We start from the raw sequence: 144,179 nt of genomic DNA, 5'->3' as shown, positions 1-144,179 counted from the left end.
TGAGAAAATGTAGGAACAAAATTCAGAACCTAGAATAGAGCTAAGAGTTGATATAACAACTCCTACTTCTAGTAATAATATGACAAAGAAACATCCGCCAAAGCAGATCATTGGTAACAACAATAAAGGTATAATGACAAGAAGTTGAATCAATGAAGAACTATGTATGATATCTCAGGTAGAACCAAAGAATGCATATGAGGCATGCAAAGATGACTATTGGAAGAAAACTATGAAAGAAGAATTGGATCAAATAGTGAAGAATGAGACATGGGAATCGATCCTCAAACCAATAGACAAGAATGTGATAGGAACAAAATGGGTATGCAGGAACAACATGAATGAAAAAGGTGAAGTTGTAAGGAACAAAGCAAGATTGGTATATAAAGCTTACTCACAACAAGAAGGAATAGACTATGAGGAAACATATTCTCCTTGGTAAGAATTAAAGTAGTAGGGTTATTTTTAGCCTATGCAACACATAAAAAATTCAAAGTGTATCAGATGGATGTCAAGTCAATATTTTTGAATGGAGAACTTGAAGAAGATGTATACATAGAATAGCCTAAAGGTTTTCCTTCAACAAATGACAAGGACATGGTATGTAGATTAAAGAAAGCATTGTATGGCTTAAAACAAATACCCATAACCTAATATGCTAGGCTGGATAAGCATTGGACAAAACTTGGATTTAGCAAAGGTATGGTAGACATTAATCTATACTAGAAAGAAATAAATAATGAATTGATGATTTTGGTAATACTTTTTGACGATATCACATTTGGAGGAGATAATAATGAAAGTGATAAGTTTGCAGAAGAAACAAAGAATGAATTTAGAATGAGTATGATAGGGGAAACAAAATACTTCCTAGGATTACATTTTGCATAGGATAAAGAAGGAATCTTTATTTCTCAGACTGAGTATTTGAAATATCTATTGAAAATGGTTGGTTTGAAAACATGTAAACTAGTTGGAACACCTATGATAACTAGACACAAGTTATCTAAAAAGGATGAGACACCTACCATTGAGCAGAAGAAGTACTCATCTATGATTGGAGGATTGCAATATCTAACTCACACAAGCTCGAATATAGCAAATGCAGTTGGAATTATTGTAGGACTTCAAGTTGATCCTAGAGAAGCACATTATGCAGTAGTTAAAAGGATATTTGGATATCTAACAGGAACACCAAAGTCTGGATTGTGGTATTATAGATCTAATGATTTCACTTTATATGCTTATATTGATGTTCATTGGGTAGGCAGTATGGATGACAGAAAGAGTACTAATGGTGAAGCATTTTTTTCTTGGAGGAATATTAGTATCTTGGTTAAGCAAGAAGCAGGATTGTATCTCACGAAGTATAGCATAGGCAAAATATGTGGCAACAACAAACAATTGTTATCAAGTTGTTTGGATGAAGCAGATGCTGAAGGATATAAGGATAGAATTCAGTAAACCCGTTGTCATACATTGTGATAACACAAGCATAATGAATGTATCTAAGAATCTAGTGTTGCATTCTAAGACTATGCATATTTCTATCAAATATCACATGTTGAGAGAGAAAGTTGTAGAAAAGAAAATCAGATTGGAGTATGTAAGCACCAAAGAGAAGATTGCAAATATTTTCATCAAGTCTCTTTCCAAAGAGACCTTTGAGTATTTGCAAGGTATGCTACGGGTTATGCCTTATATTTGTATCACCTAATCTATTAGCATAAAGTGAATACTAACTATTAAATGAGAGCATTAACAATATTAAACAAGCTAACACTTAAGATAGGACCAATGGTTATCACCACAAAAGGAAGCAAACCAAGAATGGTAGGCTCCTTATGGTATAACCCATGATGAAATGGATTTGTCCCTGATAAGTAGATATGTGTGCTCATGATTGTGCTCACGCTTTAAGTGGATGGATGGTGTGCATGGAGGATGAGTTATGGAGGTATTTCAGCATTATAATGGTATTTTGGTAGTTTTCAAGCTCTCAAAATAGCATTATAACATTACATGAAAGTTGGATGATATTTGTGAAGGGAGAGGGTTCCATTTATAAGCTAAGGGGTAGAGAGATGGATGGTTAGGATGCAAGGATGATGAGATGGTGAGGGAGGGTTAGGATGCACTCAAAAGGGAGCACATGGACTATGCTTGTTTAGCACCAATCGGGAGGTGACACTTGTCACAAGGAGGATGAGTGTGAGAGATAGGATATGGGTTGGTCAAAGGAGTAATGAGGGAGGTTGAGTATGTAAGAGGGATCTAAGAGTCATTAAGAGAGGTGTAAGAGGTGTAAGATTTATTAATGATGATTTAAAAGGTGTGGTTGAGTTTTTTGACTTTAGCTTGGGTTAGCAAGTCTTAACTTATGCTTAAAGTTGTGCACATGTTTTAGGAGGGGGATTAGGATTAGCTTAGAAGGGGGGGTTAGGGGGTAAGTGATTTAGCTTTGATGGGAAGGGTTAGTTAGGTGGCTAAGTGAGGTTAGTATAGGTGAATGGGTTGGATTAGGGGTTAGAATAGGGTTTAGGGAGGTTTTTAGGCTTTTAGATATTTTATTAAATGATTTATTTAATAAAATGGGGGTATGGAATTAAATTGAATAGATTTGAAGATTTATTCAATTTAATAGAGGAATAGAGATTTAATTGAAAATTTTATTTTGGGTGATCATTTGATTTTATCTATTGGACTATAGTTAATTTAATTAATTAATTAACTAGGGGGTGACGACTAATTAATTAAATAGTAAATATTTAATCAATAATATCCTAGAGGAAGACTAAATATGGTTACCTATTGATGTAATCAAATTTAGGTGTCTACATTTTGCCCCTCTTTGACATAGTGTTGAAACAACACTATTTCAAAGAAGTTCAAATATAAACAATGCAAAGAAGACTTTTTGAAGCAACGTGGTTGCCCCAGTCTTGGGTAGAAGGAGAGAATGGACTAGGTGATGCCCCTTCAAGAAGGTCGCAGAGAAAAAAAATGAGGCATGACGACTTCTTGAAAAAAATTGCAGTAAGCTTGTAGAGGATAGGAGCTCATGGAAGAAGGAAAAATAGGTAAAAAAAGAGAAAAAAAGGGAGGAAAAAGAAGGGTGATGGGCAAAAAGGGGATTGTTGAAGGACCTATAGAGGCAGTTAAGCACCAAGGGGGCCTATAAGTGGCTGGAATAGGGCTAGAAGGGGTCATTTTCTTTTACACTAAATTAGATTTTATGATGGCGGCTATTAGACGATCGAAGCATCGAGCTGATGTGGTGCGACAAGTGTGAGTACAGTGGACACTCGATCATTCGGTAGGGTCAAAAACCTCTTTTTCATTTTTATTTTGGCACTAGTTATCGCATTCCCACGAAAGAAAAAATGCAATCTCGTAGACTTGGGTCTGGTGGAAACACGTGCAAGATCGGTAGGATCGTGATCCTACGAAAAGAGCTTGGGTGAGGGATAAAATTAGTTTAGGAAGAAGCTTTTGCGAGATCACGAATTTTGGGTAGAAACTTTACACGGGGATGAGGGTAACTGGGTGGGATCGCAATCTCGCCAGGAAAAATGTGGATATCTTTGTAGGGACACAATTCCATGATAGTGATGAGTTCAACGAGGAAACGGGATAGGATTGACCATGGGAAGAAAGGGTAAAAATGCGATCTCGCAGGAACAAGGGTCTACAGGATCGCCAAGGTAAGCTCGCATGAGAATGTGCATATGGGAATACTGGTCAAACAGGCCAAGGGTCAAAGAGGCAATCTCACGGGAACATATATCTGCAGGAATGCTAGGGTCAAGGTTTGCAGGAATGCGAGTCAAACTGACTAAGGGAAAGTTAAAGGTGTGATCTCACAGGAACATATATTCATGGGAATGTTAAGTTCAGGGTTCGCAGGAATGCATTCATAGGAACACAGGTCAAACCGGCTAAGGAAGGGAAAGTCAAATGTGCGATTCCACGGGAAAGCTATGTTTAGGGTTCATAGGAACGTAGGTTTTGGTAAAAAAACACAGAAAAAGACAAGGGTTGGGTAAGATAAGAGGTGGAAAGCTATGGTAAGTAAAATATGACAAAGAATACTGATATCTGAGTGGGTTTTCTGGTGTGCAATGGTCGTTGGATGCCTTGGTATTGCACAAGCAACGAGCAATGGTACTACATGCACGAGACCTGCTAACGCCTGCAAACTAGGCGAGGATTGAGGGCATCAGACTTGACTACCTAGTGAGGTTGTTGCATACACAGACCTACATGGCAATGGTGACAGCTTTATGCAAGCGGTGGCATAGCAAGATCATGACCTTTCACCTATCGACTGGAGAGATGACCATGACTCTAGACGATGTATATCAAATTTTTAGACTACCGATACGGGGGACGCCAGTGATGGCGACCAGGGAGATGATGATAGAGGTAGCAGTGCAGGGATTGGTTAGGCTTGAGGTGGAGTATTAGATTTGAAGGGGATAGTTTGCATTGGATGAGCACTTGGATCGAGTGGCCCCTTAGAGGCGCATTTACTTCTACGTGTGTGGGCATGTTTCTAGCTACATTACCCCAGATACAAGAAGGACAGGAGTGACACTAGTGTTGATCTCGGTGATTATGTGCATAGTAGATGTAGGAGTCCTCGCTGCATCGAGATCATTGATGTTTGCTAAGCTATACAGAGATCTACACCAGATAGTGTATTAGGGTGCCAGTTGGCAGGGGAGGAGCATAGGGTTCCTGACTTTATTACAGGTATGGGTGTGGGAGCACATTGCAACATTCAGGCTGATTGGTCGGAGAGACAGGCAAGAAGAGGAGCCAGTGGCCTATAGTTGGGCAGAGCCACTCACATACCATCACACAGAGGAGGTGGACTATTAAAGAGTCTGATTGGATGAGATTTTGACAGTGGTATGGAGACCATGCATAAGGTTGGGGCCATGGGCAGAGGACAGGTAGCAACTGCCATACACCATATCCCCTTACTTCATTTTTGGATGATGGGTGTATATTGTCGAATAATATCGGCCAGATAGGGTCCTGCGATAGTTTGGGTGGTGATAAGCAGCTCCAAGAGAGTCGAACTGGTATCAACAGGTGATGCGCGAGCTAGTGTCTATGTATGGGCCAGCCTTACAGAAAGAGGATTTACTAAGGGTGTGGCTAGAGCTAGAGCCACAGCAGTGGGATTGCTTTGGCAGGGTAGTGCATGCGAGCTCGACTCAGGAGTACTGAGAGAGTTTTCAATGGCCAAGCACAGATCACGAGGGTAGCGATGGTGGCAAGAGAGCTAGCCCGGGCAGCGCAACATGGGATATATGTGGCCAGAGGGCTACGACAGTGGGTAGAGGTTGTTGCTCAAGAGGAGGGGCCTGCTTGGTAGAGGCAAAGGGTGGGGAGGCAGGATAGAGGAGCTCAACCGGAGTGAGGGGGAGAGGAGAGAGCAAAGGAGAGGTAGCAGCTGCTAGTGGGAGGAGGAGAGGAGAGAATGGAGAGGAGAGGAGAGGGGGAGCAGAGGCCATAAAGGCTAGCGGGGGGGATGGAGAAGGATCATCTGCAGGGGGAGGGGATGAGGGATGGGCAGCCTGATATGCCTCATTATAGCAGACACATGATGTTACTAGCTAGCTACTCTGTGACACATAGCAAGAGCAAGATTAACTCAGGATAGAGCGAGATCTACTATGACAGGAGTGAGATGTAGCACAAGGCCAAGCTGACAAGGCAAGGATTGAGGTGGGAAGGCTACAGATGGAGTTGGGGCAGATGGAGGGGAGGCTGGAGAGACAAGCCACTCAGGCGAGGATAGATGTTATTCAGCAGGAGTGGGATAGACTAGTGGTGGAGGTGGCGACCCTACGAGCACAAGTGGCAGTGGGAGCAGAGATGGAGGAGCTGAGGAGAGTGCAAACCGAGGTGGAGGATTTGAGGGAGAGGGTTGGATTCTATTGGGGGAGATATCATGCAACGGTCCCAGTAGACTAGATAGAGCATTACAAGTGACTGACATGGTCAGGTGCAACTAAGACCCATACAGGGGTATAGGGAGGGGGGGATAGTGGATGGAGCATTGGGGGGAGAGTACAGGTGGGTCTCAACACACTGGGCAGAGTCACAAGATAGGACAGAGCTAGAGGCGAGGGACAGGGATGAAGGGGAGGAGGGATGAAGCAAAGAGCTCAAGGACATGAGGAGAATTGATGAGGCCACCACCTCCACCACCACCAACACTAGGGGTAGGGAGGGACACAGAGGAGGAGCTGGAGATGGAGGAGTTAGATTAGTGACCAGTGATATGCTGGATATTTTGGTATGATGAGCATGTTGTATAGATCGATAGTTTTGAGATAGATGTATATTTTGTGTGGGCACAAACCCGTTGTAGCGATATGTATGATATGGACATTGTATATTGGGTCTTTGATGGGTTGTATTCTTTTATTCTTTCATTGATTCATTGTGGAGGAGACATATATATATATATATATATATATATATATATATATATATATATATATATATATATATATAGAGAGAGAGAGAGAGTTGATCATGCTTTGGGGCAGGATATGTGTTATGGTCTTATGATGGCATGAGTATGGTTATGATGTATGTTTAGATGTAGTTGAGAGATTGATATGTTTGATATGAAGGATGTGATTTTTGATGATATTGCTAACGGTTTGTGATGCAGGATATGATATGTGTTGAGATTATGACTTTGCTAATAGTTTATGATGCAGGATGTGATTTTCTGCGATATTGTGTATATGATGCAATATTTTTTTGCTGTGATTTGCTATGATAGTGCAGATATGATGTGATGTGATTTTTGTCTATGATATTGTAGATGTGATGTGATATATTTTGATGTGATCAATGATGATGTGATTTTCCTTATGATATATCAAATGTGATGCGATATGTTTTGATGTGATCTTTGATGATGTGATTTCTTTTGATAACATTTGATATGTTATTGTATGATGATGAGAATGTTTACATAGTACTCAAATGACCACAACCTAAAAGATAAGTGACAAATGTAAAATGAATCACCAACTAGGATATTTATGATATTTGAAATGAACACAATGTAAAGGATAAACATGAGATTTACAATATGTGAACACAGATTAAAAATGAATCACAAAATGAAAGATGAACTATCATACTAAAATGAATCACAAACTAAGGATGAATTACAAGTTTAAAATGAATCACAATTTAATGATGAACTATCACACTTAAAACAAAACACAAACCAATGATGATTTACAATGCTAAAATGAATTACAAACTAATGATGAATTACTATGCTAGAATGAATTACAAACTAATGATGAATTACTACGCTAAAATGAATTACAAACTAATGATGAACTACTACACTAAAAATGAATCATAAACCAATGATGAACTACCACACTAAAATGAATCAGAATTTGAAAAGTAAATTTATGATATGCTAAAATGAACACAAACTAACAGATACATCTGAGACTGATGATAAGCATGTGAGGATAACATATGGGAAGTAAAAGATCGAATGCTAGGATATTTTGAGGTATGATAAAAGGATACAAGCTATGATAATACAACATGCTAGATTCTAGGAGATACAAGACAAACTATGATGGTGGAATAGGATAACCAATACTTAAATTAGGATAGTGATCTATGATATTAAAAGTGATCGTAAAAGATAGGAGATACTGAGTCTAAGCAAAATGATGTTGAAAAATGAGTGACTAACGAACTTGTAGTCAAGAGGATAGTAGAGATTAGAGCTAGGATAGTGACTTATGATAGGCATCACATCATGATGGTGGTGAAATCATAACTTAAGGGATGAGAGGCTGTGATAATGAACAAGAGTCAATGTTTGATGATTTGAATCAAAAGATTCTGATAGTGGAAAAATTTGAAGTGTGAAAGAGAGAGGTGATGTAAAGGAAAAGGATATCAAGGGTTATGATAGGAAATGGAAGGAAAGTAACAAGAAAATAAATGTGAGTTGTATGGAAAGCTTGAGTGAGGGGTACCTCGTGAGGAAGTACCACTATGTAGTATAAGCACTTTATTTGATATAGGAATATTAGGGAATTTCCAAGGTTACTAAGAACATCAAGGTCTTTTCCTGAATATTACAATGGATTGACTCAAACAAGCATGCAAGGATTGCCCCAACATCACACATGAGTCTCAGAGAGATCGGTGTGGGAATGATGTTGGTTGATCCACAAGCAAACGATATCACCAAAGTGCATCATGTTATAAAAAATAAAAACATGGTTGAAATATACAAGGGTGACATCCGACTGACTCACAAGTAGAAAAAGATAATGATTGAAACCATGCCTTTAAGTTTCCCTAGTCAAAACACACCATGATATAAAATGATCATGGCGACCTAGAGGAGGGAAAAACTAAAATCTTGTGGAAGCGATCAATCAAAATATACAAAAAATCAAAGATTTGCAAAGAAAGCACAAAAGTGTGAAAAAAGTAACCTTTTGCTAAAGAGATCAAATTGATGAGCTACTAACGGGCTGGAAAATAAGGAAGAGACACTTGGAAAAGACTTTTAAGATGAGGACGTGTAGGATACCAACAAAAGAGGACAATAACATCTTTCTGTAGATGATGAGCTAGGGACACAAGGCATCACAATAAGACCTGAATAAGATGCACAAGTATGACTATACAATGACTATGAACTTGGGAACATATGATAAAACACGGTAGTAAGTATATATATGATGGGGGAAAGCTCAGGGTGAGGAGATAGCATTGTTATAATACAAGTATTGTTACAATGGTGTGATATGTAAAAGCATAATTTGTTACAAGGATTATGATACTACTATATTTACAAGGTTATGATACATAGAATACAAGTGTTAGTACAAGGATATGATACATGGAATACTACCTACTGAGTAGGATACATAGGGTAAAGTACAAGGATGAAAAACACCTGATAAGATAAATGTGGTAGAGGACAACGGTAGAGTACATGAACTATGATATATGGGATACTATAATACATGGGTTAAGTGGGATGCTACAAAGTGCGAAGTGTTGGAGGGTGATGTGGCGAGACATGGTGGGAGTGCAAATAGTAAAACAATAAGGAACACCTTGGAAAAATAGGGACATGGGTGATGTGATATGGAGGGGTGATGCGGGAGACAAGCATCAATGATAGATAATAAAAAGGCTAAGTACACCTAGTGCCTATTTGCTAAGTTTTCACTAGGGACCTATCCAAGGTGCTTGAATTGCTAAGTTTTCACCATTGTGCATTTGTTTTTCTCTACTTGTTTTTTATTTGAGAATTTTGTTTTCAGGCATAAAATTTCTTAAGGTGAATGATGTTGGTAGGATCATTCAGGACTTCACCTTCAAGTGTAGATAGTTGATAGGCTCCTGAGACAAAAGATGTTGTGAAACTTGCCTTTTCTCAAATAAAAAACAAGTAGAGAAAAACAAACGCGCAATGGTGAAAACTTGGCAATTCAAGCACCTTGGATAGGTCCCTAGTGAAAACTTAGCAAATAGGCACCAGGTGTACTTAGCCTTTTTATTATCTATCACTGACGCTTGTCTCCCTCATCACCCCTCCATATCACATCACCCATGTCCTTATTTTTCCAAGGTGTTCCTCATTGTTTTACTATTTGCACTCCCACCATGTCTCGCCACATCACCCTCCAACACTTCTCACTTTGTAGCATCCCACCTAACCCATGTATTATAGTATCCCGTATATCATAGTTCATGTACTCTACCATTGTCCTCTACCACATTTATCTTATTAGGTGTTTTTCATCCTTGTACTTTACCCTCTGTATCCTACTCAGTAGGTAGTATTCCATGTATCATATCCTTGTACTAACACTTGTATTCTACCAAGGACCAAGTCATGTGGGGTCAAACTTGCCTTTCCTTTCTCAATCAGTCTGAACTTTCATGTTCTCTTTGAGGACCATGTCTCCTTCTTGAAAATTGCATGGATGGACTTTCTTGTTGAAATTGCACTTGAGGCGATTCTGGGAGACCATGAGGTGGTCATAGACCTGTCGCCTTCTCTCATCAAGTAAATCAAGCTGAGTAAGTTGAGCCACTCTATACTCTTCATCAGATATCTGGCCCCGTAGAGAAATGTGAAGGGATGGGAGTTCAACCTCAATAGGTAAGACTACTTCAGCACCATAGACCAAGGAGTATGGAGTTGTGCTAGTGGATGTATGCAATGAGGTGTAGTATGCCCATAGGGTGGGATTGATTTGCAAATGCCAATCATGGTTGATGTCATTGACAACTTTCTTAAGGATTTTAAGTAGGACTTTATTTGTTGCCTCCACCTGATTGTTACCTTGTGGGAAATACAGGCTAGAAAAGCGATGATTGATGTGAAGGGATGTGCACAATTCCTCCATATTTAGGTTTTCAAAATTACCTCCATGGTTAGTAAAAATGGTAGCTGGGATGCCAAAGTGATATGTGATATGATATAGGATAAATTTGGACACCTAAACTCCCATGGCGATGACAAGGGGAACTACTTCAACCCACTTAGTGAAATAATCAGTGTCGAAGATTATCCACTTGTGTCCCTCTGAACCCCTAGTAGGAAAAAGGTCATGGTGGCGCTATAGGTTGTAGATCTTGAGCTGGCACCTGGATTAAATTAGCATGTTGTTGACAAGATAAACATCATTTCACAAGCTCACATGCATCATACTCTAGAGTAGGCCGATAATACCCAGCCTGAAGGATTTTCTTAGCTAACACTATCCCGCTTGTGTGAGTGTTACTAAAATTTTACACATGCTAAAAAATTTACTTAAAGTAACATCACAGAAAGAATTGTAGAAGAAAACATTCATTTTCTATTTATTAAGATTTCATCATTTTGCAATCATATATGAAATCATGAGCAAAAGAGATATAATGTTCATTGTATAAATCATCACTGATATGTACACTTATCATTTTTACAAAGTATGAAATGAATGGAAAAGTGTTGGAAATGAAATATCTCACACAAGTCGTGAATCCAACTATTGTCTTTCATATATATTAAGAACAAGAAAAATATAGCATATGAGAGAAGAGTCAAGGGTAACCAGTCATTGCCTTTCAGACTTTGATTGGCTAAGTATTCTCTGTTGCTGCTCCTGGTCTAGCCCTCGATCCAGTAAGTTCCTAGTTTTTGTTCTCTTGCAAAAGAAAGAATTGGAGTTAGATCTTTATGATCTAAGCAATGACTAGTTAGCTACAACTACGTACTCAGACATGTCATATTTCTCTTATTTTGAATACATACAAAAAATAGTAACAATACTCTAAGTGCTCCAATGCAAATCACAGAAAGGTAGTTTATGTGTCACGAGCCCATGTTCGAACCTTGTCAAATGCCATTTCAAGAAGGGAATGAATTGCTGGAAGAACAGAGCACTAAGGCAAAAGGAAAAAAAATGTCAATGATAAGTATGAGCAATAACAAGAAATGTAGATGGCAATCAGCAATAACAAAAGGAAATGCTGATGACAATCAACAATAACACGAATATTGCAACATATATGTTGGAAATGCTGATGACAATCAGCAATAACAAATATTGCAACTAGTACATATGGAAATGCTAATAAGAATCAACAATAACAAAAGAAAATGCTGGAAATGCTGATGACAATCAGCAATAGAAAATATTGCAACTAGTACGTATGGAAATGCTGATAAGAATCAACAATAACAAGAAATGTTGATGATAATCAACAATAAAAAAATAAATCTAGCTCAAGAAATTCCAATACTGAGGGAATTTAGGAAAATGCATTTGAAGTTGTTTTAGACTTTTCTTCCCATGATTTCACAGAGTAGATTGACATATGTAGATTGGAAATATAAGTAAAGATATAGAAATTATTGGTTAAGAATTCTTTTACCATAATAGCATGAGAAGAACTGTAGAACAACATATGCAAATTAAGAGCAAGAAACTAGCAGAGGAAGATGATGCTTTGATAATGTTGTAGTTGCCACCTCTATGTCAAGATTTTGTATCTCTTGTTCGAGATCATAATCTTCAACAGCAACTTTTAGATCAGGGATTTGTGGTGCAAAGTCAAAAAATGAATGAATGTAGATTAGAGATAGAATGAGTGGCTTCATATACTGATCAATATCCATATTGACACATATTTTTGCATATAACAATAACTCTATCTCTGTGCACTTTGCATATATTGGTTGTAACTGTAATGTTTTCTCTTGTTGTATTGATGCTACATTGCTGTAATTTTATTGTATTTATGTTACACTACTGCAATTTTGTATTTGTAGCCTTGCTGAGTCTATTGGAATGGAACCTATGCAAGAGATTAAAAGTTGTTTTAACTTGAACAAGAATGTTTGGAGGTAAAAAGCACAATAAGTAGAAACAACAAACCTATATCTTGGCAGCTTACAATAGAAGATATCATATCACTTATGAGAAGAATATGAAAGCAGTGAATCCAATACAATCAGTGTATTATTAAGCAACATTTAGAACAAGATATTTCTTAAAATCAACAAAGAAACATCCATGAGATCAAAGAGAATGGATATATATCTGTTAATAAACAACCAAAATTAGAGAAATGTCCATTATTTGATTTAAAAGATGATGCAAATGTTCCAACAAAACCCCAGTTTTAAGTTTTGAGCAAGATTCAATGGTGGCTTCAAGAAACCCCAAAAGATCTTATTTGGGTTTTTATAATATGCAATTTCCAGATTTTGACCTACAAGAGAAACCTGTCAAAATTGTGCTTCCAGCTTTAGTGAGCAAAAATGGCAGCACAAGCATCAATATATCCAACATGTTTGAAGAAAATAGTCAAGCATTACTTTTGCATGGCGATTTAAAATATATATTCTTAGCAAGCAGAATTAATAGTGAAATTTCATAATGAATTAAAAATCCTTTCACACATGGCAGTTTCCAAAATAGTGATTGGAAAATAACAGAGAAGAAATGTATTACCTCCAACAAGCAAAATAGAGAAGACCATGGCAGCTCAAAATGAACAAACAATAAGAAATAATCACCAATATGACCTTCAAACATGGCGGCTACACCAAAAACATGTTTCCACTCATGGCGGACTGCAGATGAAGCAGGGAAATGGCTTCAAAAAAAAAAAAAAACCCTAGCTGACTCCCTCTTCCATTCTCTCCAATGCCATATGAAAATGCAAATGAGCAACTTTAGGGTTGTGAATACAATATAATTCCCTTCTTCCATTACATATATGAAATTCATAGGTAAAGAGGGATTTTCTTTCTCCCTTTAAGTTTTATTTTTCAAAGTGTAATGAAATTGCATATGCCATGAGGGGTGTTAGAAGTATTAGGCGTCAGGGTTATTATGGTGTTTTTATTTTTGCATTGATTAATATTGTAAAAACATAAGTGTTACATTTGTAAGTCACTTTAATATTTTATTTATTTATTAAATGCAAATAAGAGAGGGGGGGGGATTTGAATTAGTCTTAGATTTAACAAGTCAATAGGACATGTCTTTTTAAAATACTAAGTTTTAGAGGTTATTATTTTCAAAGACTTAGTAATATCATTTAAGGTCATATTTAAGGGTTTTTGAGTCATTTGAGGACTGTAGGTCGAATTTTGGCCTTGTCTTGATAGTTTGAGGCCATTTATTGACATTTTGAGTCTTTTGAGGTAGTTAAGAGTGAGTCATAGTTTTTTTTTTTACTTAGTAGGGTTATGAGGCAGTAATTCATCTTTTTTTATAAGATTTGACTCCTTTTTTGTAGCCTTATTTCCTAAATTTGACCTTAAGGGCTTTGTATTTAGTATTTCGAGCTCTAATTTGTACTAATGGAGAGATGCAGTTCTGAAAGGAGAGAAGACTATTGTGACATTTCATTGTCCTTTGTATGCTCATTTTCTCTGAAGTTGTATCTTTGAAGTTGATGTTCTTTGACCTCTGGAGGCATAATGCAGTCAGCTTGATCTACTTTGGGACTCATTTTTATGTGCAACGCTAGTGATTGATGTTTATTTTTTGTGTTTTCCTCAAGAACCTTTAAATTTATGTCTCATTTTTTGCACCTATCTGAGTTAGTAAAATTGTTAAGCATAGGTCACAAGTTGGGCAGTTTAATGGAATAATATTGATTATGGTTTATATCTTTTGATATTATTCATTAAAGCCTTCTCCTAAAACACTTTATATGCAAAGATTTTCATCAAAGTTGTATCTCATAGTTGATTGTATTTCCCATCGTTGTGTTATTAAAATATCAAATCCTTCACATTGTTTTGGTGCATCACCTTCTAGGTTTAAATAATCTTCTTTTTGTACTTTCTACCCCTTTTCTTCATAAGTTCATAGTATAGGTGGAGCATCACATAGCATGTAATAGGAACTAGCCTAGAATCCAGAGGTTCAATCACCTATATAGTTTACCCACAAACTTGTGATTGTTCCGATGTTCACCAAAATTTCTAAGTATTTAGATGCTTAGTTTTAGGGTGAAAATTTTGGTGTTTAACAATTTTGGCATGCCTGGTGGAACACGAAGTTAGATTTGTCAAAAGAATCTTGTTGTATGATATGCTACAACAAGTTTATAGCTTTGGAGAAGCTTATTTTCAGCATATCTAGCAACTTCGTTGGTGAAGGAAAGTAGCCAGTACATAAATTTTCATGAAAAAGACTAGAAGTTCAATTTTTTTTTGAATATTTGGAGTTGCAGTCACCCAAAAGAAAATGAAGAACTTTAGATAGAACTCCTCGTACGAAGAGGGTTCACAATCCTCCAAGAATGTATGCTAGAAGAGGACGATCATTGCAAAGTGAACGTCTTCTAATACATTCAACATCACCAACTATTAGAGAATAGTTACCAACTGATGTTTCAACAGATTTCCACTTTGTTCCAGTAATCACAAGTTCTATACTAGCAAGTATACCAACACAAATTCCCACAATGGCTGCACCAAGAGTTTTTGCCTTTGTACCCTTCAATCAGGGAAGCCCCTTGAATTTTACACAACATCATGATATACCTTTGGCTAGTTTGAAGAGTTTACCAGATTTCACTGGAGAAACTCAAACTATAGCATTTGAGCATATTAGAGATGTTGCAACATTATGCAACATACATTATATCACAAAGGAGGATGTTGTTGTCAAGTTACTCGTAGCTTCATTTAAAGGAAAGGAAATTCAATGGTTCAGAAGCTTAGTTGTTGGCTCTATTGGTTCATGAGATGTTCTAGGAGATGCATTGACAAGGCATTTTGAAGACAAGTCAGATCACTTGTCTCTTGTTGAATAGCTCACAACAATAAAGTGTGCTCCCCAAGAGCAAATGATGGACTTCAACAATAGATTTCAGAGGACTTGGACCAGAATACCTATCTTGGTAAGACCTTCAGCAGACCATGCATTTCTATATTTTTTGAGGAGTTTAAATAGTTATTTATGTAATGATTCAATCAATGGGAGCTATTTCACTACCTCAAGCATATTATATTGCTATTAGAGCTGAAAATAGCCTTATCCAAGCCAGGAAAATAGCCCCAAGACCTCCAATGCTTATTTTTCCAGACATTTAGCCAAATATGCCATTAGAAATCCCGCTTTTTAATGCCTTACTTGTTGTTTTGAGTCAAGAAATTGTTTTAGCAGGCCCTTCACAAGAGCTACAAGAGATCAAAAACGGTCAGCTCAAGATTGAGAACCTAATGCAAAGCTTTAGGAATGAACTAGTAAATCTGAAAAAGCAGCAATTTCAAAGTAGACAACCTTACCAATAGTAAAATCAAGTTGTGAATCCACCTTACCAACAACAAAACCAAGGCCAAATGCAAGAAAATAGGCAACCATATCAGGCTAATACAACTGGTTATAGGTCAAATATTAACTAAAGACCTTTTTGGCTTTATAATCCAACACCCTTGAATGTTTCCAATCTAGTGAAAGATATTATACCTATGCAAAATAATCTGGTTGCGGATTTAGAGTGGTGTTACCCTTGCATGAAGCACATAATCAGTCTACTTGCACGAATGGAATGATAAATCAAGCTTTAATGGTGAAAAATACAGTCATGGACCAATAGAATGCCACTGTTGATGTACCTGAATAGCAACATAATATACATACTCCTAAGAGTGCATTCCTTAACTGGAAAAGAGAGGAATTCTATGTAATAAATATTGATTCACCAATATCAGCTAACATAAGAGCAACGAAAAGGGCTCTAGAAATGGAGCAAATGGCAAATAAAGGTAAAGGACCTGCCACTGATGAAGCAATACCTACTATCGAAGCTACAACCAGTACTCCCATCCCTGCAGTCAAAAATAGCAACTTGAAACAAGCAAACCATCCTGCTATTCATTCACATCAAAGGCCACATTCTGTTTTTCCATTTAGTATAGTTGACAATATGAAGAGAATGAACGTGACTATGTCAATGTGGGACATGTTGGCTATTCTGGGGCAGATTGTTATGCTAAGGCAAGCTCTATCTGATTAGATGACTCCTAAGGAAGTTGTAAATGAATTGTGAAAGGTAGTATTGACAAATGCTGATCATAATGGTGGAAAACAAGATGGCGGTGCAAAAATCAATAGCGAATCAAGTAAGGGTATTAAGCCTCCACCTTTTTATCTTTCATTAATTATTGCTAATAAATTAGTCCATAATTGTATGGTTGCTCTGTCATGCCTAAAAAAGTAGCAGATCAGTTAGGATTGAAATACCAGCCAATTGAAAAAGGAGTTATCCAGCTTGATGGAACATCTATTGGAACCATATGCCTTGTCAAAGATGCTAGCCTTACCCTCCATGCATGTCCTAATTTTTCTATTCAGCAGGATGTCTATGTGATAGATTTACCACCTTATTTTGCCATTTGTCTATCTAGGATTTCATTGCTAAGATTGGGTGCTATTTATCATTTGACTAGTCTCACATGCTTTTTAGGACTAGGTATGGTACCAAGGTAACAATTAAGTCTAAATTGCTTGTAGAAGATCACATAGAGCCATACTTACCTAGTGCCTTAAATGAAATTTTAGTTTCCTTTGATAAAGAAGACCATGATAGTGATTTTGAAGATAAAACTAGTTTAGCTAATATTCTCAATATCCTCCTTGATGAATGGGTAGAAAGTCATGCTACTAAAAACTATCATTCAGAATTTTATCATGCTAGTTTAGGTAATTATGTTATTCATGAGCAAGATGCAGTTATCCCAAATATAGTCAAACCAGAAAATCAAATGGAGGAGGCACAAAATCAATTATGGGAGATATTTTTTGATGGATCTAAGAACAAAAATGATGCTGGTGGTGGTGTTGTGTTGGTATCACCTAGTGTTGAAAAGTACTATGTTGCTTTTTTCTTATCTTTTGCATGCTCTAATGATGTTGCAGAATATGAAGGTTTGATTCAAGGGTTGGAATGGGCAAGGAAAAGAGATATTGAATGTATTAATGTGTATGCAGATAGTGAGCTGATTATGAACCAAGTCAGAGGTTTAAACACAACAAAAAATGATACTTTGAAGCTATATAAGAATCGAGTATGGGAAATTATTAAGGAAGTTTCTGCCTTCAATATTGTTTCTATTCCAAGAGACCAAAATCAACATGCAAATAGATTAGCAACTATGGGTGTTTAGTTTGACATACCTATATAAATCAACAAGGAGAATATTCAACAACATGTCAAAATTGTTGTAAGACCACCTATTCCTGATAATCATACTAACTGGCAAGTATTTGATAGTGATGAGCAAATACTTAGTTTTTTGCTAGAAGAAGATATTTTTTTTGCTTCAAATCAAGATAAGTTGAAACAATATTGTGATGATCAAATAATCCAACTTAAGTCCAATAAGCTTCCAAAGGGTTTAGTCACTTTGGAATCTATTTTCAATAGAGATGACGAGTTAAGGAAGGACAAAGCTGGTATGCAAGTAAAAGAAGACCACCATGAAAGTGTTGAAGTGGCTGAAGGCAAATTTTTGAAAGTTGTTAAAGTTTGTTTAGCAAGAGAAAAGTCTGAATTTGTTGAGTTATACAAAGAGTTTCCTAATGTATTTGCTTGGGAGTATTCAGATCTTAAAGGTTTTGATCCAAATATAGCTAAGCATACTATTGAGTTATTTCCAAATGCTAAACTCGTAAAGCAAAAATAGAGACATATTAACCCCAAGTTAGAACCTTTGATGTTTAAGGAATTGACCAAGTTAATTGAAGGAGGTATTATTTATGAGATTAAACACACTAGCTAGATTTCTAATTTGGTCCCAGTAAGAAAGAAAAATAGAGAAATCAAACTTTGTGTGGATTTCAAGGATTTAAATAGAGCATCAGTAAAAGATCATTATCCGCTACGCTCAATGGAATAAATACTCCAGGTACTTGCTAGTTTAGCAAGGTTCTCTCTACTTGATGGTTTTCTAGGGTACAATCAAGTACGAATCAAAAAGGAAGACTAGTATAAAATAGAGTTTACCACAAAATGGGGTATGATGGCTTATCAAAGAATTCCTTTTGTCTTATCAAATGTTGGTTTTGTTGGCACTCAAAATTTAAGGCCCGATTTTGAGCACTATTGAGAAATAAGGCCCGTTAAACGCTTTTTGATGAGTTTGTACTCGACTGTCAGTCTGAGGCCTAAGAGGTGTTTAACGTTTCTAACACCTTCCATTCAGTGTGTCCACTTGTCCCATGAAGTAAAATCAAGATTTTGAGTCATTTCGTGAAGTCTTGTTTTGAGTAGTCAAACTTGCATTTTCACCTGTGTCAAACAACGACAGGAGGCCTTGTTTGCAAGTGAATATTTGGCACCGAGAAATGTTTCATGACTCACTACTTTGGGAGTGTCTAGAGTCCATACATGAGAACCTATGTTTCAATTTTCAAGTCATTTTGAATCTATTTGACTAGGTTTTGAATCCGTCAAATTTGGTCAGTTACTATTTTTATGCATTTGCAATTTGCACATAATTCTGGGAAGCCCTGTTTGACATGTTGTTACTTTTGACCAGTTGACCCAAATACTGAATTTTCTTTTGCGTTGCATTGAAGACATTAAAAAATTGTTACTTTTAAAGTTTAAACTCATTACGAATCCATTTGATAAGTTTTCAAACGCAATTCCAAATGCAATTTATAACTTTTTATTGGTGTCAGCAAATGCAGATTGTTTGGTACCCCTGTTCAGGATGTTATATCTTGAGATTCATGATAGGTTAGATAAAATGGATTGTACAACTATATTTTCCTTTGAAAATACTTTAAGTGTGCCAATTTCCACATCCTGACGAATCCATTTGCACACTTTTCTAGGTCAATTCCGTTCGCAAAAAATATTTTCTGCTAGTGTTTCCAATTTGCAAAAATTTGAGTAGCCCACTTTGACCACTTGCCAAATGCGTCCTGTTATTCTTCATGAGCCCAAATCACAGATCCATATTTTCCTCATGACAGTGAACCAACACCCCAGTTTTTGTTCTCGCAAATGTCTGTTTACCCAATTTTCAAAGCCAAATCTAAACCCAGTTTATTGCTTTCTAATGTGTTTGCTTGCAGGCAGTTCTGAAAGGGTCGCTTTGATAGCAAATATCTTTTGACCCCAAATTTTTCATGAGGGAGATTCATGAATTTCCCAATGGATCAGGCATTGATCAACTACATGATCATAAGTTTTTTCTTCATACCTGGTTTCCATCCACTTTCCCCACCCACATAAAATCAAAATCAAATTCAAATCATCTTTACATTTTATGTTGAAGAGCTAGAATAATTTAACCCTCACTCTGCTTATGAGATTCATAGATTTGCATTTAACTATTGTAGATCAGTGTCATTTCATGAGTTATTAGGAGATATAAGGGGTTTTCATCTGCAGTAAATAGATTTAGGGATATGTTTTGCATTGGTACGATATCAATTGAATCTGAGGTCTAACCACATAGGTCTTGTAGAACCTGAAGAAGAAGAAAGGTCTAGCCTTATAGTTGGCCCAAGACTACAGTCAGGTGTATCCATCATAGGAAGTTGCTAGCCTTAGATGCATTTGTTTGGTTTCTTGTTCATTTTCAAAACTGTTAAATCAAGAGCCAACAAGTGCCACATTTCAGAGAGCAATGGACATGACCTTCAAGGGACTACTGTATAAAATGGTTCTAGTATATCTGGATGACATAACTATTTTTCCAAAAAATGTTAATGATCATTTTGCTCATTTAAGGTTGGTTTTTGAGAGGTGTAAATAGTTTGGGATTTCATTAAATCCTAAGAAATGTATATTTTTTGTTCATGAGGGCAAATTATTGGGTCACATCATATCAAAGGAAGGCATAATAGTTTATCCTAAAAGAGTTGAAGCAATTCTTGCGCTTCCCTTACCTAGCCACAAAAAAGGGGCTTCAAAGCTTTATTGGACGAATTAATTTCGTGCGAAGATTCATGCCAATTATTGCTGCTCTACTTAAGCCTCTCATAGAAATGCTTAAAAAGAATGCAGTTTTCTCTTGGACTAAAGAAGGTAAACAAATTTTTTAGTTGTCAAAAGAAGCCCTATCATCAACTCCAACTTTAGTTAATCCTAATTTTTCTAAGGACTTTATTTTATATGCATATGGATCTATTGATGCTATTTCAATTGTTTTAGTTCAAAAAAATGATGAAGGATATGAGCAACCTATTGCTTTTTATAGCAAAGGGCTTGAAAATTATGAACATCATTATACTTTCATTGAGAAACATGCATTGCAGTCATTAAAAGTCTTAAAAAGTTTAGACATTTATTGTCAAATGACAAGGTACACCTTATGGTCTTTCATCCTAGTGTAAAAGATTTTTTTCTTAGTAAAGATGTTAATGAAAAACATGTTGGGTGGATAACTAAACTGATGGAATACGATGTTGACATCAAAATTACTAAGCTAGTGAGAGGTAAAGGGTTGTGTGAGCATATGATGGATTATTCATCTGAAATTTCAGCTAAAAAGAGAACAAATTTAGATTGTTCAAATGATGTTTTAACTATTTTTGATGAACATTTGCTACTTAATGGTGACAAAAATGTTGCAGAAGTACAACCAGCTAGCTGGTTGCAGGAAATGGTCCATTTTTTATAAACTAGAGTGTCCTCCACTGCTTGACAAAGCTAAATGAAGGTATTTAAGGTTACAATCAATATCCTATGTCTTAATTAATGATACTCTATTTAGAAAAGACATGAATGGCGTTTTGCTTGAGTGTATTGATGATAATCAAACCAGCAAGTTTTTAGAACAGTTTCATGAAGTAGGGGGCTATTTTTCACCTAAGACAACAGCTTACAAGATCATGCAGGCTGGATATTTTTGGCCTAATTTGTTCAAGGATGCCCATGCTTGGGTAAGAAAATGCAAGCAATGTGTGTTGTTTGCAAGAAAAGAAAGGTTGGTTACTATGCCTTTGCATCCCATTTTGGTTGAAAAACCATTCATGAGATGGGGAATTGATTTTGTGGGACCTATAAATCCTCATTCTAGCACTGGTCATAAATGGATCCTAACTGCTATAGAATACTTCACCCGCTAGACAAAGGTTGTTGCACTAAAAGAAGCAAATGAAAGTTTTGTTCTAAGTTTTTATGATGAATTGATCACACAGTTTGGGTTTCCTGAATCGATTATCTCTGATAATGCCTTAGCATTTGGGGGGGCTAGAGTAGCTGAATGGGATTTGAGAAATGGCGTGTACTTGAACACTTCATCAAATTATTACCCTCAAGGTAATAGTTTGGCTGAAAGTACTAATAAGAATCTATTGCGAATTATCAAAAGAACATTAGAGGAGAATAAGTGGGATTGGCATGCAAAGCTGAGATCAACTTTGTGGTTGGATAGAATTACCCCTAAGCAGATACTTGGTAATTCTCACTATGTTCTAGTATATGGAAAACAAGCAAGGTTACCTGTTTCCACTGAGTTTCCTTCACTGGAATTGGCTGATCAATTATTATTGTTTGAAAAAAAGATGATCCTCTAAGCCTGAGATATGCTAAATTGATTGAACTGGAGGAAGAAAGAAGGAGAGCATTGCAAACAATGGAGTACCAGTAGCTACAAGCTAAGCATACTTTTGACAAAAGGGCAACAACAAGATCATTTAAGGAGGGTGATCTAGTTTTGAAGTGGGACATTTTGAAAAATAGGCCAGATCATCACAATAAATTTGATCATATGTGGGTTGGTCCATTTCTAATTGTTGAATGTAAGGAGCATAACACATTTCAGATGGCCACAATGGAGGGAGATGTTCTACCAATTCCTATGAATGGGATCCACCTCAAGCCCTATTTTGAGGTATGAGTTTCAGTCTTACCTTGTATATACTAGGTTAGTTTCTTTATTTTCGATAAGTGTGTTTGTATTTTAGTTTAGTTTAGTTTTCCCTAAGTGTTGTTCAAGCACATGTAGTTTTGGTTTATTGTTCTAGGTTAGTTTCTTGTCTTGTTTTGTAGTCTAGATTAGTCAAGTTGTTGGTTTATGTTGTTAAGCAGTCATTTTTGCCCATTTCATTTATGCATGCATTAATGTATGTGTCTAAACGTCTACTTGTATCTTGTACACACATACATATGCATATACATACCACTGCAAATAAACATGTCTAGCTGCTAACCATACATATATGCATATCCATGCATATATGCATCCATTCAAGCTCATACATTCATCCACACATAAACAAAATGGTTGACTATGACGATTTTAACTCCTAAAGTTGATACTTGAGTTTTGACCCTACATACCCATCAACCCAATAAGAGTCTTAAGTCTTATTAAGCTCACATGCATGCATCCAAAACTAAACCAACAACTTTAGAAGTCACTTTGTGTCAGATCTAGGTGCTAGGAATGCATAATTTCAGACTCTATGCTAAATGAATAAGAACAAACTAGTCAAATGTCAAGTAGGCATACATACATCAGAGGTCGCCAAAAATATTACTAAAATTTTACACATGCTGAAAATTTAACTTCAAGTAACATCATAGAAAGAATTGTAGAAGAAAACTTTCATTTTCTATTTATTCACATTTCATCATTTTGCAATCATACATGAAATCATGAGCAAAAGAGATATAATTTTCATTGTATAAATCATCACTGATATGTACAATTATCCTTTTTACAAAGTATGAAATGAATGGAAAAGTGTTGGAAATGAAATATCTCACACAAGTCGTGAATCCAACTACTGTCTTTCATATATATTAAGAATAAGAAAAATACAACATATGAGAGAAGATTCAGAGGTAACCAGTCATTGTCTTTTAGACTTTGACTGGTTAAGTATTCTCTATTGTTGCTCCTGGTCTAGCCCTCGATACGGTAAGCTCCTAGTTTTTGTTCTCCTACAAAAGAAAGAAGTGGAGTTAGATCTTTATGATCTAAGCAATGACTAGTTATCTACAGCTACGTACTTAGACATGTCATATTTCTCTTATTTTGAATACATGCAAAAAATAGTAACAATACTCTAAGTGCTCCAATGCAAATCACAAAAAGGTAGTTTATGAGTGTCATGAGCCTGTGCTTGAACATCATGAAATGCCATTTCAAGAAGGGAATGAGTTGCTAGAAGAAAAAAGCACCAAGGCAAAAAGAAAAACAAATGTCAATGATAAGAATTAGCAATAACAATAAATGCTAATGGTAATCAACATTAACAAAAGGAAATATTGATGACAATCAACAATAACATGAATATTGCAACATATATGTTGGAAATGCTGATGACAATCAACAATAACAAATATTGCAACCAATATGTATGGAAATGCTTATAAGGATCAACAATAACAAGAAATGTTGATGGCAATCAACAATAAAAAAATAAAATGCTGAAAATGCTGATGACAATCAACAATAACATGAATATTGCAACATATATGCTATAAATGTTGATGACAATCAACAATAACAAATATTGCAACTAGTACGTACGGAAATGCTAATAAGAATCAACAATAACAAGAAATGTTGATGACAATCAACAATAACAAAAGAAATCTAGCTCAGTAAATTCCAATGCTGAGGGAATATAGGAAAATGCATTTGAAGTTGTTTTAGACTTTTTTTCCCATGATTTCACAGAGAAGATTGATAGATACAGATTGGAAATATAAGTAAAGATATAGAAATTATATGTTCAAAATTCCTTTACCATAATAGCATGAGAAGAAATATAGAACAACATATGACAATTAAGAGTAAGAAACCAACAGAGGAAGATGTTTCTTTGATAATGTTGTAGTTGCCACCTCTATGTCAAGATTTTGTATCTCTTGTTCAAGATCATAATCTTAAGCGACAACTTTTAGATCTGGGATTTGTGGTGCAAAGTCAAAAATGAATGAATGCAAATTAGAGATAGAATGAGTAGCTTCATATGCTAATCAATATCCATATTGACACAAATTATTGCATATAACAATAACTCTATCTCTGTGTACTTTGCATAAATTGGTCGTAAATTTAATGGTTGCTCTTGTTGTATTGATGCTACATTGCTACAATTTTATTGTCTTTATGTTACACTATTGCAATTTTGTATTTGTAGCCTTGCCGAGTCTTTTGGAATGGAACCTATGCAAGAGGTTAAAAGTTGCTTCAACTTGAACAAGAATGTTTGGAGGTAAAAAGCACAACAAGTAGAAACAAAAAACCTATATCTTGGCAGTTTACAATACAAGATATCATATCACTCATGAGAAGAATATCAAAGCAATGAATCCAATACAATTAGCTTATTATTAAGCAACATTTAGAACAAGATATTTCTTGAAATCAACAAAGAAACATCCATGAGATCAAAGAAAATGGATATATATTTGTTAATAAACAACCAAAATCAGAGAAATGTCCATTATTTGATCTAAAAGATGATGAAAAGGTTCCAGCAAAACTCCAGTTTTAAGTTTTGAGCAAGATTCAATGGTGCCCTCAAAAAATCCCAAAAGATCTCATTTGGGTTTTTATAATATGCAATTTCCAGATTTTGACCTATAGGAGAAACCTATCAAAATCGTGCTTCCAGCTTTAGTGAGCAAAAATGACGACACAAGCATCAATATATCCAACATGTTTGAAGAAAATAGTCAAGCATTACTTTTGCATGGTGATTTAAAATATATATGCTCAGCAAGTGGAATGAACAGATAAATTTCATAATGGATTCAAGATCCTTTCACACATGATGGTTTCGAAAATAGTGATTGGAAAATAACAGAGAAGAAATGTATTACCTCCAACAAGAAAAATAGAGAAGACCATGGCAGCTCAAAATGAACAAACAACGAAAAATAATCACCAAACTGACCTTTAAACATGGCAGCTGCACCAAAAACATGTTTCCAGTCATGGCAAAACAAGAAAAAATTGAGAATAATCATGGCGACTATAGATGAAGCAGAGAAATGGCTTGAAAAAAAAAAAAAACCCTAGCTGACTCCCTCTTCCATTCTCTCCAATGCCATATGAAAATGCAAATGAGCAACTTTAGGGTTGTGAATACAATATAATACCCTTGTTCCATTACATACATTTTGAAATCCATAGGTAAAGAGGGATTTTCTTTCTCCCTTTAAGTTTTATTTTTCAAAGAGTAATGAAATTACATATGCCATGAGGGGTGTTAGAAGTATTAGGAGTTAGGGTTATTATGGTGTTTTTATTTTTTCATTTATTAATATTGTAAAAACATAAGTATTAAGTGACATTTGTAAGTCACTTTAATATTTTTTTAATTTATTAAATGTAAATAAGAGAGAAGGGGGAAATTTGAATTAGTCTTAGATTTAACAAGTCAATATGACATGTTTTTTTTAACTACTAAGTCTTAGAGGTTATTATTTTCAAAGACTTAGTAATATCATTTAGGGTCATATTTAAGGCTTTTTGAGTCATTTGAGGATTGTGGGTCAAATTTTGACCTTGTCTTGACAGTTTGAGGTCATTTATTAACATCTTGAGTCTTTTGAGGTCAGTTAAGAGCAAGTCATAGGTTTTGTTTTAACTTAGTAGGGTTATGAGGTGGTGATTCATCATTTTTGATAAGATTTGACTCCTTTTTTGTAGTCTTATTTCCTGAATTTGACCCTAAGGGGTTTGTATTTAGTATTCTAAGCTCTAATTTGTACTAATGGAGAGATGCAGTTCTGAAAGGAGAGAAGACTATTGTGACATTCCATTGTCCTTTGTATGCTCATTTTCTCTGAAGTTGTATCTTTGAAGTTGATGTTCTTTGACCTCTAGAGGCATAATACAGTCAGCTTGATCTACTTTGGGACTCATTTTTGTGTGCAAGGCTAGTGATCAATGTTTATTTTCTGTGTTTTCCTCAAGAACCTTTAAATTTATGTCTCATTTTTTGCACCTATCTGAGTTAGTAAAATCGTTAAGCATAGGTCACAGTTTGTGCAATTTAATGGAATAACATTGATTATGGTTTATATCTTTTGATATTATTCATTAAAGCCTTCTCCTGAAACACTTTATATGCAGAGATTTTCATCAAAGTTGTATCTCATAGTTGATTGTATTTCCCATCGTTGTGTTATTAAAATATCAAATCCTCCATATTGTTTTGGTGCATCACCTTGTAGGTTTAAATAATCTTCTTTTTGTACTTCCTACCCCTTTTCCTCATAAGTTCATAGTATAGGAGGAGCATCACATAGCATCAAACGAGAACTGGCCTAGAATTCAGAGGTTCAGTCACCTATATAGTTTACCCACAAACTTGTGATTATTCCTATTACATATTGTGCCCCTCGCCAAATATTTGAATTTTAAATACTTGCCCGCCCAACGGTCACTTCTCAGTTTAATGTTATTTTAAACATCCCAGGAATATGAAAAAAATTAAATGATCTAACCTTATGATTTTTCTTCCCTGCACATTTTAATGTTTCCGCAGGCACGCAAGTCCCCATCATTGGATCAATCTAAATCAACGGTTGGCACTATCTCGCATGGAAAGTTGCACGTTGTTTTGCCATAACAACATAGCCTTTTTTTGCCAAGTTGCAGGTGGGTCCTCCTTTCCTTATTGTTTCTCTGGCACCCGGTTTTGCTAAATCCACAGTGGGTGCTATGGGGCTATCAAAAAATTTGTATTCCTCGTCGTTAGTGACATAGCGCCCAAAAAAAAAGTGTTACTACAGTGACGTCAGAAGGAAGGTGGGTCCCAGGTATGCCCTATCAGATATCAGTGATGGAATTTGTCAGACACATTGGCAGTTGATCAATCCTTTCATTGGCTAAGGTATGACTGTGTAGAATGTGGGTCCTGCTTCACTTGGCAGATTGCAAACAAGGACTTGTCAGATAGGTTGGCACGTGGCCAATTCTTATCAGTTGGTAGACTAATAGGTTGGATCCGTCTTGCTTGCTGCCAAATCTCAAAAAATCAACGGTGGGCGCTATCTCACTATGGGAAGTTGCGAGGAAATTACCCATAGCGACATAGCGCCTCGACGACATGTGGTAGGGTGGGGCCGAGTGTTATGAAACCGTAAGGATGGTACTAGGTTGGGTCGAGTCAGATGCCAGGTGTGCTAAGTGTTTCGTGGGCCCTGAATTTTGAAGAGATGAGCGCAGTAAACGACAAGTCTTCATGATCGTCAGGTCAGTCTGGATCCACGGTGGGCGTTATCTCGCTATGGGAAAGTTCTTAGAGGATACACATACTGACATAGCGCCTCGGTGACACATGTCCTAGTGGGTTCGGTGGAGGTAGTAACAGTTAGACGTGCTGGCAGTTAATGCGATTGTTGCAGTTGGAGTTTGAGGGTTGGTGCAGTTAGTAATGAAAAGAGATGGTCAACTCGGGAAGACCTTTCAAGGTGGCAGAAAGGAAAGAGGTTATTGGTCCACGTAGCCCGTTCTGGATGCAGAGTTTAGTTAACTTGTTGACCCTGCTGATTCAAGTGCTCAAGAATGAAGAAAGTTGGGATTTTTTATGCAATTTGATCTTTGTGATCAATGCCACCCACTCTAGAATGAATTTTGAATGCGAAAAAGCACTCCATCGCCCCTAGTTGATCCATCTACCTGATCAGGACAATCAATGGTGTCGTTTTCATCCTCTCAAGGCATTATTTGACACAGAAGATCAGATATCATTGCATCTAGATCTGTATTCAGATTAGATTTCCTCCTTCATTGTTCTCTGTAGGACTTAATGGTAGGTTGTTGTGAAGTAATTACAGTTGGAGGACATCCCAGTTATGTCTGAGCTATAAAGGAAAAATTTTATGAATTTTGTAGGGTTGACCTTTCTCTGTTTTCTTTGTTATTACTCTGCAGATTCTTAGTGTAAATTCCCATGTGCCTCTGAACTACATGATTTTCTGTCTTATCTCCTTCAGCCGTTAGTATGAAAGTGCAAGAATTCTTTGCCTCTTACTAGTGTTTTGTAGAGATCTATGATCTGCATGACTTTATCTCCTTGGCCTATAAATGATAATATAAGTGAATCTCTCTTTCCTTGTGTCATTTATCTTGGCCTTCTAATCTGCATGTGATTATTAGATTAAAGCAAATTTGAATGTGTATATCCTTAGTTGCATTCTGGTTCAATAGTGCATATATGGGCAGAGATTGGTCTGAAAACTCTATTTTGGTGCATCACCTCTTTAGATTAGATTAGGTAGATTTGCTTTCACGCTCTCTTTCTCCCTTTTCCTCTCCAAGAGTAGTTAGGTGCATCCTGATAGTAAGAGGAAGCCGGCCTTCTCCGGAGACTCAACCTCATAGTTCAAGTCCCACAGCTTGGAGGTTGTTTCCATGTTTCATTAGGTTATCCTCGTGCATAGGCTTTGGACAAGGGTGCAAACCTAAGTGACAACAGTTCCCATGTTCACCAAAATTTCTAAGTATTTAGGTGCTTAGTTTTAGAGTACAAATTCTAGTGTTTAACTATGAGCACCACAAAGTCTAGCGTGTACCTCTTTGAGAGCCATTGTAGCCTCATTTTGGTCTAAACATCAAGAGAGAGTATCATGATAACCACGACGATATAGGGTTTGGGTGATGATAGTATAATGGGAAGATCTGTGAATAAGGTTCTGACATTAGGTTCGTGTGAGATGGGGAGATATAATACCATTTAGTAGGTAAGCATGAATTTCGTGGTACCATGGGGACTGGGGACCAGTAAAGATGCATACCTGTTTTGGCTCATCATTCTCATATGCGGGTTTGTACAGTTGCTCGACCAAGAATTTATATTGCATAGCTTCGCGCGGTATTTCCAAGAGAGAACTAATATTAGCCATGGCATCTACTGCTTTATTTTGTAGTCTAGGTATTTGTATGAATTGGAGTTGAGGAAAGTGTTCCTTTAATTGATCAACCAACTCCTTGTAGGGTAGCAACTTGTCATCTTTGGTCTAATATTCATTCAAGGCTTGTTTGATGATAAGCTGAGAATCATCGTAGACCTGTAGCTCCGTGATATTCCATACAATGGCTATCTTGAGCCCTGCAACAAGGGCTCCATACTCTAAGATGTTATTGGTACACCAAAACTGTAGCTTACAAGATTTAGGAATGTAATCTCCTTGAGGTGTGACCAAGAGTATGCCCATACCAGAGCCATGAGATGTGTAGGAGCCATCAAAGTATAGCTTCCAGGATGGTTGTTTTTCTATCAAACAGAGGTGTTCATCTGAGAACTCCATAATGAGGGGGTGGTCTACAACCAAGGGTGCATTTGCCAAGTGATCTGCAATAGCCTAGCCTTTGATGGCCTTTCTGTCAATATATTGGATATCAAACTCACTGCGAAGCATAACCCATTTTGCCAGGCATCCTATGAGTATTGTGCAAGAGAGCATACATTTCAATGGATCAATTTTTGAGATTAGTTGCATAGTATGACTCAACATGTAATGATTCAACTTCTGAGTGGCAAATACCACAGCTAAGAAAGCCTTCTCCATCGGCATGCAATTGAGCTCATATCCTAGTAAGGTACGACTGATGTAGTAAATAGCCCTTTCCTTCCTTGTGTCATCAAGTTGTACTAGAAGAGCACATAATGTTGTGGGAGTAGCTGTGATGTACAATATGAGTGGATGCCCTGCAACTGGAGGAACCAAAATAGGAAAATTAGCTAAGTATTGCTTGATGAGCTCAAAGTTATGTTGGAAAGCAGGGTCCCATTTGAAGTTTTGATCCTTCTTGAGCAAATGTGTAAATGGTTGACATTTATCAGCAAGCTGGGAGATGAATGATCTGACTGATTGGAGTTTCCCCTATAGAGAATGAAGGTGCTTGCGTGTCCTCGGAGGAGCCATATCCATGATGGCTTTGACCCTTTTAGGGTCAATCTCGATACCCTGTCATGACACAATGAATCCTAGGAGCTTTCCTGAGGTAACGTTGAAGACACACTTCTTAGGATTTAGCATGAGATGATATTTTTCCAATCAGTTAAACACTTCCTCGAGATGAGATAAGTGATCAAGGGCATTGAAAGACTTGACTAAAATATCATTCACGTAATCCTTAAGAGTCTTATGGATTAGGTCATGGAAGATGACCATCATGGCATGCTAATATGTTGCCCCGATGTTCTTTTGCCCAAATAGCATCATGTTGTAGCAAAATGTGCCCCAAGGTGTAGTGAATGTCATCTTATGTTGGTCTTCCTCTGCTATACGAATCTGATTATATCTGGAGAAACCCTCCATTAGTGACAAGAGCTCATGACATATAGCGAGATCAACAATCATATGTCGATATTTGGTAATGGGAATTCATCCTTCGGACAAGCTTTTTTGAGATCTCTGAAGTCGGTGCAAATTTTGATATCACCAAAGGGCTTGGTAACAGGTACCATGTTGGAAATCTAGTTAGAATAATCTATTGGGCAAATGATTTTGGCCTCCATCAACTTTTCTAGCTCCACTTTAACTAATAAAGCAACCTCGAGGTGCATCTTATGGAGTTTCTGCTTGACCGGTTTGGCCCTCGGATCCATGGCCAAATGGTGCACTACTAGCTTGGGGTCCAACCTTGGCATGTTTTGATAGGACCATGCAAAGCGACCCACATTTTTGTGGAGGACTTCAATGAGAAGATCTAACTGCTCAGGTGGTAGAGAGGTTGTGATGTATGTGATATGTGGTGTCTCCATCAAACTGATATTTACTAGTTGAGTTTCCTCTGTCAAAATTGAAGATATAGGAGACCTATGCTCTTGTGGGGGAAGGATGAAATCTCCATCTTCGAGCGCCTCAGAGAGGTTTTCACCTTTAGATACGTCCTTTATTTATATTTCATTTTGCGAGTCATCCAATGGCACTCCAGAGGAGTTTTCACTAGAGGACATTTTTCTTTTGCTTTTTTGCTTTTTTCTTTCTTTTTTCATTTCAATTTTGCAACTGGAGATGTCCTCCTCCCTGAAGTAACCTTCTAGATCCAGCTTGTAGACATATGCCAATGGTGGTGGTGACTGCTTATGTGGTGTTTCTACCCCCATGAATTTAAGGAGAGCGTGCTTGATAGAGAATTTGTCAACATGAACGACACTTGGTTGGTCCCAATCTATGAGTTTGGGGTGAGCGAGGGGTAGGTCTATGAGATTCAAGGATAGTTGACAAAGCACAGAGGCTCCTAGGATAATTTCATAAAGGAAGATATCATTGTAGGTTTTCTTTTCAACTTCCTTAGGAATGTCCTTGACCTCAATAGGATTATTTTGGATGTTTGTGAAGGCGTGGCCTTTCGTTGTAGTGCCCCTAGTTGGGGGGAGTCTGTAGCCTAAGCCCTTGTAGGCTATCTCATACCTGATTCTAGATGGCCCCAACCACCTCCTTGATAATCTCATTGCTCTGTGGCAAGGCGATGTGACCATGGATATTTCTATTTAAAGTGATCAAGAAGTGCTTCACTTTTAGGAGGTGGCTCCTTGTATAACCATGTGTTAATGTCTGGTGCAGTTTCCTCTCCATCGAGGATTCCCTTGGTAATAAATGTGGTAGGGTTGTTGGAGTCGAGAGGTGGTTTCTGGTCTAGTCCCTTGATGTGTTGGGTATCCTCAAGTATGTGGATCAAGTGGTAGAGTGCCAACATCAAAAGCATCTGTAAGACTGTATTCACCACAACCTTGGTAGTTGATCTTAACTGTACAAAGAGTGGAGGCTAAAATGGTGTCTGGATCGTGGTAGGCGCAAAAAAAATTGGCCATGGTGTGGCCAACTTCGATTCCATGACAATGGTTAGTGTATGAAGCTTCAACCGCATTGTAGTATGCAAAGAGTTCAAGATCTGCATGGATGGTTATTTTAGTGCCATTATGTGGAAATTTGACACATTGATGATATGTGGATGGAACGGTCTTCATGGCATGAATCCATGGGTGACCGAGGAGGATGTTGTATGGAAGGTTAAGATCAACTATGTGACAAAGTGTTTCTTACATGGTTGGGCCGACTCTAAGAGGAAGCAAGATGGTTCCTTCAGTGGTGCGCTCCAAATTGTCATATGCCTTGATGGTGATCACCTCGTTAATGATATCTGCTTCAGTGTATCTTGCCTATTTGATGAACTTTAAAGTTCATAGATTCAAAGTCGATCCATTATCTATCATGACCCATTTGACTACAAATTAGAAACTGTGATAGCTATGTGAAGTGGAAGGATATGATCGAGTTTGATTGTTGGGATATTGATGGTTTTGAAGGATAAAGCACATGATGTCGAAAGATGGCCAACCAAGTTGCGAAACTCAGTAGCATTTATGTCATAGGGGATGCATGACTCATGTAGAGTATTGTCAAGGATCTCTTGATAAAGTGGGCTTGTTTGTAAGAGATCCAAAATGGAAATTTGGGCCGGCGTGTTTCCAATGTGTTCCAAGATGTTATATTGCAGCCCTAATGAGGATGATCCTGACGGAGATGCCCTAGATAGAGGTGGTCTTGATGGTGCAAACACAGGTGGGCCATCTATATTGAATTGAGTTCGACAAGTAGCAACTGCACATTGGGTATCTGGGCCTTTGATGTTTATAACATTGATAGATGACTCAACTTGTGATATGCAATCGATAAGGCTCCCATAGTCCAAATATGCCAAGGTATAGTTCTCAGACCTGTCTCAGTTGTCACCTTGCTTACTTGGATCATTGTTTGGTTTGTGGACAGGAGGGTTTGCAGGTGCTTTTCCTAGGTTTGTGTTATGAGGAGGGAAAGCATTTTGATACATCATTAATCCTGCATTAGGTGAAGTTTGTGCCCCCACTGTGATCTCCTTCTGGTCAATGAGGTCCTAGACATAATCCTTCAGTTGCATTCATTCAAGGGTAGTGTGTCCTTTGACACAATGGAATTTACAGAACTCGTTATCCTTTTACCAGGATGCTCTAGACTGATTAGGCTTTAGAGGTTGTGTTTGTGGATACCGAACAAGGTTATCCTTGGCCAATTTTTCAAAGATTGCATCAAGGGGCTCCCCTAATGGAGTATATGTGCGTGGTTGCCTCTAAACATGGAGTTTAGCACCTGCCAAAAGTGTGATGGCATTGGTTTGATTATGATGAGCAGGTACTTATTGATTGGTTTGCATGGGTGGTTGGTGATATACAGGGGTTTGCTGCTGATAAGGTTGTTATTGAAAAAATGTGGTGGGAATATTGGTAGCTGCCCCAAAGATATGAACTTGTCAGGTGTCGATGGCACCATCTATCATCATATTTTTGTTTTTATTCTAATATTGAGTTTTCTCTTTGCTAGGACCTCGGTCTTGGGTGTTTTCCTTGTAAAGTCTGATGACACTATCCTTAATGAGGCCTTGTTCGAGTCCCATCCCCTTTTTCTTAATGTCTTTGTACATTTGCAAATAGTTCATAACCGTGTGATAGGCAAGGCTAGGATGTGCATTATTTATGAACATTTTGACAAGGTGACATTTGGGGATGGTGCAGGAAATCCTAGTTGTGAGGATTTTCCAATGTTGTAAGTATCCCGCAAGGCTTTCTCCTCCTTTCTACTTAGTATGAACTAGGTCCACTACAAATAATTCAGTCTCAATGAGATGGGTCCATTGAGCCACAAAGGCTTCAGAAAGATTAGCAAAGGTTTTAATAGTGCCTTAAGGGATATGAAAAAAACATTCTAGAGCTGGTCCTCCTAAGCTTTTTGGAAAAAGTCACCTGAGGAACACATCATTATAGGCTATCTCTTGACAATGCATATAGAATTCCTTAACATGTGTGATTGGATCACTTTTCCCCCTAAATTTGTCAAACTTAGGGATCTCAAAATATTCAGGAAATAATGTCATCATGATGGTTTTGTCAAATGGGTATGGGCAATCATTTTCAAACTTAAAATTTTTGGAGTCTATCCCATCTCTGATGGCCTTGAGAGCATTTTTCATCTCTTCCCATTCAAAGTTTACAGGTGGGGGAGCAGATGCCCCCAATCTAGGTGCCCCTAGTGTAGGATACATGCTAGAATCTGGAGGTTGATATGGAAAACCCTGATTGCCATATGGTATCTTTGGAAAAATAGGTTGCACAACTGATGGGATGGATGCTATGGGTTGTTGGAATGTGGGTTGTGCATACTACTGCATCTGTTGAGGAGATGGTTGGTGGAGAGGGTAAGTATGAGGTTGTTGCCCTAGGAGATAGTTCTACGTGAGTGCTTGAGCATATTGTTGGCATGAAGAATGCAGATGTAAGGGTGGTAATGTTGGTAATTCCTACGCCATGCTTTGGGAATATATACCGTGCCCAATATATGTGGGTTGTGCTCTTGCTTGAGAGTATGATTGATTATGAACAGGTGCAAGGTAATTAATTTGTGGTAGAGCATTCACCATAGGGAATTGCAATGGCAGGGTGGTTTAGCTATTGTCTAAAGGTGGCTTAGAGAAATAGTTGGTAAGAGGTGGTAGTGAATAGCTGTGTGAAGTGATGGATGAAAGTGTCAAAGGCACAGACATAGCTACAGTGTTAGAGGGAAGGCTAGTGGTAGGCCCTTGTGCCATAGCAATATTCCAAGGTCCCAAAGGAAATGAGGCTAAAGAGCTTTAGCTAGCTACGAAGGGGTTGATAGTGATGTTGGGTGGGATGGAAGAGGAGGTATTTGACCCTAGTGGCGGCATGTGAGTAGTAGATGGACTAGATGTGATGTGAGGTGGAAGAGAAGGGGTAGTGTTGCTGGATGCAAATGGAGGATTCAGTGGAGTAGAAAAATGAGTGGTGGAAGCAAATGCAAATGGTATACTTGGGGTTGGTTGGGATGTAGTATGTACTAAGGTTTGAGTGAGAATGGGATGGGTATTTTGTGGAATGGGAATAAGCACCTGGGTTGAGGGTATATTTGGGTCTGCTGGTTCTACCTGAGGTGGTTTCCACCCAAACAAAGGGTACATAGGATCTGATATGTCGATAGGTGGTGGACGCCCAAATTTAAAGATACCAACATCATCCCTCAAGAAATTTTCCATGATGGTTTCCTTGTTTCGATCTATGATGGAATTTACAATGGTAGCATGACCAGGTTGGTTCATGAAAGCCTTAATATCTATGGAGGAACCTAGCTCTTATGGGATTTGCAGTGGTGGATCTAATGGCATCATGGAAACTACAGGGTATGGTTGAGCTCGAGATGTGTTACTACTATGAATAGGATCCATGTCCTTCTTTTTCCATGTGTTCTTGCCAAAACGTGTGGTGGGTGGCATGAAAGGATAATTTTCCTATGGATGAAAATGCAAAGAGGGATGATAATAGGTATATATGATACTTTAGGGGTCTAAATGATATGGTGCTAAATGCAAGAGGTTGTGTTTCCCTAAAATATGAGTGTGGAAATGTGATGGTGATATGAAATGTGTGGCCCTAACCTTTGGCTCAAAGTGAGGTGGGACACAAATGTCAACCTATTTCTAGAGAATGTTGAGTTTTAAGGATGACTATGATGGTGAGATAGATGATGCTAAATGCTTCTAAGTAAGTGAGGAAATGGTGGGAGATGCTAGGTTTTAATAATGCATGTGGAGGATTCTTCTTTGAAAACCTAAGATGGGAGGAGGCGATCCTATTTTTAAATATTTGTGTGTGATAGTGGGGTTTCTAAATAAGAGACTACACTTATAAGTGCACAAGTGTGTGTGGAAAGAAGGAGGACCTAATCAGATTGAGTAACACTAGAATTGTTGATAAGGCTCTGATTGACATTGCGTCAGAGAGTTAAGTTATGGATTTTGTAGTCCCACTCAGTTTGTAATGCTACCTTTGCACCGTCTTTCTCAATTTGATCTAGTTTGGCAATCCTTGGGTTGGGGGTGTATTTATTTTGTTCTTCTTCAATTTCCTTGTAAACTGGTATTTGTGGAAGTTTAGCCTTTTTGAACTTAGTCTTGGGATGGCCTGACATGAGATACTTCCAAGGGATTTTGATCACAATTGTGGGGTTTTAGAGGTAGTGACTACACTAAGTATACTTTTTGGACCTTGGGTTGGAAACAAAAATCAATTGAGAAATAGCTAAGGTTTTTACAACAATGGAAAAGTTTGAGTGAAGTGGGTCGACCCTAATTTTTTAGGATTTTTTATGGATGAACTTTGCTAACAATCTTCTAGTTTTAAGGGCAAAATGTGATATTTTTGGTCAAGTAGGATAGATAACAAGGATAGTTTGGAAAGGGCAACTCTTTGAATTTCAGCAAAAGGATTATTGGCGACTATATTTTGTTGGGTATGTTGTGGGTTTCTAGGTAACTAGTATAGGTAAAGATAAACCAAGATGGAAAGACGTTGTTGCGAATGGACTTGATAACAACCGTTTTTCATATGGGAAGATGGGGACTTTCAAAGACAAGATGTGATATTTTCAATCAAGTAGGATAGGTAGCAAGGATATTTTGAAAAAAGAAAAACTTTGGACCAAGGAAAAAGGATTTGTGACTAGGACCTACTTAGTGGTTTTTTTTTTTTGAGAGGACAAGTATAACTTTTTAGATAAAGGGGAGATTGGACCAACGAGACAAATAGTTGTTGTGAATAGACTTGCTAACAACTATTGTTTGAGATAACAAAGGTGGAATCTTTTCTCTAATGTGAGGGTTTTTATGAGCATACAGTTTCTCAAAGGACAAAGCAACTTTGAGAAATACAAATAGATGATCTCTTTAGCAAAAGGATTTCAATAATAACCACAGAATTGTGTATATTCTACAAATGTTTTTCACAAGTCTTGAGCACAAATAAAACAGTTCAAACACATGCTTTATCCCTAAGGTTAGATTTTGATTGCAATATGTTATTCAAGGGCCCACAACTTGGTGTCTACTAATTCTAGTGTAATATGTCCCTTTAATCGAAGAGGTGAGTTGATACAAGAGTCGATCAACAAATGATACACATCAGAGAATCTTCAAGGAATGGCAAATAGAAGTTCCACTTTTGCAGGAACAATGACCCTTGGAGATGAAACCCAAGTGGCCTTATGCCTCTACCAAGGGAGCACAATGGTGAGTAATCTTGAGGGATGTTATTTCCCTTGCACCGTGAATGAACATACCATGAATAAAAGTGGGATACTTTTGACTAAAAAGGGTTGTAAATGAGTCTGTGGAGTCCTTTAAATGATTTTTATGTATGTGATCCACTTCAGAATCTATTTCAGACATGCTAAAATCATGGAAAAATTTTCCCACCTCAAGCTACCCCTAGAAACACCCCGCCTGAACTTAAGTGATGGAGCGAGAAAGTTTACCCTTTCCCTCATTTATATACTAGCCAGACTTTTTACTGGTTTGAGCATCTCACCAAAGGGGATGCACTTCCCAAAGGTGGATGAACTCGCTAGAAGTACTCCTAGGTTGTTGCGAATGGTCTTGCTAAAAACTTCGGTACATGCGTCACGTATTTTAAATGGTCTTACTTTGCATGAAAAAAGAGAAGTTAAAGATGTGCTAAAAGGCACAATCTCAAAACATGCAAGACATTGGATTCATTATTATTTGGACACTTTAATACTCTATTTTATGATTTGAAGACACATGTGATTAACATACAAAGATTTGTTCCAACTTCACAACATCGTCAACAAAAATGAATCGAGTCAACAAAAGGGGAATCGAGCACGAAAGCTTCAAAGAGGAGGGAATAAGAACGTTTTGACCTTAGGGCATTCAAGATTTGATGAAGTTTATTTTGAGCCCCAAATTTGAAGTGTTTGCACATAATGTTCATTAGCACTTAAAATGAAATGTTCATCGCATTGCTTAATTTTAATCTTTAATCATTCATTCCATGAAAAAACAAAAAAACAAGATTTGTTTAATTTTAAGCTGTTTGAAAGAAGATTATGATGATGCAACTTGCAAAAAACCAGTTAGCATAAAAACTTGCACAAGAAAATATTAGAGGATTCAATAGAGCAGTCAACACCACAAACCTGCAAGTTTAGGCAGCGATCCCGTAGGCATGGGACCGTGGTCAAAAGTTGTGGGAATGCTGCACAGAACTGGTGAAAAAAACTATAGGAAAATAGGCCGCAAGATAAAAAATCACAAAGTGGTCCTGCAAGGGGATTTATTTGTGTTCCCACAGACAAATTCTTCGATCGGTTTGACTGTTCAATGCTTAAATTAGTTTCAAAGTTTGACTAACTAGAGGTCGTGTTCCCACAGGTGATAAACAACTATCTCGTAGGCAGAGTCTGGTGTTCCTATAGAAAGAAGTATGGTGGGGATGGAAAGCTAGTTTTGGGACATGTGTGAAGGTTGGTTGGTGATAAATTGCAAACTAGCAGTCATGGGTTCGCATTCCTGCTAGTGTATAGCTGCAATCGCATGGTCGCAGGATTGCATTCTCGGGGTTGCAGGATCGTGAACAAAAACTTTTTTGAAGTGTTTAAAATTCAAAAATGATCAAATGATTGGGAGTGCACTTCCCAAATAGTGACTTGTGTACCTATAGAAATATCAACAAACCTCCTACAAAAACCCACAAGCACAAAAGGTTATTTTGGTTAGTTTAACACAAAATAACCCAAAAATTGATTAGATTGACCCAAATGCGGGGTCCCACCGGGCATGCCAAAATGTATCACCTAATCTAGTAATTTAACATAAATAATAACTATTAAATGAGAGCGTTGAAGATACTAAACAAGCTAACACTTAAGATAGGACCGATGTTTTTCACCACAAAAGGAAGCAAAACAAGAATGGTAGGTTCCTTATGGTATAACCCATGATGAAATGGATTTGTCCCTGATAAGTAGATATGTGTGCTCACAATTATGCTCAAGCTTTAAGTGGATGGATGGTGTGCATGGAGGATGGTTTCAACAATGGCGTCATGGAGGTATTTCAACATTATAATGGTATTTTGGTAGTTTTCAAGCTCTCAAAATAGTATTATAACATTACATGAAAGGTGGATGATATTTGTGAAGGGAGAGGATTCCATTTATAGGCCAAGGGGTAGAGAGATGGATGGTTAGGATGCAAGGATGATGATATGGTGAGGGAGGGTCAGGATGCACTCAAAAGGGAGCACATGGATTGTGCTTGTTTAGCACCAATAGGGAGGTGACACTTGTCATAAGGAGGATGAGTGTGAGAGGATAGAATATGGGTTGGTCAAAGGAGTAATGAGGGAGGTTGAGTATGTAAGAGGGATGTTAGAGTCATTAAGGGAGGTGCAAGAGGTGTAAGAGTCATTAATGAGGATATAAGAGGTGTGGTTGAGTTTGTTGACTTTGGCTTGGGTTAGCAAGTCTTAACCCATGCTTAAAGTTGTGCACATGTTTAAGGAGGGGTATTAGGATTAGCTTAGAAGAGGGGTTAGCGGGGTAAGTGTTTTAGCTTTGATGGGATGGGTTAGTTAGGTGGCTAAGTGAGGTTAGTATGGGTGAATGGGTTGGATTAGGGGTTAGGATAGGGTTTAGGGAGGCTTTTAGGATTTTAGATATTTTATTAAATGATTTATTTAATAAAATGGGGGTATGGAATTAAATTTAATAGATTTGAAGATTTATTCAATTTAATAGAGGAATATGGATTTAATTGATAAATTGATTTTGGGTGATCATTTGATTTTATCAATTAGACCATAGTTAATTAAATTAATTAATTAACTAGGGGATGACAATTAATTAATTAAATAGTAAATATTTAATCAATAATTTTCTAGGAGAAGACTAAATATGATTACTTATTGATGTAATTAGATTTAGGTGTCTACACTATCTACATCAGAGTAGATGATGCAAGAGTGCATCGTTCGAGTGATACAAAGCACTATGGTTTGTCTAGACTGAATGCTGATGCTTCCTATATGAGGGAGCATCTATGAAGGACAGAATCATCTAGGACTCTTGATAGATGTTGTTTTGAATAGTGTCATTCGACACTTCAGCAAGTTAGAGATAGTTGTTATAAAGATGGTTGCTGGAATTTTTGACAGTGATATCAATGGGGGAGAGATTACAACATGAAATTTTTTTTGATACATGGAGAAGTTACAAAGTACATTGAGGTATAGCAATGGGGGAGAATGATTGATGAAGATGATTTGAAAGGAAAGGATAATAGTGTTGAGCAATTGGTATTCTTAGAACTAGATGTTTTTCATCTATGTTGCCATCAATGCCAAAGGGGGAGATTGTTGGAAGCATGAATGATGATGATATTCCTATGGATGAGTATTGTAGAAACATGATTAGATAATTTTCATGATGATATGCTACATTCATGACTATGTTTGTCATTGATGTCAACATAGCAGTTTTATGTGGTATTTGAAAGAAGAACAATGGTAAAGATCAAGTTAGTACGAACAGATTGTTGAGTATTTTCACTAGCAAGGTTAATGAGAGATACTACTAAGTGTCTAGTATATGCATCTAACCTCAGAAACAAAATATATTAAGTCTAGAAGAAGTTATGTAAGTTTTGGTGAAGACTATTCTGAGATAGAGTTTATAGAAGCATGTTTTGGTAAACTTGTTACATCTCTTAGTAGAGTTGTTATTTTGAGAAGAAAGGTTCAAGGCATGTAGAAGACATGTTGGAGATGACATGGCTAAGCTTGCTCGTCATAACATTACACATATGGAAGTTATTCAAGTTACAAGGCAACTAATTGATGTTATCGCTAAGTACAATGTGTTCTTAATGAGGTCCTATAATAATTAATTGAAAAGGTGTAATAGTCGACTTAGGAAATTATTTCATGGATTTGGTATAAAGGAAGGACATTTGTCTTTGTTATGTATGAATGATTGCATGAAGAACGAGGAGAAAAATAGAAGAGAAATAAGCTAATATGCGAGGATAAGCAGAGTAGAGCAAACTTGGAGAAAACTTCATTATCGAGGTTGTATTTTGAGATCCAAGGTGTAATACTTGGATCCAAGGTGCATGACTTGGTTTACAAGGTTTGACAGTGAATGGTCTAGTTGGCAAGACAAAGGAAAGAGGATAAAGCTTAGTACGAACAATTATTCTGCAAGGAATAGTTGAGAGATCAGTTGGACAGTGAAGTTCAGTGGTCTCACCCTAAAAGCTATTTGGACAGTGGGTCTTTCTACCTCCTTCAACTCCTAATAGGGTTGGTACAACTCCTAACAGAGTTGGCACAACTCCTAACAAGATTGGAATTTCCTAATACGGATTCAAAGTCTCCTAATAGGGACTCTTATGTACTGAATGTGTTTATAGACTCCTAACAGGTCCATCCTCTAACAAGGAATATATAAATCAGTATATATTTGTGGGCATCATTCCCACTAGGGTTTTCCCTCCGATCAAGGGTTTCCCTAGTTAACAAATCTAGTGTAATTGTGTATGTGCATCTTGTTATGGTTGCTATTTTTTCTGTTTGTATGGTTAAGATTAGTTTAGGTTGATAAATGCTTTTTCAATTATCTTGGTAGACTATTATTTCTAACACATTGCCCATGTGGTTTCTACAACACTTATGGAGAATAAACCACTGTATATGAACATTAACTATAATATCCTTGATCATTGTTTTTTATATAACTTTTTTTAGATCACACTTATTATTTTTTGTGACCACCAAGATTTTGAACTATGAAATAATGTTTATTTTACTAAACTAAATGATCATGAATGTATATTAGAATACTGGTCATGCTACCAGATATATCCGAGCTCAAATTCCTATATTGATTGAATAAATAGAGCTATTCTAAAATGTATATTAATAATGTGGGTTTAATGGTTTATTTACTCTTTTATTTTAATAGTGGTGGATGTGATGTCATGGAGAAAAAATATTGTTTGAGCAATTTGGATACACTTTCTTATTACTTACAATCAATGTACCTTTTCTTTTTGATGACAATCCTATTTATTTGGACAACTGGTAAAAATTAATGCCAAAATCCTTATACTCTTGCTGATTTTATGCCATTAATTAAAGAAACAAGGTTTTGTTAAAGAATAAGATTATAATTATTAATCCATGATTTAGGATCATATTTTTAGTGACTACTAAACTAGGAAATTATCTCTTTATGAAGAGATGTCATTTGGTTATAGAATATATTTTTTTTCCTAGCAAGTAATAGACTATTTCATTAATTTAATGGTGCAAACTTAATTTGATTATATGATTATTGCATGTAATTCTCAGTAATTGTAGCTTAAGTGTTTGTTGTTGTGATGGTTGAGAGTGGAGAGAAAATATTTATCCAAAGTCAACTTTGTATTTGAACTTGTTTAAAATAATCTCTTTTTGTATAATTCCTATACCCTATCCACCCCATGCATTTCTTGTGCCCTATGTCGTGGAGGTATATTCCTGGGTTTTCTTGGTTTGATCATTGTATGATCCTTGTTTGATTCTTTTATTTTTTTATTTTTTCTTCTCATTGAATCAAATTAGCATTGCATATTATATACAATCAATAAGACAACATGTTTACAATTTTTTTATACAAAGATGATGCAAAAAATTAACAAGAAGTAAACTATACAGAAGTTAAACTATAGATTAACTTATGTATAGTTTTAGTATCATAGAGTATAGGAAACATTGAAAATTTAAGTATTTTTCGCCTCAAATTAAGACTATGATGATGCTTTGAGAGTATTACCGACTTGTTTATTCACTGTGATAAAATAGATGCAACCTACTTTTCTTTTTACATTCTTTCCTCTTAACATTCCAACCAAATCATTGTTTCATATTTTACTCAACCATCAAATGTTATATATTTATTTTTTATTTATACTTATCTTCCAATTACACTATGATATGCAAACTTTAAAATTTGTTCATGCTAATGTAATATTAGGTACAAAAGAAGAATGATAAGATGAGTCTACATTTGCTCTTTAAATTTTACATTAATAAGTAGAGTTGCATTTTATTCCTATCTTACTTGCACTTGTACTAGATTTATGTTTAAATATAAAGATTGATTTCTATTTATTAGGAAGAGTTTTATTGATGTAATTTCATAGGTTCTTTGTGAGCAGTGATTTTAAAACTACGGTGATCAAATAACCTTCTCTTCTAAGATCTAAGTATTTGTCAAATGTTGTGATACATTTATGGACATGTCTATGTTAATTAATGCATTTGATTATCTACTGTTCAACATTGAATTATTCAATCTTAAAATCTACTTTCTTGCTTCAAAAATAATTATTTTCTTTCAACTTTTAATATACTTTTCAAAATTATTGTTAATCTCTTATTACCTATTACATTCTATAAATGCCTTGACATTTGATATGTTTGATTGATTATTTTTCTCATTTACAAATTTAGATGCTTAAATTTATTAACTTATAATTATACCTTCAAAGTAAATATCTATGGACACATCCCTGACACCTCCAAGTGGTGCAAGTGCTAGCAATAAAACAACAACGTGCTTACAAATTATTTATACAAAGATGATGCAAAAAATTAGCAAGTAGTGAACTATACTGAAGTTAAACTATAGATTATCTTATGTATAGTTTTAGTATCATAGAGTATATGAAATATTGCAAATTTAAGTATTTGTTGCCTTAAATTGAGACTATGATGATGCTTTGAAAGTATTACCTAATTGTTTATTCACTTTGATAAAATAGATGCAAACTACTTTTCTTTTTCCATTCTTTACTCTTAGCATTCCAAGCAAATCATTGTTTCATATTTTACCTCAACCATCAAATGTTATATATTTATTTGTTATTTATACTTATCTGTCAATTACACTCTTATATGAAAACTTTAAAATCTATTCATGCTAATGTAATATTAGGTACAAAAGAAGAATGATAAGATGAGTCGACATTTTCTTTTTAAATTTTACATTAATAAGCAGAGTTACATTTTATTCCTATCTTACTTGTACTTGTATCAGATTTATGTTTACATATAAAGATTAATTTCTATTTATTAGGAAGAGTTTTATTGATGTAATTTTATAGGTTCTTCATGAGTGGTGATTTAAAAATACGGTGATCAAACAACCTTCTCTTCAAAGATCTAAATATTTGTGATATTGCTATCAGGACTTAACTGTGTGATTTTTGAGTTAAACTCATTGACCCATATTTCATGAGTAGTGATTCAACATGAATCCATCTCTCATGAGGATAAATGGAACACTTAGCACTCATTGGATCTAGGTGATATCAGCTCACAAGAGTGAAGCACTAGGACTTCCCAGGAGGTCACCCATCCCAATACTACTCCAACTTGAGCATACTTAACTACAAAGTTTCCTCCATGATTAAACCCAAAGCTTGCAACCCCATTTGTAAAATCTTCACCGAGTGTTGTGCCTTACAAACCATTCATTAGAAAGCCCCCCTAAGTTCATCAATTGATAAGCAGGAGATAATTTCCACAACAACTCAAATTGTGATATTGTTATTAGGATTTAACTGTGTGATTTTTGAGTCAAACTCATTGACCCATATTTCATGAGTAGTGATTCAACATGATTCCATCTCCCATGAGAATAAATGGAACACTTAGCACTTATTGGATCTAGGTGATGCTAATGGGGGTAAAGCACGAAGACTTCCCTAGGATCTAAATATTTGTCAAATGTTGTGATACATTTATGGACATGTCTATGTTAATTAATGCATTTGATTATCTACTGTTCAACATTGAATTATTCAATCTTATAAGTCTACTTTCTTGCTTCAAAGATAATTATTTTCTCTCAACTTTTAATATCCTTTTCAAAATTATTGTTAATTTTTTATTACCTCTTCCACTTTTCATACAATCTGCACATTCTATAAATGCCTTGACATTTGATATTCTTGATTAATTATTTTTCTCATTTACAAATTTAAATAAATGTTTAAATATATTAAGTTACAATTATACTTTCAAATTAAATATCCATGGACACATCCCTAGCACCTCCAACTAGCACAAGTGCTAGCAATAATAACAACAAGAGACACAATGTGTCAAAGTTCCTGCTAGTAATTGGAAAAGAAGGAAAATAAAGATTTATAGATAAAAAGGAAGGATATGAAGGGAGAGCTAAAAGAGAAAATGAAATGTTATTATAGGAACAAGTACATGTAGAATGATAAGCAAGAGCCTACAACACAACAATAACTTGTGAGCCTCTCATGTGGGAGGTCTTGGGTTTGAGTCTACTTGAGCTAAACACATAACACATAATAATAATTAATCACAACAACTAATAATAATTAATCTAGGCTTTGGCCCATTAAAAAAGTACATGTAGAATGATAGAGAGAGTTGAAGGAAATTTTAAAAATATTAATATTTATATTATTTTAAGAAATATATAAATAACAATAAAAAATATATTATATGAATGAACTACTCATTTCTACCAATTCAATTATAAGTTGAAATATTTAATTTGAAAAAATATACTGTTGATTACTTAATTCAAACTAAAATATCTAGTAAGTTTGAGAGGTAGTATTAGTTTTACAATTTGTAAAATGGTATTAAAAAATATAGCAAAATTATAAAATAGTAGCTATTAAAACATAGTGTAAATTTAAAGAAATAACATTTTACAATTGTAAAAAATAAACATCAATGTAAAACTAATAATAAATATATTTAAAAGAAGAAATAAAAAACATTCAACTCTATATTTGAACTTGGTAAGAAAAATACATTGTGATAATTAATATTGATTAGACATTCATTTTTTTCTATTAGGTGGAAGATAAAATAATTTTTTTTTTGAAAAATCTAATCAACTTGTCACAAATATGGGAAATATAAAGTTGTAATCAGGCTTGGAATTTGATGGCTGTAATGGTCGTTTTTGCACTTTTGAGCCGTATATGATAGACTAATTTTTTTTAGACCGTATAAAGTGACATGTTAAATTTTTATAAAACCCTTAATATGCCACTTTAAAATATCAATAAACCGTAAAATTTTATTATAGATTATATATATTTTAATCTATATTATAAATATATGCTATAGATTTACCTATTTATGTATTTTAAAGTGATAGATATGAATGTTTATTAAATTTTTAAATATTTTAAAATGAATTTAGAAACTTGCTATTATTTATAATTATTATATTAGTATATAATATATATTATTTTTGCACATATTACTAATTTATACTATTAGTATGTAATATAATGTTTCTATTTTGTTTGTCATATATTTATATTAATTTAAAATCTTTCTAAATTAAAGTGTACAAATCTAAAATTTGTCTAATTATTTTGAAAAAAAATCATGTATTATTAATATATAATTATTTTCTAATTTCTTTTAGGAAAATAAAAGTTTCTATATAAATTTTTATTATAAATTTTTATGTATTGTTATTACTTTATAAAATTTTGAACTTCAAAAATTTCATATTGATTATTCAAAAAAATAACAATCAAAATATTTCATAGAACGTAAAAAGAAAGGTATCAAAATGACTAAACTCTCATATGACAGGTGGGGGTGATCATCAAATTCCAAGTCTGGTTGTAATTAATGCATGATAGAGCATTAGAAAATATTTGTATATTTTTTGAAGAAAATTGAATTTCCTCTTTACCAAATATGATCCAAAAATATGATTTATAAAATAATAAAAAATTAGAAAAGCTATAAACATACAGAATCTCTTTTAATCTTTTTATATTCTATGAATTAATTGGTCAATTGAATTGAAAAATTAAATTGAATGAAAACATTAGGACAGGAACTAATAATGGAGCTTTTCATCGGAAATCCCTAGAAACGGCATGACAGATATCTTTCAACTCTACGAAAATTCAAAACCAAACTTAACATTGCAGGTTCCACGCTTTGCCAAAACATATAGGCATAGTGGGACCCACAAACAACTCCCACTTCGAAGAATGATTAATGATCTCTACTACTTCTCCATGGGTATCTTGAAAAATAATTTTCCTCATGACCACAATCAATAAGCAATAAACATAAACTTGTTTAAAAGATGAAGAATTTGTAGAGTGGATCAGAGATCTAGGAAGAGGAATACGAGCCCGGAGTCCGAAACACAAAACAAAATAGTTTCCTGGATACCCAAGCGATTCGGGTTCGATTTTCTCTTTCGCCAAGCTTCACTAATTTTTCCCTATTCAGAAATAAATTCATCGAACACAATGAGCGAGGTTTTTGATGGTTACGAGAGGCAATACTGCGAGCTCTCTGCAAATCTATCCAAGAAAAGCACTGCAGCTAGTCTGCTGAATGGAGGTCAGATCTGAACCGATGCTCTTATTTTTCTTAGGTGAAATTGCATTTCGGAATGTTAGTTAGGTTAATCGTAGCTCCGTATAATTGATGTTTGTAATTTTTGGGGCATAGAAAAGCATACAGTAGTATGGGATCTGGCTCTGGATGGTCCAATTGTGCACGTGAAAAATGGTTTGAGTGCAATTGAGCCCGCAGACACCGTTGGCCAAATAAGGGTTGCTGATGGTTTATTAAAATAGATTACAATTAGCTTGGTAGTTACAAAGATAATATTTCGGATGGTTTATTCATAGATAACAATTAGCTTGATCATTACAAATTTAATATTTCAATCGAATTCAATTTTTTCAATTGGAAAATGAGGGTATTAGCGATCCTCAGCTCTGGCCCCATCGCCAGTTATGGAATGTGTCCCCCTTCTTTCCAATGAACCCTCGTATCATGCCCAAGGATTTTGAGGAGGGATACATTTCAATGCAGATATCATTCTGTTGAGTCTTTCTTTGATATTCGGAGAGAGTCCTTATATCTGATCGAATTATCCCTTACTAGAAAATGCCGTTCATTTGTACTAAAATGACGGCGCTGTTTTGTACTTTTCGCGTGGGTGGACTGGTTATTGCAAATCTTCTTGTTTTAATTTAGGAAATTTGATTCATGGAGATACCTTCTGTGGTGTTTTAGAAAACAAAAAATATATAAGCTAAAGTCCCCCGTATACATCTAGAGACATATGTATTCTCACAATGTATGATAACTAAAATAAAAGCATGCATGCAAGTTTGTTTTTCTTTTTTCAATTGCACATAATTCAGATTGTTACCGTTGATACTTTCGTAGCTTTTTGTTCTACTCCTGGGTACAGAAATTGCCATGCATGAAATTTATTCTTTTTCGTTTCTTGTGTATGCAAGAATTTCTATATTGTTTTATACAAATTTAATTGACTTTGCAGTTATTCCCAATTACATGTCGGATGGCTTCTTCCAAAATTTCATCGTTTGCAATCATGCTTGCCTCTAAGTTGGAGGAACTATTATTTTCGCACTTTCCCAATCCAACTGTAGTTATGAGTCATGACTGAAAACCAACTACCATATCTGTCATAATTTCTTTTCCTATTTTGCTGTGCATGTTATCTCTTCCTCTCTTATACATTTTTGGGTGCGTTATCTCAATTCTACATCTATTGGAAACTTGGTTTCCTTTGGATCTGAATCACCACTACAAAAACATACGCCGACCAAAGTGTTAGATAATTGTGGATTCAATTTTAGAAATCAGAATTTTAATATCACCGGTTCATTGAAAATTGTGAGTTTTACTCAACGTTTAGAAATTGTTAAGTGAGCTTAGGAAGCAGTTCTGTGGCAGGGGCTTCTGGATCTATTTTTATGGGGGCTTGTGGATCTATTTTATGGAGGGATAATCCTCTTGAAGTGAAGGAAAAACTGGTATTGATAAATTGAAATCTTATCCCAAACAATAGGAGCCTCTATTCTTTACTCATCAGATTTTCGGCTCCTGCCTTCGAGGGAGGGCTGGAAATTTGCTCCACCAGCTTAAGGTTTTTTCTGCATGGCGTTACTAGAAGATGTTTGCAACTTATGAAAATTCTCAACTAATTTGATGGCAGCACGGAAATTAAATCTGATAATAAAGGGTTTCACAGTAAACAGAGCTTTTTAATAAGACAAGGAACGAATGGTGAAATAAATTATCATTCTATGAAGGTTCTGCTCTTTAATCTTTACTAGCCTGGTGGAGCAGAAAACAAATGGATAAAACCTCAGAGCAATCACAGATTAACATGAAATGCAAATGAATTCTTATTTCAGATCAAAATTTCAGAACCGAGATAACATTAAAAACAGAGCACAAGAATTATTTCATTATTTTGGATAGAGGACATTTATAATGATAGATGGTCCTTCAGGGGTTGATTCTATGCACCCTCCTTACTCTTCCAATATTTATTATAAATGCTAAACTGCCCTGTTGATTCAACACATATTTAGTACCCCTTGTAGACAATTGCTCTCTGCCTCCACTCTTGATTATACTCGCTGTTCTTCTTTTATTTAAGAATGACTTCCTTTCCCAGATGGCCCTCACTCACGGTCTTCAATCCCTTATAGATCAGCTTCTCCAATTGACAATCAATGTTCGGTTCTCATGCTCGAAAAAACACTTTTCCGAACAGATTGTTAATTGGTGACAGGAAGGTAGAAGTTCACTGTGACAGGAAACTGTACATTTGAATCTGTAAACTATGAAAGACAAATTGACATTAAACTTTAAAGACTCCAACCAATAAAACCAAAAAGGAGAAAACCAAGGAGTGATGCTTTTGCATAATTTTTTTCCAACTTTATATGCTGCTTAAAAATCTATGTGACCATCAGCTTCCTAAGAATTATGAGCTAAATGTTTTGGCATTGGCTTCTGCTGTAAAATCAGTGGAACCAACTGTTTGAAAATCTCCTAAAAGCTTCTCAGCAGCATCTATTGAGAAATTTTAGGTGACCCCCCTTCATGAACCCATAGTTAATGGATGGAACAAACGTGCGTGTGAAGAAGATGAATGTTATTTTTCAGAGAAATGAGAAGGTCTCAAAACTTTTAGGCTGAAGTTGTACACGATGCACAAGAAGGAGTTGAGTTATTTCCCCTCAACTTCTCTATGTTCACACCCACTGCATTGGGTTTGCCTCCTTTAGCAGTGTAGGTGGAAGAAGCCTTTGGTGCAAGCCTTGCAAAAGATAGTGGGTGGGGTGGTATTAATTTCTAGGATCGTTTCTGCAAATGTAGAATCATAGCCATTGTTATTGATGATCTCCAAATGCAGATTTGGATCTCATATAAATATGAGAGGAGGCTATGGTGTAATCATCATTTAAATAATATTATACTCACATGAATAATAATAATATGTATAACAGTACATACATACACACACACACACACATATATATATATACATACATATATACTCTTCCAGTAGTTACTCCCTTAGAGACTCTCTTCCCCTAGGATTCTTGTTAGACTCACTCTGAATCTGATACCTCATTTTCTGGTGATAAGTCATCACTTCCTCATGATATACATAGGAGTAGGTCCATCAAAATTATGCAGTTACACACATGTATTTCTAGACTCCCTCTGAGTGTCAATCTTCTAAGCTCCTGCGTTGCCTTAGAAGAAATGTCATACTCTCTCGTAATGTAAAAGAATCTCATAATCTCAGTCATCAAAGATGTTTGCTTCAAGAGCCTCAGTTTATCCATCTTGATCATAAGGGTCTTTGGAGCTACTATCATTAGATTGAGTCTGCACAATATTTGGTAGCATATGCAAAGTACCAACCTTCTTTTCTTGTAAGAATATCCTCAAACATAAAGGAAAAGATCAAGGAAAATAACCCTTATAGTATAATGGACACCCTAGAAATGCCCAAAATTGAACCAACTGCTGATAGAAATTTAGTCAAATAATTTGCATCCAACTCTTAATTTCTCCATTAAATGTTCAAACCCCTTTGTGGCTCCAGAAATTAAATGTTTGTTTGTTTTTATGTCGTTGCATAGATTTGAAACAACATAACATGAACAAGGAGGAATTTATAATAATATGCAAACTGAAGATTGGACTACTGCTGAAATAATATTGATTTTCAAACTAATAAAATCAAATACATAGCAGACTTTTCAGCTGATTAATTACTCCAACATTATAACATAATATTCTAGTAATGACTTCCCATCTTGCTGCTACAGTAATATGAATAGTGCTGCACTACAGTGCTGTTATAGTAAAATCTGCCTTCAATAGTCCAAGACCCTCATAAAATCATCCCTTCACAATGGCATAAGCACTAGACAAGAAGCGAGAATGATATGAGCAAAGACCCAATCTCCCTGTAGCAGGAAATGCGCCCAATTTGCCTATTAATGAAGCTGATAGCAATGAATTCCATAGGCCAAATCCTAAGGGAATGACGTCTAGAATGTCACAAGAGAGGATAGACGTCCTCTAATGCCAAGAATGGATCTGCAACTCATACGTCAATTTTCTTCTCATATTCAACCTGCCGAATGAAGCCACTAATGCTCTCTTTTACTCTTTCTCGAAAGGTCCATTCCACTCACATGAGCAATGTGGGATAAAAGATGTGCGATATAAAACATATTAAAATAATCATCCTATGTCTCCCTTAGGCGCCCTTTTTGATTTGCACACATTCCCATAAAATTTAATATTAAAATAACACTTTAATATTTTACAACTAAATTAATTATTACTTTAATAATACTTCAGACATAAAAAAATATTAGCTATTGGACTCCGAATAGCACAAGTGATAGCTTGTCGGAAAGCTCTCGCCGTGGAGTATCAAATTCAATGATCAAAACTAGCCTCCCTTGTTCTTGCTGACTTACCAAAAATAGTAAGTATGCCTGAAACTAAGTAAATCAACTCTACTTTGGCCCAAACTGGAGATGACTAGGCCAAAACACTCTAAGATCCCTTTAAACCATTCGTTAGCCCTTGGTACCATGTAGAACTAGGCTAACGCGCACACACTTGGTCGACTGCTAAAGTGGGGACATTATAGTCTGCCCCCCTTGAAATTGCTTGTCCTCAAGCAATTTCAGTCCAACTTGTTGAATAACCTGCTTACTCTCCCATGTAGCATCCTTCTCCGGCAGGTCTTTCCATATGACCAAATACTCCTTCACTATCCTAGTTTTGAATTTCCTCTCTCAAGCGTCCAGAATAGCGTTCAGGTACTAACACGAGCTTCCCCTCCTCATCCAAAGGGGGTAGATCTGTAGAAGGAACTACTTTTTGACCAATGGCATTCTTAAGCCTCAACACATGAAATACATTGTGCACCCGACTGCCCTTTGGAAGCTCAAGCTCATAGGCAACTTCTCCCACTTTGCGAATCACCTTACAGGGACCATAAAATTTAGGCTTCAGCTTCTCTGCTCCACTCTTCTCGAGTAATGACTGCCTATATGGCTATAGCCTCAAATACACCATATCCCCTACCTCGAGATTGCGCTCTACACTATGTTGATCAACATACAACTATTGCTGATTTTGAGCCCGTTGTATGTTCTCTTTGAGTGCTCTTAGGATATCCAAACTATCTTGCAACAGGTCTTTGGCTTTGGGCACTCAGCTGTTCTCCAGAACTAAATCCATAAAGCTGGGTGCTTCATACCCATACAATGCCATAAATGGAGTCATCCTGTGTGATATGTGGTATTGTAATAATACTCCCCCATGTATAACCACTTGACACACACTCTCTACTGCGCAATTACATCGTTCCACAAATAGCCTTCCACCCATTTATTTACTATTTTCATCTGTCCATTCGTCTGAGGGTGGTAACTCGTATTAGGTGTAAGATCTATACCGCACAAGCTGAACAACTCCTGCCAAAAGGTGCTCATGAACTTGATATCCCTGTCACTAACAATAAATCTTGGTATCCCATGTAAGATAAAGACCTCTCTGAAGAATAAATCTGCAACCTGTGCTGCTGTATAAGTAGAAGGAATAGCAAAGAAGTGAGTGAACTTTGTTAATTTGTCTACCGCCACATAAATACATTCTTTTCCTTGCACTCATGGTAAACCAGTGATGAAGCCATAGAAATACTTTCTCATTTCTTGTTCGGAATGGGCAAGGGCTGTAGTAGATTTGCAGGAAATGTGTGCTCTTCTTTATTTTGTTGACAAACTGCGCACTCCTTGACATACTTTTGAACATCATCCTTGAGCCTTCTCCATGAGAACCACTCTCGGATCAGCCAATAGGTCTTAAAGACCCCTGGATGCCCAACTGTAGGTGCACCATGAAATGCCCTCAGAATCTCCTCTCTAAACTGTGATGTAGGGATCAAATAAACCCTATCCAGAAATCTGATCAACCCATCCAACACCGCATACCTGTCATCCTAAATGGTGCCCGTAAATATCCCAAAAGCCCAATCATCTCCTGCATACTCCGCTGTAATTTGATCTTTCCAATCTCTTGAAACCTTTGCTAGAGCACATAAGTGAGGTCTCCAAGATAAAGCATCATCCACCACATTTTTCTTACCTTTGACAAACTCTATATCAAAGTCATAAGCCTGTAATTTAGTAACCCATTTTTGCTGCCAATCATTAAGATCACGTTGGCTCATGAAGTATTTAATACTATTGTGATCAATTTTGATCACAAAATGCCCACCTACCAAATATGATCGAAATTTGGCCAATGCATGCATTATGACCAACATTTCCCTATAATTGATAGAATAACTCCTCTCAACTCCTCAGAGCTTTCTACTCTCGAATGCAATGGGGTGTCTCTCCTATATCAATACTGCTCCTATCCTATCTCTTGAAGCATTACATTAAAGCTCAAATAGCTTCATGAAATCAGGTAGAGCTAGAAATGGACAAGATGACATCACCTGCTTGAAGTGGTCAAAACATCTCTGTGTTGCCTCTGTCCATGTGAAGGCTCCTTTCTTGGTAAGATTTGTCAAAGTGTGGCAATCTGTGTGAATCCCCTAAGGAACTTCCTATAAAAACGACATAAACCAAAGAACCCCTTAAGTTGTGTGAGGTTTGTGGGAGTAGGCCAATCCACAATAGCTATGATCTTTTCAGGATCAACTCGAATACCATCGACACTAATGATATGCCCAAGGTAAATGAGCTCAGTCATGCCAAACTTGTATTTTGATTCTTTGGCATACAATGACTTTCTATCCAGAATAGATAACACCTCCTCCAAATGCTACAAGTGCTTCTCCCAGTTCTTACTGAAGACCAAGATGTCATCAAAGAAGACCAAGACGAATCTCCTCAATTTCCCCTTGAGCACCTAGTTCATACAACTTTGAAATGTGGCAGGTGCATTGGTTAGCCCAAATGGCATAACCATAAACTCGAAGTGACCATAGTGACATTGGAAGGCTGTCTTCTCGGTGTCCTCTGCTCTCATCCTGATCTAGTGGTATCTGGATTGTAAATCGATTTTTGTGAAGAAGCGTGCACCATGCAACTCATCAATCCTAGGAATGGGATACTTGTTTTTAATTTTTTTTAATTTAGTGCCTTGTAATCGATGCACACGCACATCGTCCCATCCTTCTCTAGAACTACTGTTGAAGCAAAAGGGCTTTTGCTAGACCTATTGTGCCCTATCTCCAATAGCTCCTTAATTGCCTTCTCTATCTCATCCTTGTGTTTCTTAGGATGACGATAGGGGGTAATCATGACTAGTTTGGCTTCCTCCTCGAGCTCAATAACATGCTCTATTCCTTTGTTAGGAGGAACCTTGTGTGGAATATCGCCAAATACTTTGGCATGCCTGTGAGGTATCTCCCGGATATCCGGTGGATGACTCTTTACTTGTGGCTCCTGTGGGGTTGGCATGATGAAACACTTTGCTGCCCACGTTGTCATTATGCCGAAAAAGTCTCTGCATTCTCCTTAGGCAGACTACTTTGCAACTCCCATCCGAAAGTCCTCTGAGTACAACAGTTCTTCCCTCACGCTAGAATTTCATCTCTAGTTTTGCTAGGTTGAGTGTGAATTGAACTAGCGAGGCCAATCCATGTCATGCTGAGGATGACATCATAGTCTCCCATGTCTACTAAATAGAACTCATCCTCCAAATCATAGCCATCTCCAAACCTGATGTGAAGATTAGATATCTTTCGAGTGCATATTAATTTGTCACCATTAGCTACCATGACTCTAAAACCAACATGCTCCTCTTTGTAAACCTCTCACTACTAACCGTGCATCTATGAAGTTATGTGTAGCCCTAGTGTCAATGAGAACAATCACCTTCTGCCCTTGGATAGTACCCCTGACCATAAATGTGATTACCTTTTGAGCCCTTGTCAATCATGTGAACGATTTGCCTTAGCCTCGAGAGGGCACTTATGAGATAAGTCCCAAGGCTCTCTACAATGAAAATACGACTTCTTCCTCCTCAACTCATTTAGGGTGTCATTATCCAACTTCCTATTATCCCTTTTTGGTTGTGCATCTTGGTAAAAGGGTTTTTCGTCCTTATCCTTATCTTTCTTCGTATATGAATCCCTAGGCTGAAATCTACTCTTCAAAGAAGAAGGTGCTAAGTCAGGGGCCTTCTTAGTGGCCTCTTGTAATGTAGTCGGGTCATGCCCCTTAACCCAATCCCTCAAGGGATCTGAGAGTCCATCCATAAATCGTACTACTAATCTCCTCTGTGAAATATCTGTAACCAACACAGCTAACCTCTGAAATTCATTGATGTATGTCTCAACTGATACCCATTGCTTGAGCTGTGCCAGCTCTTTAAACTATAACTTAGGATCTTTGGTATCAAATCTCTTTATGAGTCTCTTAGTGAACTCGTAAGATGTGATTTGATTATGCCCTAAGGTTACCATGCCGTGGTGCCACCACTCATGCGCTGGGCCATCCAAATGAATAGCCGCATACTTGATAGCCTCCTCAGGCATCGGATTCAACTGGAAGTATCTATCTACCTTCTACACCCAAGCTCGTATAGTCATCTTCCCTGAGACATCATAATAAGGTAAAGAAAGTTCTCAGCTCAAAGTTTTGATTTATCCCTCCTTGTCTAGGCATGTGTCTCATCCTCGAGTCCATATAACCTCTGAGGGAAATATCCGCCCGAAACTTCGGTCCACTAGCCTCCCAATCCCTCCTGAACTGATCCTGTAATTTGATAATCTGTGGTTTGTTTATTGGTTGAACTGGATCTCTGGGTGGGAAGGTGGGTAGAAGAGGTCTCGAGCTCGCTGTCCGAGCTGGGTGTGCAACATGTCTAAAGTTATCAACCTCACTCCCATTGTTGCCATGTCTGTTATTATTACCATTAATGTTATTCTCAGGACTATTGTTGTTGCCTCGGCCTCCCTTATTATAATTGCCTCCATTTCTATTGTTTGCATCACCTGGATTAATATTGATGCCCATCTGTCTAGTCATAAGCTGCAACATCATACCCATTTGCCTATTTTGCTCCTGTTGCATATGCTGCCCCTCCTCTAGTGTATCCAATAATCGTCTGAATATTACCTCCTCTTGATCTGGAGTGATATTCCTGCCTTCGTCTAGTCTTATATTCCTATCATCTCGATCACACATACAGCTGTCTTGTTCAAAGAATATCTCCTCTGTGTCTGTATGACTGGATTCTATGTCCACCTACATGGATGAACTAGACTACTTGCTCTGTGATTCTGTGTCTTTGTTGTTTTGCTCTGGTACGGTGGAAGTTAATGGCCTCTTATTATGAAGTAATTGGTAAACTACCTACTTGTTATTAACAAAGACTGAGAGGTCAATTCATACAAAAGAATAAAGCGATGTTTCCTTAGGAAACTATTAAAAAGAATAGAAATATTCTATTCTAACAGATAAAGCTAAAAAAGCGAAAGCTAACTAAAGCTAACTAGATATTTACAATAGATAACCATTAACTAATAATAGATGACTTATCTATTATTGTAATACCTCTTTCGCATGCTCAAACATATATTCTAAACTTGTTTTAATTCTGACTTTAGTGTTTTGACATTTCCTCAAACACTTTTCTCTTTATTCGGCTATTCCAAATTCCCTTAAGGCTTCCATAGGATGGCAGGACTTAAAGCTCTGATACCACTGTAATGGACACCCTAGAAATATCCAAAAACTGAGCCAATTGCTGATAGGAATTTAGTCAAATAATTTGCATCCAACTCTTAATTTCTCTGTTAAATGTTTAAAACCCTTTATGGCTCCAAGAATTAAATTTTTTTTTTTTTTTTTTTAATGTCTTTGCATAGATTTGAAACCACATAACATGAACAAGAAGGAATTTATAATAATATGCAAACTGAAGATTGAACTACTGTTAAAATAATATTAATTTTCAAACTAATAAATCAAATACATAGCAGACTTTTCAACTCACTAATTACTTCTGCATTACAACATAATATTCTAGTAATGACTTCCCATCTTGCTGCTACAATAATATGAATAGTGCCGTGCTACAGTGCTGCTACAGTAAAATTTGCCTTCAATCAATCCAAGACCCTTATGAAATCATCCCTTCACAATGGCATAAGCATCAGACAAGAAGCGAGAATGATATGAGCAAACACTCAATCCGCCTATAGCTAGAAATGCGCCCAATCTGTTTGTTAATGAAGCTGATAGTAATGAATTCCAAAGGCCAAACCCCAAGGGAATGACGTCTAGAATGTCACAAGAGAGGATAGACGTCCTCTAATGCCAAGAACGGATTTGCAACTCACACATCAAATTTCTTCTCATATTCAACCTGCCGAATGAAGCCACTAATGCTCCCTTTTACTCTTTTTCCAAGGGTCCATTCCACTCAGACAAGCAATGCGGGATAAAAGATGTGTGATATAAAACATATTAAAATAATCACTTATGTCTCCCTTAGGCGCCCCTTTTGATTTGCACACATTCTCATAAAATTTAATATCAAAGTAACACTTTAATATTTTACAACTAAATTAATTCTTACTTTAATAATACTTTAGGCAAAAAAATATATTAGCTATCGGACTCCAAATAACATGATTGATAGCTCGTCGGAAAGCTCTCGACATGGAGTATCAAATTCGATCACTAAAACTAGCCTCCCTTGTGTCTTGCTGACTTACTAAAAATAGTAAGTATGCCCGAAACTGAGTAAATCAACTCCGTTTTGGCCCAAATTGGAGATGACTAGGCCAAAACACTCTAAGATCCTGTTAAACCCTTTGATAGCCCTTGGGACCATGTAGGACTAGGCCAACACGCACACACTTGGTCGACTACTAAAGTGGGGATATTACATATAGTATGTATAGAAAAATAAGAGAGACCACAAAGAATAGTGAAATGCAAATGATACAAATACTTATCTGCACATGAAGATTGAAAAATTGTCTTTTTTTGATTATTTGAGAATGAAACATCTCCCCTCTAAATAAGGTTCAAGTGGGAATGAAACATTGACTATTATTCCCCTCACAATGTAAATTTTCCACTCTTCTTATATTATTGAACAATTTTGTATCAAATATGACTACTCCTTTCTAAGTTCCAACTTGCTCTTTTCGTCCATTTAAGGTCCAAACATTCACTTACTTTAACAGTAGAAGTGAACATATCCTTCCATTTTATCAAACTTGTCTACAATACACTAGTGTCTTGATTGAGTATGATTGTGCCACATGAATGACTCTACAACTCACATGTCAAGTTTGATTCATCAAGGAGAGACTCGTAGATGGTTCAAATGAATTCTTAAAAACTTCATTAATGTCTCACAACAACTCAATTTTCCTTACAGTAACTTCTGCAAATATAAGTGACATTATTTAGAAGTCATCACTTTCTCATGATGTACATAGGAGGCAGGCCCATTAAAATCACATGGTCACGATGTATGAATCATGGCCCTCTGGACAACGACAATTTATTGATCACTAGAGAAATCTATCTCAACATTGTTTACTCCCTTATAATCAATAAGACCGAGATCATTGAAGGTTGATTGAATCACATCCTCTATTTGCTCCCTCTCTTTCAAGGTTGCCTCTAATGAAATGTCACTCCCTCTTTTTCCTACAAGAACTTTCTTGAAGGAAAAAAGATCAAGGCACATGACTCTTATAGTATATATAAAATACAAATATGATAGAGACTTATTTGATTAAATAAAATAATCAAGAATAATAAATAATTCTTGATAATAATATAAGATCTTTACAATGCAATATAGATAAATAGCTAATTTAAAGATATACTTTAATCTATATTCACTTATATTCATAAGAGATTATATTACTATCTTGTTGCACATCAACTAATCCTCTTACATTTAATAATGTCAAATCATGAAATTAAATGATATTTTTATATTTTCATTTATTGAAATACGATAAGATAATACATCTTACCTTTCGTACTCTCACAATGAATCTCTTTATATTTGTCAAGTTATTAAATATCATTTTTTAATGAATATGTATATATATTTCTATACATCAATTAATCCTTTCTTTTTAACAATGTCAACTTGTTTTAATCTCATTAATAAATTAAAATATTATCCTTAAATATTTGCATCTATATATGTTTTCATATTTAATTATATGGTTACCATATATCTATAGCATATCAATAATTTAAGGACTTTTTAACAATATAAAAGACTTTAAATAATACACCCCATACTTACCTTGATGGGATCAAGACTTGACGTCTTAAACAACCTTCCTGATGCATCTCAGTGCTAAACTGACTTGTCTTAATTGCGGTGTGTGATCCTTGCCATCCATGTGGCTTTCCTTCTCAATAAATTTGTGAGATTAAACAAAAATTAATATAAGGGAGTCTAAAGAAGTATAAAATGTGACATTAATTGCACGTCTATCCTGTCGATTGGAACCCTAAACCTAAGATGCTTGGACAATTTATCAGGCGACAAATTGCTCATCCCATCAAATGTGGCACCCTTGCCAGGAGTTATATCATCCCTGAAACTTATTTAATTCAATAGCCCATCGCTCCCCAAGTCTGTGCTATCAAATTTCATCTTGCATTGATGACTGGTAATATGCGAGATCCTCAAGCCATGGCCAAAGACAGTGTGAATAAAACAAGTGCTCGATCACACAAGAATTTATCGTACCTCTTCTCCAAGAGAAAATTCATTCCTTTTATCTTCACGATCTCATTCTGAAGAAAATCAAATGTATGGGAGACTATCCCACGTAGCCACTCAATATTGACATGGAGTCGATGCTCATCAACTTTAGTGAGGAGAAATTTACAATATAAGGAATTGTGATGAGTGTCAAGCTATTGCAGAGGATTAGTACAATCTACACCATTCGTAAGGCAATTTGCCTGCACAAAAAGTTTTGGTGGCTTCGACACATAGATCTTCCATGCGGTATTCAAGGCTTTCGCATCTTTCTACAAGTTCATTCTCCATGCAATCCCTGATATGTTTTTCTTCCTTTATATATTCCCACGGTGGTTTTGATAAACCCAAATCTTCATTGGTTGCAGTAGGACTACTTTCGTAAAAAATCATTCCTATTGACTAGTGGTGCCTTTGCAGATCAAGAAGTCAGATAGTTTGCAAATTAGACATAATAGTAATTTCGGGTGATGGACGATCAAGACATTGAGCAATTGAAGGAAAATAGTCTATTTAAAATGATCTTTACACATGAATCCTCCAATGACCCAAATAGAGGCGCTAATGTAAATATCATGCATTTTGAATCTTCCAATGGTTGAGTTCTCTATCTAAAATAGAACATGTAAACCACAATCAATCAAGCGTGATACAAAGACATATGTGATCCCCCGTCATGCACTTTGATTTGAGATCGGAGAATCGATGGGATTAATAAGTACAAGTTTATTTCCACACAACATGACAACCATCCGTAAGGCCTTTAGTGTCGTATGCTATTTGTTCTAGTTGTTGACACAGTCGCCAGTGCTCTTTCAAACAATCATTTGAGATTGTAGGATTGATTCACAATGATCTTAATCAGGACACTTGATTGTATCATTATTATCGCCATAATATCAAGGAGCCGATGCCATTAAAAATGTGTAACAATAAGTGTTGTTCATATACTTCAGATTTGTATATCGATTGCATATGTGCGCCTTTCAATGCTGATGCTATTATGAGGAAACTTATCGCTGCTATTGTATCAGATTGCACATTATACAAGTAGAACTCATAGTTGTTATGACATCCATCCAACCTTTGCTTGTTACATCGGCATGGTGAATTTTCTGCAATCTTTGTCCTTATAGTATTCAGGTCTTTAGGATCTTCCTTTCAGCGGTAAAACTTTCTTCAAAGGAACTTGCTCTGATACCATGTTAATTTCTACGATTGTTTCTGCAAATGTAGAATCATAGCCATTGTTGTTGATGATCTCTAAATGCAGATTTGGATCTCATATAAATATGAGAGGAGACATGTCTCTATGGTGTAATCATCATTTAAATAATATTATATTAACATGAATAATAATAATATGTATATGTGTGTGTATATATATATATATATATATATATATATATATATATATATATATATAATATACAATAATATATATGATTAACATAAATTAGTATATATAGGAAATGATTATTACCAATAACAATAATGTATATCAGATCGAATCTACAACTTTAATAGGTGGGGCGGGGAGATTGGGAGTGGTAGTCATGGTATCCTTAAATTCATAAATGGGCCGTCAAAAATCTTTAAAGGGAAGGAACACCCTAAATAGTTATATCTTGTGGGTTAGGCCATTTTGGTTGAGGTTCTCCCTCTTTTTCACTAAACTGGTAGGCTTTACATACCATTAACCTTGTAAATCCTCAATTTTTTATTTTCCTAATATCTTTTGTAGTTCACCCATAAGAGGTTGAACTGTTTTACCAACAGTAGTGAAAGAGACCACATAAAGGATATGTTACTTATACCATTCGCCATTTATGATAAACACAAAATAGCTAGGTTTCCTCTTGGAATCCTCTATTTTGAGGTAATTGGACACTTGTTAAAAGTTGTAAGAGCATCTATTACTGTTATGACAGCTATCAAAAGATCTTACGACAACACTCATGACAATTTATGATAGATTTTACATAGGTGGACATGTATGAGAGATGCCTTAGGACAACTGTAAGAGCATCTATAAGAGGGCTATTTTTGGAGGTGGGCGTTAGGTTTTTCAAAGTGGTTTTGTTGCCTATTGTTTTATGACACTACAATGGTATTCATCCCCACAACTTCCCCGAAGCCTTGAGCTAGAGTTATTAATTCAGTCTTGTTCAATTTCCAGGGTAATGGAGTGTTGCCGGATTCTTACATAGGTCTACAAAGAAGTGTATAGCTGTTGTCTTCTTCATTGGATTAGTAAAGTATACTTGCCTCTCTTTATGTGGTGGAGTTCTTTCCCAAAAGAGTTTCTCCACGTAAATTTGGTGTTTTATGTGCAATGGCTTTCTAGTTCTCGTCCTGGTTCTGCAGTCACTTTATTAAGGGTTTATCTTTGGTTTGAGATTTGCATAAATAATTAGATTAAGTTCTTATTGCAAGCTTTCTTCACTTTTTTTTATAACATTTGGTATCAGAGATAATTCTATTGAGTGAGGGACACCTTTCTCTTTAAGTGATAAAAGTTTATTTGCTTCAATGGGAGCTTTTGTTTCGTGGGTTTTTCATAGCTTTAAGAAAGGTTGTATACCATGGCCTCCACCTCTCATTAAGATATTTAGAAGTTTAATGGTATTGGTTATGAGGTGTGGAAGTTGAAAGTTGAAGATCTCCTTAAGAGAGAGATCAATGGTTGCGTGACGGTTGAGTCACCTCTTCGAAAAGTTATATGTACTTGAACAAAAACCAAACATTTGGTGGCATATCAATTATATCGAATATTGTAGTATCTTCTGCATACATGCGAATAATAAAAGGAATACTTCTGTGTTACATATTCTTGTCTATTGTCTGCATGCATTAATAAACTGTTTACCCTATATGGTAAACATTTGGCGTCGGATGCTAGTCTTTTGTATTCAGGATTTCGAAGGCGTCTTGTGTACCATGATTGAGGCATATGACAAACATTCTCGCAAGAGTTCTTTTCCATACTTAGGACAGGACTTAGTAATATCATTCTGGCCAACTGACTTCACCAGGGTATTCGGCATACTAGGGTTGGCACAAGGAGGAAATAAAATTGACAACAAGCCAAAAAAGATGGACAAAGAGAAAATTGCAGCTAGTGGAATTAGTGTGTGGGGAACTAGCGCAACATAAGAAAGATGCCCTTATTGACACCTCGAGGGGAAGAGGGTTGCAAAAATCAGACATCAAGGAAGGCCATTGGAGGTTCCTCATGGACTTAATAAAGAGTCGACTTACAGGGTTAGTAGGGGGTCAGACATCTCTTTTCCGTAGGTTAGTATGATGAACGGACTCATGAACGGGAGTGTTTATGATTGGGCGTCTCTATCGGCCATGTGCATGGATGAGTTTATGACATTGGAGCATAAAACATTTTACATGCTACATTATGCCATCAAATTCTTTTTGGAGGCGACTGCGGGGATGATACCGAACGAAAGGCTTGAAATCCAACCGAGCCCAACAGTACCCGGTGAGCCTCCAATAATGGAGTGGAGACATTTAGACACACCAAGAGGGCAGCAAGCCGTTGGTCAGAAGAGGATGTGGCAAGAGATAGATGAATCTGGAAATACGGATAGTGGCCAACAAGAAACATCTTCTGAAGAGGATGATTTAGAAGAAATGGAGGAGGTGGAGCAAGATGAGGAGGAAGAGGATGAGGAAGTCGGGGTGATCACAACCCCACTTCGCTTTCTGCATCAGTTGACGACTGCACTAGAGCAACTGCACCATCTCTTACAACAACGCATGTACACATTATGGTAGATGTTCACATTTCGGGGTTTAGGCAGTTCAAACAACCAGTGGTGATGCCCCAGTCACCCTAAATCCCAGAGCACGACCAATAGGAGCATCTTCACAGCAAGTGGCCACCCAACCCTCAGGAAGTCGAGGGAAAACATCACCAACAAATACACACATGGAGACACAACCACACCCAATGGTTCAGCCAAAGAAGGAGGGGAGGAAAGAACTGACTTCTGTACCACAGGAGCACAAATTACCCCAGTCAACAACACTGAGTATGCCTTAACCACATCCAGTAGTAGAGTTGACAACTACGGAGCTAAGAGATAGTTAGGGAAGGGCATAGGAGCAGGTCCAACTAGAGGTGATTGGGACAGATGCAGTAGTCATGATAGCTGACGCATTGTTGGATGATGCAGTAGGTGAGGAGGCTGGTTTGAGCATGCCTGAAGCAGAGCACCAGGTGCCAACAGCCGTATAGATCAGCTCATCGAGTCGTGCGAGTGAGTATGAGATGGCGACTACTTCCCCCTGTTGCTAGAGGACCTTCTATCCAGTCTCCCATGAGAGAGGACCTACAGTTAGAGGCGATATGGTTGAATAGCGAAGTTGTCAAGGTCCCTTCATTGCTAGAGGTAGGAGATCAAAGTACAATGGCATCAGAGAAAGCAGAAAGGAGGGTATGGAGGGAGGGTCCTATACCAGTAGCAGAGGAAAAGGAAAAGGATATTCATTCTTGCCTCACTGACATTACAGAGAAAAACAAGCTCTTGGCAAAGTTGGTGCTCACAGAGAGACGACAGGTAGAGGCTGGGCAAGAAGCTTGGGGGGCTGCAGAAAAGGATTCGGAGGAGATGGCCAACTGACTTGCCACCTAGCAGATTGCATGGGAAACAGAGCAGACAACATTGTTAGCACAACTCGAGGAAGTTACACGAGGGAAACAGGAGGTAGAAAACAACTTGCAACAGCGCTACAGGAGAAGGAGTCAGCAAAGACAACCCATGACAAGAAAGAAGTTGAATGCCAAGAGGTCACAATAATGCTGAAGGAGGTAGTGGAAGAGAACTCCCAGATCCGAGCTGATTTAGAGGTCCGTACTCCACAAGTGTATTAGCTGCGACAAAGCCGATCTATGCACTTAGGGATGCATTCTTTTGAGTCTTCTTAGTTAAATTTTGTTTTTTGTAGTCCGGAGACGACTTTCTTTTTGGGGGGAATGATGTTCTTGGTAAACATTGTACAGTTGATGGGTAGATTAGAACCAAAATGTTGCGTGATGGTTGAGTCACCCCTTCGGACGGATATATGTACTTGAACAGAAAGCAAACATTTGGGGGCATATCAATTATATCAAATATTGTAGTATCTTCTGCATACATGCGAATAATAAAATGAATATTTTTGTGTTACATGTTCTTGTCTATTGTCTACATGCATTAATAAACTATTTACCATGTATGGTAAACACAAGTTTCAAAAGAAAAGAAACCAAAGGATTCTACCTTATCAGATGAGGAGTGGACAACAGTTGACAAGAAGGCATGAGGAACCATTCAGTTGTGTACTCTAGCCTCTTGAATGTCTATACAAAAGACACATACTATAATATATGGAGGAAAATATGTGATGTCTATCAAATGAGAGTTTTTCTAACAAGTTATATTTTAATAGGCATTTGTATTTACTATTCTTTAAAAAATCGGAAGTGAAAGAGGGTGACTCATTGTTGAACATTTGAATGCATTTAATTTGGTTTTATGTCAGTTTGCTTCAATAGATGTTAAGATAGAAGATGTAGATAATTGTATCTTGTTGATTTTCTCTTTGCTTAATTCTTGAGAAAATATAGTTTCCATGTGTAGCAGGGGTGTAGAGCTGTACATACGGGAGGAGACTGTATGTGGGCTTTGGGCACTGTGCTAACAGGAGGCTGTACATAGGAGTGTAGAGCTGTACAAGTAGGAGGAGGCCGTACGTAGGTATTTGGGGCAGTACAAGCATCAAAGAGTAGTAGTTGTAACATACGAGCAACACACCCTTAAAGAGATACTGTTCCAAGAAGGAATCAAACACAGGCACCTGCAGAACAGAAACGGTTGGAAGATTAAAGTTAGTCAGAAACTTGCACAACATTAGAAAAATGGTAAAGCTAAGTGCTGGGAACCCCAATAGAGGGAAAATCATTGACTCCAAGAAAAATTCAAGAATGCTGGTGAAGAAGATGGCAAGCAAGAAGGATAAAGGGAAAATTGTAGAAAAGACTACTACTGCCACCAATATCACTTTTGAAAGTGTAGCGGGAAGTGAATGTTGCGCTTGGTAGGAAAATGCAAAAGACAATCCATCGAAAGAGGCGCTATGCAGAGCCAAGGTATACAAAATAATTTTTATGCCCATTTTTGATCAATAAGAGTTAGAATCTATATTAAGAGCCATGTGGCTGGCTATGATAAGAAAGCTCATAAATCTCTAATCCTGTATTCACAACAATTTTGACAATCTCCTACTCCGTCAAAGAGAAATAATGATTTTGGAATTCCTAATCGAGGATAGGAACTGACAAAGACCTTAATGAAAATGGAGGAAAAAAAAGTGGTTGGGGTTAATGTGCATAGATGATATCACGAAATAGGTGTGGGAGAGCATTCACAGCAAAAAGAATAGTTGGGGCCTAAAGAAAATTTTCATGGCTAATGAGGATTGGCGATCCATTGTAGATTTGGTAAAGAGCAAACTTACAGCGGGAAGATGCACAATGGACATTGCTATTTGGATGTTACTTGTGGTGGATAGATTATATAGGGGACAAGTGTACAACTGGGCTCAATTGCTCTCAGAGAGATTGCAAGAATTCATGGAGTTGAAGCATAAAGCATTCTACATGCCACACCATGCTAGAATTCTTGGAGTTGAAACATAAAGTATTCTACATGCCACACCATGCCATAGCCTTATTCCTGGAAGGCATTCAAACATAGGTGGGCGTGGAGCATTGGTAGCAACAAACAAAGTGGAACCCTACAAACCATCCACATGGACACTTTCAGAGTAGAGCCAGGTGTGGAGAACCAAGGAAAAAGAAAGCAAGACAAGCATCGGTACAAGTAGCATTTATTTGAGAGCCTGAGTCAAGAGGAGATTGGAGAGGACAGTTTAGAGGAGGATGAGATTCGTACAGACACATCTTCAGATTCCCAAAATGAGGAAATTTGTCTAAGCCACTTGAAGGGCACGCCGTAAGATATCACTTTTCTAACAACAACTTAAGGACCATTGTCAAGTGAGGTACCTGAGTAAGCCTAGATTGACAAAGCTGAGATTAGGGGTGCTGAAGTTAAGAGTACAGAGGAGACTTGTACAAGAAAGCAGGAGGAGGAAGGAAGGCGTCCATACTATGATTGGTACGTAGGAAGTTGCCTTCCATACTATGCCTATTACACAGACAGGTGATAAGGAGAAGGCAGTAGACAACAATAGATTCTTCAATGGGGGGCAACAAGACTTTCGTTGCCAGGAGTAGAAAACTTGGTTCCTATAGATCTACAGACTTGTTCTAAGGTGATATATTTTAGGTATTAGAAAAAGTGTGGGCACAAGGTAAGATTGCAAACACCGCAAGGTACAGAAGTAGCACACCCTATTGCCTTGGTGGTACAATGTGCATGAAAAATTGATGCACAACATGAGAAGCACGAGGAAGAACCTAGAATTGAAAATAAAGGCACACTAGAGGAGGATAAACCGGTTGAGGTCGTAGTACTAGAACAGGCAGATAAACAACTTGAAGAAGTTGGGATGGTACCTCGACCCTTGCCACCCCCCTTGGAGGTAGAAGGGGAAAACGTAACAAAATACAAAATGAGAAAGTGGGACCATCCAAGACAATCTCATTGGAAGACAAAACAGAAAGATTCCTCAAAGAGTTACAATTTATGGAACACACTACCAAGGAAATTATAAAACAGGCTGAGTCAAAACCTCGAGGCAATAGTTAGAGCAACGAAATCCTTGGTAACATTCATAAAGGGGAAATGGCATACAAATTGGGGTCTACTTTAGTAGAGTGATTGGGGTTTGCTTCAACAGAGTTGGAATAGGCAAGAGGAATTAGTTGAAAGTTGGACAGCCCGATACACTAGACCTCTAGCAAAGGAACAACCACCTCGCATGCACACACTTGCAGAAATGGAGGTAGCATTTAGAAGGACATACTTGGAACTTCCGCAAGAAAAAAAATTGACAAGACGAGTGGAAATGGAGTAGAAGGTAGAAAAAGATGCTCTAGAAGAAAAGTGGAGGGTTAAAAAAACCTACCTAGGATGAAAATTGGAAGAGAGAGAGCTGCCTTGGAAGAGCAATTAGCAACAACAGAGGCAAAAAAGATGGATGCATTGTGTGTATTGCAAGGAGTTCAAGCCAAGTAGAAGACCGCTGAATGGGATCTCCTATGCCTCTATGAACGAGTCCCAAGTCCAGGGATGTCTTCACAACCTACTTCTTGAAGTCTGATTTTCCTTATTTGTTTTGTTGGGTAGTCGTCTAGAAGAAGACTGCTTTTCCACGGGGGGGGGGGGAGAGGGCGGATAAGTGTAGTACGTAATAAAGTAATGTTGTAACTAGAACTAGTTAAGCTTTGTTGGGTTAGGGTAGTTATGAAGCAAGTGGATGCGTCTGTTGGTTTTCCTAACCAACTGACCATTATATAAGAACTTGGAAATACGGATGATGTACTCATTTTTTTTTGGTAATCAATAAAGTAATAAAATTTATTTGCCATTTTGGTATTTTGTTACTGGTGATGAGTTATGTTGGTACAACTGAATTTATGTTATATTACTTTGTGTAACCTGTGTCAATAACCATTCTATTCTACAATTTTTTTTATTTCGATTATCTTTGTTTTTAGGCCCAAGTAGTTTTCTCTTTTTCAAGGGTTAATTCTGATTTTGCGAAAGGCATAAAAAATTTATACTCAAAATCCTCTCAAAATTTCCCCTCAACCAATAAAATCACTGCCTTATTGTGAAATTGCTGCCTCATATCTTTTGAATGAACTTTATTTTCACTCATCATTTTTGATTTCTTCACCTACTCCAATTGATTTTTTCTTCAATGCTCATTAGGCCAAGGGTAGAGGTTTTGAGATGTTGGGGACGAAATTTCCAAGTTTGTAATAAATCTGCCCAAGAACCTATCTGGTGGAGATTCAATGAAGTTGGGATAAAATCCCAAAGTTTTGAGAAATTCCACTCATTTCTAAGGGACTGTTTGGTTGTTGGATTTAGATTTGGGAATTGGATTATGATATTCTGCAATTTGAAATTCAGATTACGATTTTTAAAATTTGGTTTGGGATCATTTGGTTCAGCAAGAATTTATAATGAGAATAACATTTCCTGTGTTTGGTTGTACATTTCTGGATCAACATCCGTAGTTCACTGCAGAGACTTATCTTTCTCTTCTAACACACTTCCCTCCAATTCACATTCCACTCTCCTTCAACAGCCTTGTGAAAAAATTTCATCCCAAGAAGATCTCCAGTCAAATGTCTATCCAAAGCCTGAGTCTTGTCAGGAAATAATCCTATCGAGGCTAAATCTGCCTCTTTTGACAACTCCTGTTTGGACAGGGAACTGGTACCTGCTGTTTCTGAGCTATTCTCATCTTCAAGGAATAATATTTTGATAGAAAACTGCTTTGGACAAAATGTTGTCTGTCTAGATTGGTTCTTGCCTTTTGAGTCTCCAAAGGGAGGAAATTTAAAGAATTTTGTTGAAAGTTGTGTATCTTGGGGAATTATCATTCTCCAAATCGGTATTTGATCCACAGAGTGAACCTGCCCTGTCTAAGCTTGATCATTGTGAAGCGGCACTTCCTTCTCCTTGCGCTTTTTCTGATGCAAAGCTTGCTCTTCCATATATTACTCAGATTCCAAAGTGTATTGGATCAGTCCATTTTTCAGCGCGACGAGCAATGATTTACAAAACTCTGCTGCGCATTCTTTAGTGCTTACATGTTCTTTAATTTGGGAGTATGAGGATAAATTTTTGTCCCGGAAACACTTTGCTTATGCGAACGTACCGAAGCTTATGTCTAGCTTTCAGTTCAGCCAAACATTTGAATCAAACTTGAGAAAACTTACATTTCACTGTATTCTCTAATGCTCGTTTGTGTGAAATTGGAATTAGAATGAGAATTTGATCAATTCCACCTATTTTGATGGAAGATGGAATTCTGGTTTTGGGGGATAAATGGGGATACCAAATTCTAATTAATCCAAATTCTAATTCCGATTTTGTGCACACAAACATTGGATGAGAATTTTTTCTAAATCTCAAATGCTAATTCTTGTCCAATTCCAACAAACAAACGGGCCATAAAGTCTTATCCATCATCTTCATTTGCACATCTCACCAATTCTTTGGGTTTCAAAATCTTTATGTAGATTTACAACTTTCATTCCCGCCTTAATTTCATTGTATTTCAATTTGGAAAGATTGCAGAACTGTTTGGATTTTTGGGAATGAAATTCCCAAATTTGCAAAAGTTTTACCCAAGAGGGTTTACGAAAAAGATTTGATGGAGTTGGAATGAAATTCCTGAGTCTTGGAAAACTCCACCCTTGAGGGCTTATTTGCACCTCTTGTCCTTCCAAAATTTTGATCAGCTTTGCCATCCTCCATCATTTCATGTCCACACAAGGGATTCCAATTTTGTTTCACCTTTGTGTATTGCATTCCTATGGCGAAAACCCAAGATCTTGGGAATTTTGACCTGATTTTGAAATTGTTTTCGTCTTCATTTGTTCACAAACTTGGCCTTTCCCCACATTTTTATCAACTTATCCCTTCAAACATCATTTTACACCCTTTTGATCAGCTAGGAAATAATAAACTTCATCAAAATTTTGTTTATGACAGTACGGAGATCTCAGATCTTTGGGATTTTGTAAGGGCAAAATTCATATATCTTGGGAATTTGGACCCGTTTCTTGCATGCTTGTATCATCATTCTAAATTTCAAGTTCATGCTCAAGATTGGATTGCTCTCAAGGTTCATTCATCGTGGATTTCTATTTGAGTTTTGCCATTCAAATTTGCTTAAAGGATATTCAGTTTGCTTTTATTTTTTGATTTCACCACTTTCTCCAAGTATTTGGTGTTGATTTCTTGCTCTCTCCCTCAATTTCGCCCTTCATCCATTTGGCAATCAACTTCCTATGGCCGAGATTTGGGGAAGTGAGGAATGAAAGTCTCAAGTTGTGAGAAATTCCACCCAAAGGGGCTTATGGTGATATTTGAGTTCTTAGAATTTTCCTTGGGTGGAAATCCCAAAATCTTGGGAATTCTGACCTGATTTCACAGTTATAGCTTGCAACTTGTTCACTTCAATTTTTCAGCCTTGGAGGGTGAAACGATTTGTATAAAATATACCATTTAAGTTATATTTTATATAAATATTGTTAGGATGAGAGTGGTTTTAGTTTCACAGGAGTTATGGTAAAGATTTTAGATTTTGGGAGTTTCTAAAAAATTTCAGATTTAGCCAAATTTTAGGATTCAAACATACCTCCGGTAGTGTTATCTCCCATAACCTTTCCTGACTTTCTAAGATCAAAGTGGAATTGGAACAAGGATTTGCAAAAGATTCTGACTCATATTATCATAAATCCCTTGATTCCAACTCCATATCCTTGATTGACTTGGTCCAGCTCTCGCTCATATCCCTAGCTGACTTGGCTATCCAACAAGCCAAAATTGCTCAAACTCACCTCTTGGACTTGGAGACCTGAAAAATTGCTATCAACTAAGACCACCTAAGACCACAATTTGTAAGTGAAAATAGGGGTCCTCATTTCAATGGGTCAATTTTGTGAAACTTTTGATAAGGGAAACTTGAATTGTGTAATTGGGGGTCTTGGGATCAATAAATTAGAGACAAAAAATTGGTACATTGTATTTAAGCATGCATAAAATTGGCGTTGAATAAAGAGAATATAATTGAATGCTAAATGTAAATAAAATTGGACCTAGTGGGCGAACCATGCTTGGGAATTGAATTCAATAGCTAGGATTGATCTCTATTTAGCATACAGGGTAAATGGATAGTTATTGCATTAAGAGACTAGAATGTAACACAAAACAAGATAGTACATTATTCATATAACTTATAAATAGAGTATACAATCATGAGTACAATGATGATTCATAATTCCATTCAGACGATGTTCATATCTCTCGAAGGGATGACTCAACCGTTACGCAACCTTTTAGACACTAACTAATCCCGTCCAACATCATCCCCCCCCAAAAGAGAAGTTGTCTCCGGGCGACAAAATAGAGACAGCTAAACTACTAAGTACATCACGAAAAAACTTAAGAAGAAGGGTGTGTCCCTGGTGGAGTGGGTATAGTATCCATCCGTTGTGCCCGCAACTCGTGCATCTGCTTCATCTGGGTGTTCAAATCCACCTTAGCTTGCATCTGAAGCTCTAATGCTCTCTTCACCATCTCAGTTATGTTTCGGAGCTCCACCTCCTTTGCATCCCCTAACTGAGATACGAATGTTGCCTTCTTTGATTCCCTCTCAACAATGAGTGATGCTCACTCTATCTCCCAAGCTGATTGTTGCGCAGCCAAACTGGCTTCTATTACGGTTAATCTGGTAGTTGTCTCCTCCTGAGCCCTCATTGTTGCTACCTGATTTGCCTCACTCCTTCGTAGAGCATAGTATGCTTCCCAATACAGTAGTACTATCTCTCACGTCAGATTCTCAACTCTACTCTACTCTCTGCTATAGGCTCCTTAGCAGTCTACTCCTGCCGCATCTTTGGGATCTTCGTGTTCGGCCATCCTCGTGCCTTGAAATATACTGAGACGGCTGCTCAACAACCAACCCGCATGAATTACAAAACCTGCTCCAACTCCCACACCACTACCTCCAAAACACGTGTCTATGCTGAAAACACTACTTGGCGACCTCGAGTCACCAAGTCTGCTAAGTACATCTTGACATCCTCTCCTTTAGCTGTCAAGGGCACTGATGATGTGGGGTGTTCCATGGCCATTGCTGACTCGAGTGCTTCTAACATCCTCTTCGCAGTACTTCTTCTCGGAGGTGGGGGTGGTAGCTCAATTGTAGCGGTATAATGACTCCTCTAGTGGGGTTAAAGGATCCATCGCCTAAGATACTTCTCTCATAGGCAAGAGAGTGCTAGATGTTGGTGTTACTAGTCTAATTTTGAATCTGCTACTCAAGTACGCACTTAAGTCCAGCTTACTCAAGTCCTGTGCTGCGATACCCTCACTGGTAGCCAATAATGCATTATCTATAGTGACCACCACATCGAATTCCACTACCTCCAATTTGACCTGAGGTGTCCTCGAGCTCTCAGGAACCTCCTGTGCTAGTAACTTCATCACCTTATTTGGCAAAAGGCTGTAGGCGATGATGGGTGGGACTTTGTTTGAACTATAGCCATAGCCTCTGGAATGGTCGAAGTTGCTCCAGCCAGTTGAGCTGCTATTGTGACAGGGGTCATCACTCTTGGTTGTTTGAGTTGTCCAAATCACGGAAGGTGTGCACTATGTGTAGTCATAGGGACCAAATGTGCTGTCGCTAAGAGTGCAGGCCGTGGGAATAGTAATGGTGGCGCAGTAATGACTTCCACCTCTTCGTTATCCTGTTCATTCTCTTCCTCTTTGTCAGTCTCACTATTATCAGATGATGTCTCCTGTCAGCTGCTCTCTGTATTCCCATGCTCCGAACTTGCATCCAACTCCTGTCTGGTCGCTTCTGCCCGACCGTGGCCTTTTGCATGCCTGGTGTGTCTAAGTATCTCTACTGCATGATGGGGTGCTCAACTAGCGCAAGCAGGCCAGGCTTGACCTCCAACCCATCTAGGAATAATCCAATAGCATAGTGGGGCATGTAGAACATCCTGTGCTGAAGCATCATGAACTCATACATTCGTTCTGCCAGTAGTGTGGCCCAGTCATACACTCTTCTATTCAAGATCCCATTCATCTTTTCTACTTACGGAAAGGAGATATCTGATGCGCGACTCGTTCCCGTGAACCTACTCTTCGCCAGGTCCAAAAGGCAATGCCAATGTCCTTCCTAGATGTTAGACTTCTTCAGTCCTTTGCCCTTCGAAGTTTCTGTCAAGGCTTCTTTTTTTGCCTAAGACAGTTCACCACATACAAGCTCTATTAGCTATGCCTTCACCTCTCGACTTAACTTCTTTGGTTTACTATCAATTTTCCTGCCTCCCTGTGAGTGACCGGGTATGCCAAATACCCTAGTGAAGTATGGTGCCCTGAAGGAGATGACCAAGTCTCGCTCGAGATATGAAAACGAACTGGTTTTGGAGAACCGGTCATAGGTCTCTACCATCGTGCGCAAAAAACCCTCGTAATCTCGAAGGCAAAAAATTAGCATTCGTATTTCCCACTCTGCCTGTGCCTTCCTGATGCTATTTTTCACCGGATGGTCTACAGGAGTATCTTGCCACCATTTCCTGCAGTCGGCTCCATTCAGGCCTTCAAAATATCTATTTTGTGGTGAGAGCTGCATTGCTATAGCCACTGTTTGTGCTTCCTATTCACCTTTCTTTTTTCTTGTGCTTGTGCTTGTGCCTCCTGCAACACGGACACCTAAAGGCAATGTCTTCATGTTTCGATTCATCTTCGTATTGGTAGTTGAGTCTTCTTCTAACTTTATCTTCCAAGCTCTCTTCTCGACTGATTGCATAATGGTCTTCTTTGTTGTCCTTTTGTGTGTAAGAAATAGTTAGGTTTTCTTTTCACTTGTCACAACTTCTCTGTACACCTATCTGGAAAACCCTTGCTGGCTCATGGTATGGCTCCCTACCTTGCGTAGCTATAATCGTTGTCCAAGACTGTACAACGCTGCTTTCTTAGTATCATCATTACACAAAATGTACGAGACGGTGGGCTCCTTTGGTCTCCTGCGTACGGTGATCTTTGTGCTCCTGCCACCCTCTGTTCTCTCTCCAGTAAATAACTTGTTGAGGTTCTCCACACTAGCCCAAGTATTAAAAAAAGGTTGTGCGGTCTTTGTACGGTGCTTCTCCCTTTTAATTGGCCACACGAATTTGGTTACGAGGCTGTATGGCACTTCTCTTGCGATTGTACAAAAGTCTTGTTACATTCGTACGATATCCTTTGCTGCAATGAATTGCTCTACTCTGGTGGCACCGTGTAGTCCATATAGTTCGTACGGTGCATATAAATTGATGTTCTTCTCTCACTCCAGTCCGTATGTTGCATACAAATTGATGTTCTCTCACTTCAGTTCTTCTCTCTCTTCCCTTCGTTACCAATTCAAGGCTGTATGATGTTCTTAGCAATAACATACGATATTTGTATGTTTATGTCTGTGAGCCGTATAATAACTATCTTCTTGGCTTGATGATCGTGTGATTTTCCTTTTATTTCCACGGGGTTGTACAGTTTCTCTTTTAGACCGTACGGTGCTTTGCTTACTTGTGTGCAGGGGGTCGTATGGTTATCGTACACTAATTTTCTACTTCATGGTGGCTTCCTTACGTATGTTTTCACTGTACAGACTTTTCCTCCTTCACCCTTTTTCCCATGCCGTACGGTAATATGGTGGATTATCTTGACCATACGGTAAATTTGACTTGGTTGTTCTACGTGATTTAGATTGCATTGGTCGTATGGTGTGGCCTGGTGGCTCTTGATGCAATGGCTCTTGGTGTTGTACGGTCTGTCTCAATTAGTATGACTAATATATTATCTCCAAATCATAATCCCAGTGTCTGCCCATTTAAAATCTGTTAGTAGTCGCCTATAGTTTATTACTATTAGTATTATTATTATTTACTCATTTACTATTATTAAAAATATATATTCCATCTAAATTGTTTGTCCGGGTCTCCTTATTTTCTTGGGCTTCATTCCTCTCATGGTAAATTTTTAACTTCGAATCGTTTACTGGATCGGTCACTTCCTTCTCGTCCAACATCCATAGTTTGATTACTCTGTTATTGCCCACTTTATGAATCTTGTATGGCCCGACCCACTTTGCCTTAAATTCGCGAGGTTTGATTTCATTACGGCCATTATATTTTAATACTAATTGACTTGGTTGGAACTTGTTCAGTTTCAAATGCTTGTCGGGCCAAACCTTGCTTCTACACTGTGAGACCTTGATGGCCCATTGTGCTTGCAATCTTCGCTCCTCTAGCTTATTCAGGTTATATAGCCTCTTCCTGAGACTTTCCATTTCTCCTAATTTGTTTTCAATCACTATTCATAAAATTTGTACCATGAACTCTGTTGGTACTACGGCCTCCTAACCATACATTAACTGAAACGAAGTGTCCCGTGGTAACTTTGTAAGAGGTATGGTAGGCCCATAACACCGATGACAACTTTTCTTCCCAATCTTCACCTTCATCTGTGCAAGACTCGTAAATTACTGCAACCAAGATTTTATTTGTCGATTCTGCCTTTCTAGTTGCTCTCGGGTAGTACAAGCTTGACAGGGAATGCTAGATTTTGAATTTCGTGGTGAGTAGTTGAATGACGTGGTTGACAAAATGTCCTCCAAGGTCGCTTGTCAGTTGTATCAGGATTCCGTATCTTGTAATGATTTGCTTGTAGATAAATCTCGTCGTGCTCAGTGTAGAGTTGTTTGGTAGGGCCCATGCCTCTACCCACTTTGTAAGGTACTCAGTTGCTACAACAATGTATTTGCATCTTTGGGCTTTTCTTACCTTTAGTGGTTCGAAAAAGTCCAGCCCCCACCATTCGAATAGTTTTTGCGCATGTGAGGGGTTCAGAGGCATAAGATCCCTATTTAGTGGCTTCCCGACACTCTGGCATGTATCACATGCAACGACCCACTCCGTGGTGTCTTTGTGCATGGTTGGCCACCATAATCTTGTGAGAAGTATCTTGCGCGCAGTTGTGTCTAGCCCCATATGTCCACCTATGGGCCCTTCATGTGCTTCTTTCAATTTTCCATATTTCTTCCTCCAAAACACATTGTCGTAGAATCTGGTCGGGTCCCATCTTGTATACCAACCTGTTAATCAACTGGAACGTTCAACTTCGCAACATGAGTTTCCTCCTCTCATCTGGTGGCATTTCTCTAGGGAATTGCCCTATTGAAATGTACTCTCCAATACTTGTGTACCAAGATGGTAGTACAAAAATTTGAAATAGTAATGTGTCTGGAAAGTCATCATTGACTCCTTCCGAAGGTTCTCCTGACTTGATCCTAGATAGAGGATCCGAGCTCACGTGGCTTTTTTTGGGCCGTACCACAATTTTAAATGTGAATTTCTGCAAGAGCAGTAACCATCTACTTATCCATCCTTGAATGATCAGTTCATTTACAAGATATAACAAGGCCTGATGGTCTATGTAGAACATGAATGGGGTCGCAAGTAAGTAGTGTCTGAACATTTGTACAACGTACACCATTCTAAGAGCCTCGCGCTCTGTCGTGCTATAATTCATTTTTGCTTTTGACAATAATCCTACTTGCAAAGTACACCAAGTGGCCCAATTCGTGATCGCTTGTTTGTGCTAGCGTTGCTCCAAATGCGTAGTTTGATGCATTGACATGTACATGGAACTCCTTGTCCTAGTTTGGATAAGCCAGAATCGGTGCTATGGCTAGTCGTGTTTTCAATCCTTGAAAGGCTTCATGCTATTCTGTTTCCCATTTGTAGGGTTCTCCTTTGCAAGTTAGCTTGGCGAGAGGGTAATATATTTTGGCGAAGTTTTTAATAAACCTCTGATAATACCTTCTGTCCTAGGAATGATTTTACTTTGGTCACATCTGTCAAAGGTGGCATTTCCAAAATCACTCAGACCTTATTCAAATTTGCCTATAATCCTACCTTGCACACAATGTGTCCCAACAATTTTCCTTGGGGTACCATAAATCTGTACTTCTTAGGGTTTAGTGCTAGTCGTGCCCGTTTGCATCTTTCCATACATTCCTTGAGTGCGGTCAAATACTTGTCCTCCGTATTGAAAACTGTCCAATCGTCCAAGAACGCTTTAAAGTTTCCAACTAACATCTTGTCGAAGATGTGCAGCATAATTCTTTGAAACGTTCTTGGAGCATTGCACAGAGCGAGCAACATCTTGTTGTAAGTGTACACTCCATCTTCCACCACAAAGGTTGTTTTGAGCTTATATTCCTCCGCGATGGATATCTAGTTGTAATCAGAAAATCCATCCATGAATGATTATATTTCATGCCCTGCAACTTCCTCCAAAATACTGTTAGTAAACGGTATTGGAAATGAATCCTTAATTGTTACTACGTTTAGATAGCGAAAATTTGAGTGGTATCCTTTTTTAGTGATATCACAATTGGTGATACCCACTCACTTGTTTGTACATGAAAAATAATGCTTGCATCAAGCATTTGGTTAATCTCATCTGTGACCAGTGCGACATAGTTTTTGTTCATGCGGTATGGTCACTTCCATATGGGTACTGCTCCTTGTATTAGTGGGATGTGGTGGACACAATTCTGGCGGTACCTTCTTCAGGTCTTTGTATGTCCACGCGAAAATATCCTTATACTCCATGAATATCTTAAATGTTGCCACTTTCAAATATGGATTCCAGTTCGTCTCCCACAAGTATGTTTTTTGGATTAGCCTCATCTCCTAAGTTCACTGTCTTCATTGTGGGTTTTTCATATTTAATAGGCTTCTTGTCGCTAAATGTATGTGCAAGTGTTTCATCTATTTGTGCCTCCCCTTCTTTGACTTCTCTGTATTCCATTGGAAATTTGTTCTTTTCCTCTCCCTTACTTCCTTCTTCAACCCCTAACACGTGACAGCTCGGAAAGAGTTCATAGTCCTCCATTTGCCAATGGAGTAGGCCATCCTGTAATGTCCCTGGTCAAATCATATAGATTGTCAGACTGATCTCATTACAAAGATTTTTTTTTATCCAACTTGTATTTGACTCGTTGATTATTGATCATTTAGCCCTGTCGTTGATTACTCAATGCAATGTCTTTGAATTTGTTTATCTCCATGTTAACTCCTTTTTCCTTATTGTTTTATAGTGTGTCCCCTTTATTATCATATTGGCTCATTGCTCTGACTATTTATAATGTCCCTCCTTACAATAATGTGAACCCATCTGAATAATTTATATGCTCTGATGATGTCCAACACATTTCTTGACAATCCTTGCTCGGCTATTTTCTATAGCTATCATTTCTACGATAAGGTTGATTCTCCCTAGCTTGTCATCTTTTCCAATAATTTATCTTATTCTTGTTTGATATTTTGTAAGAATAATTGGTTCATATTTCTCTATTTTAGGCTGATGATGCTATTGCCACTGACATAGATGTTAAATCATCTTCCCTCCTACCAAGTCAAGCACTAACTTTATTGTTCCCTTCATTGTTGTCTCCCTTCCGAGTTAGGCTTAGATTTGCTAAATATATTCTCTTCTAATCCTCTTTTTCAACCATATATACAGATTGCTTATTACTCTATCAAGTATCAACTTGCGTATGCTCTCATATTCGATATTGAGCCACTGTTCTTTATTGTGATTATAATCTGCGATGATTATTCCATCATTTTATTGATTGGGTCTATAATCTCTGTGTTTGTTCTCTATCACTGATAGTGTATGCATATTGGTAAATCATCCCGATTCTCAATCATGAGTCTCTTTGTTCATTTTCTATCCTTGCTAATGCTGATTTGGATTTGTATCGGTGGACTGTATTTATTAAGGAATGCTGAATCCCTATTTGAATGTCGTAACTAATCATCTGATTCAATATATTAAATAATCTATACTTTTCTATACTCTTCTTCCCTGTTTTATCGATGTATAATGGATTTCTGCCTTGGTTTTTATTCTGTCCTTCCTCCTTCCTGAACATATTTCCTTCTTCACCGATTGGTGTGGCCTGTAAATATCTATTGTTCCTGTATCCTCCTCTTGCATCAATATCTGGGTGTACATGTAGTATGTTCACTGCCCTTAGTAACCCTCCTTCCTTATTGCGTTGTCGTTCTGGCTTCCCCCGTGCAAGTTATTGGCTTCTCCTTTAATGATCTCTGCATACCTATATGCTACAAGTGATAGTGATGTTTGCATCCGTCTGGCTATTGATTTGTCGTTTCTGTTCTTGTCCTCTCAATGATGGTTTACTTGTTATTATTACTTGGTAATGTTTTTAGATATTCATAAGGCCGATGTAATCCCCTCCCTTCACTTCGTTCCGTGTCTCCTCATTTTTTTTGTATTTGTGTATATGCTAGGAATGTTTGTGACCCCAAGGGATTGGATCACGATTGTTGTCTTTATTACATTTATAATTAATGTTTAGATATCTAATACATACATTTTGTAAATTGATTATTTCTTATATTTATGATAATTATATATGGCATATAGCATAAATTATTGTGTATTTATTATAGATTATAAAATAATATTTGATGCATATTATATTGATATATTAATTTATTTATAATAATATACTACATTAGATAAAATATATTTTACTAATCATTATTTATTATTGATTAGTAGAATTATATTAATTAAATATTATTTATCATTAAATTCTATAGGAGGAAAATATTATTTATCATTATATTTATCACATTCATCGAGTCCAAGTTGTCCAGTTTTAGGATTCCTTCTTCATTGGGTTCTATTCTTTTCTTTCCTTCGTCATCTCCTTCTCCTTTGGAGTCTGACAACGCCGCCTCTTCTCCACCATTTGGGTGTCTAGGTCAATTACGACCCTATGACCTCCTCTTTCCATGGACAAAGTGTTCTTTTTCCAATTGTGTTTCTCCTTTGCCTGCACCAGCCAACGCCTTTCGAGGATGGCGTCGTACCCTTTCCTTTTCAACAAAATGACCACAAAGTCGAGTAAGAGAGGTGTCCCAATTGTTCTAGTTTGTGCCATTAGAGTTCCCAGGGGTTTGATTCCATGTTGATCGGTGATAAGTAGTTGGAATGTAGGCGACAATAGGGTAGGTTGTCCCAACTTCTTCCACGTTTCCTCAGGCAATACATTTATGCTCGACCCTCCATCTACGATGGTGCTCGTGAGGATAGTCCGAAGAATAACCATCTCAATTATTGCAGGGTGTCTTCTTGTGTTTAGCGCAAATAGCATTGGGTCTACTGTGGTAGTTCCGTCCACCTTGTGTGTTCTTCCTTGGCTCATCTATTGCCTTTGGGGATGGTGTCATGTTTAAGACTGCGGTCCGTAACTGAGGCATTGTAGGAAGATCGTTCAGTTTCATAGGAAACTCAGCTTGCATTACTTGCCGTATGATGTTTTGTTCTGCCTCATTCCTGCTTGAAGTGCCGGCAGTGTCCATTTACATTTTTTTAGCCTCCGTCTCTTTTTCTATTTCTGTCTTTGCCTGTTGCATCCCTTTCTTTTCCGCTCTCGGATCTGGGTATGTTGCCTTCTTTGCTTGCGCACAAGTGATTGCTAATGTTTCTTCGTCACATCTTTCTATGGTCAACAGGTTCACTCTGGATTTAGGGCATTCTGAGTCATTGTAGTCTCGAGGACCACACCATTTGCACAATAATTGCAGTGTTCCCTTCATAGTATAGTCTCTGACAAAGTTTTTCGGAGGTTGCATGCGCAATATTGTATCATTGGCCGTTCGGTTAGATCATATTATATTCGGCTACGGCCCCTGTATTGTTGTTGTTGCCTCTTCTGCTTTGGTTGTTGTTTCGATACCCTCCTGAGGTTGCCGCATCATTGTTTGTATTTGTTTCTGCTCCTGAGGTGGACACTTCTTGCAATAGTAGAACTTGCTGGTGTCCTTTTGTTTTCATATTGAACGAGCATTCCTTAGTGGAATGTTTCGCAATCTGGCAGATATCGCAAAACTAGTTCTTAGGGAAAGAGCCCCTTCTTGCAGTCGGTACACCATAGTTCCCCTTCTCTGGTTTGGCTAGGGTTATTTTTCATGTTTTTAAACTCTTTCATCACACATAGGATATCCTTCTATAATGCTCGACCTTTTCACTTGATTTGATTCCTTATCACTGCTTTTGGAGGATAAGTCTTCAAAATTTGAAGATTTGTCTTTTTTCTTTTTGCTGGTTTCATGTTCACTCTCTAAGTCCATTGTGCGATTATATGCATCAATCTATGATGCTGGAGGTATTATTTTCATCTTTCTCCACAGTGTTGGTTATAGCCCTTCGACAAACCATCTTTTCTTCAACTCGTCTGTTAGTGGGCTTTCCATTTTTCCTACTAGCTTCGTCAGTCTCCTCACGTATATGCAAACTATTATTCTTCCCCTGTTTTGTACTATAAATTTCCACTACCATCTCATTGTCATCCTTGAGCAGTCGGAACTCTGATGTAAATTCTTTCTTGACATCCGCCCATGTAGTTAGCTTCTTCAAGCTAATGTCTAAAAACCAATCAATTGCCACACCTCGTAGGGTAGCTGGAAACTGTTGGATCCAGTTGTCTTGGTCTGTTACACAATTTGCAGTCCATATCATTTCACACGTTTTATAGTGTCGAACTGGATCGATCGTCCCATTGCCATTAAATTTTGGTAGGTTTTCCTTTGGCCTTGCCATTGTTAACTTCTTCTGTATTTGTTGTACTTGTTGTGCACCCGTGTTGTTTGATTACTCGCATTGTTCTGCACAACCATGCTACTCTGGACAACCACGTTACTCTAGATAATGCATTACTTAGTGGTGTGAAGAGGTCTTTTTCGAGCAAAGTTGTTCGATTCTCAATTTGTATTTGTTCGTCTGGTGTATCGGGAATGAAGAGTTCACCCCACACGTGCCCCTTTGACGCCTTGAGCCGTGTAGATTCCTTCTCTTCTCTTTGGATTCTCTAACCGTATATAAGTTTAGGAAATCCTCCCTTATCTCTTTCACTAAATTCAATCTTTTCCGTGTCTCCTCAAGCAAGTCCTCGACACTCCTCGGTCTACTAGGTGAATGCACTTCGTCAGTCCGTGCTCCTTCACCACTTCGGTGCTCGTCGGCGAGTTGTTTAAATTTTTGCCTTCATTCTGCCTATTGTGTGAGAATTAATGCTTCCCGTGTTGTGCGTACATCATCCTTTCCTTTTATTTTATTTCAATCTTTATTGAGCAAATTCGGCATTAATCTTTAGAACACATCTTTTGTACTAGGTTCAACAGGCAACGGTGCCAAATGTTTACCGTACAAAGTAAGCAGATAGTTATCTCATTAAGAGACTAGAATGTAACACAAAACAAGATGGTACTTTATTCATATAAGCAAAGTATACAATCATGATTTATAATTCCATTTGGACAATGTACATATATCTCCCAAAGGGGTGACTCAACTGTCACGCAACCTCTCAAACACTAACTAATCTCGTCAGCTATAGTATAGTTTTACAGACAACAATCTCTTGGGTTTTGGTAAGGGTACAATCTTTTAGTATGACAATTTTTTTATACCTTGGTATGGTGCACTTAGGGGTCTCTATATATATATATATATATATCGAGCGAGAGAGAGAGAGAGAGAGAGTTCACCACAAGTTGGAGCGTCTGCAAGAAGTGGAATAAAAGGTATGTAGCAAATTAGTAATGCAAGGATTTGTTTAGTTGATGGTAGAAATTTTTGGACGGTCTGCAACACAAACATATGTGCTATGCATCGATTTCTAGAGTTAGTAAAGAAGACAAAGATGTCCAAGCAAAAGTTTCAAATCTGTTGGAGGAGCTTTCATGACTCTGTGTCAGATAATGTATCAGAGGGCATGCCATTAGTGAGAAAGATAAGTAAGCAAATGGATCTGGTACTAGGAGCTAGTTTTCAAAATTAGGTCGAATATTAATGCTCTTTAAGTGTTGGGTTCAGTTGGAGATTGCTTTTGCCATGCAATCTTCACCTCACTACTAACCAAAGGGATGAACTTATATGATCATGACACAATGATGAACATATTGCAGTTCAGACGGGTATTCCTGACAACATCATCATTACGAATGGTGATGGTGTCATGGGGATACAACATAGACCATTGAAAGTGGATCAACAACTCTGAATGCAATTAGAAGTGTTCAGTTGAGAACTGAACTCCTGCATAACTCAACAAAATGCAGAAAGAACCGTGATGTATACCATATACATAGACACACAAATAAATGGGTGTAGAGCAATGATGTATCAAGGAACATTGAGTATTTGATGGGACAGAGGAAGGTAACTATTGGAATCCAAGCATTTGTGTTAAACATTGTGGTCATTCCATAAAGGAAGGAGGAAGTGTATGATGCTTTGTTGGGTTGGGGTTGTTGGTAGCAGCCAAAGCTGATAACATTTGGAAAAATAATGCAATCTCCATTAGAAACAATGGTTGGAAGCTAAGTAGCCGAATTGGGTATGGGTATGTGGGTACAAAATGCTGGTATGACATAATTTTTTAGTGGGTTGGGTACATTTTGGATATGTCCATGTGTGTGTGTGCGCAACTAAGAAACAGACTAAGTTTAAAATGTCACATACCAATATATGTATATGACAGGTTGTTATATATGTGTGTAGCTAAAAAATAAATGAAGTTTAGAATGTCACATAACAGTACATATGCTAAAAAAAGCCATTACAAACTTCAGATCTTGAAACATAACATACTAGTTTAAATTCAGCATTCGATATCAATAAGTTCGAATTAGAGTCTCATGATATATAGTCATTGTTTAACCTAGAAATAATACTAAGAATCAGTTCACTAATCAGAACCATATGGGTCATCATCAGTATCAAGATTGTCATCAACATTGACGTTAGATTATCAAACCCCACAATTACTTGCACTAAATATATGCTAGCTACTTGACCTCTCAATTGTTAAAGATTTTGTTGGATAGAAAGATCAAATCAGTACACTCTGGTTCTACATCCCACAGCTTTGTTGCCTCTTCCTTGTACTCAACATGTTTGTTGAAATAAGTTGCAAAAGTAAAAACTTAAAATTGGATAGTTTGAAATTTGAATTACCTTCAATAGTTTTAACCTTGAGAATGATGTAATAAGAGCTTGCGAGAAGTGGTGGTTTGTTATGAACATTTTCATCTCTAGAGCTTCATCATACACTTTTTTAGCCCAAGCTATTTTAGTACCCAACTTTTGTAGCATGAGGTTGCATGAATGTATTGGTAGAAGGTGTCCAAAATATATGTGGGAATCGTTTCTCAACTAACATACCAACTGTTCTGTAGTTCTTTGCGTTGTCCATTAAAACTTGGACAACATTTTGAGGACCTACTTCATTTATGCACTGTATAAGAATGTCAGCAATAATTTGTGCATTGTTCACTTGGCTTTCACAATCAACAGCTTTTAGAAACTTTGCCCCTTAAGGACACATCACAATCACATTAATTAAGGGTCTATTTTTCGCATCCTTTCACTTATCAGAAATAATGGACACACTTGTTTCTTTCCATGAGGCCCAAAGTGAGCTAATGAAGTTTCTATATGTTTGACCTCCTTTGTCAATAAAGTGGTACACACCTTCTCATTACCTGGACTTGTGTACCACTTTGGAGCTTCATTTATTTTTCTTGTCATGTCTTGCCAATAGGGTGAGCAAACAACATTGAAAGATAAATCGGTTGCATAGAGTCACCTAGCAAAAACTCAGTCAACAATATATCTAGCATCATTAATTTAATGCCCTCTCCAATGTTCCTTTTGCTCTCTTTGGATTAGTAGCCTCATCTTCATTTCTCCTCTTATATGGATGACTTTCTATCACAATATCAGCAGCAACATTAGGTGTATGACTACAAGATGATAAAGCATGTGACTTTTGTGGGCTCCTTTGTTTAAGCAATGGATGCCCCAACCTACTTTCAACCCTTGCATCTGCTTCCTCTTGTTCCTTAATATATGCCGCTACTTAAGGAGCTTGTATAGGTACATCATCTTTTTATGGTCAGAATTCGATTCCCTTTCTAGGAATTTCACACAAATGCCCTTTCACTCGTTTGTAGGAACTTGTATATTGCACTTCACACCCGAGACATATCCAAATACATGTGCCTCCACTTGGAGCATGCTCTAATATTTGCATATGCCTCCATGGTGGTGAAGTTTGATTGAGCGTGAATGGAGTAGTGTGCCATGATAACTTTTTATAGCTGCTATGGCAGTAGCACCCTGCAATTTATACATGAAATCTTTCAAACAAATTTCAATTAAATTTGAATAATTATACTTAATAAATTATAAATTATTGATATTAAATGTGATATTTTAAATTTAAATGATAAATTTTTCTCTAAAATAGACACAAAAATGACTTCTAGGTTTACTATTTAAATTTATATTATAAACAAGCAAGAGCTTACAACACAACGGTAAATTGTGAGCCTCTTATCTGGGAGGTCTTGGGTTTGAATCTACTCGAGCTTAACTAATAATCATATTAATTAATCAAAACAAATAATAATTAACCTTGGCTTCAGCCTCTTATTGATAAGAAGAAAAATTATATTATAAATTAGTTTTCATTATCAATTTAAAATATAAATAAGATAATTTAAAATTTGAAATAAAAATTATCTAATAAACTAATAGGAATAGGAAAATACTGAACTAAAAATGTAATACTACACTTTATATTGAAAAAAAAGAAAATCTATATACTTCAGCTTTAATTTTTTATGTTTATTTTAGTTTTAATTTCTTAAGTTTAAAACTTTCACAAAATAAAATAATACCTCATGTTAGGTAACTATAGTTTACATTAGGCAACAACCTACAAAAATAAATTAAAAAAATTGCAGCCCTTACTCGGATTTCTATAGAATGTCGATCCATGAAGCTAGTGAATGTCATCGTCTAGTAGCCAAGTGAATGTCGTCTGCAAACATCATAAACAATCATAGGTGTGCAGAAAAAGTTGTTCAAAAAAAGAGCAATCACAGGTGAATGTTGCCTGAAGGGAAAAAAGTCCGCCCACATGAAGGAAGAAAGCATTGCCTGAAGTAAAACAGAGCTGCTAGGTAAAATAAGGCAACAATTTTAGGTTTGTTTCATCATCAAAGTCAAACTCGTGACTGGGAGTTGACTTGGAATCATCACGTCAGCATCAAAATTGACAGGAAGTGATTCCGATTTTCTTGGACCGTGTCATACATTAATTTGTTTACCTTGTGCATGCCCACAGGTGTTTCAATTCCATTTTTCATTTCATATGTGATTTATTCAAGGAGTTGATGGCCACAAGGGATTGATTCGGCTACGTAGGTTGGAAGCGTATAGTTGGATTAAAGAATCAAGCCATAAGTAATGCCTCTTTCCAAACTTCGAATAAAATTACACATTTGAATCAGAGGATACAATATTCACTAACTAACATAAACATGTTTCTACCAAATTATATCCTAACTGCAATAATTAGTAATTAATTAAGCAACACAAATAAACTTGTATAAATGATCAAACTCTAGTAGTAACTTGTATTGATTTTAATATGATATCTAGAGCAAGGGACTTTTATGATAGTCATTACATAACATAAAACATTAACTAACAATGCATACACTGACTTGTTAATTTTTTAACAAATCTTTAATGCTTTTCTGCACTCCCTTAGTGAGAATGCTCTCAAGAACCAAAGGGCTTTCATCTTCTGATGCTAACAATCATTGGGCTTTTCTTCATTGATTACACACTCTTATTGGTTTCCATTCACAAAACATTGCTGAACACAAGTGTCTAGAAGATACAATAACATATCATTGATGATGAAGTTTGTAAAGTTTTCTTAATCTTATATAACACACAAATACCCAGCTAGTTGACCACGACCCATGATCTCGCCAAGACGCGAATTTCAATTTCCGCACACTGCATCCAAGTTGGCCTTGTAAGCCTTATAAACAGTTTTGTTGGATGTTTGGAGTTTCTTTTGCTTTTGGATTTGGCATGGTTCAAACCATAACTCCAACCCTCAATCCCCTCTGTGTCACTGAGTTCGTACTATCCTTCCATTTCGGATTGGTCAGGCAATATTTCCAAACCCCCTATCTTCATGAACACTTTGATGTTCTAGGGAGCAGGTCCAATCCTTGACCATTGACGACTTACCAGTATATATCGAGTAGCATGTCCAATCCTTGACTCTGAAAAATCCCTGACATGCATCAGGTAGGAAATGTGATTCTTGACGATCAATGGCTCCTTGGCATCCACTGGGTAGTGTATCCGATCCTGGACCTCCAGTGACTCCCTAGTATGCATCGGGTAGAAAGTGTGATCCTTGACCTCTGACAACTTATAGAAATGGTTGATGTCTTTCCCTTGGGTGTCAAATACATCCTACAGTTGCAAATTGAACTTGTGATTTGTTTATTGTACAGGGTAAACAGTTTATTAATTCATGCAGACAATAGACAAGAACATGTAACACAGAATGTATATAGAAGATACTACAATATTCAATATGATTGATATTATTTCAAATTTTTGCTTTCTATTCAAGTAGATATATTTGTCCGAAGGGGTGACTCAACTGTCACGCAACCTTTCCGTTCTAATCTACCCGTCGGCTATACAATGTTTACTGACAACATCTTTCCCCCCAAAAAGAAAGTCGTCTCCGGACGACACAATTAGAAAATATCCGAGACAAATTAACAAAATAGAATACATTAACTGTGACTAACTATAGTAGGATAGATTTTTTTCCGTCACACCACTTTCACATTTGCCCTAGCCTACACCAAACTGGTCTCCAAAAACATTGCATCTGTAGCCTTTGCTAACACAATACTGTCACCCTAGCCAATCTGACCTTGATAGCCACCTATGCCGCCTTCTTTGCTTCCACTCTTGGGTATGCTGAGCCAAGTGTCACTCTACTGCCTCCAATTGGATGGTCATCTCCTCTGAGCTCTCTATGCATCCACCAAGATAGCTTCACGTCCAACACCTACTCCGAGTGCTTCAAAGTGTAGCACCCTTCTCGAAAGGCTTGCTCTAGTGCTCTTTCCACCTCTGGCACACAGACACTCCATGCTTGCAGCAGCTCCAAGTCTCTTCAACTGGTCACACTTCCCATGATTGATAACTACACTGACTAGGGGTCGAGGGGCAGCGCCTCCGTTGCTAAGACCAACTTAGCACTCTCAAAGCCACACAAAAGCCCATGGAACATACCATTTTTGTGATTTTCTTCCAATTCCATTCTCTTTCAGCCAATCGCTTATGTCTTTCCCTTCCTTTTGGTATTATACGTTATTCATTGTGAACATTTTTTAAAAATTTGTTGTCCTTTTTTTTTATAGAACACTTCCTATCACCTTTCTTCTGTGTTTGTATGGTGGTCTCTCTCTGTTATGTTACAACCTTGCTACCAATACTGTATAGTGTACACCTACACACTGTATTGCCTCCATGGTGTATTCTGTACGGTCACCTCAACTGGCCGTATGACACATTTATATAGCCTTCTAACAACACCGTGATCTTGGTGGGGGCCGTATGGTGTTTCTTCTCGGCCATACAGTGTTCTAGGTGGGGGTCGTACGGTGTTCCTTCTTGGCTATACGGTGTTCTATTTCTTTCTCCAACTTTCCATATGGTATTGACTCCCTTCTGTGTTGTACGATGATTGCTTTAGTGCTCTTGCCAGGCCTATGAACTTCCATATGGCAATTGTGTTACTCTCTTCAGTTGTACGGTGCACCTCCAGGTCTCTTATTCAAATTTCCAACCGTATGGTGTATTCTTCTCTTCTCCACGTGGGTCAAAGCTCTTTGTGGATTTTGGTACAATCTTTCATGAACATGCATATTGCCGTACAGTCTTTGTGATTTCCATAATGTCGTACGGTATATTAACTTGTGTTCTCCTTGAGTCCATACGATCTAATTCACGAGTTGGTTATTACCCATATGGTGATACTTATTCCCCTCTTGAGCCGTACAGTGTGTCATGTACAATATCTTCTCCTGTCTAGCCGTACGGTGTATCACTTGTGATTTCTTACCGTCTTTTGGCCGTACGACATCCTTCCTAGGTCGTACAACGTTTTGTTTTTCTTTACTGCCTTCCTTTCTTGCTTACGCTCCTGATAGGCTGCATGACCTTGTTTTATGGCGAACGTCCTCCCTTCTACTCTCCTCCACATGTGCCCGTACGACTAGAATTCCTTTTGACGCTTGTCCGTACGGTGTACTTGCTTTGCTCTCATAAAAGGTCGTATTATTTTAAATGCAGCTGTTTTTAATACTAGATTCCAATTATCTCCCACCAGTATGTTCTTTGGTTCGGTATCATCTCCTAGATTCATGGTTTGTACTATGGGCTCTTCATATTTTATTGGCTTTTCCTTATTGAATACATGTACAGGTGTTTCATTCAGCTATGTGTTCCCTTCTTTTATTTCCCTAAATTCTTTTGGAAATTCATCCTCGTTGCTTTCTTCCTCTATCGTTAGTATGTTGCAGCTTTGGAAGAGTTCATAATCCTCCATCTGCCAGTGAAATAGACCGTTTACTGAATTCAGATCGTCGTCCTTCAATCCACCTTCTGACCATAGGACTCCTTCCTCGTCTGGTTCTATTTGCCTCTTACCTTTGTCGTCTCCTTCTGAATTGGACAATCCAATTTCTTCTCCCACCATTTGTGTGTAAATCAATAATAAATCTCCGTCCTCTGCTCTCCATTGATAGTGTATTCTTCTTCTAGTCATGTTTAGCCTTTGCTTGTACGAGCCACCCTCGTCCAAGAATGGCGTCATATCCTCTTCTTTTTAGTGGGATGACTACAAAGTCGAGCAGGAACGGCTGTGTCCCAATAGTTACTGGTTGTGTCATTAGGATCCCTAGAGGCTTAATACCATGTTGGTCTACAGTTAGCAATTGGAATGTGGGTGGCCACAACGTTGGCTGTCCCAACTTCTTCTAGGTATCCTCTGGCAGGACATTTACCCTTGAACCTCCGTCCACAATTGTGTCTGAGAGGATCGCTTCCAATATACCCATTTCTACGACCGTCGGATGCCTTCTTGATGTGAGGGCTAGCAGCATTGGGTCTGCTGCGCTTGTTCTGCTTTCCTTCTCCTTCCTAGGTTCTTCCGATAGTTTAGCAGTGAGAGCCATGTTTGTGAGTGTCGTTCGTAGTTGGGGCATTGTCAGGATTAGATCATTTAATTTTACTAACACTTCAGTTTGTAATATCCATCTTATGATGTTCTATTCTATGTAGTTCCTCATTAAGGTACCCACAGTGGTCCCCTTCTTCGTTTGTGATTTCACTGTCTGCATCCCATTTTCAATTTTTGCCCTTGCTTCTTCCAATCTCTTCTTTTCTTCCATTGGGTTTGAGTATAGCTTTGCCTATTTACGTGTAATTGTCAGGACTTCTTCTTCGTCCGTTCTTGATTCAATGCTGATCAAATTCACTCCTGATTTTGATTTTGGGCATTTGGCATCTTCATGGTCTCCAGGGCCACACCATCTGCACAACAGATGTAGTGTGTTCATCGTTGTATAGTTTCTTGCAAAGTGGCCCCACAAGTTGCATGCCCGACATTGAACCATTGGTCAACCGTTTGCATCATACTAAATCTGATAGCGACCCTCGTTATTGTTGTTGTTTTGTCCCCTTTTGTTGTTTCTATACCCACCCGAGGTGGCATCGTCATTGTTTGTTTTTGCGTTCCCTCCTGACGTGAATGCCTCCTGTGTCAGGAGCACTTGTTGATGCCCTCTTGTTTTCATATTTAATGGACATTCCTTTGTGGAATGTCCCACGATTTGACAGATATCACAGAACTGATTCTTTGGACAGGATCCCTTAGTGTGACTTTCTGTCTTGTATTCTGTGCACCATAGCTTGTTTTCTTTGCTCTGGCTATTCCCTTTCTGCATATTCTTAAACTCTTTCATCATCCTTCTTACTGCTTTTCTCATCATTGTTGCTATTCTTAGAAGAGGATTCCTCCGAGTTTGATGATCTGCTTTTCTTCTTCATTTTTGTTTTCTGTTCACTTTCTAAGTCCATTGCTCGATTGTATGCTTTACTATACGACGATGGCGGTACAATCTTCATTTTCCTTTTTAACTTCAGGCGTAGTCCTTTTATGAACCATCTCTTTTTCAGTGCGTTTGTTGGCTTACTTTCCATTTTATTTACTAACTCTTTTAGTTTTCTAGTATATATAGGGACTATTTCATTTTTTCCTTGTTTCGTGGTGTAGATTTCTGCTACTATCTCATTGTCGTCTCATAGCAATTTAAACTCTTTAATAAATTCCTTCTTTATGTTTTCCCATGTGGTTAGCTTTGCCGATTCGGTGTCCGAAAACCAATCGATTGCTATACCTGGCAAGGTGGCTGGAAATAGCCTTGCCCATTTGTCCTGGTCGTTTTCTCCATTCGCTGTCCAAATTGTCTCGCAAGTTTTGCAATGTTTGATTGGGTCAGCCGTGCCATCCCCGTCAAGCTTTGGTAACTTTTTCTTTGGACCGGCCATTGGTACCCTTCCTTTCTTTTGTTGTGTGTTGCTGTCTGTACCCGTGTTGTTTTATACTCTTGTACCGGTCTGAACACATGCATTACGGACACCTACGTTCTCAAGTGGCGTGAAGGCTTCCTCAAGGACTTGGTTGTTTCGACCAAACTGTATTTGCTCGTCAGGTGTATCAGGGACGAAGAGTTCACCCCATGCTCGTGTTCCTTCAACACTCTGAGCCTCGTTCGTCCTTTCCCTTCCGTCTGGATTCCCCCTTGGCGTATACCAGTTTAGCAATTCTTCTTTTGTTTCTTCAATCACCCTTTGCCTTTCTCAGGCTTCTCCTATCAACCTCTCCCTTGATCGACTTGGTGACTGCACTCCATTCATCAGTGCTGCCGTGGTACTATGGTCACCTCCTGTGACACCACTGCTGTACCCTTCAACGAGTTGTTGGAGTTTGTGCCTTCGGTCGCTTTGCTGTGTGCGGTTTAATATTTCCCATGCCACACGTGTGCTGTCATCTTCTGTATTCTTATTCCTATCTTTATTTAGTGTGTTCGACATTCATAGCACCCGGTCCTTACAGGCAACGGTACCAAATGTTTACCGTACAAGGTAAACGGTTTATTAATGCATGCTGACAATAGACAAGAACATGTAACACAAAAGTATTCCTTTTATTATTCGCATGTATACAGAAGATACTACAATATTCGATATGATTGATATGATGCCAAATGTTTGCTTATTGTTCAAGTACATATATCTGTCCGAGGGGGTGACTGAACCGTATCGCAACCTTTTGGTTCTAAGCTACCCGTCGGCTATACAATGTTTAATGACAACATAATTTACTCGCTCTTTGAAGGGATGAGGCACTTGATTGCAACGAGGAAAATCCTCCGCTACTGCAGATGATTCTTTGTTCGACAATAACAGTTTTTCTTACAATTGGTCTGTCCAAGCATGTATAGCAGGACCTTGCATGGCTCATTACATGGATTGGTTTAGATTCAAATCAGACTTGAATCCTTCTAGGTTTTCTGAGGAACAGGTAACTTAGATATATTGAGGATTCTGTATTATATAGAAGAGTATGAAGATGGTAGTTTTTGTTAACCATATAGAATTATAAAAAATTTGGTGTACATTTGACTGTTTCCATCTCTTATCTATAATTTGTGTGATTCGTGTTTGTAAGGGAATGTTTGCTTACTTTCTTGCATCACTATATTATAAAGGACTGCCATTCACAATAGTTTGAATATTTTCTTGTTTTGTGATTAGAACTGGATATGGCAAGTTTCAATGTCTGCAAAAAATTTACATAACTGAATATATAAAAGTAAGAAACGATAGGAAAGAGTAAGAAGTGGCACAAATAGGAACAAATGGAAAGAAGTAGCAAAATGTAAAAGAAAGATATTTGTGCTCTTAAGATTAATGTAGGTGTTATGTATTCTATTGTTCACAATTATTTGTTTTTTTAAATGCTTTCTTTATCATTGTTGAGTTTAAAACTTTCATGCTAAGGTACTTGTTCAGCTTGATGCTGGTCCTCTCTGAACATGCTGTGGATTCTTAATCACCCTGCCACTGGGGCCATCCAGGTTCCTGTCAAACATATCTGGATTCAGTGAGAATGTACTCAGGCACAACCTGGCTGAACTTGGACAGAACCCACAGTCAATTTTTTTTATTTTTTTCAAATGCCAGATTGTTTAAAGCTGCAGGATATTTCTTCATCAAATGGCATTGTTAGTTAAGAGCACTGTCCATTTCTGTGACTAACTAGGATATGGTCCAGGTTTGTAACAAATGGAGTAGTTGATGCTTTAGGGCCTGAGGGAGGTAACCGGCCATTTCTGGATGTTTCTGCAAGGAATTGAAGGGGTCGGGTGTCAGTTGGGTCACATGGGGCAGGCGCCAGTTTTGGGCAGGAGCAGGTGGACCTATCTTGAAAACCCATGGGACTAGGTGGTTCTATATTATTAAATTGTTGAAGGCTTATTCTATATTACTATTTTCTTTGATCTGTTACATGGGTTGTTAGTCTGGCTCAGTAATCAGATGGTTGATATCTTTGGCACGAACCCCCAAGAATTCACACCTGTGAGCATGGTAGTCCAGTCAGGGCACAGACCCGCAAGCACACACACAGGAATGAATCCTTGTAAATCATCTGGCAGGAGCAGAAGTAACATCAGTAACACAGAGGCCTAAACCTGCAAGCACATTAGATCAGGGAAGGCACAAGCTTGTGATCACAATGGCTTGGGGGGTTTGAGCCTTGCTGCCCCCAACACCACCACCATCACTTAACCATCACACTGTCTGATGGATTCTATTCTCTGTTACTATTATTAAATTGATGATAACTATTTATTAATTTTTATAGGAATGGCCTTCTATGGACTATTGTTTAAATATAGTAGTGTCAAGGTAATATTATGTAATGCCCAGCCTGGAGATCCTTGGAAACAAGGATAGACAAAGACGAACATATTTTTTTTCAAAGATAAAGCATAGATACATGTAACTACAAACATATAAGAGATCACAAAGATAACAGTGGAAGACTAAACACCATAGTTACACTGCCCTAGGGGACGGGGTTAAGGCAGAACGGTGGGACAAAGGGCCCTCAATTTGGGGACAGCGAGGGACGGTGGCGGGCGACAAGAGGGGTTGTACATACTAAAGATATGGTAGTTAAAATGCTAGTTATGAAAAGATGTATTGCAATATAAGATATAAAGATTTAAAAGAGTAAATACTTGAACATTGCATTGAATTGGAACATCAAACATTCAACATAAATGGTCGAATCAACAAATAGTCAACACTGGGACATCCCCCCATCTTTGGCGGAGGTATTGAATTTGGTCCCCAAGTCCCCAATGTGTCCCTGTCTCCATGACATGGGGCAAAAAAGAGGGGGTATGCATCCTTGTGTTACTATGATAAACGCCAAACCTTCAAAGATCCCCAAGCATTCATCACTTACGCATTTTATTCCATCTACATGAACTAATCATTCAAGGTTCATCTCAAGATATAATCTATCATTATAATCGAGGTTCATTTAAAAGCCCAAATGCAAGGTGTCTACATGATTAATCCATACAAGTTCATTTACCAAGCTAAAACATAACAATGAAGAGACATCACCACATTTGCATCCTAAATGTCCAATAGGCAAACTACTAAGGCCCAGGGAGCAAGAACTCCCAAAAGGGTATCCAATTTGCCTACTAGCATTCACCGGACAAGTCAGAAAGTACGCGTTGTTTGGACATTAAGGTTTCCAATGGAATGTCAGACGACATTTCTTCCTAAAGCCAGACGAATACTTCTTAACACTACGGGGCAATACTTTACCCAATTGGGACAATATTTCTCCCAATTGGGGACGATATTTCACAATTCTGTGGGACAATACTTCGCTAGTATCGTCCCATGTTGTACCAATGTCGTCTAGGTTAATTAGAATGATTAAAGGGCTAACTAAGGAGGTAAAAAGGGTTAGGACCTCCACATCGGGGAGTTCTAGAACCACCAAACTCGAGGAGTAAACACTCGCGAGCATCAATAAGCACAAAGAGGATCAACATACCTCACATAACATCATACTACTCTAACCCTTGATAATCAACATCCTCATAAAATAACATTTACATAACCAACATCACAATGAAGGGAAAGTACAAGCATAAGATGCAACCAAACTAAATCAACCTTGCCTGTTTCCTCCCAATGTTAATGGCATCATGAGATCTCAAGGATCCTAACCATACCTCTGAGCATAAAATCTCAATTCGCCAACAAGATTGTTGGTGTTATGAGTTATACCTTACTAATAACCACCATATATGCCATCAATGAACATGGAACATCCAACATGCTAATCTATCAATCGCATTGCTAATCCATAGTAGTGGCAAGTAACATCAACTAAGCAATAAGATCTAACATCATGATAAAGGAATGCAACAAATAAACATACTAAGCATCATCTAAACATGATTTCAATGCCTCTAAGGTAAAACATAAATCAAAACGAACATACTCCAGATATGCCAAGAATCCAAGTGAACATCTAGCACTGGCCTCAATTGGAAGCAGACTATCTCTGTTCTCCGTACTCAACAATGGTATAGGTAGCTATGCCTCCTAACCACGTGGTACCCTTAAGTCCACTCCTGCTGTGTTTATGGAGATAATGACCCGGCCACAATCATATAAGACAATCGCCCATGGCTAACATACACGCCAATGAAGAATATGATACCAACATCTATACAATCGTAAAGATAATGCAGTACATCAAGTCTCTAGTTAGACACTCTATAGGATAACTATGTAAGGACTCTAGTGGAGTGTAAGCGCTTGGCATCAAAAAGCCCAAGCTAGTCTATGTGGTAACTTAGCTCGAATAGGAGGCCTTGCACCATGCCCTCGGAATTGATACAGGCTTACTGTATAGGCATTACACATATCTCTTATTAATTTTCATTACCCATTAGTTAATTATGATTATCACTTGCTAGAACCTCTTCGTGTTACCTTGTTGGAGTACTTCTTACCCTAGGGTACAAGAGAGAAGCCACTCGACATGTCTACCCTACATACCCATGCTCATCAAATGATGAGTGCCCGTAGACAATGCAAGTTCCCAACCCAACCCCCAAATGAACAATCCCTCTACCAACCTTTAACCGAGAGTTTGGGTCTTACAAGATCTTGTCATACGAACGTGTACATGCTTGTGTATGGGTACAACCAACTTAACGAATATAATCAATAGAAGCAATGCAAGGGTTGGATATGAGAATGCAACAAATGATATAAGTATAATAAAATCACTCAACCGGCCTATATCTGGGAGTATGGATTCGACATGAGTTCTAATAAGGCAACAAATCACCTAGTATGATAAGCTCACTCAACTGACCTAAATCGAGGAGTATGGATTCTACATGAATCCCAATTTTGTACATGAAGTAGAAGCACAACAAGAAAGGAAACATGGATTACAATTCATTTCCATTATCAAAGAAGATAATCAAAACCCTAACAAAATATGGGCGACACATAAAATGGGGCAAGAATAAGAAAACTCAAAACTCAAGCTTCTTAGATCACAACGAAACTGACACATTAACTCTAGAATATGGTCACTACACCAAGGGTCCAATAAAGTTCACAAGAAGGCTCTAAAACCCCATCCGACAAATCTGGCAAAATTCCGGAGTCCACAAAAATCAATATGAAGACACGACTTTGGATCTTGAAATAAAATGCCTTGGAATGTCCTATAATCATTCCAATTCCACGATCCTAATCGTTGAGGCAAGGGTGACAAGATCACATCTCTAATTAAGCCAGACATAGAAACGTGCAAAAACCAAATGGCATGCAAAGTAGATGCCAAAAACATCCAAAAATCAAACATCAAATAATTCGAGGAAATTAAAACCCATTGGTCTAAATCCACCTAACATCACACTTTTCTAATAAAATCTTGGATCTAGACACTTTGCAGAAATCCAACAACATAACAGTAAGAAAACTTACCAACCCACATACTGAAAGCATAAAACGTTCACACTCGTCCAACCTGGTGATCAAATTGTTTAAAATCGGAGGGGAACACTAGTTCTCCACTCCCTAATATTTAGTGACTGAAATCATGAAGTAAAACAAATTAAAATTAAATAAACTAGGAAGCTCTACCTTGCAGCCAAAAGGGCAAAACGAGAAATACCACCGTAAAATAACAAGGCCGCTGAATTGGACTAAACCATTGACATAGAGAAGCAACCCTGATATGAATCCAAGGAGATTGATTTCGGGAAATCTGCCAAGCCAAACTCCCATAACGATCAATAGACCAAATTCTTACAAGAGAGTTTTGAGGAATTTCCTCCAAAACCATGAAATGACAAAATGAAATTTGAGAATAGAAACTCACTTTTGGCATAATATAAGCACTTAATCAAGTGACCTATAAAACAGATTATTAACCCACATAATAATCTATTTGCCTCCTTTTCCCAAATTAAATCAAGCAATTCCAATTTATTTGGAATTCAACTACAACAAATTAGCCGGTAAATAAAATAAATTAAACAATTAAATAAAATCCCTCTAACCCATTAAATCAGCATTTAATTAACATTTTTCGCGACCACTGCAGATTCCTAAATGCACAAACATGCTCACGAGTCTAGACACATGCATAATGAATTCGGATTTACTAGTTATTATCGAAGAGTTAAAGTTATCAATATAAAGATACATTGGTCATATAGGGATGATATTGGCTCAACATGAAAGGTTGAAACTTGAGATCACTAACTCCATGTGCCACTGCCGGGGATATAAGTCCTGCACAGTAAATGCACATAATCAAATGTAGATGCACAATATATAATAGCCGAAGCAACAAGTACGTAAGTCACGTAATAAAAATATCTAATTGATTTTTTTTTTAAAAACCCGTTTAAATAGTCCATTTTCATAAGTCTACTGAAAGGAACAAGGTAAATATCCGTAGCGCAATAATCTATGAATCCAATATGTCAAACTCATTTTCTAATTTTTTGAAACATGTGATAATGGTAATAATAATAACTAATTACTCAACACCAGATAAGGCACAATACAACACATGATCTTAGATAATCATCTTGCAATAACATCATAAACCTCAAATGTAAAATGCACCAAAACACTGTTCATATCTCAAGGGTACTCACGGAACAACATTGTGATACCATATATACCTAGGTAACCACTGGCGCAAACCTCAATGAAACCCTTTAATACATCATAATCTCATAAATCAGGCATAAGCATAATCAACCTACTAATAGAATAACATAATCAAATCACTCCAAGGGTGTAGACCACTCATGGGTCCTAACAAGATCACTCACAAAGCACGAGCATCAAAGTTGCATCCATTAGGACAACTTACAGAAATCAAATGGGAGAGGCACTGCAATAATTAAATATCAGTCAATAGTTTGTCTTCATTCAATCCATTTTCCCAAATTTGTGTGGACGTACCCTAAAAGAATTGGACCCATATTTTTTAACCCCATTTGAACCTTAACTGGCAACTTAGGTTTGTGTGCTGAATTTTAGTTTTATCATTCTATTGGATCATGTACTAAACATAAGTGTATGGATGGGGCAATACTTCTTGTTACAAGAAGATAACTAACTAAAAAATAAAAAAGAGAACACAAATTGTGTGGAACAAGTTTCCTTAAAACACACTAAATAAAAGGAGGGCCTTTTATTTAGTTTATCTATTGCAAATAGGAATCTTAGAAATGCAAAGACATACAATGTCCATTCTTCTGGGGTACCTGAAACAATACCAAAGCCATGCACAAGATTGTGGAATCATATTGCACTTGCCGTTTCTTCCTTACGGAAGTCAAAGACATTTTGTCTTGTCTCTTTGTTTGCTGGAAATCATGGACACAGTTTCTTAGTGTAACTTTATATCACAATGACAATATGTTAATTGAAATCGAGCAATCCTATTGAATATTCACCATTGTTGGATTCATATTTTGGTGTCATTGTATATTTATATTTGAAGAAGTCATATTTTCAGATGCCTTGTTTTGGTCCTGTATACTCTAGAATGGCATCACTTTTCAATGATAGTATATATTTTTATTTTTATTTAATAAATGTTATGTTGATGATGAGTTTTCAAAAATACATATTGCTTCTTGTTTTTTCTGGATTCGATTGTGTTTGCATTTTTTCTCTCCAATATTTTTGATCACACTCTGTGATCCATCATTAGGATGCAATAGAGCTGAAGGAGTGTAGTCTTCGTGCCACTCTATGATCTATTATCATGATACAAATAAATGCAATGTTATCAATTTACAGAATATATGTGGAGAGATTGTTTTCTATTGCTTTGCCGTATTCAGAGCTTTCTTTCAATGATTGCGTTTCTTCCTGCAGAGCAAAAGAAACAGAAACTTTCAGAGGTTAAAGTAGGACTGGATGAAGCTGAATCTTTGGTACAACTCAATTCAACATAACTTTTCTTTGGTTCACAACAGAAACTTATTATTCATATTTTCTATATTCCTTGAGATTTTTAAATTTTGTTTTATATTATGATATATTGTGCTGCATGATGACTTTTTTGTGGTTTTTGAAGATTCGTAAAATGGATCTCGAGGCAAGAAGCTTACAGCCTAGTGTAAAGGCCAATCTACTTGCCAAATTGAGGGAATATAAATCGGACCTGAACAACTTGAAAAGAGATGTGAAGAAGGCATCCTTAACCGATTCCCAAAGTGCAAGAGATGAGCTACTCGAGTCTGGAATGAGTGATGCGTTAATGGTATTGTTTTGTACCAATAAATTTTGTCAAATCTTTCTTTTTTATCATAAAATAGTTGAATATTCTCTCCGATTGAACTTTTCTATTTTCATTATCTTCAAATATAGGATTTTCTTAGAAAAAGCTATACTATTTTTTGGGGACTGCAAAAATATCTTCAAGACTATGTAAAAGTTCTGTTCTACAAGTAATGTTTTCTTGGAAAATTAATATCAGCCATCTATCAATGGTCAAGTCTATAATTTTGATTTTTACAGTGAATTCTATTATTTATGTGCATCCACTATGCGGATGGGATTTAATGCTTTATGGGTACTGCTAAGGTTGTTACTTGTCACATTACTTCTTTGTGCCCGTATATAATTTTATTTTCAAGAAACATGTAGAAGTATTTCTACGAGAAATGTTTCTTTTCAATTTTCAACCACTACATTAGCATGTTGCTCTGTTATGATTCAGGCATCAGCAGATCAAAGGGGGAGATTATTGATGTCAACAGAAAGGCTTAACCAGTCTACTGATCGTATCAAAGAGAGCAGGAGAACCATACTAGAAACAGAAGACCTTGGGGTTTCCATCCTTCAGGACCTGCACCAGCAGCGACAAACGCTTTTGCACACACATGATACGGTATAAATACCCCTTTTTAAACTGTTCCAAAATCTTTTTTGTCAGATACAATTTTGCGTTGCTGTGTCACAAATTTCATATATTTTCTATCCATTCATAGTTAATTCAACCAAAAGTACAAATTTTTTCACCTCAGAAAATTAGGTGTACATGTGGCTTGCAATAAAAAAGTCCAATATTTTAAATCTGTTAGGCAAATATATAACAAATTTTTAAATGGTCATATATGTTTGGTGCTTCTACAATAGAATTTGTGTTTCAAAGCAAAGTCTTGCAGAACTGTCTTCTGCACTTGAAATACAAGCACGTGATATGATATTTAAGCTCACAAATCTATCAAGATCTAGAAGTGCACGATGGTTTAGTTTGGCAACATTAGTGTAATAAACATTCCTTATGTCTTTAGAGAAAGTAACAAACCCGACCCTCCCACTGTGTCCATCCTTGAGATGGCCTTCACTCATTTCTTACCAGATAATGTTTCATATGAATTATTGTTCAAATTCATACCGCCGACACAATTTGACCAACCTCAGTCACTTAAAGCCCGTTACCACATTGGACAAGATATGTATGGCTGTGGTGATAGGTACTGTTCCTTTCTCGAGGTAGATGGGTTTACGGTGACATAACACAAACTCGTGCCCAAGGAGGGAATATGCCATATGAATAATAATGAAGGTACAGGTAGCTTCTACCCATAGATAAAAAGTAAACTAATTTACACTTGTATCTAGATACCTAACATCCCACTTGCTATGCACCCTTGGGAGTACAATAACCTTACCATAAGATCATACCAGATATTATTGTTCAATGTCATGTGTCATCCAACACGTATGGTGCAGGCTGCACTTGTTGGTTAACATATTGTGCCCTTTGCTGCTTTGTTGAAATTGGATTCATTTGTCAGCTCACTAGAGTCCCACTCATTGGGGAAATCAGCAAAGAGGATCAGCCCAGCGTTCCTAAGAGACAAGATGAGGTGTATGATAATGTGCTGCTATTGGTGCAGAAGATCTACTAGCAGGGGCACAAAAAATGAGCAACCTTTAGTGGAGGAGATGCCAAAGAAATCATTACAGAAGATTTTTGGCTAACATATAAGAAGTATACCACCAAAAAGGAGGCTAAACCTTCTTTTTTGATCCCTGATGATATTGGTCAAAGAATGGCGATTTTTAATCAGCAAAATGTCTAAAGATGTGCCAAATAACTTGCAGAAGGGCATTCATGCTGATATTGAGATAATTATTCTGGTACTATGCAGAAAGAGATTAGTAATCTCTTGAAACAGTGTATGTTTGAAATGTCCCTTAACATAAACCAGCAAAACTGATGGTGATAATGGAGGTCACTTCAAAAAATAAAGTTAATGTTCTCAGGGTAATTGGTTTAACATTGAAGGATTTGAGTAAGCAATTGGTTCTTAGTTAGTATTGGGAAAACTGAAACTGCAAATGTATACAATTTCTAGTGAGCTTTTGCCATCAAATCTTTGAAGAACTTTAAGAGCTTCTTCTTCTGCGAGGCAAATTTTTAGCTACAATGGATGACATATTTGTCTAATCTTCCCCTTCGATATGAGATTGGTATGGCTGGGTATGGCTGTTGGGTAATCCTCAGTGGTAGTGTATAGCCTGCTTATGGATGAGCTAGAATCAAATCTTTAGAAGACATGAGGTGTTATCCAGAAATGCAAATTACTCCCCAAATGAGTTTTGACATTTATCACAGGGAAGCAAGAATCAAGAAGGGATAACAGGTCCATGATGGAGCTAACCGAACCTGTGCCCCATTATCTAGATCTACTCATCTATCTTTGGTTAGATGTGTGTCTTATAATTGTTTTTATTCTTAACAAGTCTCCTCCCAGATGTGTTGAGGAACAAGAAACCAAAGGAGGCATTTGTTGGTGAGGAGCCTTAAGCAGCATATCATTAAGTATTGGTTATCTTGTTTATTTATGTTTATATCTCTGATGAGAAAATGATCAAATTAGAATCCGCTAGTTCAAAGAGTGCCTTTCTAGATTACAGTGAGACCTAGAAACCTTAAAGAACTTTAGTGAAATGTAGTTGGTCAATACGTTTAGCAAGATATCAGACAGAGGAGCCCAACTCCATAATCAAGAATGATGTGTGGGAGTTGTCACCTTGCCTAAAGGTAAGTCAGTGATTGACTCTAAGTGGGAAGTAAACTAGCAAAAAAATTCAAAGCTCAGTTTGCGGCCAGATGGAGTCTATTTTAAGGGGTCCAGTTGTGAACTATACCTTTATTATAACTTTAGCAACAATCCTTTATTGGCATTTATGTCCAAAGGATGTGAAGAAATCATTTCTTATTGAGTTGAGTGAGGAGGAAAATAAGCCAGGGGACTTTCTCAGATTGCAGGAAGGCTTTTATTGTCTAAAACAAGCCTCTACATTTAATTACAGATGCAAGATTATGGATTTTTGAAAATTTGGAAAAACTACCAGAAAGTGTGTTTTTCATAACTAGTAATCATAAAGTAATCATAAAATATACTTAAACATGCTGAAAACACATCAGACACAAAGCAGACACACAAATACAGGTAAGACATGGAACATACACTAAGCGTACATGAACTAGTGTTATGCCCCTAACCCTATAGCATGCATTATGTTATGAGTAGTCAGGTTGTGGCTTCCCTAACTCTTAATAAGTTACGTAATTATTATTATAATCATAGATTTCTACTTGGTCCTAGGAGTTGTATTTAAGTACTTAAGTTGACCTAGGTGGTATCCGAGGCACAATACAATACTGTCTATCCATGTGTCTGTCTATGCCTGCCTGCCTGCCTTCTTGTTGGTTAGTTATTAGTTATTATCATCATTTTGAGTATTAAGTGGATGAGGAGGATGCCCCCTGAAGCTGGCATATTATTATTATATTCTTCTCGAGCAATATATTTCATTACAAAAAGGAACACGTGAAAATGATAGCACTGAGGCAAAAGGTACCAAATCAACTTTGTGAAGAGCTCTTGATGTAAATGTCGTCTCAATCACCAAGTACTTAGTTGATGCATGGCCTAAACATAGGAAGTGTAATGGTGACATACTTGATTTTATCCGTTTTTTAAAACTCCCTAGGCTTAAGAATTTTGTCAGTTAGCCAATGAGAAGATATATTTTGTAATGGGAATATCAAAGTTATGGTTTGTAAAATTGAAGATTAATGCATGTAAGAAGTTGGCCAATGAAAATATATGTTTTGTTATGGGAATATCAAAGTCATGGATTGTACAACTGAAGAGTAATCCATGTATTTGTCAACTTTTGGATGATGTTGAATTTTAACATTAATTGGTGCAACTGATGGTATCTTACATGAACTGGCTAACTTGAAAAGGGATATATGGGATGGAAGTAAAATATTGATTTACTAAAAATGGAGTTGAATAGTTTTCCCCCAATTTTTTATAATTTTTGTTGTTTTTAAACTCCTAGGGCTCCAGAAGTCTGTAAGAAGTTAGCCAATGAGAAGATATGTTCTGTAATGGGAACATCAAAGTTGTGGATTGTACAACCGAAGAGTAGTCCATGTTTGTATCAACTTTTGGATGATGTTGAATTTTAACATTAATTGGCGCAACTGATGGCATCTTACACCAACTAGTTAACTTAAAAAGAGATATATGGGATGAGAATAAAATATTGATTTACTAAAAATGGGGTTGAATAACTAACCCCAATCAAATGGCCGTGAAAGTAGGGTTTCCCCACAGGCTGGAAGGACTAAGGCTCTGATACCAATTGTAATTCCCTCTTTTAGAATATACCTGATTTTGCCAAAAGTAACAATTACAATCCCAATAAATTCACGGTGAAAGTAGGGTTTTCCCATAGGCTGGTGTAATGTTTTTGCAAATTCTATGACTTAATCCAAAGATTTAGATTCTACCTTTTTCCTCTTCTTGTAGCTTGCTGTGAATAACTTCAAAGCATTGTCTTGAATTAGAAATACAATTCTGAAAACTGTCTTCTCTTCTGCAAGTTGTATATGGGCAGTATTGTCTAAGGAGCAGTCTATTTTGTGTTCTTTGTGTGCTCTTAGACTTCAACCTTACCCTTAATAAATATAGAAATCAAGGGACACGTCCTTAGAAAAGGACATGTCTCTTCCAAAGTCTATTTTGCGTAACCTCTAAAAGTCGGTGACTTTGCATGAAATTAATAAGTTTAAGCACAAACCAAAACAAAGGAGTTTAAGTTCATTCTAAACTAATACACAAGGATTGGTGCCGATATCTTTAAGAGAACAATGCAAAGGCTTAGATCAATATTTATCATGCCAGATCAGATCAGACCGATCTGTTATCAGATCAGTATGTTTACAAGTTACAGAATTAACTCTTCCTCTTAACTTGATAATCATACTGAGAGATATCATATCTAGCAACATCAATAAAGATGAGCAAGCAAGAATTGATACTCTATATCTATCTGAATCTTCTTAGCATGTGGTATCATAGAACACATGATACAATGTCATATTACTTAACCTGTGATATGACAAATCACTGCTACTAGTGATAACAGTATTGCAAAGAATAACAATATTGCATAGAATAATATCTGAAGAATAATTTAAGCTATTTATTTATCCAAGTTGTGACTCATAGATACTGGTATTCCTATATCACAACATGATCCCAAGTTAAGATCTACCAGAATATAGGATAAACCTCGGAGAATAATAAAATTATTCCTTTATCCAAATTGTGACTTCTAGATAGAGCAATTTTTACATCACAATATGATCTTGAACTCATCTAGATCTTACAATAGAACTCTACTATTTAGCACATTATCTAAGAAATCATCATCTCTCATAATGTCTTTTATACATGTGTTCATTATCTCAAAGATCGCCACCTCTTAAATAATGAATACAAATGGTGGAGCCAATAATAGTCTATAGCCTGACAATAAAATTATTTTATTAATAATCTAAAGAATACAAATGGATTACAATTCAACCATACCAAATCTTCTCCTGAAGTGGTCTATCTTCACTCTAGATAGAGGTTTGGTGAGTATGTTTGCTGTCTAATTTGCAGTGCAAATGTATTCTAATTTTACAGAATTCTTGTCTACCAATCTAGCTTTATATTTCTCAATGCTACCATTAGCAGCATGCTTTATTTTAAATATCCACTTGGACGAAACAACAAATTTTTTTTAGGTCTCGGAACAATTTCCCAAACATCATTCTTCATAATAGATTGGTATTCTTCTGTCATAGCTTCTTTCCAAGTTGTATGTTCAATAGCATCTGAAGGATTGGTAGGTTCTATTTTGGACAAATCATTCATATTTGTTGTATAACTAGAAAATCTTTTAGGTCTTTTAGTTTCTCTGACTGTTCCAGAAGGTGTGGCAAAGTCTTGTGCTTCTTGGATTGTTTTAATGGCCCAAACTAGTCTATTCTTTGAATTTTGAGTTTATCCAAGATTTAGATTTAGAATTTCATCTTCAATTTCTTCTATGTTCTCCCTCTGAGACTAAGAGTCTGTAATTCTTTCAAAACTAGGTAAAGGAGAAGGTTCTTCAGAACTTAGGGCTCTTTTGAATGCCAAATTTTCTTCAAAAATTACATCACTACTAAGTTCAATACTTTTCTGTCCAGGTATAAAAATCTTATATGCTTTAGATGTTTCACTATACTTCAACAAAAATACCTGTCCTCCCAGAGGGTTCTAATTTAGTTCTCTTTTCTTTTGGAACATGGATATATATGAGGCACCCAAAAATCCTAAGATGACTTATATTGGGTTTAACCTTAGTAAATACTTAAAGAGTTTTATCTCTAAGGTAAGAGTGAGGGCTTCTGTTTTGAATATAGACAATAGTACAAGAGGCTTCTGCCTAAAGATAATATTCTAGATTTTGATTAAATATCAAAATCTACAATTTCATTCTTTACTCCATCAACAAAAACAATTTCGTCCTTTACTCCATCTAATATGATCTGAATGGCTTTTCTATTTCCTTTACTTTATATAGTTTTATGAGGTTCAATATTAGGTTGTTTGGATGCTAAATCAACAAATTGTTTTACATCATTTTCTTCAAGAATCATCATGATTTTGAATTTCCAGGCATCAAAATGTTCTTTCCCATCAAACCTGTCCTCGGGTTTGATTGTGTATGACATTGAAGATAGGAGATAGATGCTAGATGTATATAAAGTTTGATTATTGAATTTTGCAGAGCCTAGGTTCGACTATCAAAGCTCTGATACCATGTAAAGTTTCTGCAAAATCTATGACTTAATCAGAGATTTAGATTCTACCTTCTTCCTCTCCTTGTAGCTTGCTGTGAATAACTTCAAAGTATTGTCTTGAATTAGAAATACAATTTTGAAAATTGAAGAAAAGAGGGAAACTGAAAACAAAAGATGAAGAACTTCATGTTCTTAATACAAACTCCTATAAGGGCAAGAAGAAGCATTTCAAGAAGAAAAAGGGAAATCAAAAGAATGACAAACCCAAGAAGGACCTATCCAAGATAAAGTGTTTTAGATGTGAAAATTTTGTACACTAGAGATCTAATTGTCCTGAGAATTCTAAACAAGAAGTAAACTGTGCAAATGTTACTAAGGAAGAAGATAATTATGATCCCGAGAATTGTGTATTGTATTCGTCACTATCAAATGAGATCTCAAGTGAAGCATGGGTAATTGATAGTCGATCTTCTAGACATATAATCGGATACAAAGAAGCACTCGACTTTATATCAGAAAAGGTTAATGGCGAAGCTACCGTTGGTGATAATTCAACACATTCCGTTGAAAGAATTGGAAATTGCACCTTGAAACTAAAATCAGGAAATTCTCTTCTCCTTAAAGGAGTACTTTACGTGCTAGGAATAAAAAGAAATCTAATCTTGGGTACAACACTTGAAGATGATGGGCATAATGTTGCATTCATGGATGGTAAAGTAATAACTTGGGCAAAGAACTCCTCAATTTAGAAAGCGAAGTTGATTGGTTAGAGAAAAGGATATTTGTATGAATTAAATTCAGAATCTAGTCGACCTATTCAAGCCTTAATTCTTGAAGCTGCAGACATAAATGAAATATGGCATAGAAGATTAGGGGCATCTAAATTTCAAAACCTTATGAACTATGGAGAAGATGGTTAATGGTTTACCTAAATTAAATAAAGACCACTCAAGCATATGCAAAGGGTGCGCTATTGGTAAGAACACCAAAAGACCATTTCATGATAGCATTAGAAAAACAAATAATGTTTTGGAATTAATTCATTCAGATTTATGTGGACCTAAGTCTATTCCTTCTCTTGGAGGATTCTGGTACTATATCTTGTTCGTAGATCTAGGAAAACATTGATTTACTTCTTAAAATGCAAAGAATCAGAAGAAATCCTGAAGAGATTTAAAGAATTCAAAACATTAAATGAAAACTTATCAGGACATAAAATTAAAACTCTTAGAACTGATAATGGAGGAGAATACACCACAGATTTGTTTAAAAGGTTTTATAAAGAAACATGAATTAAGAGGGAGTATATTGTTCCTTATAATCCAAAACAAAATGGGGTAGTAGAAAGAAAGAATAAAACAATTATAGAAGCTGCTAGAGCTCTGATACCATGTAAAGTTTCTGCAAATTCTATGACTTAATCAAAGATTTAGATTCTAATTTCTTCCTCTTCGTGTAGCTTGCTGTGAATAACTTCAAAGTATTGTCTTGAATTAGAAATACAATTTTGAAAACTGTCTTCGCTTCATAAGAGATATGCACTTGGGAGTACCATAAACAATATAGAAATCAGGGGACATGTCCTTTCTCTTCCAAATTCTATTTTGCCTAACCTCTAGAAGTCGGCGACTTTCCATCAAATTAATAAGTTTAAACACAAACCAAAACAAAGGAGTTTAAGTTAGTTTTAAACTAACACACAAGGATTGGCGCTGATATCTTTAAGAGAACAATGCAAAGACTTAGATCAATTTTTATCATGCCATATCAGATCAGACCGGTCTGTTATCAGATCAGTATGTTTACAAGTTACAGAATTAACAGCTGCCAGGATTAAGGCTCTAATACCAATTGTAATACCCTCTTTAAGAATATACCTGATTTGCCCAAAAGGAACAATTCCAACAAATTTCAATTCATTTACAAAGAGAATTCTGTAATAAAATTACATAATTATAATGCCAATTTAGAGAATTTAGGTATATTAGTTAATATTAAAGCATTAATATCATGGATTAATCATTCATATCTATTTCATAACTTATTCCCATAATCAGCCATTTTAGGAATCCAATGGAAAAGCTTGATAGGCTGCTGAGGGATTGTCTTCCTCAACCTGGCCCAAAGGCATGGAATGAACCTTTGATCCATTTGACACACTGGCCCACAAGTATGACAAGACCTCTAGTCCATCCATTTTGGGGTGGCATACCCGATGAGGAAAGACTAGTACCATTGCATTTTCCTATTCGCAAAACATTTTGTATTGATTCCAAAAACAACTGCTGATGGAGATTAGGTAAATAATTGCAAACTCTATATTTCCTGATAGATTAACAATTTAAAAATTAAGTTTCAAAAGCTTCCTGTCACATTTAAGTTGAAATAAATAAATAAATACAATAATACTTGTGCACCAATTACATTTCTTAATATTATAGACCCCTGTTCTTAATCTCTAACTCAGGTTTATTTTTCAATTCTTCTGCTGAATTCATTCATTCCTTGACGCCTCCTTCTCAACTTCATTGATGTCCCCTTATTTTTTTGATGGTGGAGGGAAAAGGTTACGTCTTTTCCTAAAGTTTGTGACCCTTTCAAGCTTACGTCTTTTCCTAAAGGTTACCCTTTTCCTAAAGTTTGTGCACCTCTTACAAATTGGCTGCCCTAATCACCTCCTTGTATGCTTTCAACGATTATTATTCTGCTCTTCTAAATAGTTGTATATCCCTTAAACTGGCCAGCTATCTTCCCAGAGTCTAGTCAGCCTCCCATATGCCATCATCTAAGTTTACTATGAATATAGGTGCAGTTAGATTTACTGCAGGTTGTTGATTGTTTGTAAGGGTAGAGTTCTAGTGTGACATGATATTTATGAATATCATTAATTCCTACTAATTTGTAATGCAAAACATTTTTAATGTTTCAGATTATTTGTTAATAAAAATGTCAAGAACATAGAATTAGTGATTTGCATGTGACATTGAGTTCTACACTATGCTACCTCTGATCATGGGTCATGCCATAATTGTTTTATGATTTATCTGGTCTTCTGTAACAATTTTCCTCGTTGTGCTCAACTTCTAGAGTTGCACAGAGTATTAGTTATATCTTTGACATTTTCAACAAGGGTAGAGTTCTTGTGTGGGTGAGATTTATCTGTATAATTAACTGCAACTAACTTATAATGCAAATCATTTTAGTAATTCAGATTATTTGTTAATTAAATATGTTAGGAGCATAGTGCTAGGAATAACAATCCTCACAACACAACTGAGCTGGGGGGCAGTCAGTTGGGTGCTATATCCATTAACTTTAAACTTCTTGACCAAATCACCAATGAAAGATATAGCAATGCAAAACAGTATGAAGTTATGAACAAGATATAAGCCAACACCATAAGACAAGATTTTTGTTCTCAAGGAAAACCCTGTTAAGAGAGAAACTCCAGTGGGGACGATACCCACAAGATTAGGCACAGATATGAAAATGTAATTGTTAGGAGACGTGATCCTGTTAGGAATTGATACAAAGCATTTAGTACATCAGTCCCTGTTTAAGGATGAAACCCCTGTTAAAAGGTTCAGAACCCTGCTAGAAGTTGATGGAGAACAAAAGGTTCACTGCCTGAGCACACTGCTAGAAGGGTGCAAGTAAAAGCCACCTTCAAGAGGACTCACTACCCAAACTGATCAAGGTTAAATAGACCTTTGATGAACTGATTGAATGACACACCTCAATTGCCTTTACAGTTCCAATGAAGTACACAAGGAATGATTATAGATTCCAGCCGTACCTTTATTAAAGCATCTCACCAAACATCATCTCCGCCCTGATATCAATCATCAAGGCTTGCATATAAATGTTTTATACCATACATTACAATTTACAACCAAGGAAATTACTTTGTTTTATACAAGATATAAGCAATTAGGTTGGCCTGGCCTGTTGGGACTTGTCCAGTGCACAAATAATTACACCAACCAATGCTCTAAGGTTCACACAATACCTATTACAAATATATTACAATTACAAATGTCAAAATACACGCCAAGATCCATAATTAACTCTTGGCAATCTGTAATACACGCTACACCTTCCAATCGGCTCCTAGAAGCAATTATCCAGATGCTACATGCAAGCAGCCAACACAGCAGGAACCTAATGAATCACAAATCCCGAAGCATGCACTAGACCGAGTCTTATACCATGCCTTTATTATGATAATAGATTATTCATTAAGGGAGGGTATTACGATAATAGATAAATGTCTATGATTGTGAATGATAAGTTTGTCAAATTCAGTTTATCTATTATGTTCCTACCACAGAATAGACTGTAGACATTCTCACCAAACCTCTTGGTCCTGATAAGTTTGTCAAATTCAGATGACAGCTTGGTGTTGTGGATAGATTAACCATTAAGAAAGGATGTTACGATAATAGATAAATGTGTGTTTTTAGTTAATGGTAATCTATTTGTAATCTATTGTAAATATTAGAATGTTTCTAATATTTAGTTAGCTGTAGATAACTCTTAGCTAGAATAGAAAGTTTCTATTCTTTACGACTGTTTCCTAAGGAAACATCGTTCCATTCATTTGTATATATAGACCTTTTGGTCTTTGTTAATAACAAGCAAGTATTTTACCAATTACTTCGTAATAGCCTTATCCTCGCATACAATGATTCCTTCTTGCCGACAAATTATACTCAAAATACAAAAACTACCTCTGGCATAATTGTCTGTTACTGGTTTGTAACCAGGCTTCACCAAATCAACCGTAACTCTCTCATATCAGCACATAAACTCTGCGATCATAGCCATAATGTCCATACTCACTTTGCAACATAAATCCAAGCTCGCATGCTAAGGAGTGCCATACCCTGCTCCTACTGTCCTTCTCAACTGCTTCTAACACACAAAATCATAGTTTGTCTAACTCATATGAAAGCTATGAACACATGCAGACATCAATGAGAAAACCTACATGTCAACAACCATCTGGCAACAATTCCAACTGACAATCTCGTCCAATACTCAACACATAGAATTAGTGATTTGCATGTGACATTGAGTTCTAGCATTCCCTTTTTGTTAATTTAACTCATTCATGCAATCCCTTCCATTCTTCCTTGCGCTATTTTCTTCTCTCATATCCTCTTCTACCTCTCACATCCATTTTCTTCCCTCGATTCTTCTTCTTTCCCTCGTCACCTTTACATTCTCTTCACCCTCTACCTTATTTTCTATCTACAACTCCTTTCTTCATTCTCTCAGCTCTTTTATGCTCAATTCTTTTCCCGCTTCACCATTCTTATTGCCATTTTTTAATTTGATGTGATCATCGTGTTGTTTACTTTCATGTTTGTTTAATCCTAGTACTTCTTTTGTTCACTTCCTTTGTTAGTTTATTAATTATTGCTTCTAATATAATTATTAACTAATTCTATTTTTTTAATAATGAAATTATTGCTGTTTTGATTGGTAAGATAGGATATTTAGATGATATCATACCATTAGAAGCCACAAGGGGTGCTTCCTCATGTTCACCATTGATACCAGCAATTAATTCAATTTAAATATTGACATGTAAAGTCCAAGAGACACTTAGATATAACATTATATGACAATCTACATATGAACTTTATTTATGAACTACAATAATCCGAGTCGGTATTTATATTTCCAAACTAGATTTCACTTCGGGAATTCCAACGTGGGTCTCTAGAATGAGAATTGAATGGTTTTAACTGTTTGAGCTCAACCCCTTTGACAAGTTTTAATGGTCTAATGTCTTTTTAATTCCTCTTCTATTTTAAGCAATAGGTTATTTATTTCGTTGCTTGCCTAGGCTTATTCCTTTGCCTGTATTTCCTACTCCTGAGTTTCATTAATATTAGCTTTCCTTTATTTTGCTTGCTTGCTTTGTTTCTATATTTTATAATCACTTCATTTTAAAGTCTTTGTTTTTATCTTCCTACTTTTCAGTAATAACCATAGCACATTCCTACAATTATATCTTATGCATATGCCACGCATATTATATATTGCATAGTTTTATTTTGAAAATTTCAAGCATCAATTAAACTTAGAATTCTCTTTTTTGGTATCCCTGTTTTCTCCTCCTTTTTTTTCCTTCTTTTTTCCTTTCTTCTATTGAAGAGCTGTGTCAGTACTGACATTGCATTCTTGTGTGGACTGGAGAGTTTCTTTAGGGGTTGTGTACAGATGAATGATTTAATGCATGTCTACTTGGATGCATGTTGCAGCTTCATGGTGTTGATGACTACATAGGCAAGAGCAGGAAGATATTGACGTCAATGACAAGGAGAATGAGCCGAAACAAATGGATTCTTGGTGGACTTATTAGCGTCCTTGTTGTTGCGATCATTTTGATTGCATATTATAAAATTTCTCGTTAGTTAAAGGTCATCTGCTTGATCTGATTCAGAATAAATTGTTGTGCTCAATGTCGACCCGTGACATATTTCTTGTAAAATATAATATGTTATGTTTTCAAATCATTAGGGCTATCTCATCATATGTAATGTGTGGATTGCAGGTTTTGGCAACCTTAGATTCTGTCTTGTTGAATACCACGATGATTTTTCTCGTATATAGTGTGCCAATTTTTCAACATCGTCGCTAATTATGATGTGACGATTGGAGTCCTCATTGGGAGTCACCCATATAAAAGACCTGTAGTTTTTTAAAAAAATCATTCAAGGGGAAGAGTTTAAAACTGAACTCAGTAGAAACCAAATATAATTTGTTTGCAACCAAAAAATTATTTGGAAGTCTCTTAATATCAATGCTCATTTTTTCTCATCAAAGAATGCCAAGCCTTTAATCTCTCTTATTGGTCTGGCTTTCTTGGAGCTATTCCTACAGTTAAGCATCCTGACTTTTTTTATATGCATCTGTATTTTGCTGCCGTTCAAGATATAGTATAACCACATATCCTCAACTTATGGCAGCGTGCTGGATAAGTATGCATGAAAATGTTTCTTGCAAAAACTAGTTGACAATACGACGTGCAAATATATTCTCTTTCCACACACATACATCGCCCAGATATATTCTTTCCAAGATTATCACAAAATATATTCTTCAAATCATAAAATTCCTAATGCTTTTATTCTCTTCGTATTAAGAGCATTGTAAACAATATGCAAAGTCAACAAATATACTCAACAAATATAGCAAACAATTATGAACTATAGTAAAACTATATCTGAAAGAAAATCAATGCTTTGAGGGTTCCGTTCATTGAATGTGATTCTCACAAACTTGTTTTAATACATCATGTTATATAATTTGATGCTTTGATTTAAAGTTGTTTCTCTAATGCTTTTCTTTAAGGAAGTTAGCGCACATGCTATCTTTTCTAATAATTTGAAGTGGCCAACTCTTGCTAAGGTTTTTATGAATAATCTCGACTATAATTCTAACCTTTAAATACAATTATCTCTAGTGGATTCTTCATTGACAACTGTTGCTAAAGATCATAACAAGTCTTTGCTAAAATATTTTTATTTTTATATCATTATGGAAGAACATGTGCTATTTACTCTTTGAAGAATGCGTCCTTTCTCATAATTGTAATGTGCAATCTATTCTAGAACCATTTCTTCCAATTAAGTTGATCCATTCCTTTTCATAATGCATAGCTATAGTTCTAATAAAACTTGAATTGTTATTTGCAAGCTTCTACTTGGAAGTGTGCCTCCTTCAAGCCTTCCTTTTTTCTCATACAATTTTTTTCTTTCAACTTAATATATATCTTTCTAATAAAAAACTATTGTATAGAGCTACATGTGTCGCTATGTGGACACAACAATATTGTAACAAACTGAACAAATTGCATTGATGTGGGACATTTTCTTATCTAAGCATGATATCAATTATTGAGCCATAAATGTATGCTAGGAATTACTTGTAGCTTAATATTGAATGCATTCAAATGGAGGATGAAGTTGTCTAACTACTTAATGCACATGCATTTATCCTACTTTTAGATGGTTGAAAAAATAAAATAAAAATTTATTGAAAACTTTCCATGAAGACTTGGGAGTTTTTTAGATGGTTGAAACAATAAAATAAAAAATTATTGATAACTTTCCATGAAGACTGGGGAGTTTGAAAGTTTTGTGAACATTAAAGAATAAAGCAAATTTTTAGTTGATTTTGTTGGAGGCTAGTTTTGTGAACATTAAAGAATAAAGCAAATTTTCAGTTGATTTTGTTGGAGGCTAAGCTAAGAAAGAATATTTTTTATTTGTAGATTTTTGCATAACATGTTTTTTTTTTATTGAGAGTTGGAGCCATTGATGAAGTTCTTTCTTTTGCTTTGCTGAAGATGGATATTGCTTTCTTTAGTGTCCGGCTTGTAAAGGTTGAAATATGTGCATTGTAAGCTCTATAGGTACAAGTATTGCTAGAGGAGCTATATGAGAGAGGAATTCATTTCTAAGGGATTGTGTTGCCAAGAGTTTCTCTAGGATAGAGCAAGATGTAAATATCTATGTAAAGGATTGGAGTATGAATATTATATTGTAAATGTATATTATTTTTTATTAATACAATGACTTTTTAGTTTTGGAGTGAACTTTTTTCACTCAAAAGGGTTTTCCACACGCAAGTTTTGTATTCTATCTTATTGTCCTTTTAGTTTTGTGATTATGTATTATTGAATCTTAATGTTGTAATGAACTTGAAATTGTTTTCACAAGCACTTCCCTTTTAAGATTTTAATTGTGGGAAATAAATCGTACCTAGTTATATTTTATGGCATGGTATTATATGTTTTTGTCAACATATTATCATTTGTTTATGAAGAACATAAGTAGTACATGCATATATTGATCTGAGATTATTTTTTTGGGATGCCCATTTTCCTTCAAATGCACACAATTATATGTTTTAATTAAAATTAAGGATAATACACTTATTTTGATCTCGTTGATTAAAAATATGAAAATAATTTAGAATTAAATGATTAAAACTAATGGGAGAGAATAAAAAAATGACGATACACTTATTTTAGGCTCATTGATTAAGGAGAATAGAATATAAAAGTAGTTTAGAATACATGATAAAAAAGCAAATTGAAAGATAAGATGTAACTAGTGAAAGTTGCTAAACAACATTGGTTATGTTTCCTAGTTTGATAGGTATAAGTGAAGGGAGAGAATATCACTATGTTTAATTAGTAGTCTTGAATATCTTTGTTAAGCCTTTCACATTTTATCTTAGGTATTGTAGTCCCATTTGTTAGATCTCATAAGAATCAATAAGATATATGTAAACACAAATTTGAACATTTTCTCATGTTATGGTAACCATTTGTACAACCATTAGTCAATGCCACCTAATTTGAAGATCTATACCCTCAATTAATGCATGGGAGGAGATTAGAAACAAGGGTAGAGTTGGTGGAAAAATATTTTATAATTAATGGTGTTGTGATATTTAAGTATCTTTGGAGTACATCTTAAGAATTTTGAGTTGCTTTTTTATTATTAATAATAAAATAGTCACATAAGATATTCCATTAAAGACTACACAAAAGATTTGACCAAGATCAAGGTAAGTGATTTACCAACAACCTCTCTTAACTTGAGATCAACATTGCCCAAAAAACCAACGTGCAACCATAAACTAAATAAAGGAAAATATTAAACTCTAGCCTAACAACCCACAACCTAAAGTTAGTTAAGGTTTTCCTTTAGCCATGCTCTTGTGTGAGCAAGGGGTCATTTCACAAGAGAGTGAAGACATCTTGATTTTTTATTATAATTTATCGTAATCCAACCCTCTCCCACCTTAGTCATCATATCTTTGCAACATGAATGATTCTAGGTCTATAATCCCAATACCCTTAGGAGGAAATAGTTTAAAATTGAACTCATTCTAAACCAAATATTATTTATTTGCACTCAAAAGTTTAGGTCAGCCCATAGATGACCCAAGGGAGTTAAGACATCTCATTGAATTTGTCAGAAGTGGGGTTGAAATTATGATGCCAAAGTTGAACTATTAGTGTGAATCTATCTTCCTAGCTAAAAAATGCTCTCACAAAATCCTAGATCTACTAACAACATTCTCAAAATGCTCAATAAAAGTTCTTTCACCACATGGAAAATATGGATAGTGCCAGTAAGGTTGGGATTCCAATGTTGAGAAATCCAATTGTGTAGCTCTGAAAGATTGAATCAAAATCCCTTGAATCAGTAGTTCACACCATCAAAAGAAAAGAAAAATACATTATATCCAATATCTTCTACTATCTTTTTCCCAAACGACGACAATAGACTTGGAGATAGGGAAGGACCATTTCTCAACAAACCACTCATTTAAAATGTTCGTTAAGTCAAAATGAAATAAATTAGAAACCCCAAGAGCAAACTTGGGAGCAAACCAAACCAAAAACACCCTTCCGACAAAATCTAATACAACATCTTTGTTAAGTAACATGGATCATTTATGCAAAAGTAATTATATTGCCATTGTTATAGGTATGTTCCAAATGTAGATTTGGATCTCATATGAGAGGAGGAGATATGTCTCTTGAAGAGACATGTCTTCAAGGTTTATACATCATTAGTTAGAATATTAATAATATAAATGTGTGTGTGTGTGTATGTATGTATGTATATATATATATGTGTGTGTGTGTGTGTGTGTGTGTGTGTGTGTGTGTGTGTGTGTGTGTGTATGTATGAATGTAAAATATTTATCTAATGATGATTTATCATCAATAATGAAACTCATGATCATATCAATTTGATTGTAACTACAAACTTAACGCTCTCTCTTAGTTAGGAATGATTGATATAGAACATATTATATTCTTGAGTATATGAAGAGATATTATCTTAGTATGATATTCCTAGAGTGATATATTTAAGGATATCAACATAAATCTATCAACACACATATATGTAATAACATATACTACCTATGGAATTGGCTTTGATTCACAGTGAGGCTAAAATTCTTAATATTTCTTCTTTAACAATAAGAGAATTGAAGAAAATTCTATAACTTTGATATAGGTTTAACCACCACCTTAAGTGTGGTCCATAATAAATTAATGTTATGGTGTCCGACAAGATCCATCACGAAGAACCATAACAATTTAATTTCATGCTCTCTGGAAAAATCCATCCCGAAGAACTATGAAAAGTGGTTATCAAGGTATCCAAAAAAATCCGGCCTGAAGAACCATGATAACACTCGCTCCAACACATTTTGGTCTTAGGAGATAGGTCTACTCTCAATAAGATCAACACCTTACAATAATTACCTTATGTTAATTATCATAACTTCCAACACACCAAGACAACTTAATGTAGTCTGTTATGGTCACAGGTCCAACTATTGATAAGATTGTCACCTTTCAATAGCTCCCCTCTAAATATATACATTAATGAAAGATCGCCACCTTTCACGACATAATCATAAAAACATCATGTAGTAACTGCTGGAAATATAAAAGGAGTAACTGAGAGGGGAGGGGTGAATCGGTTACCACAAAAATAAATCCAAGTCCCTTAAGATGTCAATAATACAAAACGAAAACATAGTTAAACTACTGTAACTTGGTTAGCACAGATCACTCGGTTAACACAACATAGCTCGGTTTACACTAAAAGTTACTGTCACTCGGTAAATATTGAATATGCAGATCTTAAGATATTTAATGTGATTAACCTTAATTAACTTAGTTGCAGAAACATAAAGAAATTAACATGAACACATAAGACACCAAGATTTAACATGGAAACCCAATTTGGGAAAACCACCAATTGCAACTAGTTACTATTTTTCACTCTTATGAAGTCAACCCTATTATGAGCAAATCCTGTTGAAGGTTACAAAACACTCTGTTAGGTGTGACTTTGTTAAAGGATTTAGACAACTCTGTTAGAAGTGACCTTGTTACAGGTCTTTAAACACTTCAATCTAGAAATGCCACCTTGTTAGACAATTTGGCAAATAGCTGTTAGGCTAACTTTGTTAGGAGATTTGATTCATTGCTAAAATTATTAGAGAGTAACAATGACTTGACCTGATTGCTAGTGCAATTGTCTTGCTGATTTTAAATCTTTGTACTGGCTTGGTTACTTGATCCTCCTTAATCAAAATGTTCTTTGCAACTCGGTTAACTTGGATACTCTGCTATCCTTCTAATTCCTTTCCTTCTTCATTTTCTTCTTTTCCACATTATTCACACATTCAATCCTCAACTTGACCTTATACTTATATGAATTACCTTGTCAAGTCGGCTTGAATACACTTTTAAACAATCAATAATCAACCTTTGAGTCGACTAGAACTAACAAATAAATCTCTCAAACTCAATATGTTGTCACAAGAAAATCCTTTGTTAGCCAACCCAGCTCGGTCAACACTAACTTAGAAAATACTTTCCTTGGTAACCGAGTGAACTTGATTAACATTGGATTTTGCCAACTTTTCTTTGGTAACCGAGTGAACTCTGTTAACACTGGGTCCATGCCAACTTTTCTTTTGGTAACCAAGTGAACTCGGTTAACACTAGATTTCTTTTGATGCTCAAGTGAGCTCGGTAGATACTAACCTTAGACTTGGTTAACACCGGAATACTCGATATACACTGGAAACTGTCTTCAATGCCCGAGTGAGCTCGACAGCATAGACTTGCTTGCTAAGGCTTGACATTTTGTGTAACATCAAAGACAACATACAATTGAATAATTATTTTCAACAATCTTCCTCTTTGGAATTGAAGGCAACACATGTCATACTACAATGAAATTTTAGAGAAAAAATTAAAAGTAAGGAATATCCTTAGTTTGATTCTAATTCTCATCCATGAGAGCTCCCTTTATTATTGTGAACTCCCATGACATCAATCTCTTCCTTTGGAATGATTTTCTGATTACTCTGACTGTAGTTTCTCTAATATGACAACAAACTTTCCCTCTTTGACATCTCAACCATTCACATAATTTCTTTGATATGACAACATAAACTCTCCTTTGACATTTCATGCCAAAGACGACATTCAATGGACTTCCCATGTACCCAATGTACTGATTCATATGCAATATGCTTTGACAATACTGCATCAACCATGACTGATCTTCAAATGCTCGGTTGATGCATCACTAAACTCCTTTTAGTGAGCTTCGGTTAGGGGAACAACCCCTAGCTTACCTTTTAGATACAAAAATGCATCCTTAGGAAATGGCTTGGTGAATATGTCTACAATTTGTTCCTTTATATTCACATATTCCAATCTCACCCCTTTGTCTTGCACTAATTCTTTCAGAAAATGATATTTTATTGCAATGTGGTTAGTCTTAGTATGCATCACAGGATTCTTGAAAATGTTGATTGCACTTGTGTTATCATAGAAGAAAAATATTGGATCCTTGATTTCTTCCTTCATACCTAACAATAGTTGTTTGAACTAACAATGTTGGAACAATTGACTATAACTACAACATATTCTGCTTCTGCTGTAGACCGAGTGATGCAATTTTGTTGAACTTTCCTCTGCAAGACACAAGCCTCTTTCCAAAAATGAATGCTCCACCACTAGTGCTTTTCCTGTCATCAATACTTCCTTCCCAATAAACATCAGTGAAGGCTTTCAATTCAAAATTGCCTCCTTTCTTATACCACTATCCATAATCTTTAGTACCCTTTAGATACCTCATGATTTTTTTTATTGCCATCATATGCTTTTCTTTTGGATTAGTAGAGAATCTTACCACCTTACCAACTACTAGTGCAATATCAGATCTTCTATGCACTACATACTAATTTTTTTCAATCATCGATCTATATGTAGTCTAATCTACCTCTTTGGAATCATCATTTTTAGAAAGTTTATGTCCAGTAGACATAGGTGTTCCAACTTGTCTAGGATCCTCTATTCCAAAATTCTTTAGTATCTCCTTGATGTACTTTAATTGAGTAATGTAGATACCAGCCTTCTTCTATTGATTTTGCAAGCCAACAAAGAATTTGATCTCTCCAAACATTGACATTTCAAATTCCTTATTCATTTCATTAGAAAAGAATTTGCACAAGTCATTATGTCCAGTTAATAATATATCATCTACAAAGATTTCTGCCAGCAATATCTTCTTTTTTGGTCCTTGATGTATAGGTTGTCGTTGTCATTTGTCCTTTGAAAACCAATCTTTAACAAATAATTATGCAATCTTTCATACCATGCTCTGGGGGCTTGTTTGAGACCATATAAAGCTTTGTGTAATTTTCAAACCATATTCCTTTTGCTAGGATCAATGAAACCTTTAGGCTGTTAATGTAGACTCTACTTCTAGGATTCCATTCAAGAAAGTTGACTTTACATCCATCTGATATACTTTAAATCCTTTATGTACAACATAAACAAGTAGTGTTCTGACACTTTCTAGTCTTGCAACAAGAGTAAAAGTTTCTCCATAGTCAATACCTTCTTCTTGAGCATAACCTTTGCATACTAATCTTTGCTTATTCCTTGACACTTCTCCATTTTTATTCAACTTATTTCTGAATACCCATTTTGTGCCAATTACATTTTTTTCCTTAAGTCTAAGAACAAGAGACTAAGTCTTATTTCTTTCATTTTTTTCTTTCTCTTCATTCATAGCCTCAATCCAACTTTCATTGTCTAATACATCTTTAACAGTTTAGGTTCAAACTCAGTAAGCAAACATGTACCTTTTAGTTTATTTCTTCTCATTGTGCCTTTCGACTGATCTCCAATGCTATTCTTGGGTGCATGATGACGTTTAACATATCTAGCAAGTATATGTTCCTTCTTTCTAAGTACACTTGGTTCACCATGATCTTCTAGATCATGCTCGGGTCCCACTATCCATGGCTCAGGTCCTTCAGGCTATGACTCAGTTTCCACCAACTAAAATTTGGATCCTTCTGACAGAGACTCGGGTCCTTGTAACTGTGACTCAGGTTGCACTAGTTGCAAATTGGATTGAACTAGAGATTTTGGGGACTCAGGTGGTGAATACTACTGATTTCCAAATGTATTAGCTTGAACTTTAGCTAAAGTATCAGGTTCATAGTGGAAAAAGTTTCTATAGTTTTCAGGTTCTTTACTAGTTTGTTCTTCACTCTTTTCTGCAAACTCATCAATCTTTACATGTGCACATTCTATGACCTTGTGAATAGGTAGATTCAAAAATTTGTATGCTTTTCTTTTGTTGGAGTATTCTAGGAATATGCCTACATCACTTTTCACATCAAATTTTCCTTTCCTTGTCTCTTTTAAGATATACCATTTGCTTCCAAATACTTTGAAATAATAGACATTAGGTTTATATCCATACCATAATTCATAAGGAGTTTAATCTGAGTCTTTCTTCAGCTGAATTATTATGATCCTGGTGCAATAGATAGGCCTTAACTATAATGAAATAACTTGTACAATAGAAGAAGTAATATGAAATATTATATAAATACTTGATAATAACTGAGAGTAATAAGCCACTTCGAGGGGGCAACCTCCAAATATCTCCAATGAGAACACACTTCACAATATGATGTTAAAATAAGACTCACAACCTCCTATATATACCTAATTATGCTTCAGTTGAATAGACACAATCTTACATAATACCTAGGCCAATCTACCTACCTAAATAATAATATAATAATGATAACCTGATTTAATTAAGGATTAAGATAGCCACAAGTTGACTATTCATACCTATATACACCAAAATTAAGGGCATAACATGCCCCCTCTCTTGAATGAAGCATTGTCCTCAATGCTAACCAAGTGTGGATTCTTTTGAATGAACTCCTCATCCTCCCATGTGGCCTCTTCAACTAGTAAGTTCTTCCATGGATGAGATATTGAGTCAAGGTTATGTTCCTTAGCTTCTTCGTGTGTGTTTGAAGAATGCACTCTTGTTCGAAAATTATTCTTTTTTCTTCATCAAGTTCTGCTAGTACTGTTTGAGTAGGAATAGTTTGCCCAATTACCTTCTTCAAACAAGAAACATGAAAAATTGGATGTATCTTTGTTGTTGGTGGCAAGTCAAGCTTGTAGGAACATTACCAATCTTTTGCATGATTTGGTATGGTCCATAATATCCTGGAGACAACTTATTATTCTTTTTTTGTTGCTTCATTGAGATTTGTTTATAAGGCTGCAATCTCAAGAAGACCCAGTCCCCAACTTGAAAATTTCTTTCACTACGATGTTGGTCCACTTGTTGTTTCATTCGATTTTGTGCCATAGCTAAATTCTCCTTGAGTTTTGAAAGTACATCTTGTTGATGAAGCAAGTGATCCTCTACTGCCTGAACTCTTGGTGACACCTTTAATGATGATGTGATTGAAGGAGGATGATATCCATAAAGTGCCAAAAATGGAGACATTTTTGATGAGCTATGAAAAGATACTGTACCACCATTCTATAAGAGGTATCCAATCTAACCATTGAGATTATTTTTCTAAAGTGAAACAACGTAGATATCCTTCCAAATATTTATTAACAATCTTAGTTTGCCCATATGATTGAGGATGGTATGAAGAACTATGAGCCAATTGAGTACCTAAACATGGGAATAAATCTTTCAAAAAGTGACTACTAAAGATAGGGTTATGATCACTAACAATAGTCTTAGGTGTACCATGTAGCTTTTGGATATTCCCCAAGAAAAAATTTGCCACTATGCTTGTTGTAAAAGAATGTCATAATGCAATGAAATGTGCATATTTAGTGATCAACTACTACCATGATGACATTATGACCTTTAGATTTGGGAAGCCCTGTGATGAAGTCCATGTATATCTCTCCCAACATTGGCTAGGAATAGATAAAGGTTGCAAGATACCTAGTGTCTTAATTGTTTCCCCCTTATTTCTTTGACAAACCAAACATTCAGCCACAAATTTTTGAACATCACCTTTTGGCCCTTCCCAAAATTAATCTTGCTTAACCCGATGATATGTCTTCAAAAATCCTGAATGACCACTAATTGGGGACTCATGTAGTTCTTTGAGAATCTTTTGTTTAAGAGTGTAATTATTGCAGAGATATAAGCACTCTTTATACCACAAAATATTTGGGTCACTTTTTATTTGTTGGATGAGATTACTTGTTGTAACATCATTTTGCCACTCGTCTTTGGCTTCTACCACCCAATTTTCTCGTACTATTGAAAGGGCACACAATAAGGCTTCATCTTTTTCATCCTTCTTGGAAAGTGCATTGGCCACAATATTTTCCTTCTCTTTCTTGTATACAATTTCAAAGTCATATCCCAACATCTCAGTGACCCAATCTTGTTGCTCTTTTGATGATAGTCTTTGTTCCAAAAAATATTTTAGGCTATCATGATTTTTCTTAACCTTGAAGTGTCGACCCATTAAATAAGGCCTCTATTTTTAACTACATGAAGGATTTCTAGCATTTCCTTCTTGTAAATAGGTTTGAGTTGATTTTTACCTTTTAATTGGCAACTCTCAAAAGCAATTGGTTGACCTTCTTGCATGAGAACTGCTCGTATCCCATTTCCAGAAGCATCACATTCTATTATGAATTCCTTGGTGAAGTCTAGAGTGGCAAGCACTTGAGTTGTACACATTGCTTTCTTCAATTGCTCAAATGATACATTAGCATATTCATTTTAATGAAAAGCATCCTTCTTCAATAGAGTGGTAACGGGTGCTACTATATGACCATAATTCTTCACAAATCTTCTATAGTATCCTGTCAATCTCAACAAACTGATCAGCTTCTTAATAGTTTTTGGAATATGCCATTCCATGATAACCTTAATTTTGTTAGGGTCCACCTTTACTCCATGTGAAACTATGTGTCCCAAATACTCCACCTCCTTAAGACCAAAAACACCCTTGGATGGCTTAGCAGAGAGTTGATGATCTTTGAGTAATTGTAATGCTTGATCTACATGCTACAAATGTTCTTCCCAAGTCTTGCTATAAATCGATATATCATTAAAAAATATTAACACAAACATTCTCAAGAACTTCTTAAAAATGGAATTCATCAAACTTTGGAATGTAGATGGTGCACTGGTAAGACCGAATGACATCACCAAACATTCATAATGAGCCTCATGAGTTTGAAATGCTGTCTTAGAAATATCTTCCTCCTTAATCCAAATTTCATGATAACCTAATCTAAGATTTAACTTGGTAAAATACATAGCTCCATTTAATTCATTAAGAAGATCATTGATGACTGGAATAGGAAACTTATCTTTAATGGTGTACTTGTTGAGGACTCCATAATATTGATAACACGCCAAGTTTATTCTTATGCACCACCACAACAGGTGAGGAGTAAGCACTTTGGCTATGCTCGATAATTCCTGCCTCTAGCATTTCCTCAACATTTTTTGTATCTCAATTTTTTGTATGTGTGGGTACCTATAAGGCTTGATGTTTGGTGGCTAGCTCCTTGGAACTAGTTGTATGGCATGGTCATGATCTCTCTTAGAAGGAAGTCCTTTAGGCATATCTCCAAGAATCACTGAGTGACGATCAATTATTGCTTGTAAATCTGGATGAGTAAGAGCATTAGGTTGAGAGACTTGTAATGAACATAGCTAGGCCACAAATCCATCCGCACCTTTCTTATGAAACTTTTGCATTCGATGAGAGCTTACCATCTATGGGGGTTTTTCCTTCAATCCCCTTAGCTCTACTACCTTTCCTTTTCATTGAAATCACATGAATAGTTCTTCGAAGTTCATCTCAATTGTTCCCAATGTAGTAAGCCATTGTACTCCCAAAATAATATTTGCTACACCCATGGATATCACATACATTGGGGTATCAAGTTGATAATCTCCCATGGATAATTTGATGCTATGACACTTCCTTGAACAACTAACTGTTCCCCCATCTTCAATCAAAACCTAAAACTTTGGGGCTAGATATATCAAACAATTTAGAAGAGTTGCCAACTTTTTTTTGATGAAATTATGAGCACTACTTGAGTTGATCAACACTATTACTTTCTACTCCTTTAAGAAACCTACTACCTTGAGAGTTTGTGGTGCACTGAAACCTGAAAGCGCATGACAATAAATGATTAGCTGAGAATTATGTGATTCCTCACTTGACTCCCTATCCTCCTCTAATATGGGCTCATCCTCTTCTTCCTCTCTTGGAACCTAATATAGAACAATTACTTTTCACTATATTTATGTCTTCGACTATATTTGCTATCACAATTGAAACATAACCCTTTTGCTCTTTTCTCCTCAATTTGTTGAAGAGTCAACCTAGTAGGTTGAGGAAGAGAAGGTGTTCAATATCCTTTTTATCTTTTCACATTAGCCCCTTGCTTTCTACGAATCAAGAACTTCTCCTCTACCTTGCATGCCAATATAAAAGACATTTACTAATCTGGGACAAAACATGCGTACCTGATGTTGAATGTGATCCTTGAGACCACCCAAGAATAAATTATTCAAGTTCTCCTTTGTAATTGTATCCACTCTTAAAGATAGATTTTAAAATTTTAGAATATAATCCTTAATTGCTCCTTTTTTTTGAAGCTTAGCAAGTTGGCTAAATAAATTTTCTATCACACTATGGCTATATTGTGCTTGGAGTTCTTCTATAAAAATGACCATGATACAGTGAGACCCTTTTTCCTTCTATGAGTACAAAACCAATGATACCAAATGAATTGATCTGGTTCTAGCTATAGGGAAGCCATCATGACCTTTTGTCCATATGGGATTTGATGTACTTCAAAAAAATTCTCCATTTGATTTATCCATGTTAGAGGATCCTTTCCATCAAATTTGTGCATATCCAACTTTGGAAAAAAATTCCTAGAGCCTATAAGATTAGTAAAATTTGTGTCATTATTAGTCAACTTGAAGGTTTCAACTTGATTGCTTGAGAGCTCGTTCCTCTTGTTGAAGGCCCGCCATGATGAAAACCAATATTTTTGAAATAAATCACACAAATGAAATATAAATGCTCTGATTTATTTTTTTACTGTAACTTACTGGGGCCAAGATACCTTTACTCGAAAAAAATCCCAAATTTTTTTAGCACATTTGCTGCCTTGAGAGAGAATTTTCCTAATTTTGCAATATCTTGCTTATTTCTTTTTTATCAATTTCTCCTTGCTTTGAAATTTAGGCTCCTCTACTATGTATTCAAAAACCTAATACAAGTTACACTCCAATTTGGCAGGATGTGAGAGATATGAAGATCTCAATAAATTGTGTAGAAATAGTAATTCTGCAATAATTTTCTCAAATTTGCTCCAATTCCTCTAAATTTTGGACTATAGATTTTTTTAGTATGGTCTTCAAAAACCCTTAATTTTTTTTTGAAAATTCACTAAAATTTGACAGTTATGATCTTCCCAAAATTGCTCCAATGTTGAGCAAAAGTCTTGCCTCTATGGTGCCAAGATCATGCTCTGATACCACTTTGTAATGAAATAACTTGCACAATAGAAGAAAGAATATGAAATATTATATAAATTCTTGATTATAACCAAAAGTAATAGGCCATGTGATATAATTCAAATACATTTATTTATTTTCAGTTATGTACATATATTTTCTACTTTTTTTTCTTGATGATCCCTTACCAACATTTTCATTCCGTATATATATATATTTTAGTAGTAAGAGTCATGTCTTTTCATTAATATTAATTATATTAATAATATAATTATATTAATAATAATATAAGATTACTTATAAAATATTATTATTTTAATATAATAATAAATATGATTATAATATAATATGTAATTATATGATTATAATATAGTATATAATATTACTTACAAATATAATTTGATTGTAAAAGATTATATGATTGTAATAAATATAATATGATTAAATTATTATATGATTATAATATAATATAGTATTTATAAGTCTAATATGATTATAAAATATTATATGGTTATAATAGTATTACTTATAAATATTATTTTAATATAATATTATTATTTTTAATTATTAGTATTATTTTATATATAATACTTATTTGAATTATATGTCAAAACGGGGACATCACAGTCCTCCCCTCTCAAAATTTGCTTGTCCTTAAGCAAAATCATTCATACACAACTCCATAGATACAAACATATTTGCATATAAAGCCTAAAAGATTTATGAGATATTCATCTTAATGAATGAAAGCAAGAAGTAGACAAAAAGTAAACACAAGGCACACACTTGAATGCATGAAGACACGAAGTATACATGATGCAAACAGTTGAAGGCACAAAGTAAAAAAGCCACTTCGAGGGGAAAACCTCCAAATATCTCCAATGAGAACACACTTCACAATATGATGTTAAAATAAGACTCACAACCTCCAATGTATATCTAATTATGCTTAGGTTGAATAGACACAACCTAGATAACACCCAGGCTGACCTACCTACCTAAATAATAATATAATAATGATAACATGACTTAATTAAGGATTAAGATAGCCACAAGTTGACTAAACCCTATATACACGACATACCATGGACTTGGTTCAAGTTATGAACTATTGTGCTGATTACTTCCTTCCAGTATTTGATTGCAACATTTTTCTCTATCATTAGTGTCCTTGCACAATCCACAATGGATCTATTTCTTCTTTCTGCTATGCGATTCTGCTGAGATGTAGTTGGTGTAGATATTTGTCTTTTGATTCCTCTTTCATTATATAATTCATTGAATTCATTTGAGATGAATTCACCTCCTCTTTTTGACCTTAAACATTTCAATTTCTTCATAGTTTCTTTCTCTACTCTAGCCAGATACCACTTGAATTTTTGAAATGCTTTAGATTTATCTTTTAAGTACATCATTGTCATCATCCTAGAATAATCATCAAAAAATAAAATAAATTACTTATGTCCACAGTAGCTTTCTATGCCAATAGGTCTACAAAGGTCTGTATGAACTAGCTCAAGAAATTTTTCAAAATGATCATTCTTTCTTTTGAAGCTTTTCTTTGCCATCTTCCTAATTTGACAATTCTTGCACATGCCCATATCAGGTTTCTTTAGGCTTGGAATGCCTCTCACTCTTCTGTTCTTTCTTATATTGACCAAGTTATTGAAACTCACATGACACAACCTTTTATGCCATAACCAACTTTCTTCCACTCGAGCTAGGAAACATGAACTTTTAGTTAGATCTATATAGAATAGATTACCTTTTGTTTGATTGCCAGTCCCAACCAGATTTTCTTTCCCATTTAACATCTTGTCCTTTCCATTCACGAATTCTACCTTGAATCCAATATTGTTCAACTATGCCACACTAAGTAAATTGTGTATTATTCCTTCAACCCAATAATAATTATCACATCTGAGTTTATTGGTCATGTCATGCCCAAACTACGAGGGCAAAAACACAATTTTTTTTTATAATAATAATAATAATTAATTTGCTCTAAGTTTTGAAATGATTGATTACAGTTTAAGTAAAGGTTCTCCACATCATCTTTAGTTTAAAACTCTTGTGGAGGAAGGCATCGTCAGGATTTTGAAGTTCTTCGTTATTAGATTGAAATCAATGTTTATTTGATTCGTTATTACATTGCTTAAACAATCATGTGAAAATTATTTTAATAACAATCTAAATGAACTGGATTTAGATTAATCGTAAAATCCAAATCAATAAACCTGCGTTTAATCCTATATCAAATAGCCAATTAACCTTTCATACTTTATCTACTTAGAACGAACTAAAACAATTATAATAATTAAAAAAAAAAAATTAATTCCCAACTTAAATTAAAGGTTATTTTTGTGAATTATACTCTAGTCATAAATTTAATTTTACTAACAACTAACTAATTAAACTAACTAACGAAATCTAACATTAATCTAACCATATATAAAATGAGTGTCTAATCTTTAAATAGAACTTAACTTTACAATTTAAATAAAATTAAAACTATCTAATTAAACCATGAAATTAAACTAATATTACAAAAGAAACATATATAAAATTTAAACAAATAACTTAACAATTACAATTTAAACTAAATAAAACTAACTACCAAAACAACTAACTAAAATAAAACTATTAATAATAAATCTTATCAAACTAACAAACTAACATCACAATCTAACTCAACTATTACTAACCTACACTCTACTCTACCCTAAACCTAACCATCCCACTTGGCCACTAGCTAAGTTGATTTGACCCCCAACCCCTCTCCCTAGGCCCCCACGCAAAACCAAGCCGTTGCATAAAAAGGGTACGCTGATAGCATGGAGGAGAAGGAGTTTAAAAGAAGATTTATTTGTTTGCAAACTTTATTACAAACCCCAAAACGTATACCAAAGCCTCCAACATATGTCATGTCACTGACATGGCATCAAGCACACTCCTTCCCATGTAGCCCAAGATGGAGGAAATCGCATCCCAAGCTGTGGCACGTGAACAGAGACAAAGGAAAGGAAATAACCACCAAAATCAAACTTAAGACAAAAAGCAAACTTTCCCCCCCACATAAATGTTTTACCATCCAATATTGAGCGCTGGATAAGGAGGAAGATGGGGATGGGACAGGGTGGCAAAATCCATAGGTGAGTGCTTCAACAAGGGGATGGGACATGGGAAAAAAGGTGAGTTTTAAACATAAACTAATTTCTTCATTCCAAAGCCCCACGCATTCTAAGGAGTTGTGACAAGCACAAGGTTAAGGGGGTAGTATAGGGATGACATCATCAATATGATGACACAAAGATTTTTCTTTAGAAATAAATATAGTTTCAAGCTGATGTGCATCAAGGAAGATGAAAGAGTAAAGCTAAGATGGGATATTTATAAGAGTTATTGCATAAAGTTTAGTTGATAGGAATTATATATATATTTTAGAATTGATTTATTCAAAATGTATTTTATTCTATTTTGTTTAATTCCAAATTTTAAATGAAAGGATCATTTAAGGAATATTCCCTGTTGCTCAAACTCATTTAATTTCTACTCCCATACAAAAGGCAGAGAGTTTTACTCTCTTGCAACACATTATTTTTTTTTGATGAAAAATCTTCTAAGTATAGAAATTACAAGAGAAGAAATATATATATTTTTTCAAGGTGTATTTTTTTCTTTGGAATAGATTTAAAACATTTACACCAAAATCATTAGATCTCTTATAAATCTTAAATTGGAATAATTCGACCTATGTCAATAATTTCTTTTAAATGAAAATCCATAGAGCCTAATTACAACCTTAACATACCAAGAATATAAATTATCCATTTTAATCAATAATGCAATACTTGTTGATTCAAATAATCATGCAACCTGAATCTACATCCATGATTATAATTTTCATTTTCAACATAAAAGAAAACTTGAAATTTTACCAAATTGAACATCATCAATTCCATCCTATTTTTGAGTTTCATCCATCTAAATTTAAATCACGATTAAGTCACATGATGTCTAATTATACTCAAAACACCAATTTTATTGGCAAACCTAATTCAAAGGCTCAGCCGAGAAAGAACCAGAAAGAAAACCCGGCTTCGTTGCCATTTACAACAAAGTTTAAAATACAATTTACAATAGGATATCAATCCCAAATTTCAACAATTTAATTGAATTTTCTTTATGACCCTCATCAAGGGATTTATAATGTTTTCTGCAACACATTTCTAGAACCATGGAGGGAACAGAATCTGATCAGGTGACCAAAAAACATGACCAAGAACAATTCAAACATGCATATTCCTACAAGGTTTTCACAATAAGATCCACAATGAATCAACACTAGGGAAAGGTGGATTCTTCCAACTAGGAGAAGTCAAGCACAATACCTAATCAGATGCCCAATCGGGGCTATTAACCAAGAACTTCCGTTCTTCCATTTAAAAATGCCATACCCATACGAGGTTTGTGCTGACGGGTAGGGGCCCATAACACCCTACCCTTTCTCCCTCTTCTCGTCCTGAGAAGAGACTCTACACTGGTTGGAGTCCAACTAAACAAACCTTTCCCAAAATTGGTCACTTCTGCCCTCTCCAAGGGTGAGTAATACCAAAACACCCATACAAGAAAAGTCTCAAAATTGTAAACATAAACATGAAAGGAAAACATCCAAAATAACATGGTTTTCAAATCTTTCCAACATACCCACAAACATACAAACATTGAAACAACATCAAGGTAGCATAAGCATGAAACAAACATGGAAACTAAATAAGGGAGATGAGAATTCCTACCTTCACAAAGAGGTAATGGCAATGAACAAGTTTGAGTAGAGTTTCCACTTCCTTCCTTCAATCTTCAAAAACTCCTCTCTAAATGTAGAGATTGGGTAACAACCCCCACAAATCCAAGAAGAGCCTCTAAATAAGCCTCCAACTCAACCACCCAAAAGGAGCAATAACTACTTTCACCCACTAGCAATTCTAGAAACTCCTAACTCAACCTACACTATGGTTAAACCCTAAGTGGAGATGAGGTGAGGTTACTCAAGATAACCATGGTCAATTTTCGCACAAAGGCAAAAAGAGACTTTTTGAGGGACCTCAAAAGTCAATAAAAGGGGCTTAGGGGTTGGAAAAGACCCCTAACCTATATCCATACCCTTTGGGTATAATTATTTCAAGTTTTAAGCCTTAGGAAAAAGGTTTAGAGCCAAACAAAATCTAGAAATAAAATAGGACCTTCTAACTACTCTATCATTGTAGATTAAACACCAATCTGGATTAAGGGAAGACTAACCTCGATTAAGAACCCAAAAGCAAACTGACACCAACTAAACCAACTTGGGTCCAAAGGTTAAACAACTAACCCTAAACAACACATTGAAGCACATAAACAATTTACGAGTGTCAAGCGACATTAAAAGAACATAATTATGAACATTAACATTCACTGAACAAAGAAGATACATACATATATCTCGCAATACAATACGTGAATTACGAACAACAAGGTTTCCAAAATTAGCACAAAGAGATCAGTTCTGTTCCTCCATAGGGTTTCTCGGCTAAATATCTGCACACTCATTGCACACATCAGTAGTCCCGTAAAATCACATGTACATAAATGTATACGTATCAGAAATTCACATAAATTAAAACATACATCAATAAGGGTTTCTTCATCCTGCTTAATTCTTAATCATTTAAAATCTCTTAAATCAAAGTCTCAATCCTACATTTACTGATTTCATCAACATACATATACATGAAACATTAAATGAAAATCATCAAATATATTTGAAAGTAACATCACACAACATGAAATAATAAAGTATGTTTTAAGCATCAGATAATGTCTCGACATCTTGAGTCGTGAATATCAAAATAATAGTAATGTATCACTATGCTATGATGGGTCGGGGCGAGGCCTCACATCTCAATAAAAACCACTATCTATGATCCATGTGTCATTCTTGCTAATATGAGAAATGAGGGCCATCTTATCATTTTCATCATCTGACTCATCTTTAATAGCATTATAAACCATTTCATCTTCATCACTACTATCAGAGTCTTTAGCCATGTAGCAATATTTCTTACCATTAACCTTGTTCACTTTGTAGCTTTTGAAATATTTCTTGCCTTTGTACTTGTTGTACCTCTTTTCTTCTTTGCCTTCTTTGTTTGGATACCTTGTAGTGATGTGACCAACTTCTCCACAAGAAAAATAGATTTCAGGTATTTTACCTTTGTACTTTCCTTTTCCTTTAGGGAATCTTCTTACTAGTAGTGCTTCAATGCTTTCAAGATCATCATCAAAATCTTCTTCATCTTTATATCAAACTGATTGCTTTTAGATTTTTCACCTTTCTTTTTAAGTGATATTTTAGCTTGAAATGAAGACTCAATGTTACCAGAGTTAGGAACGTAGCTATCAAAGTTATCTAACTCAAAGGCTATCGATCTTCCCACTAGTGCATCCAAAGTTATATCATTTTTGGAATCACATCTCATCTCTTGAATTGCTGAAATTGTAATTGCATAATTAGGAACAAGAGTTCTGAGTACCTTTCTTACCACTGTCACATCATCTATCTTTCCTCCTGAGACTTTAATTGCACTCATACTTGCTTTGATTCTTTCACTTTATTTTTAAATATTTTCGTCTTCTCTCATCTCTATTTGATCAAATTGACCTCTAAGACTTTCTGCCTTAGCTCTCCTCACATTTTCATCTCCTCCATAGATATCTTTTAGCTTGATCCATATTTCATGAGTAGTAGGACAATATTTTACTTCATCAAATTCAACATAATTGAGAATAGAGGCAATGCCAGTCATCATTAGGTTGTGATTCTTCTTTTCTATAATTTGTTCCATAGTCAAAGTTCCAATAGGTGCTACATACTTTTTATCCAGATATTTTACGCTCGAGTCTCCAATGGTTTCCAAGTGCATCCTCATGAGTTCTTTCCATGCTTTAAAGTTATCTCTGTTAAACTTATGAATTTCCCTTCTGTAAGACATCTTGATCTTTAGCTTAGGCCCTTGAAACTTTATTTGCAAGCACCAAACACTCTGATACCAATTGTTGAAAATATAAGAGGACTAACTGAGAGGGGAGTCGTGAATCAGTTACCACAAAAACAAATCCAAGTTCCTTTAAGATGTCAATAATAGAAAACCAAAACTCTGCTAAAACTGTTGTAACTTGGTTAGCATAAGATCACTAGGTTAACGCAACATAGCTTAGTTTAAACTAAAAGTTACTGTACCTTAGTAAACTCTAAATATGTAGATCTTAAGATATTTAATTTAATTAACCTTAATTAACTTAGTTGCAAAAACATAAAGAAAATAAAATGAATACATGAAACAACAAGATTTAATATGGAAACTCAATTTAGAAAATCCACCAATTGCAACTAGTTACTAAAATTTTTCTCTTTTGAAGTAAGTCTTGTTAAGAGCTAACCCTATTAAAGATTACAAAATACACTGTTAGGTGTGACCCTATTAAAGGATTTAGATCACCCTGGTAGGAGTGGCCTTTTTAGAGGCCTTTAGACACTTCTATCTAGAAATGCCACTTATTAGAGGATTTGGCAAGTAACTGTCAGGCTAACTTTGTTAGGAGATTTGATTCACTACTACAATTATTAGAGAATAACAATGGCTTGACCTGATTGTTGATGCAATTGTCTTACTGATTTCAGACCTCTGTTCTAGTTTGGTTACTTGATCCTCCTTGATCAGAATGTTCTTTAGAGCTTGGTTAACTTGGGTACTATTCCATCCTTCTAATTCATTTCCTTTTTCATCTTCTTCTTTTCCATATTATTCACACATTCAATCCTCAACTTGACCTTATATGAATTACCTTGTCAAATTGGATTGAATACACTTTTAAATAATTAATAATCAAACTTTGAGTTCACTAGAACTATCAAATAAATCCATTAGACTCAATGTGTTGTCATAGAAAAATCCTTTGTTAGTTGACCCAACTTGGTCAACACTAACTTAGAAAATAATTTCCTTTGGTAACCAAGTGAACTCAATTAATAGTGGATTTTCCCAACTCTTCTTTGGTAACCGAGTTAGCTTGGTTAGCACTGGTCTTGTGCCAACTTTTCATTTGGTAACCGAGTGAACTTAGTTAGCACTAAATTTTCGTTGATGCTTAAGAGATCTTGGTTATACGAACCCTGAACTTGGTTAACATTGGAACACTTGACATACACTAGAAATTGTCTTCAATGCTTGAGTGAGCTCAACAGACATCAATTTTCTCAGCAAGCCTTGACATTTTGTGTAACATCAAATACAACATACAATTGAATAATTGTTTTCAACAGTAACTCACATGATATCCACCATGAACCAAGTTAGAGGGTGGACCCACCATAGCTATTACTAGAGGGTAGAACAAAGGTTTTCATCTCAGACTTCTCTCTCATAGATGAGAGCACATCACAAAGAATTTCTCCTCATAGAGAAGATATCATCCAAAAAGGATTGTATCTCAAAATTTATCCCTATGAACATCGATCTTGGGAAGTTAGATCCTCTAGTTACTTCCTTAGAAACTCTCTTCACCCAAGGATGCCTGTCGAACCCACTCTGAATCTGATATCAATTTTTTAATTTTTTGATGATAAGTCATCACTTCCTCATGATATATGTAGGAGTAGGCCCATCATGTAGCTACCCACATGTATTTCTAGACTCCCTCTGAGTATCACTCTTTTAAGATCCTACATCGCCTTAGAAGAAGTTTCTTACTCCCTCTTAATGTAAAAAAATCTCATAATTTCAATCATCAAAGATGTTTTCTTCAAGAGCTTAACTTCATCCATCTTGATCAACATGGTCTTTGGAACTACTATCATTAGATTGAGTCTGCACAATATTTGATAGCATGTACAAATTGCCAACCTTCTTTTCCTATAAGAATATCCTCAAACATAAAGGAAAAGATCAACACAAATAATCCTTATAGTATGTATAGAATTACAAATAAGAGAGAGACTACAAAGAGTAGATAAATGCAAAAGATAAAAAATACTTTTCTGCACATGAAGATTTAGAATTTGTCTTCTTCTTTTTAGATTATTTGAGAATTGATCATCTCCCCTCTAAATAAGGTTCAAGTGGAATAGAACATTGACTATTACCACAACCACCTCCCCCCCCCCCCTCAAAATGTAAAATTTCCTTGCATTCTTATATTGTTGAACAATTTTGTATAAAAAAAATGACAACTCTTTTCTAAGTCCCAACTTGCTCTTTTCATCTATTGAAGGTCCAAATATTCATTTAGTTTAACAGTAGAAGAAAAATGTCCTTTTTATCAAACTCGTCCACATATAATAGTCTAAAATTTTCAATTTCCTTTATATAAGCATTTTTCAAACAGAGGGAATGGAACATTGATTACTATTTCCCCCTACAATGTGAAGTGCCCACTCTTATAACATTGAATAATTCTACATCACATCAAATATGGTAAACATATTTTTCTTCTTCGATATGGTCTGATTAAAAGATGATAGGTAGAGTGAATTTAACTTCATTAGCCCTTTCCCAAATTATCTTTTGTTGTATGGAAGTACTAACACTTTCTCTTTAGGAAATTCCACATTTCTTTCACACAAAGTATTGAGTACAGGTGAGAAATTTACAAGAAGTTAGTTCTCTTATGGATTAGCCTTGCCTCTAATCAAACTCTTGTCAATATTCATTGTATGAGAAATATCTCCAGCCAATATCATGAGAGAACTAAATTTATGAAAATTGGACTCACTAAAATGAGTTAATATTTACTCTCACCAATATTTAGTGGGTCTTTCAAATTAATGAACCTCCAAGTGTCGAATTGATAAATCAATTTAAAGCTTCTTATAGTGAAACGATAAATTTGGACAAATATAGGCGAAGGATTAACCAAAGATGAAAAACATGGATATAATGTATCCAAATGGCATATTACGATCCAACCTTCAAGCTCATAGATACAACATAGAAATGGTGAAGGTACTATCAATTTTCCTTTCATTGTATATTATTAATAATGTAACTTCAGCCACAAATAGAAAGATAATCTCATCTTGCATGATTCACATAGTTCTCTAGAATTTGAAGCTAATGATTTGAATACATTTCCTTCTATTTTGATATGATTGAGAACAAGTTTAAAATTATTATATTGTCAAATATGTTTAGTAATCTAGAATCCACTTAAATAACATATAATTCATAATGAAACAAGAAAATAATAGTTATCTACATGTTACCTTAACCTTTCTATACACGGGTCCATGGAAAGACTTTATGTTTGATATATCTCTACATATACTTATTAGCATTTCTCTTGAATGGAGATGACCTCTCTAATAAACCTTTCTTGAAAGTATCTCACCAAAAATCCTTTTGTATTATACTTTTTTGTTTGCCTTTACACAATATTTCTTTATTGTTCATAATATTTGATTTCTTTTGATAGACTTTACCATTGATTGATCTTCAGAGTTATTATACATGTCTTCAACTCATCCTTCGATGATATTATAGTTCTATCACTTTCAATTAATAATATTGGACCCACACATGGTGTTGGACTCATACACAAGTTTCCCTATATTAAATCCCTCTCAATTTATAATTCCCATTCTATGAACGATGCTAGGGTTATCATTTTTCTATTTCAGACTCCCATGGTATGAAACTACCAATATGATCTTCTTCCTTAATACCAAGGCCTTATGTTTCCCTTGGGATCAATCAATCATATTCTCTAATCTGTGATTAAGTTGATTATATCATTTTGACATCTCTCTCTCTCTTTCGTAACCCTCATCTGTGAAAGTTTTCCATCCTATATAATGAGAGTAGCGCAAATTTATATCTGTTGATGCAATTGCGATAACACACCGGGGCTTGTTATGACATGTAATAGAATATTCTAGCACTGACTACAATTGATCATGGAGATGTTGTATTTAACACACTGTATTCAATGACTATGGACAAATTTCCCAAAAGACTTCACCAACTATAGTTTCCAAGAAATACTTAGATTATGGATGGAAAGAGACAGTTTTAGAACGGCTTTTGGACTTCGCCTGCCTTGCTCTTACGTCCCAAAATGGCTTCCATCTGTGATAAGAAAACTAAAGGACGGTTCTTTCATACGTTGTATCTCATATTTATGTATTGTTCTTTGAAGTCACTAACGAGTGTATTATCCAGTACATGAGTCATTTGGTAACTACTGTAAATTAATTAATATTCTAAGGTTTCCTTGTTTATCGAATGTCTCATTCTATTTCTGTTGTGTTCATGCCCTTCAATAAACTTCTCCCATACGCCTATTCTTTTTCATATCATAATTGTCTGAAATTGCATAGAACATCTGAAAAATGTTTTGTTTATTAAATTCTCCCATTATCATAATTTTTCTTGGGATTCCCAAATGGCTCCTCTGTGGTCTTCTTGATGATTCACAGTATACCTGACGGATAGAGCGAAATTAGATTCGGAGGAAAAAGTTGGCTTCACACCTGTGGTTCTGTTGTTTCACTCCCACTCACCATCATTTCATTTGCATTAAGATATAACATTGTTTTTTTAAAATGGTATATGAAATATTATTCTAGGCATCTAATACTTCTATCAAAACCTTTGTGAAGCTTCATCCATAGAATGTCAATAAATCTAGGTTATTCTACTCATCTTAATCTAAATTTTACATTTGCAATTTGGCTGTGATACCATGTTAAGTAACATGGATCGTTTTTGCAAATGTAATTATATTTTCATTGTTATAGGTATGTTCCAAATGCAGATTTGAATCTCATATATGTATGCAAGGAGGAGACATGTCTCTTAAAGAGACACGTCTTCAAAGTTTAGACATCATTAGTTAGAATATTACTAATATAAAAACTATATATATATGTGTGTGTGTGTGTGTGTGTGTGTGTGTGTGTGCGTGCGTGCGTGCGTGCGTGCATGTATAATATATATTATATATTATATATAATAATATATGTATATAAAAGAATATTTATCTAATGATGATTTATCATGAACAATGAAACTCATGGTTATATCAATCTGATTGTAACTACAAAGTTAACAATATTCACATCTCATAGATCCCAAAATAGTAGGGGAAGAGTCAAATGCAACATTTTCATGTGCCAAAGATCCTAGAATAGTAGGGGTAGAGTCTAATACAACATATACATTCCCCAAAGATCCAAGAATAGTAGGGGCATAGTCTAATACAACATTTACATAAACCCTTGCCTTGACATAAAAAGATTTTCAAGATGACAAAGGCCTAGTCTGTGTTGACCCAAAACCTAGGTGATGCCTAATCAACATTGCGAAATATTGATTATGAATTTCAAGTTTGAATTTCCTTCAATGATATTTGATTTATAAGAGTAGAGCATTAATTGATTACTATGATTGCTCTCTAGACCGATTAGATTTGGATATAAATACAATTTAGAGGCGTTTCCATTCACTGGCATGCATTTCCACTAAAAAATGTATTACATTACCTTTGATCCTGCACCTCATAGCTACCCTCGCTTAAAGTTACACACAGAAGCCACCAAATAGAGAAAACACAATTTATAGAGGAATCAATGCAACAATGATAAGATAATCTTCATTTAGCATGCCAGGCATAAGGCCTACCTGGTTGCAGCCATATAAGTCCCAATTACCATCTCTGAGCTTAAGAGTTTGGTCTTACAAAGACAAATCTTAGAATTTTCCTTCTATCCAATTTCATTGCATTTTTCCTTATCCTAGGTCTCTACTTTTATTGCCAACAAGACCACAAGCCATCCTGTTAGGATAATTATTACAAATTATATGTCCGGCCCTAATGGAGAAATCGAAGACCTCTAAAAAATGCAAATTGACTTTTGTGGGCACAAGGATAGGTCCCCACATGATCCAAGAAGAGATTCCCATGTATGCAAAATACCATGAAGAAATATGGAACTATATCGAAGCAAAACATACACGCTACCTGAATTGCCAGGAAATTAGCATGCCTCAGACAAAGAAAAGGAGAACTCTCACAAATGGTGGAATTAAGTTATGTGCTCTTGGATGTATGATCCACGATAGGTCTACACTGAGTAGGAAACTACATGGAAATAGAAATCACAAAAAAAGTGACCATCCCCCAAACAATAAACATGAATAAATTAAAGAAAGGAAATATTTTTGGTGATGCAAGATTGCCAAAGTACCCAAGGTTCTCTTGCATCAGACACCAGGGATAACAAAATATTACCAGTAACAGATTTCCACAATCTATTTGTAAAATACAAAGTTTCTTGGCTTTGATTATATGTTTATTTATCACAGTTAATAAAAAAAAAACATTTTAGATTACACTACATAATCCATCATCAGGATGAGAAAGTGCAGGATAGTAAGATATGCAGACTAGACCTTGCTCAAGAAATAGAAGGGGGAAGCATGTAAAGCAATCCAAACAAAATACAAAAATAATAGAAATAAAAAGGTATACCCACAAAAAATATAAAAAGAGATAAAAGAAAAAAAGTTAAAAAAGAATTGAAAACTAAAAAGGAAAAAAATTGAAATAGGGGGACAAAATTATTTTGATAACAAAATAATTGATATCCACATCAGGAAGCCCTGTTGCTTTGAGAAGTATCATAAAGATCCAACTTAGCTTCTACAATCCAAGAACTATATTCAATAGGCTTATTCTACCACTAAACCAAGTACTCTTTGTAATCCTTTCCTCTGGTACTCTTATTAATTCTAGAATCCAATATCTTTTCAATCCGTTAGATATCTTCTTCTTAATCTACCTCTTCATCTGATTCATGATATTCAAAGATTTCTAAAATGTTAAACATAGATGAAATATCCATATATTTAGGAAATTCCACTTCAAAAGCATTATCACTATCATGTTTCTTCAAGATTCTGTAATGATCAAACTTCTTCTTTTTCATCTTATTGTAGGTGCCAACTGGAATATTATTTCACTTCAAGTGTACCATTACCTCATCTCCAACTTAAAAATCCTTATGTCTGCTCTTCTTATCTTCTCTATCTTTATATCCTTCATTACTATCATGTAGATTACTCTTAACCTCTTCATGCAAATTCTTCATAACATCCACAAATTCCTTAGCTTCAACACTATTGTTTATTTCAATATCCAATTTCCTGAATTTAGTTGTTCCTCTAGGACTCATGCCATTTACAATTTTAAAAGAAGCCTTCTTAGTACTTCTATTCACATAATTGTTATGTGCAAACTTAGCTTGTGCCAAAATCAAATCCTCAGTAGGTCTATCTCCAATCAAACATATGAAAAGGTTACACAAACTTCTATTCACAACTTCATTTTGTCCATAAGTCTATGGATGAAATGCAGAACTAAATTTAAGATCAATATTTAATTTTCTCCAAAGTGTCCTACAAAAATAACTAGAAAAAATAGTATCTCTATTTGAAACAATAGTCTTAATCAATCCATGAAGTTTCACAGTTTCTCTAAAAAAATGTCTACTATGTATACTACATCTAATATTTTTTACAAGGAATGAAATGTGCCAATTTAGAAAAATTTTCAACCACTACAAAAATTGAATAATTACCTCTAAGTTATAGGCAATCCCAAAAAAAATCCATTTTGGTATCTTCCCAAGGTCTGTAAGGAATAGGAAAAGTTCTATACAAGTCAAAATTCTGACTACTTCCTTTAGTAACTTGACATATTCTACAACTTCTTACCATATTTTGAACATCCTTATATATCTATGGCCAAAAGAATGTTTTTGAAATTATCTTTACAGTCTTATAAATCCCAAAATGTCTTACAAGTCCACCACTATGCTTCCCTTTAATAATGTTATCTCTCATAGATAATCTAGGTATGTGTAACTGAACTCCTTTAAAAAACCTATCTTTTGAATAAAATAATCAACTCATGTCTTGGTCATCAGTCACAAGGTTCTTACAAGCTTTCTAAGGTTATACAAAATTAGGGTTAGTTTCATACAAGTTTTTCAAATCCTCAAAACCAAGCACCTCAACTCTCATCTTAGTCAACAAATATCTTCTTCTAATCAAAGCATCTACCACCTTATTTGATTGTCCACTCTCATTTTTCAACACAAAAAAAAGAGTTTTGCATATACTCAACCCAATTCATATGTCTTTGATTAAACTTACTTTGACTTTTGAAATATTGTAAAGCTTTATGATCATGGTATAACACAAACACTTTAGGCATCAAATAATGTCTCCATTTCTTAAAAGCTTGAATAATTGTATAAAAAGCTATAAAAAGCTAATGGAATTACCATCATTCAATTTCTCACTATAAAAAGCTATAGGCTTACCTTCTTGAATCAAAATAGTGCTAATGGAATTACCAATAGCATCACAATCAAATTGAATTTTTTTTTCAACCAACAAAGATCTCAAGTGCATGTTCAAGTTCATCTTGTTTCTTAGTCTTTCTAGGGACCAAAACAAAATAAACATTCTATTTATAACTTTTGGTAATTTTGTAAGATTGTTTTCTACAAATGTAA

General features: G+C 36.1%; 1 protein-coding gene across 1 annotated transcript; it reads left to right on the top strand.

Moving 5' to 3' along the window:
* The first annotated feature begins 47,373 nt into the window (after positions 1 to 47,373).
* Positions 47,374 to 114,967, top strand: LOC149544519 (vesicle transport v-SNARE 13-like). The gene is made up of 5 exons (XM_089795174.1): positions 47,374 to 47,813; positions 100,853 to 100,911; positions 101,055 to 101,240; positions 101,700 to 101,870; positions 114,401 to 114,967. Exons 1-5 carry the CDS (start codon positions 47,720 to 47,722, stop codon positions 114,551 to 114,553), a joined length of 663 nt encoding a protein of 220 aa, XP_089651300.1. The 5' UTR covers positions 47,374 to 47,719; the 3' UTR covers positions 114,554 to 114,967.
* Positions 114,968 to 144,179: the final 29,212 nt, after the last annotated feature.

The sequence above is a fragment of the Cupressus sempervirens genome, chromosome 8, assembly GCF_028749045.1.
Source record: "Cupressus sempervirens isolate cs-2001-9-10 chromosome 8, ASM2874904v1, whole genome shotgun sequence".
Lineage (NCBI taxonomy): Eukaryota > Viridiplantae > Streptophyta > Pinopsida > Cupressales > Cupressaceae > Cupressus > Cupressus sempervirens.
This window is presented reverse-complemented; position numbering and strand designations above follow the sequence as displayed.

Bases quoted from the DNA above. Each gene is read 5' to 3' on its own strand.
- LOC149544519 (XM_089795174.1), top strand. From the start codon at position 47,720: ATGAGCGAGGTTTTTGATGGTTACGAGAGGCAATACTGCGAGCTCTCT. The intron at 100,912-101,054 runs GTACAACTCAAT...TGGTTTTTGAAG, and splicing joins TGGATGAAGCTGAATCTTTG to ATTCGTAAAATGGATCTCGA. The intron at 101,241-101,699 runs GTATTGTTTTGT...GTTATGATTCAG, and splicing joins GAATGAGTGATGCGTTAATG to GCATCAGCAGATCAAAGGGG.